The following is a 144,179-nucleotide window of genomic DNA, read 5'->3' on the forward strand; positions in this document are numbered from 1 at the left end:
AACCAATTAGCATTTAAAATGATGAAGGGTATGCTAAGGGAAGTTGACCATTAGCATGCTGACAAAAAGGCTGTTAAAACTGGGCTTTGTGATCATATTTAAAAATTTAAAAAACACAATATGCAAAATTATTTCAAGCAGTAATAGCCATTAACACCAACAGTAAGGTCCTGACTGTATTTTTGAAATAATTTAATGGTATCTTGATGAAAAAGTTATCAATCTCAATCACAAACCTGAACATTCCTGGGTATGTCTAAACTGTTGACTGGTAGTGTAAATATCATGGCCTGTATAGGGGGGCCCTAACATATTCTCATGGTACATTGAGGGACCATGGCGGGAATAAAGGTTGAGAACCTCTGACTACTAGGGTTTATTCAGAATCTTGTAACTGCCCTACATCACACTGTTGTTTGCATTTTTTTTTTTGCCATGCCAGTTCTTGTATTGCGGTGTGGTTATTCTTTAGTATGACTATCTAATTCGTTAGATAATACATGGATGCCAGCACTATTACAGTCAAGTAAATTCTGCTAGGCAGTAGGACTTTAGGGACTTTCAAAGCTTGACATGATGGTTTTTAGAAGAATTATAAGTGGATAGGACAGGCGAGTTTTGTGGGGCTGGCTGGCCTGTTCTCGTCTAGATTGTTTAATGTTCAAACCTTTAAATATGTATACCTTTCTGTAAGCATCTGACATCTTTTGATGTGCCAAGTGGCAAAACTCATATTTTAAGTTTTTAAGCATAAAATGACAAAACCATGGTGCATATACCTGCAGCCATGAGAGCCAATATAACTGCTGACTTCTTAGTTTATTGTATTCCTAAAAATGACTTCTGAATGCTTTGAAATCACTTCAGTTTTTATTTTTTTTCTGGAGCTTCAACTCATCTACAGAGTATAGAGAGAGAGTATGAAAACTATGAATGCTCAAGTCAAGTATTCTGTGCCGTTACTGGTAGTCACATAAGACGTCAAGCTTTTTGGGGTTCTCCTGTATTTTTGGCTCTCTAGACCTGTAAAACCGTCATTTTTAGGCCATTATTTGGAACATATTTTACATTTGAAATTGCACCCTTGAGTTAAAGGGTGTCTTCAGCAAAAATGATCAGGAGGGCTTGAAGTTGTGCATGCCACATCAATCGAACCTCTACCTCATTTGTTTGCATCTGCGAAACCCCGCAAAACATTTTTTCTCTCCCCACATAGCTTCTCCTCGAAGCAAATGCAGGTGGAAGCTCTGCCATTTTTGAATTGAGGTCCTCTACTGGGGTAGGTAAGGTCAACATTTCGTAAAAGTGATTGGTAATATAATATTGGCATGTGGAGTGTTATGCAGATAACAAATAATAATCCATTTAATTTATATAGCTCTATTCAAGGTACTCAAAGCACTTTACACAGTGAGTGGTGAGCCACTTCAACCATCATTAATGTGCAGCACCCACCTGGATGAAGGGACAGCAGTCATTTTTGCACCAGTACACTCATCAAACATTAGATAATAGGTGGTAAAGGAGTGAGAGAGATGGGGGGTGTTTAGGGGGCTACAATAACAAAGACATAGTGGACAAATTAGCCAGGGCATTAGGATACACCCTACTCTTTATAAAGGATGCCCAGCGATCTTTAATGACCAGAGTGTGTCAGGACCTCAGTTTTACGTGTTATTCGAAGGACGGTGCCATTTTTACAGCACAGTGTCCCTGTTACAGCACTGGGGCATTGGGATCACATTCAGACCACAGGGTAAGCGCCCCCTTCTGGCTTTATCAACACCAATGTGATCATATTTTTGATAACAGGTGGTCCTTGTCCTCTTAAAGAGCCAGAAGGTTAAAAATGACAACTTTCAAACAAAACCATGTGGGACATCAATTTAAATTATTACAAGCAAGATCAGTGAATAAAAATGTTATTTTTGAGGGATCTACCACTAATCATAGGGAGAGAAATGGCAAATTTCTATTAAAATCAAGAATATTTAGACTTTAAAAGGTGTTTTAGATGAAACACCTTTTAATATTACACCTTCTTCTTTCAGCTGCTCCCGTTAGAGGTTGCCACAGCTGTTCATCTTTTTTCATCTTTTCCTGTTCTCATCATCTTGCTCTGTCACACCCATCACCTACATGTCCTCAAACCACATCCATAAAACTTCTCTTAAGGTTTTCCTCTTGCCTGGCAGCTCTATCTTTAACAACCTTTTCCCAATATACCCAGCATCCTCTCCTCTGCACATGTCCAAACCAACACAATCTCGCCTCTCTGACTTTGACTCCCAGCCGTCCACCTCATTTCTAATCCTGTCCATCCTCGTCACACCCAATGCAAATCTTAGGATCTGTAATTCTGCCACCTCCAGCTCTGTCACCTGCTTTCTGGTCAGTGCCACCGTCCCCAGCCCATATAACATAGCTGGTCTCACTATCGTCTTAGAGACCTTCCCTTTCACTCTTGCTGATACCCGTCTGTCACAAATCACCCCCAACACTCTTATCCACCCACTTCATGCTGCCTGCACTCTTTTTCACCTCTACTTCTACAATCCCCATTACTCTGTACTGTTGATCCCAAGTATTTAAACTCATCCACCTTCACCAACTCTACTCCCTTCATCCTCACCATTCCACTGACCTCCCTCTCATTCACACACAAGTATTCTGTCTTGTTCCTACTGCCCTTCATTCCTCTCCTCTCTAGAGCATATCTCCACCTCACCAGGGTCTCCACAACCTGCTCCCTACTCTCACTGCAGATCTCAATGTCATAAGCAAACATCTTAGTCCATAAGGACTCCTGTCTAATCTCGTCTGTCAACCTGTCCACCACCATTACAAATAAAGAGCTCAAGAGCCAATCCCTGATGCAATCCCACCTCCATCACTCCTACAACAGACACGCTCATACAATATCACAACTCCTCTCGAGGCACCATGCCATATACTTTCTCCAGGTCCACAATGACGCAATGCAACTCCTTCTGGCCTTCACTCTACCTCTCCATCAACTCCTTCGGCGTAAGCATTGCATCCGTTTAAAGTTACATCTATTCTTGTCTGTCAACCTGTTCAACACAATTACAAATAAAGAGCTCAGAGCCCGATCCCTGATGCAATCCCATCTCCATCACTCCTACCACAGACACGCTCATACAATATCACAACTCCTCTCGAGGCACCATGTCATATACTTTCTCCAGGTCCACAATGACGCAATGCAACTCCTTCTGGCCTTCACTCTACCTCTCCATCAACTCCCTCGGAGTAAGCATTGCATCCGTTTAAAGTTACATCTATTCTTGTTTAATGTGTAGTTCTATCTCATGAATTAACTAATCACATTTCTTATGAACAGCCCGGTTTTAGAGTGGTTTATGTCAATTCAGACCTTTTTACCTTTATTGCTATGGTTTGTTTAACGATGGTGCTGTTAAATTTGAATACCATTAAAAATAAAAATAACAAATGTGTTTCATCTCATTAATGATGTTTCTTAAGAAAATGGTACACATCTTAGAAATTCTGCCAGGAGTATGCAAACTTGACAGCACAATTTACTATTACCTTGTTAGAAAGCAAATGGATATGGTGCTATAAGCAGGCAAGCCTGCAATTGTTATATCTTTTCACAGGTTTCTCTCATCTTTTTTATTTGTCAAGTAACAAAAGTCGTATCTTGTTTTAAGTATAAAATGTGACAAACCGTTGTACGTATGTTTGCATCCGCGAAACCCCTCAAAAAACCTTTTTTGTTTTCTTTTTTTCCCCCCACGTAGCTTCTCCTAGAAGCAAATGCAGGTGGAAGCTCTGCCATTTTTGGAACGCGGTCCTCTTCGTCGCGCGCCTGTACAGCAGCGGGCACCACGTGGTTTGGAGTCACGTGGGGAGCTTCGTTTCCTCCTTCCGCTCAGAAGCGACGAGAAGCGAGAGCAACTCGGCAAAATGGAGGTAAAGCAATTTCTTTTAATTAATGACAGAAATGATTAAAAAAAATAAAGTTGGGGGAAAACAAAATATTAAATGTGTTCCTCCATCTAAGTAAGTTGTGTGATTTTAAGTGTGGTTATCACCTGGGGCGAAGTGGTTTGAAAGGGTTTAGCACGTTTTGTTTGTCGGCTTCACGGTTGTTGTCAGCGTGGTGTTTTACATACAAGCCAAATGGTTTCTTTTTTATGGCGAAAATTCTCGGGTTGTTTTATCCTGTGTAAGGCGTAGTAAAGGAGGTACTGTAGTGTTGAGGGAACGTGAAAAGTGTACAGGTGCAACTGGTTTTGAGGTGCCATTGTGTTGGAAACATGCTATTGAGCAATCTCGGCGCTCTTCGATTTTTGCATTTTTTATTGTGTAAAATAACGTATTGTACGGCTAAGATAATTATTAGTGCCACGTAAACTTTTTCGATGAACAGAACCGCGAAACGCCGTTTGGTGGCCGTGTAGCCGGGCTCGACAATATGGAGCCTCGGCGTTTTAAAATGGCGATCGCTTTGGAATGCGCGTGCATTCGGCTGTCGCGTCTTCGACTTTTCTTTCGTTCGCTATTGCCTGATAAGATAAAGGGAAATAGTACACGGCCTCGTGCGCAAATTTTAAATGTCTTTATTTATATTGATTTAGTCAAAGTACAGATCTGCCATTTTAATTTCCGCGCGGGTGCTGTGGTGCTCGCGCGCTATTTGTCTGTTGTTACACCACGGCCCTTAGTAACGGGGAAGACTGCCATGGCTTAACTTTGTTCAGATTATAATTACATTGTGAGCGAATAATTGATTGGATTGTTGAATTTTAAAATTGTCAGGTTTATTGTGCTTACAATTATCGTTTTTCGGCCTCTTCGGGATCGTTTTTCAAAGTGCTGTCTCGGAAGGGGTTCGTTTAACACAAAGAGGTGGGATAATCGTCACTAGAGAAGCCGTGCAACTTTTAAACGCAATTAGGGCGGCAGGAGGGGAGTGGTAAAGTAATTTAATTATCGAGGATCTCTTAATTACGAACCGCACGTGTCCACTAACTTTTTACACATTTCGCGTTTACGTCTCGGTAAATATTACAGAGCGCCTCTTATGAAAAGTCTGTAAAAAATCTTACAGGTAGTAATACTACTTTATGAATCGGCATGTCCCCAAAATTAATATCTACAGAGGTCTACCGGTAATGGTTAGTTTGGCCCGTCTCCCGTTGTAAAACTAATCCCGTCGGAAAATGGCTAAAGGACGAATTTTTGGCGTTAGCAATTTGATTAAAAAAAAAGGTACTCGGATTATGTTTTAAGAAATATACCCTGGTGTCAAAATCGGAAAGAGGCTGCCAGATTTCGTTCCGGTCACTTTCTTAATGGTTACTGATACACACGTAGAATTGTTGTGTTGCCTGGACTTTAAGCTACTTGTATTTAATTGTTTTAAACCTTTTGTTGGCTAATTGCACAAATTACGATATGCAAGCTTTCGATGCAGCTCAGTCCATAATGGCTACCATGGTACATCACCCTATTGTTTTAACCCAAGCAGCCGAGATTACCAGACTTATTGATCCCATTTAAGTTAATGTATCCATTTTACGATGTCTTTCAAAATATTTGAATATAAAAAGTGAGAAAGGTAATATTCAGAGTAAAATAGAGCGATGGTGATACTAGAAAAAGTCAGTTCCGGAAATGACGGTCGTGGCGGAATGAGAGCAGTAATAAGGCATTGAATTAAGTAACAGTTAAAAGGGGATTGGACTGGTTTGGTGTGTGAAATGGTCGCCCTGTCTGGTTGTTTAAAACCCCCAAGTTAAATGAGTATATGTTGGCTGCCAGTTAAAAAAAAGGGCAATAAAGGTATACAAGAAAATGGTTATAAATAAGGCAATAAATATGCTCCATTAGTCCAGTAAAGGAGAAACGAGGGATGCTGGTACGCATGCGTAGATGTTTGTAGCAAACCTTGCATTCAAAGACTGGCCTATGGCCCCGCCTATGCCTGGGGTTTTCGCCCATCCCCCAACCCGTAGCGTCTACGCGGTTCGCTGACGCAGCCACTACCACACGTGACCTGCGTGCATAAGCTCGGCCACGACCAACCGTTCATACCTATTGTTACATTTTCTTTCGGCCATCATACGATGATGGAAGACGAGGCGCTTTATGATGAAATGGAGGTAACTATTACGTTTTAAAATGGTTTAATAGTAATATCTGTTTTATGTAAGTATCTACTACTGAACACTGTGACCTCATTATGTGTAATAGTGTAGTGACGACTTAATCGTTCGATATGGCAAACGAGTCCGGAGGCCTATTTTACATTTTCGCTTTCTTCAACAAAGGGCGACGCTTTTGTAAATGGTGGTTTTCATTGATAAGGAAAAAAAACCGAAAGTCACGATGAAGGAAGGAACATTACACCAAACCTTCGTAGGCCCGTTTTTTTTTTTTTAATAATGCTAACAATAAATCAAGTTGTAACATTTTTAAAAAGACGTAATTCTATATCGACGTGTTAAATGTATTCTTTACTGTGCTCATCCGAGGCATTCTGTTCTCATATTATAAATCAGAAATATTAATCAGTATCTCTGAACTATTTATTACAACATCGTATGCCCTGTAGAAAATAAACTTATTCCGAAATATTTAATGAAAAGGTGACGGTTTTTAAAATATGCCTAGACATGAGCAAATTGGTTGCAGTTCAGATAGAGACAAAGGGAGATCATTCCACAGCTTTTTGGAGTTAGAACAGAAGCATTGAGTGTTTAAGGCCTGAGGTTAAACCATTTTTCACATCAGCAAAAAGTGCTAAATGCAGTGACTAGCAAATTGAATATGTTTTTGAAAGAAAAACAAAGTATACAGCAGCACAATGATCGTTTACACGTGTTGTCTGGAGCAACCTAGTATGGGGTACTGGGATGAGCATTATTAGGTGTTTAGTTGTTACAGAGGAGTGCCTATTTAATTTTACAAAAATAGCGGAGTATTTTTTTTTCTCACTAGTTTAAATGCCAGTTCTTTAATAGTTTAACTTTGTAAGCATGCTTCCCATGCTGTGATTTAAATTTTTTCCCCCCAGTAATTGAGCATTTTATTTGGTCAATGCAAAAATGGCATTAAAATACTTTGCTTAATTTCCAGTAAGAGGCATTGTATTTTAATTAAGTTTTAGACAAGTTTTAAATCGCATAAAGAGAGAGAATTTTGAAATTACATTGGGACTTTTGACACAAATTTTTTGTATCAAATGCAACTTTTGTGTTCCCTGTACTTCTATCCAGGTAAAATGCTTAGCCCCACATCTAAACATTTAATTGGTATATGAAAGCAAATTTCATCTTGGGTGTGAGAGAGACTAATGTGGTAGCGTTTTCTTCTTTAAATCCAACCTGAAAAATTAAAAATTTATTGGTCTCAGGAAATTCCTAATTTCAGACTTATTGCCCAGATGCTAGGCTATAAAATGACTTTCTTTATTCTTCCAGGGTCATGATATCAAAGAGCCAGAACAGCTAAGAAAGCTCTTCATTGGTGGCCTGAGTTTTGAAACAACAGATGAGAGTTTGAGGGCACACTTTGAACAATGGGGGAAGTTGACAGACTGTGTGGTAAGTTTTTTATTTTGAATAATTAGGATGAGTTTGCTTTGCAATGAGGCAGCATTTTTTTTTTTTTTACCTTCATTGTATAGTTTGGAATTATGAAAAATGATTGCTATATGTGCAGAATTCTAATGCCAGTCTGAAACAACTGTTTAAAACATCTTTCACTGAAGCTTTCAAGACAATGCTATATTTAAAATGATTCAGTCAAGCTGGACAAGATTAGGAATAGGCAGCACATTAATTTTGTATTGCCTTCAGATTTAATTTAATGAAACAGGTTTTCCAATATTTAATGTAAACCGACTTGTGTAGAAAACTGAAGCCTTAAAATCCAAAATGTTTGGTACTTTCAATTCCATAGGTGATGAGAGACCCACAGACCAAACGCTCCAGGGGCTTTGGCTTTGTGACCTATTCCTGTGTGCAAGAAGTGGATGCTGCGATGACTGCTCGTCCCCATAAAGTTGATGGTCGGGTTGTTGAACCCAAAAGAGCTGTATCTCGAGAGGTAGTTTATCATAATACTTTTTAGGATAAAAAAATTTAGGATGAAAAATGTTCATTTTGGCACTGGCTGATGGTTTTGCTTTGTGTAACTGCAGGATTCATCAAAGCCTGGTGCTCATTTAACAGTAAAAAAGATATTTGTGGGTGGAATCAAAGAAGACACTGAAGAATATCACTTGCGCGAATACTTTGAAAAATATGGAAAGATAGAAAGCATTGAGGTGATGGAAGAGCGCCAGTCTGGGAAGAAGAGAGGTTTTGGATTTGTCACATTTGATGATCATGACACTGTTGACAAAATAGTTGGTTAGTATTTTGATTTAAATATATTTATAAAAAAAATACATGCTGTCCTTTGAATATTATCGATGGACAGTCCTCTGCGGTGGTTGGCCCTGATACTCTGTGGATATTGGTATTTCATAAAGTATAACACTGCTTTTAGTGTTTGACTTTTGATACAGTTTTGAAATATCTAATTTTTTTTCTAAAACCTGCTCCCATTTTTTTGGTTATTTTTAGCCCAAAAGTATCATACTATAAACTCTCATAACTGTGAAGTCCGGAAAGCCCTTTCAAAGCAAGAAATGCAGGCGGCCTCAAGTCAGAGAAGTAAGTAATAAGTCTTATCATTTAAATCATTTAAGAAAATGTATTTCAGGGGCCAGAACTACTGGATTTCTTGTCTACAGTAAACATGTGAAAACAACTGTTGCTCTTCACAGGTCGTGGTGGTGGTTCTGGTAACTTCATGGGTCGAGGAGGAAACTTTGGAAGTGGTGGGAGCAGTAATTTTGGCCGGGGTGGAAACTTTTCAGGCAGGGGTAAGCAAGTGAACACTTGTACTACAATTGTTGTGAGACAGAAATATTTTACTATTCTGAATTGGGCTTAAAAGGTTTTACAAAGTTGTTCTTGGTTTTTAGGTGGTTATGGTGGAGGAAGAGGTGGCTATGGAGGAGATGGTGGTGGATACAATGGATTTGGCGGGGATGGTATGGATTAAGTGCAGTTGTTAAAGCCCTTTTCATGTTGATTTGTATTAGACTAGCTTAATTTGCTCTTTACTGCTTACTTTATGACTAAAGAGCTAAGTAAGCAGGCTTGAACCCCATCACACATGCAGGCTTTCCCAGAAACTTGGAGTTTTTTGGATGAAAGACACATTCTAAAAGAGAGAAAATGCAACCGTTAAGAATACAATGAAAGTCTTCCACTCTTAATTACTGCATGTTCCTAGGTGTGTGTTTGGGTAGAAAGCTGGGAACATTTGCCAAGTACAGAAAATCGGTGTGATTGTGTATGATGTGCAATATTATACACTGTCATATTAGACAACCTGACTCATTTGTTGTTTCAGGTCTGAGGCTTGCTATTTGTAAAGAGATCAGAATTTGTATGAGATCAGAAACTTCACCATTTGAACTATTTACAGTACACTGATGTTTGCAAATCAGCAGTACATGTGGTTTCTTTTTTTAAGCTGTGCTTCATGCAGCATTCTTATCTGTACAAATGTTAAATTTACAGATCCCCCAACTCTGGCATGTTCGGTATGGAGTTTAGATTGCTTATTTGGCAAAATCAATAAATTTAATTTCTTGGTTTAACATAACTTTCTGAGGAAGTCTCATTCACATAGTGATGGGTAATAGAATACTTTTGAGAGGTATCCAGATGAGATTTGTCTCATACACACACTGATCTTCAGATTTGCATCTTACTGGTACTTCAAATTCCAATGCTTTAAATATGTTTAAATTTAATTAGTTTTATGTTGATGTATGTTTAAGCAAATTTAGTCTCATTTTTAAATTGAGATTCTTTAATTCTTTGACGTGAGTTTGCTCTCATGTTTTGATTTCCTTGAATAGCCAAGAACAAGTAGATGTAAATTTTTTTGGCTTTCATTATTTATGCAAGCATGATATGGAAGTGGTTGTGTTCCAGGTATAAATTTGGAGTCTCTTACCTATAAAGAATACATTCACACTTCATTGTTGTAAAAGCCTGATAATTGTTTACCTCTCTTAAAGGTGGAAATTATGGTGGCGGCCCAGGTTATGGTGGTGGCCGTGGAGGCTATAGTGGTGGTGGTGGTGGAGGCGGAGGCGGCGGCCCCGGTTATGGCAACCAAGGTGGCGGATTTGGAGGATATGACAACTATGAGGGGGGCAACTTTGGAGGCAAGTTCAGGTTCATTAATAAGATTAATAAACATACTGTAGGAAAATAGTTTTATCTGAAAATTGTGGTTTTTATCTAGTGCTAATTGCACAGAACCTTGCTTGTACTACTTTGCATTGTTGTGCTAATCTGCTGTTTACCAACTCATCAAGGAAGGAGATTGATTTAAAAAAAAAATAGACACACCAAATGTGGAGTTATACTGTATTGTTCAATCCAATACAAATGATTTAGTGGTGCTTTGTTCCTGTAGGCTGCTTAAAATTTCTGGATAATGTTTTCTTAAGTGGTTTAGTCTTCAGTGTTCATTTTTTTTGTTTTTAACGTAATGAAATGGAAGTTTCTAAAAATTATTGGAATCTTGTTAAGCCTATGAAGATGTATATTAGGAATTCAAGCAAGTTACCTTCATTGATTTCGTTTTTTAGGCAATTTTGGTGGTGGAGGAGGGAACTACAATGACTTTGGCAATTATGGGGGCCAGCAGTCCAATTACGGACCTATGAAAGGAAGCAACTTTGGTGGTAGAAGTTCAGGTGGGCCCTATGGTGGTAAGTTGGAATTTGATGCCTCTTGTGCACAGGGGCTTAAATGATGGTGTGTACACCGTCATTTTTGGTGTGTCTAATTTTTTTTTTAAATCAATTTCCATTTAATTCACAAAGGTGGCTATGGATCTAGCAGTGGAAGCGGTGGTGGAGGTGGATATGGCACACGAAGATACTAATTTAATGTAGATATTGGTAAGTCAAAATTAATCACAGTGCTGTTCTTATTAAACATACCTTGTTATCTTAGTATAATAATTTTCTTGTCCTATATCCATTCAACAGGCTACAGTTCTTAGCAGGAGAGGAGATGAGCAAGGAGTTGTCAGGAAAGCTGCAGGTTACTTTGAGGCAGTCGTCCAAGTGCATTAGAGGAACTGTAAAGGTCTGCCACAGAAGGAGCGAGGATCCATAGTCAGAAAAGTTAAACTGCAGCTTAAACAGGAGAACTTTCTTGTTGAGGACTGTATCCACTAGCTACAGAGTGCAAAAAGTGTAGCTACTGATAAATGATATAGTGTCTCTTAGATGTACATTCCTGAGGTTTTATTTGTTGCTAGATTTTTTTTCCCATTTTGCAAGTATAATGCCCATGTAAACTGTGGTAGTGTTATCAGGAATAAACACATTTTTTTTTAACTGCTGTAGTTAGTTTTTTGCATTGAGTCTACATTTTTTTTTTTCCTGAGCTAAAGAATACTAGTGGTTAGTGGTGGTGGTGGTTCTTGCTGTTTTGTTTCTGTGACATTCTAAAATCTAGTGGAAAGTGTTTTTTTTTTTTTTGTTTTTTTATTTGATGAGCAGCAAGTTTTCACAGAAAAAGAATGATAAAACTTGAAATTGTAAAGTAAGTCAGTTGAAGTGTGCTGTTTAAAAGAAAAATGTTCTAATAATGACATCTCCACATCAATAGAAAAATACCCTAAGGAAAAGTGCAGATGGACTTGGATTGTAAATTGTAAGGAAAATAAGAAATATTGTTTCCAGCTCTTAATGTACTTCCTTAGCCATTCCTTAGATTGTCAAACACTATTATGAAGTGCACAGTAATAGTCTATTGTTTATCTTTGGTCTAGAAAGAAACAAGCTTTAAGTTAATGTGATCTCTGTATATTCAATGTTTTCTATGCATTTTAAGGCTAGCTCTGGCGAATAAACGTCTCTGGAATGCTTCATATTATGAAAATGAATTGTTTTCTACTCTTTTGAGGACATGAAGGCTTTGTTAGTTCTAGGTTATGAAATTATGTTGACAAACATACCAGGTGGCAGAAAAAAAAATGCAGGATGTAATTACATATCAATAAAAGCTTCTGAAAGACAACAGTTGGGAAACATTAGAAAAAGTGGATGCAAACAGATGTCTTGAGACAGAACAACATCAGCCTGAGCATTGTGGACCAGTCAGCCTAATGTTACTCAAAGACAAGGCAGCTACACCAGCCACATCTCAAGAGGAAAGTATGCACTGGTAGTGAGCATCTCAGAGGCTTAGCTATATCATCAAAGAACAGCCCATGAATTCGAAGGAAGTCTAGCAAGAGTTCTTCAACATTTTGGAAATCAGGTGACAGTGAAAATGCATACTAGGTCTAGATTTCAGACCTGAAGGGACAGGAAGTGAGTATAAGGTTTGGTTTTCAAAAAGTACATGAATTTTAAGAAGATGGAGCAGTAACTTAGGAAAAGGTAAGAGTAACTACTTTGCTTGATTTACAGATTGGAAGTGAAGCTCCTCATTCTTCATAATGGGTGAAAATCTTTTATGACACGTTAACATCGACGGTTCTCAATGGGTAAGGCTGAGAAATGCATAATTGCAAAATGTCTACTTGAATGTTTTAACTGATGAGCCTGGATCCAGACATCCCTTGATATTTTTGTTTGTTTTTTCTCCTTGTCTTAAGTTGCTGGGTTAAGTTTAAGGTTTTAAGATCTGTTATGGATATGGAATAATGGGTAATGAATGTTCTTGAATCTGTTTTCCTCTCTAGTCTTAGTTTCAGAAGTCAAATAGGTCTGTTTTATGGTCTGATTCCTTACCTAACTTTTTTTTGGTTTATGTCCAGTGGGATAATTTTCTCCTCTAGGTTTTACAAGATGCTAATCTGTTGCTATTTTTAACTACATATTACTGGTTTAGTGTTTTAATTATAGAGTAATAAGCAAATATCCATATTGCATTACAAATGGCTAATACTTGTTTGAAGGTGTAGGATTAACAAGCTGGTAAACAGGTAAGGTAATGATGAAGAAATTGCAGCTTTAGAATTTTCATGTTAAGTGTTTTAATTGTTGCATAGCGTAATAGCAAACAGTGTTACCTGTAGCTTGCCTTGGTGTTTTTATCTCACCAATTCTTCCCAGCTAAAGTTTAAGATGGTGAACGCCTGAATAAATACGAGAAGCATTAACTCTTTCAGGGCTGATTTTTTCGAGAAATTCAGGGGTAGAGGATGGTAATCGGCTGTAAACTGCGTTCGAGACCCTTTGCTTGAAGGAAAGTTACGTAGCTTTGTTGATTTGACCTCGATTCCCTGCACGTGCATGAGTAATGAAGAGCAAACCGCCTCTAAAATGGCGTCCACATCTGGCGAGCGACTAGAGCAAATGTGGCAAGTAAAATACTCCATGGGCATTTTACGTATTATTACTGGATGCAACTCTGACTCTTCAGACTCTGAGGTTGATACAGGTGATCTGGAGATGGATATTAAAAACGAAAGTAAGGTGCCAGCATCAGCCTATCGGTCAACTGCTGATCATGATGCTGAACATGTTCGTGTAGCTGATATGCCTACAGCAGCATTCGCCTAGGAGGACCACCACTTGTATTTTATTTATATATAGTGCCTTTCCCATGCTCCAGGCACTTGACAAAAGGCACAAACCATATGATCTACTTTTTGAAGACGGAGAGGTAGCCATCCCATCGTGCATTACAGCTGGCCATCAAGGCACCCCTGCGCTGCCAGAGATGCTGAAACAGGCAGCCACAGCATGCTGCGACAAGCGTTTTATGTTGATTTATGTCTGAAACCAGTGCTTTTCAGAAAACTGAAAAAATATTCAGCCCTCAAAGAGTTAAGTAGATTGTCAACAATGAAATAAGTGATTTTTTATGAAATAAGTGATTTTTTATGAAATAAGTGATTTTTTTTGTAGGAACAGAGGGGGAAATAAACTGTGTTCCTTCAAAAAGATGCTTTTTTTTCTTGAGCTGAGAGATTCGATTTACCCTGAATACTGTGGCAAATTTCCATTGGTTTGCATAGTATAATCTAGAAAGTTTATATCATGAATGTTTTTTTTTTTTATTTAAAAAAAAAAAGATGCTCTTCAGAGTTTCTTTAGCTCTGCTGAGGTGTGTAGAGCTGGTCCAGGAGACAGTTAACCGTCTAGGACCAAGTATGCTCACACCTCATTAGAGCTAAGGTACCTTTTTTAGGGCTGCACTTTTAACTGTAAGCATTTTATTTAGCATCAGTGGTCATAACCCAGCTTTTGAATTTAATTCTGCTTGTATGTGTATTCAAGGTAATCTTCTTGGCTTTGATATGGTCTTTTAGGGTGCATTTCCTGAAAACTGAACAGTGTGCATATAACATTACTTTAAAGGTAAATGTTGCCATCCGTTCACAAAAGCTCCATCCACATAGTCACTTGTCAGTGTTAGTACACTTGACGTCATGATGCTGATGGGCATCGCTCATCTGATTACAGCCGGATATTGATGAGCAGCTCTGTGAATGGGCCATTTTGTAAACTGGCTTCTGTATAGAGATGCTAGTCAAGATGGCTGAACTGAATACCCTTGGTCGCTTGGGTACCTTTGATGGATGATGTCAGTATCCAGTCCCTTTTCTGCAATAATGCAGTTGGTTCAACTTGTTCTTTTGTTTTTTTTTTATAACTGAAATCCAGATTAAGTTCAGTAAAAGTGCTGTGATTACGTATTCCTGCAAGTCCAGTTTGATAAGGGCTTGTACAAGATGGCAAGTTTTGTGATGACTGAATAGTAAAAATATATTTTGCCTTGCTGCAAAAAGTCTTTTGTGCCAAGTGTGAGTTTCCATTTAATTCTTTAAATTCCATGCATTTGGTGAGAGAAACGCACGTAAGAGTATAAAATGTCTTGCCGCAATGAAGTACTTTTATTTTAACCTATAATTGACTATAGGAAATGGACTTGGGAAAAGTGTAAGTGGAACATGTTGTCATTAACTTCCCTCCATTTTGAGTTTCATTGACCTCACAGATGAGTCTGCATAGCTGAATAAGTGACAAAGTAGGCCTGGAATGAGGCACTCGCTATGCAGTAGTGTTATCTTTTGCCCAGTGTTAGAGTAGATCAGGGAGTGTTGCTGGCAATTGAGAATTAACACGACTGCTAGCAATTTAATTGCAAAAAAGAACAATTGGAACTTTTTTTTTTTACCAGCATCTGTTCTTAAAAGCAGTATAGCCAAGATAGTGTTAACTTGCACTCCCAACGGCCCTCCAGCAACGTAGGTTAGGAATTTTGAGTTAAAAGTTTAGTTGTGTGACTGGGATATGTGCTGAATGTGGAATGTCAAGGTCTGTTCTATCTTTAAAGTGGTGCTTTCCTTTATTACTTTAAGTGACTTTGTGTAAAGTAAATTAGTTTGTTTCCCTTTTGCACTTGGATCTTAATTATTTTTGTAAATGTGTAAAAAAAAAAAAAAAAAACTAAAAATAAATGATTTTTAAATATACATTGTTTGTATAATTTATTCTCCCGCAGGGTTAGCCAGTACTTGGCCGTTTATATTCATTTAAAGTGACTGCATTGCTGCTGTCCTGTTTGCAGCAATAATCTTTTTGGGAAATTTTGCAATTGGGGGGGTTGCAATGGCAGAGAGTTCGTTTACATGTCGTATGACAATCGAGACTTCCTAAGCTACCTAACATTTTTGACAAATGGAAGTAACTCCTTTAGGGAGTACAAGAGCCCAGTGCTGGATTTGAAAACTTGGCTTTATGCACAGTACCAGCACTGTAAGTGACATTGGTATCTTATGGTAGTGGGTTATGGTGGCTTGGTTTGAACTTGACAGGTCTGTCCATTTCTGAAGGTGTTTATACAGGTGTGGACAAATTTGTCAGTATCCTCCATGAAAGAACCAACCCACCCCCTCCTCTGAAATAGAAATTCACACAAGTAATTGGCATCTTGATCATTTATGTGTTCAATCAAACCTTCACAACAAAGTTGTTACAAGACAGAATATTTAAATGGCATGGACATCGGCAAGATTCTTAACCCAACCTTTAGTGCTTGCAGTCTTTGCCAATAAGTGACTCCTGGAGCTCTCCATGAATGAGACTCCACTATCTCTCCTGAGAGAACTGTTGCAGTCTGGAGAAGACCCACTTCATACCTGACAGGGCTTCATGTCTCTACATAGATGTTTGATGGGGTTCAAATCTGACCTTGTAGGAAGACCACTTCAGAGCAGTCCAGTTTCCCCTCCTGGGTGCTTCCAGTGGTGTATTTTTGCTCATTTTCCTGTTGGAGGATCCATGACTTGAGACTGGGCAGCTTGTCTCACCCATGGCACCCTGTAAGGTAAGGAGGAGCCTGTAATGGCACAGCAAGGAAAACCTTACTGGGTGAAGGCACATGCGTAAGGGCCGCGTCCCCTGACTTGCATAGCTTTGCAGCTGGAATGCGAGCACATGGAGGAAAATCCTCTGAACATTGGGAGAACACACTGACTATAAACTGGAAACCCCAGTCTCACTATCATAAGGCAGCAGTATTACCAATGCTGTCCTCGGCTACAACTGTTGGCAGTCTTTTTGTCGCCTGGCCACTTTGCTCTCATAGGTGTCCCATTACTTTAGTAAGCCAGTAAAATGGCAAGTGCCACAGCAGTTATTTTGTTCCCCTAAGAAGGTTTCAGTCTGCTGTGTTACACCACATTTCTGTATAAAAGCACAACGGGGGCTAAAAAGTGTTGATGTGTATCTCAATAAATTACAATAGTGAGTTAAAAAGTGAAACTCGTATTGCGTCATTACACACAGTGATATATTTCAAGTGTTCATTTCTTTTCAAGGTGCCAAGTATGGGTAGGGCCACAGTGGCAGCAGGTTTTCATTCTTGCCCTTTTCCTAATCAGTGCTCAGTTTTCACTGTTAACTCATTTTCCAATCATTTTAATAGCCTTGTTCGAAGGATTCAGTCCTCTGAATTGATTCTTTTCTTCATTATATGGCAACCAAACACAAATGAGATGTGAAACGAGCCAACAGATGACCAGCTAAACGGGTTTCAAACTCCCAACCCCTTTCTTAAGGAGAAGTCAATTCTTGCTTTTAATTAAACTTGTTACTTTATTCCACTGCTCGCCGTTATTCTCGTTCGGTTTTTTCCTAAGAACACCCAACAAAATGTTTTGATGACCTGAGAGATCAGCCTTACCGAGACCATCACCTTTACATCATTGGTCTCGAATGGCGGGTAGATCCTGTAAGCCAGGGTTGTCCAACTCCAGTCCTGGAGGGCCACAGTGGCAGCAGGTTTTCATTCTCACCCTTTTCCTGATCAGTTTTCGCTGCTAATTGGCTCCTTGTCCATTCATTTTAATAGCCCTGTTTTTAAGGATTCAGCCCTCTGAATTGAAAAGCAAACAGAAATGAGACATGAAGAGAGCCAACAGTTGACCAGCTAAGCTGGGTCTTCAAACTCCCAACTGCTTTAATTCTTGCTGTTAATTAAACTTGTTACTTAATCCCACTGCTTGTTTCTGTTCTCATTCGGATTTTTCCATTTTTTTCCTAAGAAGAAGAACAAAATGTTTTGATGACCTGGGAGATCAGCCTTACTGAGACCGTCACCTTTCTTTATTCTCGGATGTTGTGGGACGGGCACAGGTGAGCTGGTTAAGTGGCGTCTTGTTTTGCGTTATCTTAAAAAAGAAAGAAAGGGGCCTGAGTGAAATTAAAACCAAGGCAAAAGATTAGAAGTAAAAACCGGTCACTAATGAAGAAAATTTCATTCCTGGACGGGAGTTTGAGATCCCTGGCCTACAGGCACTGAAAACTCATTCAGTATCTCAGAAAATTAAAATATTTCATAACACGATACATACAAAAACGTTGATCTACTTGGAAAGTCTCTGAATATGCGCTCAATACTTGGTTTGGGTCTCCTTTTGAATGAATTGCTGCATCCAATTCATATGGATTTCCCCTTGGGATTAGTAAAGATCTACCTATTAATGTGGCCTGGCATGGAGGCGATCAGCATGTGGCACTGCTCAGGTGTTCTGGAAGCCCAGGAGGCTTTGATAGTGGCCTTAAGCTCGTCTGCATTGTTGGCTCTGGTGTCTGTCATATTACTCTTGACAATACTACATAGAGAAGATTAGGTGCATTTGCTGGCCAATCAAGCACAGTGATGACGATGGTTATTAAACCAGGTACTGGTACTTTTGGCAGTGTGGGCAGGTGCCAAGTCCTGCTGGAAAATGAAATCAACATCTCCATTAAGCTTGTCAGCAGAGGGAAGCATGAAGTGCTCTAAAACGTGCGCTGACTTTGGACTTGCCAATGCCAGCAGATAACACGGCTCCCCAAATCATTTTCACACCGGACCTCAAGCAACTTGGATGAACCTGTGCCTCTCCACTCTTCCTCCAGACTCTGGGACCTCGACTTCCAAATGAAATGCAAAATTGACTTTCATCTGAAAAGGGGACTTTGGACCACTGAGCATCAGTCACGTCCATTTTCTCCTTAACTCGGGCAAGACGCTTCTGGCACGGGAGTGGCTCGACTCAAGTAGTGCTGTGACAGTTGTAGCCTACGTCCTGGATACACACGTCCGAGTGTGGTGGCTCTTGAAGCACTGAATTCAGCTGCAGTCAACTCTTTGGACTGTGCTTCACAATCCTCTCAAGGCTGTGCTGGTTGTCCCTTTTTCTGCCCCATTTTTTCCTTCCACTCTACTTTCCTTTAATATGCTTGGATGTTACAGCACTCTGTGAACAGCCAGCTTCTTCAGCAGTGACCTTTTGTGGCTTCCTTGTGGAGTGAGGGTCTCAATGACTGTGACTGTCTTCTGGACAAACATCAAGTCAGCAGTCTTCTCCATGATTGTGTGGCCTACTGAACCAGACTGAGAGACCATTTCAAGGCTCGGGACCCCTTTGCAGGTGTTTTGGGTTAATTAGCCGAGTGGAGTGGGACACCAGGAGTCTACAATATTGAACTTTTCACAATATTCTAATTTTCTGAGATACTGGATTTTGGGTTTTCATTACTTATAAGCCCTGCATTGGGCTGGCGCCCTGCCTGGGGTTTGTTTCCTGCCTTACACCTTGTGTTGGCTGGGATTGGCTCCAGTAGACTCACGTGACCCTGTAGTTAGGATATAGCGGATTGGGTGATGGATGGATGGATGTTTGTTTGTGTTACATGAAAGATATTTTCCACTTTCAAAGGGTTAGGCATTAAACACACCACACACCAATAAGTCAATTTTAATTCCATTTTGTAAATTGGCAAAAGGGGGCAAATACTTTTGCACAGTACTGTAAGTTGGTGTCCGTACCCTGCATGGAGCTCAATCCCAGCCTCTCCAGCCCATGAGATCTGTCATCAAGCCCCCGCCCCCCCTGAATGTACCCCCACACACAACCCTCTTCTTTGTCTTGTTTCGGCTACTCCCGTTAGGGGTCACCACAGCGGATCATCTTCTTCCATATCTTTCTGTCCTCGTCATCTTGTTCTGTCACACCAGTCACCTGCATGTCCTCTCTCACCACATCCATAAACCTTCTCTTAGGCCTTCCTCTTTCCTGACAGCTCTATCCTTACCATCCTCCTCCCAATATACCCAGCATGCATCTCTCCTCTACACATGTCCAAACCAACGCAATCTCGCCTCTCTGACTTTGTCTCCCAACCTGAACTGACCCTCTAATGTCCTCATTTCTAATCCTGTCCATCCTGATCACACCCAATGCCAATCTTAGCATCTTTAACTCTGCCACCTCCAGCTCTGTCACCTGTGTCACCGTCTCTAACCCATATAACACAGCTGGTCTCACTACCGTCTGGTAGACCTTCCCTTTCACTCTTGCTAATACCCGTCTGTCACAAATCACTCCTGACACTCTTCTCCACCCACTCCACCCTGCCTGCACTCTCTTCTTCTCCTCTCTTCCACAAACCCCGTTACTCTGTACTGCTGATCCCAAGTATTTAAACTCATCCACCTTCGCCAGCTCTATTCCCTCATCTTCACCATTCCACTGACCTCCCTCTCATTCACACACATGTATTCTGTCTTGGTGGTCCTACTGACCTTCATTCCTCTCCTCTCTAGAGAAGATCTCCAACTCTCCAGGGTCTCCTCAACCTGCTCCCTACTCTCGCTACAGATCACAATGTCATCAGCAAACATCATAGTCCACCTGGACTCCTGTCTAATCTCGTCTGTCAGCCTGTCCATCACCATTGCAAATAAGAAAGGGCTCAGAACCGATCCCTGATGTAATCCCACCTCCATCACTCCTACTACTGTCACACTTCCCTCGTACATATCCTGTACAACTCTTACATACTTCACTGTCACTCTCGAATTCTTCATACAATACCACAGCTCCTTATGCTTTCTCCAGGTCCACAAAGACACGATGCAACTCCTTCTGGTCTTCTCTAAACTTCTCCATCAACATCCTCAGAGCAAACATCTCATCTGTGGTGCTCTTTCTTGGCATGAAACCATCCTGCTGCTCACTAATCATCACCTCACTTCTTAACTGACCTTCCACTACTCTTCACCATAACTTCATGCTGTGGCTCATCAGTTTTATCCCCCTGTAGTTACTACAGTCCTGCACATCCCTCTTATTCTTAAATATCGGCACCAGTACACTTCTTCTCCACTCCTCAGGCATCCTCTCACCATTAAACAATCTGGTTATCATGGCATTAACAATCTAACCCTAGTCCCCCCAAACATAACCCTAACCCCCAATAAATAAAGCCCATGCAACTCGGCCTTTTATTAAATGAAGAGTTTATTCTTCGGTAGTAAAACGTGAGAAAATCATAGCAGCTATAAAGAGCTTACAGTCATTGTTCAGAGATATTGATCCACAAATCATTTTTTTTTTAGATAAATCGGAGAAACTGTACAACAATGTGCAACCAAAGATCAGGAGCCTAAAATATCGAGTATATAAATCTATGATTTCCCCCACCCCCCCATTGTAAATAAGATAGAAATTATTTACAAACTAGACTAAAAGCTGTAGGCGTACAAAAGAAAGTTCTAGAAGAAGTAAAAACAATGCTTATGCCGCCAGGTCTATATACAGTAGGTGTAAACTATACAGAAATGCGAGGCCACCACAGTCCAATTCCCTTCCAAAGATCCATCCAGCAGAATTTTTTTTTTTTCGTTTTTTCCTTTTTCGACTTTCTGACTTCCGCAAAAAAAAAAAACGAGATGGACAACGAGATGACTACGACAGAATAGGAAACGTAACGAGTCAGTTGACAGACCATCGCTGTCCTACTTCTTCTCTTTCTTAAGTTCCACTTTCTTGCTCCGGGGAACCAGAAACACGCTGCCGTCGGACGTCTGCTGGAGCGAGTAGTCGCTCGGCGAGTATGGCTTTCCGTCCTCATCGCGCAGCATGCTGAAGACCTCCAGGTAGAGGCTGTTGAGCTTCTGCTTGAGCTGCCGCAGGTTTTGGTGCTGCTCCCCTTTCTCCTTCAACAGCTTCTCCTTCTCGTTCTTCAATGAGTCGAGTTCGCACTCCAACCCCACGATGTTCTCCATCTTCCTCTTCCGGCAGTTCTGGGCGGCAACTTTGTTCTTGCCCCGCCGACGGATGTCCCTGATCAGACTCAGCTGTGACTCGTTCAGCTGGTGTTTGGACATCAGCTCATTGAAATCTTCCACAGGGAGGTTGATGATCTTGTCGACGGTGAACGGGATCTGAAGTGTCTTGGCACGCTGCTCGTCTCGTGAGAGACGAGCCTCCAGGCGGCTCCTCGACTTGTCTTTGGTGAAAGGAGTCTTGAGGTAACCCGGGCTTCCAGGTGGCTCACTGTCTGTCTCGTCTGAACTTAGGGTTGATAAGGGTGTGGACTGCGATGTGGTCACAGGAACCTGGTACTCATCCATATGGTAGGACACTGGGAACATCTCTGCATATTCTGCTTGGACACTTCCAGGATTGCTGTCTAACTCTTCCATGTCCGAGTCATTGGTTGTTAATGACGCACTTTTGTAAAGGGAAGATTCTAAGGAGTTGCCTGGAGAGGGCGCCTTTGGGCTCGAATCCATGGATACTCCAGAATCCGAATCAGGGATATCGGGACCTTCTTGCACTGTTTTGCCCGTAAACGGCTCATCCATTGAGAAGGTGGCAAAATCCATTGGCGAGTTGCTGAGGATTTCAGTAAGGGATGCGTCCACTTCAGGCACAAGGGGCTCACTGTTGTTAGGCTTGGGGTTCATCAGGTCGGGATAGAAGAGGAAGGACCCGTTCAGATCTAAGGCATTTACGGTCATCTGGCTGACTGGCTCAGGTGGTAACCCTGCAGGGTAAGGACCATCATAAGCTCCGAGAAAGCCAGCTGGGCAGCCCGTATTTGGTCTTTTCAACATGTCTGGAGGTTCGGCCACATAGAAGTTGTAGTTGGCATCTTGAACTTCCTGAGGCTTGCTGGAGTTTGCATAGCTGGGCAGATCCATCAAACTTGTATTCTGCATGTTCAGGCACTCCTAATTAAAAAAAAAAAAAGACATTTGAACTCATTAGAAAAAAAAAGTCTCTCTATTATAAAAGAAAATCTTGAGACAAGACTTTTTCCAAGAGATTTTTTTAAGTCCCACCCTCCTCTCCACCATTTTCAACCACGCCCACGGTCCTCTCACCTCTCATTCATGTGAATATTTTGTCAGACACAGTATCTGTGCTCTCAGCTCTTACACACTTTTACGTTTCTCTCTTTAAGTTTCCAATAAAAGAAGACGTATTATGTTCAAATCTTATTGATGAATTTCATCCCGCAAGGTTATCAACAGAAGAAATGAGTACACGGGCAATCCTAGCACCGAGAAACGATGACGTCAAATGAATTAAAGTGAAAATAGTCGATTGCTTACACGGCAATGACACGTAAAATTTTAACAGGTGACAAGAAAGGTAATGTAGTAAATCTTCCGCGGATATCATTAGACACCAAATATGATATGCCATTTGTGTTAAAACGTTTACCGTATCCCATTTGAATAGATTTTGCTATGACAATTAACAAATGTCAGGGACAAACATTCGAAAAAGTCGGTTTATTTATTAAAGAGAAAGAAACGAAATTCACCCAAGGGCAATCTTAGCACCGAGAAACGAGGAAGTCAAACGAATTAATGGGAAAAATTTTGATCGGTTACACATTAAATTGGTTAAGTGCGTCCAAAATTGTCGATCGGTTACATGGCAAATTGGTTAAATGCGTATCAATAGACTCTGCTGAAACAGTTAGTGGTGATTGTGCAGAAGATTAAAACAACAACTGACAATATCACAAAGAATATCTACAACCGTTAAAACTATCCAGTCTTACAACGCACGAATTACTGAAGAAAGATGAATGTATGCAAGAAAGGTAATGTAGTACATCTTCCACGGATAACATTAGACAACAAAAGAGATCTTGATATGCCATTCGTATTAAAACGTTTACCGTTTCCCGTTAGAATAGCTTTTGCTATGACAATTAACAAATGTCAGGGACAAACATTCGAAAAAGTCAGTTTATTTATTAAAGAGAAAGAAACGAAATTCACTCACGGGCAATCTTAGCACCGAGAAACGAGGAAGTCAAACGAATTAACGGGAAAAATTTTGATCGGTTACACATCAAATTGGTTAAGTGCGTCCAAAATTGTCGATCGGTTACATGGCAAATTGGTTAAATGCGCATCAAAAGACTCTGCTGAAACAGTTAGTGGTGATCGTGCGGAAGATGAAAACATCAACTTACAATATCACGAAGAATATCTACAACCGCTAACACCATCCAGGATTACAACGCACGAATTACTGAAGAAAGATGAATGTATGCAAGAAAGGTAACTTAGTACATCTTCCGCGGATAACATTAGACAACAAAAGAGATCTTGTTATGCCATTCGTATTAAAACGTTTACCGTTTCCCGTTAGAATAGCTTTTGCAAAGACAGTTAACAAATCACAGAGACAAACATTCGAAAACGTCGTCTTATTTAATAGAGAGAAAGAAATGAAATTCAATCATGGGCAGTTATATGTTGCGTTGATGCATATGTAACAATTCCCATTAAAATAACAATCTGTTTAAATTGTACATCCACTTCCCCATACACGAGCGGCAGACCTGCAAAGAGGCTAGTGCGTATTGCCCGCCCGGGGGTTGGCGAGCGAAGCAAGCAGGGGGCAGAGTCCCCTAGTAATTACGCGTTATTAGAAGAGAAGCTGAAAGGAATGACGTCAGCTATACCATAACAAGTCAAGGTCAGGGCGGTAAGCTGACATGAGGTATTCGTAGTCCATGTAGGGAATGCAGAAGATCTGGGCAGCCTGAATGACTGGAAAGGGCCATTAACCGGGTCCAGTCAGCCATGGTGTCTACCTACTGTCTGAGGAGGGAAAGACCATAAAGCAAGACTTCTCAATGTGAGGGGACAACGAAAGCTATGCCATCTGGTCTACTGTGGCACAGATTAATTTAAATGACAGTTACAGTAGGAATGTGTCGTGACACATGGTGCATTGGATGCTTCTGCATATGGGACAGAGTGCCCGTGCTAACCCCTACCCACTGTTGAAAGTGCCTACAATGGGCACACGAAGGTCCAAACTGGACCTTACATCAATGGAAGAAGGTCCCTAATCTAATGAATCCCATTTTTTGTTGCAACATATGGGCAGCCAGGTACACGTATGTTGTTTACTTAAAGAAGAGATGTCACCAGGACAGACAAGCCAGTGGAGGGAATGTGTTGTTTTCAGCAATGTTCTGGAAACCCTAGGTCAGGGCATTTGTGTTGACGTCGATTTGACGTGTACCATCTACCTGAAACATCACTCCAGACCAGGCACATTCATTCATGGGAATGATATTTCCCAGTGGAAGTGGCATCTTTTAGCAGGATAATATACCCTGATGCACCCTGCTTGGGCTGCTCAGGAGCACAATGAGAAGTTCAAGGTCTTCATTCAAAATGGCCTCTGAATTTCCGATATCTCAATCCAATTGAGTATCTGTGGGATGTGCTGGATGTACAAGTCCGATCCATGGTGGCGGGAGTCAGAGGATCTGCCGCTAACATCCTGCTTCCAGATACAACAGTTTGCCTTCAGAGGTCATAAAGAGTCCATGCCTCATACAGCCAAGCACTGATGCCTGCATAGGGGTCAGATTTATTTGTTCCTAAGAAAGTGTCTGTCCTCTGTCTCAAACCCTTCTCTTTTAAAGGATTTGGACAGGTTGCCACTCAAACATCTAGCCCCATCCAGCATGCTCCCGGACAATAAATGGCACCAGGATGCACTGTGAATAGAAGACAAGCCGGTGGTGGGTCAGCATATGGAGGAGCAACAACATATTAGGCAGGTTGTCATAATGTTCTGGCATACCAGCTGGGAAACCCTGGGCACCTCTACCTAAGCATCGCTGTAGACCAGATACATCCCTTCATGGCAACTGTATTCCTGAGTGGAAGTTGCATGATTCAGTATGATAATGTGCCCTGTCACATTGCACAAATTATTTGGGAATGGTTTATGGAACATGATGAGGAGTTCCAAAGAGTTACCCTCGTCTCCAAATTCCCCAGATCTCAATCGGTGGGATGTGTGAGAAGAACAAGTCCGATCCACGGCAGTTCCTCCTCGCAACTTCCAAGAGTTAGGGGATCTGCTGATAACGTTCTGCTGTCAGATACCAAGGACAACTTCGGAGATCTTGTCCACTCCTTGCCACTGCAGGTCATCGCACAAAGGACCATAGTAGGCAGGTGGTCATAAAGGTTTGGATCATCAGTATATATAGTGATAACATTCTCGTCCTCACAATTTTTCTATCTTCAACTGCCTGCTGATAGGGACTGATGATAACATTCTCGTCCTCACAATTTTTCTATCTTCAACTGCCTGCTGATAGGGACTGAATTGTGTGGTTTTACTGTATATAGCGCCTTTTCAGGTTCTCCTGACTTTCAAGGATACACACTGCTGCCACTCAGACATCTAGCCCCAGCCAGCATGCTCCTAGACACTCATCTCACCCCACCCAGTCTGGAAAGCACTGGCCGACCGCTGTCATTCAGTCCTATTTTCACACAGACTTAGTAGTGGGCACAGAGTAATTTATAACGTCACACGACATGACACACTCGTTTCTCAATGTTTTCTTTAGCCTAAAAATTATCAAAAATTCAATCTCTATTTTTGTGGCTGGATTTTTGGAGGTCTAATGAATGGGCCCTTTAGGTCCAGAGGGCCCAGGGACTACAAGGGCATCCCCTACACCAATTCTCATCGTCAAAGAGTGGCAATGTGTTGCATGTTGATTAGCACTGGCAAACAAGAATGTGACAATGACACTCTAAACCTACTAGTATGGCGGGGACACTGGGATAAGGGGCTGCAGAAGAACAGTGCCCCCTGCATGTAGGAAACACCCGACGGAGTGGAGCCTCCCAGCTCCAGCAGGTGACATGCAGCCCCATCAGAGCTCATCAAATTTTTTTATTACCTCGAGATTCTGAGAGCCCGCACGCCAGGGCAGCTGTTCAGGTCAGTTGAGTTTCTCGCTTTGAAACTCTCCATCTCCTTAAGGTTGGCAGCTTTGTCCGATAGACTTCAAAGCTGGCGTCTTTCCACATGCGCAAGTCATTAAGTTATATTGCTTGTTTCTGTGCCGCATTCCACAAGGAACACCATATTGGGATTGGGGGTGTTGGAGGGGGTAAAAGACAGCTGTGCCAAGGGCTCACTCTCCGCCTGCCTCTCAGTCGGGGAGAAACAAGAGGAGCCATTAAAAAAAAAAAAGACTTTGAAGCACACGGCCTGGTCACGTTCACCAGATGAGGAATCTACATCCTGGGGGCCCAGATACCCGATGGTTCTTTAAAACTGTGCCCGTCCATATTGGTGGCATGAGAAGCCTAAAACCTATTAGGGTCTTGAGTGGCCAATAAGTGTCACAGGCTATACGTGCAGCTCCTCTCTTTGCAAAGTGGCGTGCCACGACCCTGCAGTCATGTGTGTGCAGAATATGTGTGTTGGTGTGTCTGGCTGCTGGCAAAGGCTCCACCCCCTGGCAAGAGCCTGAATTGTGTTATCCAGATTTGAGAATGTTATCCCATTTATATCATATTATATTTAATAGTTCAGGCAGAACTACAGAAATAAAGACTGAGCCAATAATCCATCCATCCATCCATTATCCAACCCGCCATATCCTAACACAGGGTCACGGGGGTCTGCTGGAGCCAATTTCAGCCAAACACAGGGCGCAAGGCAGGAAACAAACCACGGGTAGGGCGCCAGCCCTCCGCAGGGCACACACACACACCAAGCACACACTTTAGAATCGCCAATGCACCTAACCTGCATGTCTTTGGACTGTGGGAGGACACGGGGAGAACATGCAAACTCCAAACAGGGAGGACCCAGGAAGCAAACTCAGGTCTCCTTACTGTAAGGCAGCAGCGCTACCCACTGTGCCACCATACCACCCCACGTGTCAAGCATACACAAGGAACATGCAAACTCCACGCAGGGAGGACCCGGGAAGCGAACCCGGATCTCCTAACTGCGAGGCATGAGCCAATAATATAACAGATATTTGAATAGTGAACAATTTTAAAAGCTGACTGCTTAGCGCCTCTGAGAGGTCCGTGTGTGAATCCCATGCCCGGTCCCTTCTCTATGTGCAATGTGCATGTTCTCCCCGGGTCGCAGTGGATTGTCTTTAAAACTCCTCTGATACCCCACCGATGTGCACGATGGGTACCTGACCTGCCTTGTGCATGAGTTTGCCCTGCAACAGACTGGCACCCCATTCATGCTCATTTCCAGCCATGACCCTGCCAGGCTAGACTCTTTAACTGCTAATTACAGAAAATTGATTTTAATAATGATGATATAGAGACTCATTATACTCTCTATGAAAATCACTATACAATTTTTGAAGGATTGACTAATTAGATTAGTATTAGCTTTAACATACACCGTCCACTTCTCCAATACTGCCAGTCCTCCCTGCTCGTTCTCCCCCCTTTTGACGTGGGTTTCCTCCGGGTGCTCCGGTTTTCTCCCACAATCCAAAGAAATGCAGGCTGGGGGAAGCTGAATTGGCCTTGTTGGGTGTGTATGTGTGTGTGTGTGTGTGTGTGTGTGTGTGTGTGTGTGTGTGTGTGTGTGTGTGTGTGTATGTGTGTGTGTGTGTATGTGTGCGTGTGTGTGTGTGTTCACCCAGATATGGTCTGATTGTTCCTGCCTTGTACCCAAAGCTTTCCTGGGATTGGCTCCAGCTTCCCCTGCTCTGGAGCTTAAAGAATGCATGGATGGTTGGCACAGAGGTGGGTGGCGCTCACGGACTTGTGACAGTACGTGTGTCACCTCACTTGGATTCCGGTCAGTTCTCTCGGTATGCTTACTGAAAGCCAAGGAGTAAACAAGGATGAAGTTAATGAGGAAAAAAAAAAAAAAAGGCAATGGCGGGCTATAAATAACCTGAGGGTACAGTGCCAAGATATAATGAATTCCCATGCGACCCTGACAATAAAGGCCAAACTGCTTTTAATTAAGCCGATTGCTGCTAGGGAAGAAAAGACCTGGCGCTAAAACATGAGACGGAAGGGAAATATGATCACCAGAGGCACACCTGTTTAATACCTGGGACACAAAGAGAGGCTTGTACACCCCCCAAATACTTTAGTAGGGGTTTTTTTTAAGTTCCCTATTTAATCCTCACCTGTAATTCGGGAATGGAGAGAAGCTCCTGCCAAGCTTGTTCCATATCCTGTTCAGATTTGCTATCCAGAAAAGGTGACATGAGCACAGGGTCCTGAGTCTGTGGAGGCGGGAGGGGAGCCAGCAGGACCTGGCTGTCCTCGGTGGGCTCTGGAGCTGGGGGCTGTGAAGCAACCTGAAGATACAATGGAAGGGAAAGAAAAAATGAGCACAAGAGCAAATGTCAGCTCATTACTGGCATCTCAACTCTGCTGCATATCCAAGAGAAGACGGGTACTGTCATGGTACAACACCCCAGAAACCACAGTGAATCAGGCAAAAACAAGACCAATATTATATAGTGCCCTTCCTATGTGTTTTATATTGCCTTTCATTTCTAACAATCCCGTGAATAGTGCCTTACACTATTGACCTGTTCATCATTCTTTTAATATTGTCTTTCATTACTATCTGCTATTATATAGTGTCTTTTGCTTTTATTTCTCACATAGTGCTTAACACTATCAATCTATAATATAGTGCAAATAGCACTCTATAATATAGTGCCTTGTACTGTATGTCTATCTATCTATCTATCTATCTATCTATCTATCTATCTATCTATCTATCATATAGTGCCTTTCATATCCATCTATCTATCTATGTATCTATCTATCTATCATATAGTGCCTTTCATATCTATCTATCTATCTATCTATATCATATAGTGCCTTTCATATCTATCTATCTATCTATCTATCTATCTATCTATCATATAGTGCCTTTCATATCTATCTATCTATCTATCTATCTATCTATCATATAGTGCCTTTCATATCTATCTATCTATTTATCTATCTATCTATCTATGTATCATATAGTGCCTTTCATATCTATCTATCTATCTATCATATAGTGCCTTTCATATCTATCTATCCATCTATCTATCTATCTATCTATTTATCTATCTATCTATCATATAGTGCCTTTCATATCTATCTGTAGTGTCTTTCTATTACATAACACAATATTATATACAGTATATTCAGTCTATAATATCATGCTGTTGATATCAGTCTCTTTCTGTCATATAGTGCTATTCCTTTTCATTTATAAAATCTTTAAAGTGTGAATTAAATGTATTTCTTTTAATTTGATTTTTTTAATAACTTTTGTAAAAAAAGTGTAGTCTCAGAGTGCTGGAGCAAGTTCACAGATAAAATACAATTAGAAACTTTATAAATTGCTAATTGCGTAATGACTATATATATATATAGAGAGAGAGAGTTGTGCTTATGTATTCCTGTTTGTATGCACGCCTGTTCTTGTACAGTACATGTTGTGATGGAAAGCAGAGATAGTTTAGCATCCTGGCCGGAACGAAGGTCCACCTTTACCTGCCCAGGATGTCCTCAAAATGGTTGCACCACATGGATGGATTGGCACCCTGGCCAGGATGGTGGTTCCCTTGCCCGGCTGGGAGGGCGCTATAATCGAAGGAGCAGAGAGAGACACGGCCTTTGGGTGGCCAGGTGTTCCCCCAGTATGCTAAGTAGCAGCAGACACGGTGGGACTCCTATTTGTAGGCCTGGAGGGCATTATGGGAGATGTAGTCCTGATGGGTGGCCCTTGATGGGATCCTTGGGTGCCACCAGGGGGAACTATTGGGAGGAGGCTGTTCCACCTGACCCTAGCACCTATAATTGTTGGCGTTGAGGCGAAAAAAAAAATAAAGTGAAAAATGTATAACATAATTAAAATGACATGAAAGCAGGATTCAGTTCTGCATTATCAAAAGCTATAAATGACTCAGAAAAACATATAAATGTAATCAATTGAGATTGTGATTTTTGCTTAGTGTTTAGAGTTTTGACCTTTCCCGATTTTACGGTTTTTGGCTTCATTTCCAGGTCCTTTGTTCATTTCTAAATTCACTTAACACCCCCATAATGTCGTATACTGTACGCTTGACACAGTTCTCATTCATGGACCCGGAATTCTTCCTAATGCATCATCGCTGTGTCGCTGCCTGCCATACTATCAGCGCCCGTTGCACTAACCAACCTCTCCCTCTGATAGCTGTGGCCGGGGTCTGGATGGCCGTTTGGCTGAAACATCGAGCGGTGAGAGCCGTTTGAGTGCTCAGGTGTCCACGCCCGTCCCTATTCAGTGGGTGGTTTTGTACGTGAGCTGGTAGTGTATATGCCGGCGACTGTCTGGCGTGTTGTGTGTACAGCCATGTGTATTCTGTGCTACGTCGTGTACATTTTGTAGTTGTGAGCGAATGAGTGAAGTGTGCGTGACTCTCTATCTGGGTATGCATGCATGTGTACTTATAAGGAGGATCTCCCCTCCTGTGTGTACTCCAAATGAATTTACAAGGCCTGTGCATGGCCGGGGGTCTGTATTTGGCCTTGTATATCTTTGTAGAGACCTCACTGTTGTTGCGTAATTGTTATAAAGTGCATGCAGTATCTCTGGGTAGCCATTTTTGTGGGTCACTCCTGCTCATGGATTTGCAATGCTTGCATCTTTATTAATCTACACACGTGTATATGGAATAAACATCCTCTGACCATATATATATATATATATATATACATATTCCAGGGTGGGGGACCACCCCTGCTCACTCACCTGGACTTCATCTACCAGCGGGAAGGTCTCAGCCAGGAGCTGCATGCACATGTCAAAGGAGAGGACTTCCTCGGAATCTGGGACATTCTGAAAACATTCAGTGGGGTATCAGTAAATTCAAAATGGCACAACAGTCATGCAAAAATGAACCTTATGCCCTCGGACCACCCACCCCATCCCACATACCTGCTCGCTGGACAACGGGGGACTCTCAGGCTTGTTCGGTGGAGCTGGCCGAGGAACAAACTCTCCTGTCTCTTCGTCCAGGTGCAGCTGGGACAGCCAGGCTTTCTCCTTCTCCTGCTGCACTTGCTCCCGGCGCTCCTCTTCCAGTTTCTTCTGCTTCTCGAGCTCGTTCTCCTTCTGCCTATGGATGTAATCAAAGACCTCTCGCCCAGCACCAAGGTCTATGTCCTGCCTCCACAAGATGTCGATCAGGTCCATGTCCTGCAGTGACACACACACACACACACACAAAAGCAAAAACACGTGGGTGAGTACGCGCTCCAAGCGTGCTGAGCGGCAAACACTAGGCTGGCACGGTGACGGACCTCCTGGCACCTCCAGGTCTTATGCGACCAGTGCCAGTGCAGTGCCGCTCCTGCTGCTGCTGTAACCTAAAACATGCATGCATAATTGATGCCCTGCTTCCTTTTTCACCAAGTCAGAAGCTCTATTCACACCCCACACGCTTGTGTAATTAAAGTGCTGCTTATCGCGTGTGAATTAGACGCCGTAGTCCGGGGCTGAAGAAGTCAAACGCGTGTCGAGAATTCGGCCACTTCTCCCCACTCAGATACCTCGCCGGCCTAAGAGAGAAACGCAAATTTAATCAGCTGCCTCTGGCCTTCACTCACCCATCCTACTGGGAGAGGAGACCACCACCAGTATGTCACATCTACTATACGCGTGCAGGTAGGTAAGTAGGTAGGTAGAGTCTAGAAACACACACACACACACATCAACATACAGCGGCATGCAACACGCAAATCCAGGAGCCCACCTGAAACACAAATACACACCGATATCCACACTCACGCACACACATAGTGATTTACACACACTAGTACACAAAAACACACAGACACATAATAGTACACACATGCTTTCACCATTTCTGGAAAGGATTTGATTCCACAATGGAGCTTTAAAGAGACCTGAAGCATCTAAGCAGACGGTAAAATCAAGATGGACTACACAGTCTACGTGCAGTAAATAAAGTAAAAAAAATAAAAGAAATAAAAACAGTCACAGCTGAGGCAAAAAGAGAAGATCAAATAACCAACTGGAGGGGCTCCACACACTGGGAATGGTCAGAGGAAATGTTGGAAACTGAAAGGACATGGTAACAGTGTTGGGGGGGAATGTGGCCAAAATGACAATGAAGGTAATTAGACTACCACTGACAGGAAACGGAATATTAGATAGATAGATAGATAGATAGATAGATAGATAGATAGATAGATAAAAGGCACTATATGATAGATAGATAGATAGATAGATAGATAGATAGATAGATAGATAGATAGATAGATAGATAGATAGATAGATAGATAGATAAGGAACTATATAATACATAAATAGATAGATAGATAGATAGATAGATAGATAGATAGATAGATAGATAAGGAACTATATAATACATAAATAGATAGATAGATAGATAGATAGATAGATAGATAGATAGATAGTGTGGTTAGCGGCTGGGGCGGTAACCAGCCGGGGCGCCCGGAAGGACCAGAAGAGGGATTACGCCTCCTCCGGACCTCGAGGGGGCAGCTGCCCTGGTTGGTATGGGGACCACGGGAACAGAGCATGGAAGCTCAACCCTATAGGGACCCGTGGTCACCACCAGGGGGCGCCCAGATGCCTGTGAAGCCCTGGACGTCAGCATTTCCACCACACCCGGAAGTGCTGGGGAAAGGAATACCAGGGACACCCGGAGTGCTTCCGGGTGCTCAGCTGGCACTTCCGCCACACCAGGAAGTGCCAGCGGAAGTTCATAGGGAGGCACCTGGGTGCCTCTGGGTGAAGATAAAAGGGGCCGCCTCCCTCCATTCGATAGCTGGAGTCGGGTGGAAGAGGATGAAGCCTGAAGGAGAGGAGTGAGGTGGTGAAGAGTAAACGCATTTTGAGGGGCCAAGACTTGACAGGTGATTGGTGCACTGGGCATTGGGCACTGGGTTGTGGGTTTTGGATACTTGTAAATATGAATAAACATGTGTTGGTGGTTGAACCAGCAGTGATCGCCTGTCTGTGTCCGGGCCAGTCTCCACAATAGATAGATAGATAGATAGATAGATAGATAGATAGATAGATAGATAGATAGATAGATGTGAAAGGCACTATATAATAGATAGATAGATAGATAGATAGATAGATGTGAAAGGCACTATATAATAGATAGATAGATAGATAGATAGATAGATAGATAGATAGATAGATGTGAAAGGCACTATATAATAGATAGATAGATATTATTCTGTTATTTACTGTCTTGCATGTCTATCTAATGTAATGGACAAGGGTGGTCTAGCATCATGTCAGGAGTGGATGAAGCTCCTTCAGGCAGATGGATGGGGTGTCCCAGCTAGAATTGCGCAGTACACTGATAAAGTCAAAGTTCCGATAACAGAAACATTTAAAAAAAGTACGGCACTCGCCTTCCAGGATTTTCGCAAATGGAAGTAAACATCAATCAGCTTTCCACTTTAACCAGCAACCCCCACCTTTCCCCCATGACACTCACTTGAGCTGACAAGATAAAAAATGTGCTTAGAGGGACTTGAGGAGACCACAAGCTTCGGCACAATCGAGACGTCACGAGGGGGTTTATTGCTTCAATGCCCACTTTATGCTATCAAGAAAGGGAAGTGGTGTGCAGTACAGTGAGATGGCGAGGCGCACCAGGCAGACACCCAATTGTGGGCCACATGAAGGAGACTGGAGTAAGATGTGTTCCCTTTTTCCAGTTGGGAGGACATAATGCAAGGGATGCTGGGAGACTGCCTTGTAGAGCTGGGTGATCCCAGAATGCCCCAGGTGGCAACACTCCTCTAGTGGTACTCCCACCAGCTCTCACAGATGTCCAGGCCTGCTGAAGTCACGTTGGGTGGCCCTGCTGGGTTTCTTGGCTGCGGCCAGAAGACGTTTATCATGTCCCGCTGGAGTTTAGACTGCGACAGTACAGAAGTACGCAGACAGAAACAACGATGAGGAAGGAAGTTCAGAACGGTCAAAACTCTTCAGTGCTTTGGTTCAAATGCCATTTTGTTTAATGACAAAGCACATAAAAACAGGAGACCTTAAAAGAAGTCATCAGGGCAGAAGCAGGGAGGACGTGGTGCCCTGAACTCCCACCTCGACTTCTCTTTATCGTGGCAGGGGGTGCACTGGGGCGCCTCCATTCACCTCTTTAATTCTTATCATTAGGAATGCAGTGATGCGGCTTCCACCAAAGAAGCCATTCCTAAACCTCCGTAACACAAAGCGGAAGAATTTCATCACCACCCAGACTCATTGAATAACAAGCCACAATGTGAATCACATGGGGGTCTGGGAGAATAACATCAAAAATAATACAACCTGTGACCAAAAAAAAATTCCCCTATTGAATAAAGCCTTGTGTAACTCAATTGGATTTATTCCAATGAGAAATACAAGAGGAAGTGGGCGCCTGTCCAGCTGGCAGCGGTTTCCCTGATACTCCACATTTACAGTACAGACAATCACGGAAGTCTTACAGGGGAGTGACGAGAGAAGCACATGGCTCTTCTTCTGTTTGCTTTTCTTTTGCCCACCAAGTATGAAGAAATCCCATAAAACAATTCAATAAAACTAGCAAGCAATAAATGAAACACATAAACTCATCTGCTGCGTGGCATCCTTTTCATGAAAACGCTTAATATAGATTATGGGTAGCAGAAAGATGGGTGGGGGGCAAAGCAAGGGGGTGCAGTGATTGGATAGAATATCCCAACAGCAAATAGGAACCAATCCTGGGTGGGATGCCAGCCCATCATTGGGCACCCCATGCAATCCCCAGTGCTCATCCAGACGGGGACAGCCTTTTAAGGCGTGTCTCGCACTCCAAGGCCGTCTGCTTTGGGGGGCTGTTTCCTTACATTGTTTCAATTTCAAGTTAGTTTGGTTTGCATGTCAAACTGTAAACATTCAAGCGAACCAGAAGTATCAATAGACACCCCATGAGTGTGACACGGAAAAGAAATTTCACAGAGGGTCGACAACACTTGTGTTTGTGTAGCTAACTGAAAAACTACTTGGAAATGATGACACGAGAGTGAACAACAGAAGACACGCTCGGCTAATGGCGCACACTGAGGCTCATCACATCAGTCTCTGTTAACTGTATGCTGTTGTTGTGCATTCACTCTGCAGTGGTCACCATATGAACAGAAACGCAGTTTAGGTTATCTGACATCACGTGTCTGCTGTTTCAGAAAATTCATCAAAATTAGAACACGCATTGAGAGGACGGCCAACTGTGTGTGTCACTTTAGTAGTGGACAACTAGGACGTTTGACCATCGGTCTCACTGGCCACTGTCATTCGTTTCTCGACACCTCTGTTTGTGTTTTGATCAACCCGATCACAAGTGAATTTATCGCTCTTTTATTTTAAAAACACAGTCAACTGCCATCTGATCGCACACACAAGAAGGAATCGGGGCAACACTGATTGGCTAAGTTTGTGTGAGTCGTTTTGTGTGAATTGTGTTACATTTGTACCTGTCAGTGTATTTGTTTGTTTGTAATGCTGCATGTTAATTCTCAACTTAACATCTTCACATCTATCTATCTATCTATCTATCTGAGTATTATATAGTGCCTTTCACATCTATCTTATCTATCCATTATATAGTTCCTTTATCATCTATCTACCTATCTATTTATTATATAGTGCCTTTCAAATCTATCTATCAATTATATAGTGCCTTTCACCTATCTATCTATTTATCCATCTATCTATCTATTATATAGTGCCTTTCACCTATCTGTCTATCTATCTATCTATTATATAGTGCCTTTCAAATCTATCTATCAATTATATAGTGCCTTTCACCTATCTATCTATCCATCTATCTATCTATCTATCTATCAATTATATAGTGCCTTTCACCTATCTGTCTATCTATCTATTATATAGTGTGTGGTCCCCCAAGAGGTGCCTCCTCCAGACCGCAAGGGGGCGTCCGTCCTGGTTATGTTGGGGGCCTCGGGTAGAGGGCTTGGAAGCCCAGCCCTGTAGGGACCCATGGCTACCGCCAGGCGGCGCCCCGATGCCAGTTTATCCCGGGAGCCCGGCATTTCCTGGTGTGGAAAGATGACAGGGGACACCTGGACGGCTTCCGGGTGCGCAGCCGGCACTTCTGCCACACAGGGGTGTGGCCAAGTCTAATTGCCAGGAAGCAGCTGGAGCCCATCCGGGTTCCCATAAAAGGGGCCGCCTCCCACCAGTCATTGGTGGATGTTGGGAGGCAGTTGGCAGAGCTGGAGAGAGGACTGGAGGCGGCCAGAGGAAAGGCACAAGGACTGTGAGCCCTGGACTTTGGGGAAATCGGTGCAAGAGGCACTGGGGGTGCACATGAGCACAAAACATTGTAAATAGTGTAAATAAACAGTGTGTGGTGATAAACAATATGTTGTCCGTCTGTGTGTGTCCGGGCCAGCTTTCACAAGTGCCTTTCAAATCTATCTAGCAATTATATAGTGCCATATCTATCTATCTATCTATCTATCTATCTATCTATCTATCTATCTATCTATCTATCTATCTATCTATCTATCTATCTATCTATCTATCTATCTGTCTGTCTATCTATCTATCATCTAGTGGATTTGCTATGATTGTTAATCTCTGCCTTCTTTTGCAGTTTTCTGTGGTTGTGTTTTGTGACACCAGCACCTGATCAAAGTCCTGTGCAGCCACCTGTGACGTGTGCAGTGTATTTTTCCTTTATTAAGTAACTTAATAATATTAATGCAGCTCTTTTCTGCAGTTTCTGCTAGTAAAGTTTGTAAATAACATAGGACCTTGAACTCTGAGTGTAAATAGGCAAGTGCAGTTTTGAAATTACACCTTAGTGTTTTAGTATACTACTAGCTGTGCGATCTGTCTAAGACATATACATGAAATATAAGGAATCAACGCAGACCTTACTTAGCATTAACATTTGCAGTGCGCCTTCTTTTGGAATTTATTTTGTAATTCATGTAGTCATAAGATGTGTTGAATTTTTCATTCCAACAGATGGCACAACACAAATATCAGCACTGCTGTTATGAATGCCTTACCAAATGGAATATAACAGAAACTTTGCGATTTGACCGACAGACGGCTATACAGACCACACACACACACACACACACACACCCACAGGCGGAGTGGTGGCTCTGAGGCTCTGAGGAGTGGTTGCCAGTTCGAATCCCGTAAATTCCAAAAGGGACTCTTCTCTGTTGGGCTCTTGAGTAAGGCCCTTACCCTGATGTTCTTGGGCCAGAAAAGACAAAAATGGATTGGACTCCAAGTGCAGAAAAGCAAACACGGCCCATAGCATACCCACTGTGAAGCCATGGCGGTGGCCGCATTGTGCATTGGTGGGGGTCTTTCCCTTCAGCAGGGACTGGGCCATTGGTCAGGATTGAAAGGAAAATGGGTGCACACCCTAATTCTGGAGGAACACCAGCCAAAGACGGGTAGGTCATTCACCTTCCGACATGACAACGATACAATACATCCTTTATCCAACCTGTTATATCCTAACTACAGAGTCTCCGGGGGTCACCTGGAGCCAATCCCAGCCAACACAGGGCACAAGGCTGGAAACAAAACCTGGGCAGGGTGCCAGCCCACCGCAGTACAATACAATACAATTTATTTTTGTATAGTAGCCCAAAATCTCACAAGGAGTGCCACAATGGGCTTTAACAGGCCCTGACTTTTTGACAGCCCCCCAACCTTGACCCCCCCAAAAAAAAACCCTTGCAGGGGAAAAACAAAAAATGGAAGAAACCTTGGGAAAGGAAATTCAAAGAGAGAGACCCCTTTCCAGGTAGGGTGGGCATGCAGTGGGTGTCAAAAAAAGGGGGTGAATACAATACAAAAGAAAGAACAGAACACAAGTCATCCTTAAAACAATAGAAATATTACAAGTACACAGCAGAATGCAACAGGAGATAACCTTTCTATATAAACTGCTCAAAAAATGAAAGGACCCCTTTTTAATGAGAGTAGAGCATCAAGTCAATGACACTTGTGGGCTATTGATCTGGTCAGTTAACTGGCAGAGGGGTTTGTTCATCAGTTTCAGCTGCTTTGGTGCACTAGAGGGGTAACAATGAGAGGACCCCCCAAAACAGGAATGAATGGGTTAACAAATGGAGGGAGGCCACTGACATTTTTCCCTCCTCATCTGGTTTGTCACTCGTTTTCCATTTGGCTACGGTCAGTGTCACCACTGGTAGCATGAGGCCATACCTGGACCCTACAGAGAACTTCTCCAGGCATATCAATACCACGTGGCATTGCCAGAAGGTTTGCTGTGTCTCCCAGCACAGTCTCAAGGGCATGGAGGAGATTCCAGGAGACAGACAGGCAGTTCCTCCAGGAGAGCTGGACAGGGCCCCTCGTAGAAGGTCCTTAACCCATCAGCAGGACTGACTGGTATCTGCTCCATTGGGCAAAGAGGAACAGGATGAGCACTGGCAGAGCCTACAAAATGACCTCCAGCAGGCAGGTAGGCCACTGGTGTGAATGTCTCTGACCAAACAATCAGAAACAGACTTCATGAGGGTGGCCTGAGGGCCCGACGTCCTCTAGTGGGCACCGTGGCGCTCGATTGGGATTTGCCATAGAACACCAGAATTGGCAGCTCCACCACTGGCGCCCTGTGCTTTTCACAGATGAGAGCACCCCGATATATATAATCCAACGTCTGTCTGTCTGTTTTTCAAGAGAGAACTAGTTAACGGATTTAGATTAGGTTTTTTGCTTGAACATTCCGATTGATTTTGCGACTTCTCTCATCACATTAACCCTTTCAGGGCGGATGTCGACTTTTGTCGTTACTCAGGGGTAGAGGACGGTAATCAGCTGCAATCTGTGACAAATCTCACTGTTTTGTTTTAGTCCGAGTTAGCCTTGTTGATTTGACCTCAGCTCCTGACCTGCACGTGCCTGATGAGCGAAGAGCAAACAACCTCTAAAATGGCATCGACCTCTGACGAGTGACTGAAGTGAACGTGCAAAGCAAAATACTCTGAGGACGACGTTTTGCGTGTTATCGCTGAATCAGACTGGGATCTTCAGACTCCGATTTGGATGAAAGTGATCTGGAGACGGAAACCGAAAATGAGGTACCAGCATCAGCGGATCGTCCCCCGGCACGTTTATGTTTATCTACACCAGTGGACTCAAACTCCGGTCCTGGAGGGCCACAGTGGCTGCAGGTTTTCATTCTCACCCTTTTCTTAATGAGTGACCTGATTTTGTTGCTAATTACCTTCTTTTGAACCAATTTTAATTGACTTGCTCTTGAAGACTCACATCCATTAATTGTTTCTTTTTCCTTAATTAGCAGCTAAACAATCATAAGATAGGGTGGCACGGTGGCGCAGTGGGTAGCGCTGCTGCCTCGCAGTAAGGAGTCCCGTGTCTGCGTGGGTTTCCTCCCACAGTCCAAAGATGCAGGTTACGTGCATTGGCGATTCTAAATTTACCCTGGTGTGTGCCCTGCAGTGGGCTGGCGCCCTGCCCGGGGATTTGTTCCTGCCTGGCTGGGATTGACTCCAGCAGAGCCCGTGACCCAGTAGTTAGGATATAGCGGGTTGGATAATGAATGACTGACTGACTGACAATAATGAGATATAAAATGAGCCAAAGCAGGACCAGCACACTGTGTCTATCATAAAAAGGTGAAGGTCTCAGGGAAGTTGATCTGCTCAGGTCCCCAAACATTTGACCAGAGCTCTTAGAAAAGAGAAAATCAACAGTTTCAGAAATGTCTGCAATTGCACAATGAGAGCAGCAACAAGCCATGGAATTAAAGAGCGAATTTAATTAACAATAAGACGCTGTAAGCAATTGGTTGGAGTTGGAGGCCCTGACTTAGTTGGTCTTCTGGTGGCTCCCTCACTTGACATTTCATTTCTGTTTGGGTGCCACTGAAGGAAAGAAAAAAAACAACTCAAGAGGAATGATGAAGAAATTCAGGGGAAGAAATACAGTGGTGTGAAAAACTATTTGCCCCCTTCCTGATTTCTTATTCTTTTGCATGTTTGTCACACAAAATGTTTCTGATCATCAAACACATTTAGCCATTAGTCAAATATAACACAAGTAAACACAAAATGCAGTTTTTAAATGATGGTTTTTATTATTTAGGGAGAAAAAAAAATCCAAACCTACATGGCCCTGTGTGAAAAAGTAATTGCCCAAAAGAAAATTGTTCAAAATTGTTCAAAAATCACCTAACTGTGGTGTTTCACACCTGAGTTCAATTTCCGTAGCCACCCCCAGGCCTGATTACTGCCACACCTGTTTCAATCAAGAAATCACTTCAATAGGAGCTGCCTGACACAGAGAAGTAGACCAAAAGCACCTCAAAAGCTAGACATCATGCCAAGATCCAAAGAAATTCAGGAACAAATGAGAACAGAAGTCATTGAGATCTATCAGTCTGGTAAAGGTTATAAAGCCATTTCTAAATCTTTGGGACTCCAGCGAACCACAGTGAGAGCCATTATCCACAAATGGGAAAAACATGGAACAGTGGTGAACCTTCCCAGGAGTGGCCGGCCGACCAAAATTACCCCAAGAACGCAGAGACGACTCATCCGAGAGGTCACAAAAGACCCCAGGACAACGTCTAAAGAACTGCAGGCCTCACTTGCCTCAATTAAGGTCAGTGTTCACGACTCCACCATAAGAAAGAGACTGGGCAAAAACGGCCTGCATGGCAGATTTCCAAGACGCAAACCACTGTTAAGCAAAAAGAACATTAGGGCTCGTCTCAATTTTGCTAAGAAACATCTCAATGATTGCCAAGACTTTTGGGAAAATACCTTGTGGACTGATGAGACAAAAGTTGAACTTTTGGAAGGCAAATGTCCGCTACATCTGGCGTAAAAGGAACACAGCATTTCAGAAAAAGAACATCATACCAACAGTAAAATATGGTGGTGGTAGTGTGATGGTCTGGGGTTGTTTTGCTGCTTCAGGGCCTGGAAGGCTTGCTGTGATAGATGGAACCATGAATTCTACTGTCTACCAAAAAATCCTGAAGGAGAATGTCCGGCCATCTGTTCGTCAACTCAATCTGAAGCGATCTTGGGTGCTGCAACAGGACAATGACCCAAAACACACAAGCAAATCCACCTCTGAATGGCTGAAGAAAAACAAAATGAAGACTTTGGAGTGGCCTAGTCAAAGTCCTGACCTGAATCCAATTGAGATGCTATGGCATGACCTTAAAAAGGCGCTTCATGCTAGAAAACCCTCAAATAAAGCTGAATTACAACAATTCTGCAAAGATGAGTGGGCCAAAATTCCTCCAGAGTGCTGTAAAAGACTCATTGCAAGTTATCGCAAACGCTTGATTGCAGTTATTGCTGCTAAGGGTGGCCCAACCAGTTATTAGGTTCAGGGGCAATTACTTTTTCACACAGGGCCATGTAGGTTTGGATTTTTTCTCCCTAAATAATAAAAACCATCATTTAAAAACTGCATTTTGTGTTTACATGTCTTATATTTGACTAATGGTTAAATGTGTTTGATGATCAGAAACATTTTGTGTGACAAACATGCAAAAGAATAAGAAATCAGGAAGGGGGCAAATAGTTTTTCACACCACTGCATTAAAAAATGAGTCAATTAAAATGAAAGGGAAAGGAGTTAATGAGCAGCAAAAACTGGTCACCAATTAAGAAAAGGGTTAGAATGAAAACCTGCAGCCAATACGGCCCACCAGAGCCAGAGTTTGAGACCACTGCTCTGCAACATGGCCTTGTTCATTGTGAATTCCTGCCTTATGCCTGCTGCAGTCACAATCACCGTCAGCACCCCCCCACACACACACATACACAATGATGGCATGAGTGGCATCGGAGATAACATTCATTTCTGTCGTAGCCATGACCTTCACTCGTCGTGTATATTGGCTGAAGTGCCCAATGTCAAATGTCACCCCTGTCCTTTAGTATTCAGTCAAAGAGATGCTGGCTGCTCTTTCTTTTGCATATTGACTGCATTATAAACCTGTGCCCCCCCCAGGACATGCCGGTGGCGGGTATTACTGGGGTGTAATTATCTGCCAAGCAGAACATGCCAAGTGTTGTCATTTTGGCTCAATAATTACACAGTCCCGGCCTTTCCCGTCACCACCCCTGACTGTCAGGCTGTAATTTCCTTGCTGGGAAGTGATCCGACTCCCGATCGGCACGCAAGACACCCACATCGCGCTCCCTTGTTAACCCTTTGCGGTGTTGGACTGAGTCCAGTGCCATGTAACACACAATGCAAACAATAAATAAATCAATAAATCAATAAATGAAAAGTATAAAACCCCAGCACACCACGCCTTACTTTGGATTCCTCATCTAAATGTTACGGAATAAAAGCAGGCAAGTCAAATTGCAGAATGCAGTGCCACCTGCTGGGTAGTCTGCCTGCCTGTATATACAACTTGACAACTGTTCAAAAGAGAAAACCACGTGGGCAGTGCGTATCTTAGCTGCAGGAATGCTGCCATTATAAAAGACATATTTACAGATGGCACCCATGACAGACCTCAAGAATCGTCTCAGGGAAGCTTCAGGATTACGATCACATGATTGATAGTTTAGCCACAGTATTTATAGGTGCTGCCACCTGGTGGTGGCATCGGCAAACATTGCATTGGTTGGTCACCGGGTGATGCTATCGCAAAACAAAGAACTGCTAGGAACTCCTCATTTCATTGGTTGACTGACAACGAGGTCTAAGTGCTAAGAGCTGAACTGTCCAATCAAAACACACCATGAGATCATGGGTCCAAATGAGGCATACATAAAATACAGAAAGGCGCATCAAGCAAAATGCAGTGGCCATATTCTTAATGCAGAATTATCTCTTCAGTATTTCAGGTGACCAGAGGTGGGTAGTAACGAGTTACATTTACTTGAGTAACTTTTTAAAAATTGTACTTCTAAGAGTTGTTTTACTGCACCATACTTTTTACTTTTACTTGAATACATTTGTGAAGAAGAAACGCTACTCTTACTCCGCTGCATTGGGCAACACTGGACTTGTTACTTTTTTTCCATTTGATACGCTATATATTTTCCAGAGAGAAGCCTCCAGTGGATCTACTGCATGACTATTTCACCAATCAGACGTAGCAACAATAATCACATGACTCCGTTTCACTAATCAGACGTAGCCATGCAGTCACACGGCCACACACAAACTTCCTGCGTCTGCAGCCTGCGAGAGACTTTTTAGTCATGCGGGGCTCCTGTTCAGTGCTAAACGGTCACAGCTTCGCTGCAGGAACCTTGAGAGCCAACTCCTGCTAAAGCGTAACCATCACTTCACTGAGTGAAGAACAAGCTCGTGTTAACCAAACATGTACAGACACAGACAGTCCAGGTAGAGTGAGACTTGTTGTACGTGCACAAGCTGCCTTGTTCTAATGTTATTTTCTATCAGCCATGCTATTTGGAGGGAAAGTGTGTGACGATGCTGGTCCCCTACAGACTCTGAACTCTGCTGAACCCACACCGTCGATAGTTATGACCGAGATGAGCTGACATTTCAGGATAATTCACTGATGAGGCCAGAGGATGGTGGAAAAAGTGCTCAAGTGCTTTTATTAAAAACCATTCAAAACAAAAGCGTCAATGGTGCAGTGTTCTAAAAAACAGTACATATATAAATCCATAAAAATCAATAAATAAATCCGTTAAAAATCTGAGGTTAAAATGCAGACTAACTCCTCCTGATCCCAGCCCACCTCCTACTCATTCTGCTGGCTCACCCATTGCTTGCATAGCCGGCGGAGACACAGCAGCCACAAACTCCTTTCGGCCGACCTCCATCTTGGCTGCCTCCAGGCATCACGGCCAGAACCGTCCGAGGTTGGCTCTCCTCCCTTCTTCCTTCGCACTCATGTTGTCGCACCTTGGAAGACTGGGGAGGGCACCTGCCTTGCTCGCCACACTCCACCCGAATGTTCAGTGGGGCAAACTAGCTCCTAGAGCGCCACAGCCAATGCTTTTTCACGAGACCCCAGCTCGCACCGCTTCCTCTCTCCAAGTGGCCAGATCGTCGTTCCCAAGCCTGCCTTTCATATCTTTTCTCATTTTCTTTGATTCTCCTTTCTTTTTTTGTGCTGACCTGTATATATATATTTATATATATATGTTTATATGTGTATTTATATATATATATATATATATATATATATATATATATATATATATATATATATATATATATATATATATACTGCTCAAAAGAATTAAAGGAACACTTTTAATCAGAGTATAGCATAAAGTCAATGAAACTTATGGGATATTAATCTGGTCAGTTAAGTAGCAGAGGGGTTGTTAATCAGTTTCAGCTGCTGTGGTGTTAATGAAATTAACAACAGATGCACTAGAGGGGCAACAATGAGATGACCCCAAAACAGGAATGGTTTAACAGGTGGAGGCCACTGACATTTTTCCCTCCTCATCTTTTCTGACTGTTTCTTCACTAGTTTTGCATTTGGCTACAGTCAGTGTCACTACTGGTAGCATGAAGGAATACCTGGACCCTACAGAGGTTGCACAGGTAGTCCAACTTCTCCAGGATGGCACATCAATACGTGTCATTGCCAGAAGGTTTGCTGTGTCTCCCTGCACAGTCTCAAGGGCATGGAGGAGATTCTAGGAGACAAGCAGTTACTCTAGGAGAGCTGGAGAGGGCCATAGAAGGTCCATAACCCATCAGCAGGACCAGTATCTGCTCCTTTGGGCAAGGAGGAACAGGATGAGCACTGCCAGAGCCCTACAAAATGACCTCCAGCAGGCCACTGGTGTGAATGTCTCTGACCAAACAACCAGAAAGACTTCATGAGGGTGACCCAAGGGCCCCATGTCCTCTAATGGGCCCTGAGCTCACTGCCCAGCAGCATGCAGCTCGATTGGCATTCGCCATAGAATACCAGAATTGGCAGATGCACCACTGGTGCCCTGTGCTTTTACAGATGAGAGCAGGTTCACCCTGAGCACGTGACAGAAGTGAAAGGGTCTGGAGAAGCCATGGAGAACATTATGCTGCCTGTAACATCATTCAGCATGAGCAGTTTGGTGGTGGGTTAATGATTGTCTGGGGAGGCATATCCATGGAGGGTCACACAGACCGCTACAGGCTTGACAAAGGCACCTTGGCTGCCATTAGGTATCAGGATGAAATCCTTGGACCCATTGTCAGACCCTATGCTGGTACAGTGGCTCCTGGTGCACGACAATTCCTGGCCTCATGTGGTGAGAGTATGCAGGCAGTTCCTGGAGGATGAAGGAATTGATACCATTGACTGGCCACCACACTTTCCTGACCTAAATCCAATAGAACACCTCTGGGACATTATGTTTTGGTCCATCCAATGCCACCAGGTTGCACCTCAGACTGTCCAGGAGCTCAGTGATGCCCTGGTCCAGATCTGGGAGGAGATCCCCACAACACCATCTGTCATCTCATTAGAAGCATGCACCGATGTTGTCAGGCATGTATACAAGAACACAGGGGCCATACAAAGTGCTGCGTATAATTTGAGTTGCTGCAATTAAATTTTGGCAAAATGGACTAGCCTGCCACATCATTTCTTCACTCTGATTTTTGGGGCCTTTGAATTCAGGGCTCTGTAGGTTGATCATTTTCATTTCCATCAAACGATGTGGCATCCTTTCATTCCTAACACATTACCCAGTCTATATCAGTATAGATATCCAGGAGGATTTCTTTTTCCCATTGAGATCTGATGTGTTTTCAAAGTGTTCCTTTAATTTTTTGAGCAGTTTATATATATATATATATATATATATATATATATATATATATATATATATATATATATACACTCCCGTCTCCATGGGCCTTAATTACACGCCGCAGGAAGCCAATGAAGCAATTCAGAATGAATTCGCTCCAACTACCTCATTAACTCCCCGCGTTCGTGCAATTGCGCCCAAGGAGAGCGACACGGCTTTATGGATTTGAAGCTGGCATTTTGTTGTTTTTGAAGCCATGGACCCGCTACACCACAAAGTGAATACGCCGTATTATACCGTCAGTGTACAGGAGATCTCGTCACTGTGAGTAGTCTGCACTGTTCAAACAGACATGTCACCTGCTGGAGGTATCGGCTTCAAAAGCTTTGTTGTGAAAAACTGGGATTTGGAACTTTGTGTTATTTGTGCATCGTTATTTTGTAAAGATGTTATTTATTTTTACTCATTTTTTATTTTATTATTTGGAAATAGAATTTGCACATTATTTTATATTTTTGTCTGTATTATTCCAACATTTCTAAAAAATAAATCATTTATTATGATCACACAGTTACTCAGTACTTGAGTAGTCTTTTCACCAAATACTTTTTTACTCTTACTTCAGTCATTTTTTGGATGACTACTTTTTACTTCTACTTGAGTAATATTAGGGTGGCACGGTGGCGCTGCTGCCTTGCAGTTAGGAGACTTGGGTTCACTTCCCGGGTCCTCCTTGTGTGGAGTTTGCATGTTCTCCCCGTGTCTGCGTGGGTTTCCTCCCACAGTCCAAAGACATGCAGGTTAGGTGCATTGGCGATCCTAAATTGTCCTTGGTGTGTGCCCTGTGGTGGGCTGGCGCCCTCCCCGGGGTTTGTTTCCTGCCTTGTGCCCTTTGTTGGCTGGGATTGGCTCCCGTGACCCTATAGTTCGGATATAGGGGGTTGGATGATGGATGAGTAATATTATTTTGAAGTAACGCTACTCTTACTTGAGTACATTTTTTGGCGGCTTTATTCAATAAGGGCGTGCACAAAAAGGCGAGCTTCAAAAGGGCGACTTCAATTGAGCACGGCGAATAAAGGCGTTCATAGATAATTTTATACGTTCAATCATTGCCTTTATCTAATACATTTTCTGTAATAATTTTGTTGCGTTTGCCTTTATTCACTGCGCCCAATTGAGGTCGCCCTTTTGAAGCTCGCCTTTACTTATGCGCCCTTATTGAAGGATACCATTTTTGGCTACTCTACCCACCTCTGCAGGGTCACTGTAGGGTAGTGATGGGAAGTTCGGATCATTTTACCGACTTGAGTCTCGTTCAGCAAAATGAACAAATCTTTTTTCGAGTCATTTCATTCAATTCTCTTTCCGGCTCAGACTGCATACTAGGTTAAGCTTATGGGGCTGTCACGTGATGAACGAACGACTCGAACCCGAAGACTCGAGAGATGAACTAATCAATTCTGTTTCCAGCTCAGACTGAGTTGGTTAAGCTTATGGGGCTGTCACGTGATGAACGAACGACTCAAAAAACCCAAAGACTCGAAACAGGTGAATCAATAATTCTAATACAGAAACTATAGGAAGTTGCGCAAATGCACATGCGCGACTGAACGAATCACTCCCACGAGACGACTCGTTCTTCCCGAGTCACATTAAAGATTTGTTCAAAATGAACGAATTGTTCAAGAACGACCCATCACTAGGTGACCCCCACCACCCCAATCACAGAGACAGCCTTCTAACCAACAGGATCAGATGGAAGTTTTGGATGACCGTGTGAAAGAAAAATGAACTGCTTGCAAGCTACTAAGGGTTAAAAGCTGAGAAAGCTGTTTTGCTATATTCATACAGGCGTCCGTTATAGGACAGGGTGCAGTAAGCTGGCCGAGGACAACTTCCTCTTTAGGAACGCGTCTGTTAGACACAGGAAAGATGACCTTTCCTTCTTTAGGGCCCATCCGACACGTATACAAAGCAGAAACGGATGGCCGATTTGCACAACATAAGATGAAATGCTCAGGTAAACGATATTATTAGGGGAAGGGGGAGGAAGGAAAAAAATAAATAAAGCTGAACGAAAAGGGGAATCTGCGCTCTTCTAAAAATGTGAGGTCTGAATACACAATGGGAATTCTACTCGAGAATCTACCTTATGAGAAGGATTTCAGAGTCGTAGTGGACTCTAAGCTATCAAATTCCTGACAGTGTTCAGAAGCCATTAAGATGGCTAACAGAATGTCAGGTTATATAGCGCCTTGATGTGTGGAGTACAAGTCACAGGAGGTTCTGCTCAAGCTTTATAACACACTGGTGAGGCCTCATCTGGAGTCCTGTGTGCAGTTTTGGTCTCCAGACTACAAAAAGGACATAACAGCACTAGAGAAAGTCCAGCTGTTATGCATTGAGATGAATGTAATAATGTCTGTCAGTATTCCTAAGCAGCAGATGGAGCTGCAGTGGCTTTGAAGAACATCTTTGTACAGGTTTTTGAGTTCAGTAAAAGGCTGCAGTTCAGATCAACTCAGTTTCTGGCCTCGGTGTCTACGATTGAATGTTTTGTTCATCATCAGCTTCATATTACTGGATAGAACACCAGAGAAGAGCAATGAGGCTGATTGAGGGGCTACAGGGGATCAGTTATGAGGAAAGATTCAAAGAGCTGAAGATTAAGAGGAGACCTGACTGAAGTGTTTAAAATTATGAAGGGAATTAGTCCAGTGGATCGACACAGAGACTTCAAAATGAGTTCATCAAGAACACGGGCACACAGTTGGAAACTTGTTAAGGGGAAATTTCGCACAAACGTTAAGAAGTTTTTCTTTACACAAAGAACGATAGACACTTGGAATAAGTAGTGTAGTAGACAGTAAGACTTTAGGGACTTTCAAAACTCAACTTGATGTTGAAGAAATAAGTGGATATGACTAGCGAGCTTTGTGGGGCCGAATGGCCTGTTCTCGTCCAGAGGGTTCTAATGTTCTAATGTTCTAACCCCTGAGGGACTCCGCTGATGCCCCCCATTCTCCTCTTGTCTGCACTCTTCGTCTCCTGCCAATTAACCAACTTGATCTCTGCTTTTGCAGGTGTTTACAGAAGGGGCAGAGCCAGTTGCCCTCACAAGACTGTTAGCGTCAGCACCCACTCTTGGTCCCAAGTAGAACCTGGCATACCTGGCAAGAACTGGCAGAACGAGCCTCTGACAACAGGTTTTCTAACTACTGTATATTGGAATCTGTGTCATAAATATAAATCAGGAAAAAAAAAGGGGTCTGCGGACAGACCCCCGAGGGACTCCACTGGTATCCCCTCTCTCCTCTTCTCTGTATTCTTTGTCTGCTGCCTGTTAACCAACTTGAGCTCCACTTTTGCAGGTCCCCTCAGATCCTTACAGAAGGGGTGGAGCCAGTTAGCAGCAGCACCCGCTCTCAGTCCCGAGAGGAACCTGGCAAACCTGACAAGAACTGGGAGGGCGAGTCTCTGACAACAGGTTTTCTGACTACGAGGGTGAGTCAGACATTATGCGCACTCCCATTATATTAAACCTTCTGTCAGCAGCACTGCCTTATCTGCGCTTTCTTTCCTTACCGAGGTCCCTGTCTCCCCAGTCACTGGTGTATAGATGTGAACGTCTTACGTCAGATCTTTTGTAACTGTAGTGAGAGTAACAATGGCTGCCCCACTAGGGATTTGCAAGAAAGAAGAGCAACGTGCAGTGATTCGTTTTTTGGGGTCTGAGGGTGTGTTACTTGGTGCCGATATTTATCGAAGACTTTGTGCACAGTATGGAGAAAGTGTTTTGTCATGAGGAAGTGTCTATGAATGGATAGAGAAGTTCAAGGATGGTCACACAAGAGTCAGCCATGAAGAAGAAGCCGGACGCCCTTCCACGTTCACGACTGATGACAACATTGAACATGCAGGTGAAATGATTCTGTCGCATAGACGAGTGACAGGAAATGACGGGGCAGATCATTTGAAAATCAGCAGTGGCTCTGCCTATGTAATAATCCACGACAGAAGCAGAAGAAGCAGAACAGCAGGGAAAGTAGGGGTTAGTATGGATTGTGGAGCCATGATGGAAATGATAATTCAATGCATATACAGAATATCAGGGTTACACTAAAATGAAGGTATGAAAAAGCCATGTTACTTTAATGAGTTTTTATCAGTTTTTTTAAGGGCTCTACCGTATTAATCTGGTGAATTTCTATCAGTCTGCGATTCCAGATTTGAGGTGCATAACAGCAGAAGGCCGCCTCACCACTTCTGTTAAGTTTAACTCTTGGAATTCTAAGCAGACCCTCATTTGAAGATCTAAGGTTACGATTTGGAGTGTAAGGTGAGAGGCATTCAGAGATATAAGATGGAGCAGATGATTGAAGGCTTTTTAAACCATCAGCAGTATTTTAAAGTCTATTTTAAATGGCACAGGTAACCAGTGTAGTGACGCTAAGGCTGGTGTGGTGTGCTCGGATTTTCTTTTCCTAGTTAGGATTCTAGCAGCTCCATTCTTCACTTGTAATTGATTGATGTCTTTTTTGGGTGGTCCTGAGAGGAGTGCGTTACAGTAATCTAGCCGACTGAAAACAAAAGCGTGAACTCATTTCTCAGCATCTTGCAAGGTCTAATATTTGCTGTATTTCTTAAGTGAAAAAATGCTGTCCTGGTAATCTGATTAATATGTGATTTAAAATTCAAGGTCCGAGTCAATCGTTACCCCTAAATTCATTACCTCCGCCTTGACTTTTAAGCCTAATGGATCAAGTTTATTTCTAGTCAGTCAGTCATTCTCCAACCAGCTATATCCTAACACAGGGTCACGGGGGTCTGCTGGAGCCAATCCCAGCCAGCACAGGGTGCACAGCAGGAACAAATCCCTGGGCAGGGTGCCAGTTTATTTCGAATACCCTCCTTATATCCATTTTTGCCAATCACCACTCAGAAACACAAGTAAGACATTGGGGTCAGTGAATCAAGAGAGTCGGGGTCATCAGGCGCTATCGATAAATACACAAACCAAACGCCCCACCACGGCCACTAAAACGGAAGATACGTTCATCTTAAATACCTGAGATTGCAATGAGGAGAACTTACTATTTGTTAGGTCCAAACATCTGCTTTGTTCCTTTATAAACATCCATCCATCCATCCATCCATCCATCCATCCATTATCCAACCCGCTGTATACTAACTACAGGGTCACGGGGGTCTGCTGGAGCCAATCCCAGCCAACACAGGGCACAAGGTAGGAAACAAACCCCCGGGCAGGGCGCCAGCCCACTGCAGGGTCCTTTATAAACACTTAATTGAAATTTTTTGTTCCGTTCATTTGCCGTTTCCTTCTCATTTTCACCGATTTCTTAAATTCTCTTTTATCGTCTTTTCACTACATGCTTTTTGTCTTGGCTTCATTAGCAATTCATTTTCAGTTTCTCTTTTCACCTTTCAAATGTGTTTTGTGGTCTCTTGCTGTAGTTTCCAAATTATTTGGCTGTTTTTTTTTTTAATTGTCTTATACCGTGATCTCTCCGGTTTCCCTTTTTAAAAAATTTTGCTCTTATTAATTCATTTTGTCCAAGGTTCAGGGTCAGCGCCGCGCTCTCCACCCCAACTCTGACTTGGATGAAGTGTTTTTAAGAATTGATGACACTGGGTTAGCTGGATCCTGCTTGTTTCCTAATGCTGCGCAGACAGGCTCTGCCACCCTGCAGTCCTAATGCATGGATGACTGGATGACAGTAATGCTGAAACAGATGGCACAACAAGGAGTAGTGCCGGTAGGGTTAGGGTTAAGTCCTACCACTCTTCTGAACGCTTTCAGGGCTTCATTTCTCTCCTGTAGGAGCTACGGTGCCCCCCGCCACACACACACACACCCCCACTTTCAATAAACAACATGACATCAGCGGATAATCACCATTTGGCCAAACGCGGTTTGAGCCGCACACCAATTATCGCTCTCAGAGGAATGGTCATGTCTGGCGTATCCCACAAATTGGGAAAGGATGAGATAAACATTGTTGTTTGTGCCACCAACCCCAGCCCACCATGGAAGTAGCAGACGTGTGGTGGGGGTTGGGGCAGCGGTCACCAAGCTGTGGTGGACCAGCAAGTATTTGGACAACTGCTGCCAGGACATCTTGTCTTAGTTTTGATTAATGAGAAAGGTGGGACATCACAGCGGGCACCCATTCTCTCGCTGGGCATCTGGTTTGCCCACCACCTACATACTTACTTGACCATTTTAACTTTCATTCATTTAGAGCTTGACTTTACAGGACCATCACCAATGTCTTTGAGCTCTTGGGCATTCAGATGGTAGCTGGTGATGAAGCTGAGAATGGCGCAGGAGCAACTCAGTACACACATGGAGATATCCTGCTTAATCATGGGAGAAATGTCAAGTCTTCAAGAGTTCATTAAAAAGGGAACAGCAGGTGAGGACAGCGTGGGCCGATAACGGTCTCACCTTCACAAACCAAACATCTCGACACAGCCACTAAACAGAAGATAAGTTCATTTTAAATACCTGAGCCTGCCATGAGGAGAACTTACTATTAGGTACAAACATCTGCTGATTGTAAGCGGTACTGCACACCATAATAACCCACCTCTGTGAAAGGATAAGTGTCTGTGTGCCTATGTATCTATCTGTGTGTCTATCCAGTTGCTATGTCTTCGTCATTCCAACAGATGGAGCATCGCAAACATTTGTAGTAATAAAATGCATTGCATTTGTCATTCCAACAGATGGTGCATCAGAAACATTTGTAGTAATAATTTGTATTGCATTTGCACTACAAACATTTATATTAATAAAATATGTTTCATTTGTCATTCTAACAGATGGCACATCCCACACATTAACGCAGTTTTTAGAAATCCCATATCAAATGGCATATAATAGAGACTTGTGCATTGCATTTATCATTCCAACAGATGGCGCATCAGAAGCATTTGTAGTAATAATGTGTATTGCATTTGCATTACAAATATTTATATTAATTAAATGCAGCCAAACAACTGAAAACACCAGCATGGAGCCAGAAAACACTGCATGGCAGGCATCCTCATGAACTTGATCCATCTATCTATTATATAGTGCCTTTCATATCTATATATCTATCTATTATATAGTGCCTTTCATATCTATCTTTCTACCTATCTACTATATAGTGCCTTTCACATCTATCTATCTATCTATCTATCTATCTATCATTATATAGTGCCTTTCACGTCTATCTATCTATCTATCATTATATAGTGCCTTTCACGTCTATCTATCTATCTATCTATCTATCTATCTATCTAATTTTACATTAAGTATAAATTATAATAGTGTATTATATAATATAGCATTCTTAATTAAAGGTCACAGGGAAGCAGTGTCAGGCTCAATTCAAGACCCAAACCTGGATAAGATGCCAGTCCATCACTGGGCACACTCACACTCACACACACACACACAGGAATCGCCAATTGCCATAATGTATGAGTCTTTAGTATGTGGGAGGAAGACTGGCATACCTAGATCAAGACTCACAGAAACACAGGGGGAAAGTTGAGACTTCATAGACAAAGACCGGGCACTGGATTTGAACGTTGGACTCATTGTCTATGGAGAAGTAGGCACTGTTTTACTTAGTACTGTATTACAATATATAAAATAAGATCAATACTATAACAAATGACAGAGATAAGAGAATTCTCCTGATATGACTGAGCGTAGCAGGTCTTGAGTGAAGCCCAGAGTCCAGTACACGACTCCCTCTTTACAAAGCTAACCCAATGGCTTAAGCTCTCAACGGACAGTAGCGGCACCCACACCTCCGGTAGTGTAAGTTAAAAAGGTCCTTTGTGTATTTATGAATGTAATTAATCAGACAGTCAGGAGATCTGCAGCTCCTGATTACCTAGGTTGGCACAGCTGCCTCGACCTGTTCTGCCAGTTGTGACAAGCCTACTAATAATTAGCTAAGAAGAGCACACACTTTGTGCCGAGCTGTTTTGAAGCAACAACAGGTCACATAACAGCAGCACAGGCCAAGGCCGGCTTCACTCTTTCACCATAAACTTCCTTTCAGTTCATTCTGCATACCAGGTAGAAAAGGAAAAAAAAAATAATAAACGTCAAAATAGATGAGAGAAGGTGATGCAAGAACTCCACGTGTTACGTTCTGCCACAAGGGAGCGCTCACTCATCCTGGACACAACTGCATATTAACAGGCAGAGACGAGCACACGGGAAAGGAAAATCTGATTGGCTGGCATCTGTGGCCAAAGAAATCTGCTGTGTGCCTCGTTTGATGGTGCCTTGTGCTTCATGCTACTGTGTTATGAAAGGCGCTATATACTATGAATGAGATAATAAAGGTGTATTACTATATTATGTTCAAATTGATTTCAGGTCTGAGATTGTAAATGAAAAGCCAAACCCACAAATAAAAGACATAAATGGACAGGTAGGAAAAGTACTATAAAAATACAAAGATGTGTAAAGCGCTATATAAAATAGATAGATAGATAGATAGATAGATAGATAGATAGATAGATAGATAGATAGATAGATAGATATGAAAGGCACTATATAATGATAGATAGATAGATAGATAGATAGATAGATAGATAGATAGATAGATAGATGTGAAAGGCACTATATAATAGCTGGATAAGGCACTGTATCATATATAGACAGACTTGGTCATTTTTACTTCTGTATATGGCATGAAGCGGGTCCTCATGACCCTGAATTGAAGATGGACGAGTGTTCGATGCAGGTGTGTATTTTATAGCGCACATTATAGTGACACCTTTACCCAATTCTTGATTGATTCCTGATTGATAACCGACACCCGGTTTCCCAGATGTATTCTTTTTGGTGAAGTCATGCTGTCGTGTTTTGTTCGTGTAACCCTTCACTGCCACCCTGATGACCTCAATTTGTTGATGAGGAGCCTCCATGGTGGCAGTTAACACGGAGGTAACCTGAAAACGTTACGTTTCATCTTCGCTGGGTCCCCTCAGTTGCACTTAGGCATCGGGTTCATCACATCTCATGACATTCTGTTGTCTTGTTTAAAAATTAATGGAAACTGTACTCCTCTGTTGATGATTGAAAAGACCACAGGGCAACGGAGGCTGACTGAGCAAAATGGAGTTAGCACAATGAGACGTTATACAGGATTGAGCGTGTGTGTGTAGGGGTGTGTGTGTGTGTGTGAGCGGTCTCTTAGCCGTTGTGCTCACATGTAGGCATGTGTATCTGTGAGTGTGTATCTGTACATATACTGTATGCCCAATGCTGGCTCTGACTACCAAAACCCTATGGGTCATTAAATTGGGTCTGTGTGTGCCCATGCACTTGATTAAATGTGTGTGTGTGTGTGTGTGTGCTTGTTTTTTGATGTCAATGGTGTTAATGACCCACTAGGACTGAGCACACCGGATCATGAGATGAGACATTTCTGTCTGTTTCCTCCACAGCGCTAAGATGGTCAACCCCAAGGAATCTCCCAGACCCCCAGTGGACGCTGTGCTCAGCAATAATCGACCCAGCTGCCTTTTAAAGCCAACTCAGTGCTGACCTGTCTGTGAGTGCATGAGGACTTGTTGTCATTAAAGGGTTTAAACTGAACACGCATGTCTGTGTGTGTGTCTGCCCCATATGTACAGTGGAACCTCGGGTCATGAACGTCTCGGAACACGTACAAATCGGGTTATGCCCGATTATCTGTTCACAACCACACACTCGGGTGACGAACAAGCCAGTTTCCCTTCCGGTTCGTACGTGCCGATGATTTCCGCACGTGTTCAGTCTCTCCCTGTACAGTAGATTGTTCTCGGTCAGACGTGCATCTCGCAGAGAGACTTTACCTCAGAACTGTAACCTTCATCCATCCATCCATTATACAACCATTATTGGTCTGCTGGAGCCAATCCCAGCCAACACAGGGCGAAAAACAAACCCCGGGCACGGCGCCAGCCCACCGCAGGGCACACACACACACACACACACCAAGCACACACACACACCAAGCACACACTAGGGACAATTTAGAATCGCCAATGCACCTGCAACTTCCTCTCCTCCCAGTTCCTCCTCACGTCCTTCATGCCAGAACTCGACTCATGCCAGGTTAGTTTTCTTGGTTGTTTATGGTTAGTTTTTGTATAAATTACAGATTTTTCAAATGTTAGTTTTTTTTTCCTGTGCTTAAAACTCATTAAAAAAAGTGTTTACAGCGAGCAGTTCATAAGGCTGTAGCGTGAACTCTTGCAAGGTTAGTTTTCTCTGTTCAAGGTTTTCTCAGTGTTATTCAATGTTTTTACATTTACTTTACTATCACACTGTGCATTCTATGGTATAATTAACTATTTCTGTGCTTAAAAATCTTTAAAAAAATACATTTACATACAGCTCGTACGGTCCGGAACAGATTAATTGTTTCTACATACAATCCTATGGGGAAAATTACTCCCACAGTCCAAAGACATGCAGGTTAGGTGCATTGGCAATTCTAACTTGTCCCTAGTGTGTGCTGGGTGTGTGTGTGTGTATGTGCCCTGCGGTAAGCTGGCGCCCTGCCCAGGGTTTGTTTCCTACCTTGCACCCTGTGTTGGCTGGGTTTGGCTCCAGCAGACCCCCCGTGACCCTGTGTTAGGCTGGATGATGAGTGACTGACATATGTGTGTCTTGGGGACAGTTGAAACAGCTCTGGTGGTGGTAATTCAACGCCAATCCACAAGATGGCAGTGTATCCTAATGCCAAACCACGTGATTGACAACCCAACCACTTCTGACATCACTTCCAGTGTCTCCACCCCTAACCGGACCCTCCTCTTCCTGCCTGGCCTGGAAATGTCTTAGCCAGTCTAAACTGAGACGCATGTCCTTAGGGACATCATTTTTGCTGAAAAGCCTTAAAATATTTTGCCTTAATAATATACTCAGCAAAAAAAGAAACGTCCCTTTTTCAGGACTGTGTATTTCAACAATAATGTTTTAAAAATCCAAATCACTTTACAGATCTTCATTGTAAAGGGTTTAAACAATGTTTTCCATGCATGTTCAATTAACCATAATCAATTAATTAACATGCACCTGTGGAATGGTCGTTAAGACCTTAACAGCTTACAGAAAGTTGGCATTTAAGGTCACAGTTCTAAAAACGCAGGACACTAAAGAGACTCGTCTACCGACTGTGAAAGATGCCCAGGGTCCCTGCTCATCTGCGTGAACGTGCATTAGGCCTGCTGCAGGGAGGCATGAGGACTGCTGATGTGGCTAGGACAATAAATTGCCATGTCCGCACTGTGAGACGCCTAAGACAGCGCTACAGGGAGACAGGAAGGACAGCTGATCATCCTCGCAGTGGAAGACCACGTGTAACAACACCTGCACAGGATCGGTACATCCGAATATCACACCTGCGTGACAGGTACAGGGTGGCCACAACAACTGCCCGAGTCACACCAGGAACACACAATCCCTCCATCAGTGCTCAGACTGTCCACAATAGGCTGAGAGAGGCTGGACTGAGGGCTTGTAGGCCTGTTGTAAGGCAGGTCCTTACCAGACATCACCAGCAACAACGCCGCCTATGGGCACAAACCCACCTTCGCTGGACCAGACAGGAGTGGCAAAAAGTGCTCTTCACTGATGAGTCACGGTTTTGTCTCACCAGGGGTGATGGACGGATTCGTGTTTATCGTCGAAGGAATTGAGCACGTCTGGGACCTGTTGGATCGCAGGGTGAGGGCTAGGGCCATTCCCCCCAGAAATGTCCAGGAACTTGCAGGTGCCTTGGTGGAAGAGTGGGGTAACATCTCAGAGCAAGAACTGACAAATCTGGTCCAGTCCATGAGGAGGAGATGCACTGCAGTACTTCAAGCAGCTGGTGGCCACACCAGATACATACTGACTGGTACTTTTGATTTTGAGCCTCCCTTCATTCAGGGACACATTGTGAAACATTTTTAGTTTATGTCTTATGGTGTTGACTCTTTTAGTGTTCATACAAATATTTATAAGTTTACTGAAAGTAAAAACAGTTGAAAGTCAGAGGACGTTTCTTTTTTTGCTGAGTATAGATGGGGTCACGGTGTCGCCCTAACACTTATGTTCATTAGCGTGTCAAGTGCATTTCTGTGTCTGCGTGTGCTTCGACCTTCACGTGTGCATTTATCATTCTGGGCGTGTCTGATCACATGTAAGAATTTGTGACAGAATGGACACATCCGTCCATAGTAGCATTGGATTGATATTAAAATTTCAGTACCGATACCAGCTTTCCACACCTCAGTGCCAGTACTAAAGCCATAACAGATAACTCGAGGACTCCATGCTGCTGGCTCGTCCTTCCTGCTCCACCGTACTCCGCATATCATAACAAGGACCGGGTGTCCATCTCAGAGTTTCCAGTGTGCTAATATACAAATTTTGACTCAGAGGGCATTCCTCATTGGTGTTTCGAGCCCAATGAAATACATCTATATCTATATATACTGTATTATCGACCAAGTCGCCTGACCATGGGGTACGCACGACGGAGCCCCGCCCGCCAACTCTAACCCTCCTCCCGCACCCACCCTCACTCTTGAGGCCTGCTAATGTGCCCGCCCCCAACACCTCACCAAACACATCCTCAGGTCACATCCTTTGGTCTCTGCCACAGTCCACATGCACCTCTGAGCCACGTTGACTTTTCATTGTTCATTTCAGTTCCGGCTGCTTTGCTTTGCTAACAGGTCTCTCTCATTGCTGCCATCTTTGTTTGTCCCCGCACGCTTCTGTTCTCCCTGTTGTTTCTGTGCCCCTTCTTTTATTCCTTTGTTACACCGACACCCAACCCGGAGTGATGGCCGCCGCCCTATCGCAATGCTAAATAGGGGATTGCTGAACTGTGTCTTTCAGGAAGTGTTCACCCATCAATGAATAATTATGCGCCACAGGTCGGCTAGTATATTTTATTGAAGATGGGCAGACCCCGTTAGAGTTTCGTTCGCACTGATATACGACGGAACGCCAGGTGCCTGGACACAGCCATTTACTTCCAGTTGTGAAATTAGCATAACGTCGATTTTAAAAATCTGTTTTTCTTAGTACGCGTTGTAAATGCTTCTTCAACAGGATGGACTGACATCCCGACTTTGACGGCAAGTGAAATCTTACCCAGCTGGGGGGCCACAGAGGATGGAGTACGTAAGTGGAGGTGCAATCCAGCAGGGATAACTCTAGGTTCCTATCCCAGTCAGGACAATCCCATAATGGATGGGTTGGACTGGCTATCAAGGGACAGTTAATCCCCCCAGGGCGAAAGGTGCTAGTGTTATTCTGGCATAGCTCCAGGTTCAGACTGCTGCAGGGTTTCCTGTAGTTCAGAAGGGCAACCCTGTCAGGATCCCTGGGTGCCGCTAGAGGGCGCTGTTGTTGGAGAGAAGTTCGCCCAACTATGGGGAGCCTCCGAATGGCCCAGAAGTGCTTCTATCATGTTTTATCCTGACATCGGAAGTATGTAACATAAAAGGAGCCATCTCACCTGACTTGAAGAGTCAGAGTCAGGAGGCAGTGGGCGACACTGAAAAGGAGGAGCGGAAGGAGAGAAACGATTGATTAGACTTGTGGTTGGTTACGTCTTTATAATAAAACACTTTATCTGAACCCAGGACTGTGTTGAATCCTATTGTGTGTTAGATTTGGGGCTCGGTAGCACTTCCTTGTGGTCACATGGTATACTGCGGGGTGTATCCGTGTGTGTGTGCATGCACATGGGTTTCTTTTTTTCTGCTTTCTGTCAGCACATTTTTATTAAAATTGACTAGGGAGCTCCGCCCACCCCCGGGTTTGGTTTAACGGATATACAATTTAAACAGTGTCACACACGTGCGCATGGGAGGCAGCTAAAGGGCTTGAGTGAAGGCAGTTCGGAGGCATGCCGGGGTGTGGCAGAGTGCACTGACTCTTTTTCTCCCTTGCCTGTAGACCATCCCCGGGGGATTTCACCTGGCTCTCCTGACATCACTTCCGGGACTGAGCCAATGGAAGTCGGCCACACCAGCTCCAGTCCCTCTGATGTCACCTCCGGCTACGAACCAATGGTGGAAGACCACGTGCCAGATCCATATGACCTCACTTCCTGTCTACCCCTTTAAAACCTGCCCCTTTTCCTTTGTTTCCTCAGTCTTGTACTGGACTCGATTGAATGCACTTCAGTGCTGTTTGTTACAACGACCTTTTGCAGCCAGGATACCACAATATACGGGTGGCTGCCCCAACTCTTTATCTGTCCATGTCTCGTTCTTGTGACAACAGATTGTTATTTTCATGGGAATTGTTACATATGCATTAATTTCCCTTTTACTTTAAAACTTTAGTAAAAACAATATTTGGAATTAACTTTTCTCCAAGATCGCATTGAATTTTGATTCCATGTTTGGACTTACATCATGACACTGCAACGCATAACTGCCCGTGAGTTTCTTTCTCTGTAATAAATTAACCGACTTTTTCAAATGTTTGTCCATACTCTATCTTCTTCGCTTTGTCATTGACGTGTCATCTAGAACATATAAAATTATTGTCCTGATAAAATTTATAAGAGCTGAGAGTACAGGAAGTGTGTCTGACAAAAGCATTCACACGACCGTGATCTTGTTTGACAATAGTTGTAAGTAGGGCGTGACTTGTAATAATCTCATGTTAAAAGTCTCCGTCTCACGGGACTTCATACTGCGCCAACGTTTTTGGAATCTTAATTCTCGTGGGCAAAACGAATTATATCTCCGACTTAAAGTTTAAATCCGAACAATATATTCAATCTCTTTTCGCTGTTCCGTTATTTCCATTTGTTTGCGCTAATGCGATCTTTACTATCCGTTTTTTGAGACTTTCGAATTTTCGTACTTTCATTATCTCTAACCTGCTCTGCATGTGTACTGCACCAACATTTTTAAAATTCTTTACAACGTTCTCTGTTGTCATCTACTCTTTGTCCTTTATTTAGGGCCCCAGGCGTGGTTAAATCTCTTTCTCACGGGACGTATAAGTGTCTCTCCGAGAAAATCACGTCTTGTCTCCTGCCAAGATTTTTTTTTTATAATAGGGAGAAATAAAATAAAACAACCGAAAAATAAAAATCTTGAACTAACGTCGGAATTTCCAAGAAGATATGATGAATGATGAAGGAATGGTGAAATAATGGGGGATAAAAACACACACAATGGGAATGGACTGAGGAGAGGAGACCCGAGAGGGCAAAGACCCCAGAGGAGACAGAGGAAGGCAGAAATTAGAGTTTGAACATTCCGGTCATCCAGTACTCCCTGCCCCATCCCCCATAAAAGCTTTAGCTGACCGCGCATCGAGGGTGGACCTGGACAGCCTGTTAATCTGGGATGCAGTTGAGTCAGCAGCCGTCCATCGGGAGACTGACGCCATCTTACCAGCAGTGAGGAACAATGAGAAAAGTGCAGACCGAAAAAAGGAAAGAGATCGATCTGAGAGATCCACGGGCAGGAAAATAAGAGAAGGGAGGGGAATATTCAAAAGGCAGAATTGTGGCTCTAATCCACACAAACACGGATTCCTTGATAACGCATCATTTTAGCCTTCCATCCGCACTGAACTGATGTTTTCAACCACCGAAAGCAAAATCATTTAGAAAACTCTCGCCAAAGAGTGTAAATCTGAAAACGGCAGGTCTCGTGTAGTGGTATGGATGAAGATTTGAAAACACTGGTGCATAATTGTCACGTGATCAGGCACTTTTACCCTCTGTGATCTAATCTTTACCGTAGGGATGGTCATTCCCGAACTTCTTTGCACTGGCCCCGCCCCTTCCACAGCGGATCACGTAGGAGAGGAGACATGACCGGATGTCCGTGGTCATTACTGACGCTGCTATAGAGGAGGACTCGATTCGGAGATGAAGTCTATAATGTTTCGTTGTTCTACCAAATTTCGTTACTACCGTATATATACTTACGTATAAGTCGGGTCTTGAAACCCGAAAAGTCAATCATAAAATCAGACCCCGACTTATACGCCCGTTCAAAAATGCGACACTTACATTATATATATATTTTTTTTTACATCTTCTTGTCTACTCCAATCTCGCATCAGTTTCTCAGACACATCGAATTTTGTTGCAGCAGCGCAGTTATCAATTTCTTTCGCTACGTTAAATTTAAAACGAGCTTCATATTTTCTTCTGATCGAACGCTCCATCGTAGATAAGAGATGCTCTTACGATAAAGGTGTATGAGGGTGTGAGATACAAAAAACACAAAACAGTGCAAACGTCGCTTTGGAATAGTTTGGGTATTACCGTGTGGTCATGTAGGCCCAATTGAGAGAGAGAGAAGTTAGGAGCATACACAGATACGGCGCATTACCGCACCCACATAGAAAAAAAAGCCAGTGTACTCCGTGGTTACTCTGTCAGGTGGGTGTTAGCATATCATAATCTCTTGGACCAATAGTGTTAGTTTTCCGCATTCGACTTATATGACCAACATTATATAAAATCAGAAATTATACGGTAAAATCAAGTCCCGACTTATCCGCGGGAGAACTTATCCACGAGTATATACGGTAATTAAATTGAGAGGTGGGGCTTCATTTGTAGCAGTGGGACTCATTTTGCTCTTTAATCTTCGCTACACTTGCCCCTCTAGTATGTGCTGGAGTTGACTGGAACCCTTGGTTTTAAACCCTCTGCACCCGGGAACTTCCAAATGTGCTCCAGGACATCAAAAATCTACATAAAATATATTTTGTTTTTTTGCTTTTTAAGTTTGTTTAAATAAACCAAATTTATTACGCCAACTATATTTAAACTATAACAGTAGCTAACGTTACGTCTATTGACTGCTTAAAAAGAAGAAAGGGCACCAACAACACTGGAAGCTGCACAAATTAAGATAAGTCGTCAGGTCAGTGCAGTTCTGGTTCTTGTTCTGGTGTGAATGCTGACATGGAGGTTGAACGATAAAAGGAACTGAAGTGATGCGGATGAAGATGCATCAGACAAGGTTCAGGAGAGCAATAAGTCGAATACAAGCGTACAGACAGTGGAACAATTTAAGACTGTAAGACATCGAGTGAAATATTAATTGATCCAAGTGAGTTCAAGTGTAAACAGGACTAATTTGATGGATTTTCTAGCTGCATTATGGTTTGGGAACACGCAGAGGAGAGACGATGGGTACATCGGGAAAAGAACGTTGAGGAAAGAGGAAAAGAGAAAAGGCAAAGAGGAGGTTTATGGATGTGGTGAGGGAGGACATGAAGGCAGTAAGTGTTGTAGAAAATGATATAAAAAACAGGGATAGATGGATGATCTGCAGCCTGTAAATGGGTGTAGACGAAAGATCAAGAAGAAGGAGACTAGTGACGTTACATGTCAAGGACAGGTAATGGAATACATTTTTAAAAATTAAAACTAAAAATTGAATGTACCCTCAGTGTTCCTCCTGCATCTTTTTTCACTATTCTTGTGTTTCTCAACCTCTCTTGCCTGGCACTTCCTCCATCAATTGCATTCATCTGTTTCTCAGATTGAGGCGGCTTGCTCACCTCCTGTTAACTTTTTGACACCACCAATACCCACTGTCGGCCTCCATTACCTTCTGTGAAAACATCATCCATATTATTTTGAATACTTCACCATCTTTAAAGTCAACTCCCAGTGTTCCTCCTACACATTTCCTCAGTGTGTGCGTGTGTGTCAACCTCTCTTGCCTGGAGCTTCCTGTCTCCATGCCATTAGACTGAGCACCCAAAACACTACTGACCAATCAGACAAAAGCCCAACTGACCAATCAGACAAAAGCCCTACTGACCAATCAGACACAAACTCTACTGACCAATCAGAGAAAAGCCCTAGAGACCAATCAGACAAAAACTCAACTGACCAATCAGAGAAAAACTCTACTGACCAATCACACAAAAACTCTACTGACCAATCAGAGAAAAGCCCTACTGAGCAATCAGAAAAAAACCCAACTGACCAATCAGACAAAAGCCCAAATGACCAATCAGAGAAAAGCCCTACTGAACAATCAGAAAAAAACCCAACTGACCAATCAGACAAAAGTCCAAATGACCAATCAGATTGCTCAGAGGGACAGGACACACACAGATACGCAGACAATAGGGTTTTATAATAAAAATAACAATTCTTCACATTTTCATTTTCTTGCTACTCAAAGCATTTTACACAGTGAGTAAGAAGCCACTTCAACCACCACTAAAATGGACCATCCACCTGGATAGCACGACAGCAGCCATTTTTGTGCCAGTACATTCACCACACGTGAGCTATTAGGTGGTGAACTGGTAACAGAGAGATAGCCATTTCAAGATTAGGGGGCAATGGTGGAGGTCAATTTAGCCTGGAGATCAGGATACACCCAACTCTTTACAAAGGATGCCCAGGGATCTTTAATGACCAGAGAGAGCCAGGACCTTAGTTTTACGTCTTAACTGAAGGATGGCACCATTTTTAAAGTACAGTGTCTCCGTCACTGCACTGGGCCATTGGGATCCACATTCACACCACAGGGTAAGCACCCCCTGCTGACCTCACCAACACCTGTTCAGACAGCAACCTAAGCCTTTTCCTAGATGGTCTCCCATCTAAATACGGGCCGGGCCTGAACATGCTTAGCTTCAGGTGGGTGACCTGTTCTGAAGTGCAGGTGGCATGGCTGCTGGATACACAGAAGATTAGGCCAGAGGACGTAATTCCAAAGTATTAGCTATGCACTCCGGTGCCCAAATTGCCATTGTTGGCGCACAAACATTTTGCCCTCGGGCAGTCACTAAGGTCTTCGGCCCCTCATGATTTCCAAATGAAGCTCTCACCAAGGTGCTTGTGTGTCTGAGTGTGTACACTTGCTACATGTGCCCATGAATATGCTGGAGTGTCTCCGGGTGTGTTTGCACTTGCATGGACAGTATGTGTGATTTCCAATGCCTGTTGACATGAATGCATGTGTGCTTATCACAGTAGGACTGCATGTACTGTATGTCAGCAATAGGGCATCAATAGGCATGTCCTTCCATGAATCTCATTCTTGGGCCTGAGTGTTTCTGTACACCTATGCAGATATGCACGGGCAAGCATGAAACTCACTCACATTTGCAGTGCTGGCACGTTTTTGGAGTGAAAAGGTAATTGAAGCTCAAACATCTCAGTCACGTGATGACCTGCGGAGGCGAGTGCTACTTGAGAAGGTGCCACACCTCATCTAGCAAGCTGAAACTTGCAGGGACCGGATGACAGCGGGGTCATCCGGTGCAGGTGCACTCGTGACACCATCACGACGCAGGGTGGCCAGCTAGGCCTGTTGCCTCTTGGACTCCTATGTCCTCCCCATGTCTAATCCCAAGCTGCACTGGGACTCCCACCTACTTGTTGAATTACTTGTGAATGCTCGGAAATCATTACATCTTTTTTTGTCTGGCACCTTCTGACTCACCTGTACGAAAAAACCCCAACATATGATCTACCATTTGGCTCATTTCGATGTCTAATTATACAAAACATGGAGGTTTTTGGGGGTTCCCCCATATTTTTGGCCCTCTAGACCTGAAAAGCCCTCATTTTTAGGCCACCTTTGGATCATAGTTTGTGCAAGAAAAGACACCCTTATGTAAACAAATAGGTGTCTTCAACAAAAATGACAAGAAGAACTTGAAGTTCTGCAGGCCACATCAACCAACCCTCAGGGGGATACGAAGGGGTCAAAGTTACCCCTTTTCACAAAACTTTGATAAAAACAGTGATTTGTAATATTGGCGTGTGGGGTATCATTTTGTGTTATTTTGAGGTTACTGATCACGAATATGACCATATTTTTGATATATGATTCTTTACCAGTGGTCCTACCCCCTTAAGAGCTACTCCCAGAAGGTCAAATATGACAAATTTCAAACATAAGCATGTGGGATATCGTTTTGGACTATTTCAATGTCAGTAATATAAATATGATGTTATTTTGGATTTTTGATCATTTACTAGTGGTCTAGCCCTCCATGGACCTCTATAAGGGGGGGGTGACAAATGACAAATTCCTATTACAAACATGAATATATCGAATTTAAACATTTAAACTGAAGCTTGAATTTAAATAGTTCAAATATTTGATGCAACTGTTCTTGTTTATTATGGACTTCTACCTAAATTATTACTTTTCTCACGAACACCCAGAATTAGGAGGGCTTGCACCAATTCACTTTTTCCTCTTGCCTTTCTGACTTCGACTTTACATTGGACAGTCCCACCAGAGCCCCCAGTATTTCTCATTTTTGGACCCTTCTCTTCTTAGGCTCACCATTCTACATCTTTGCCCCCCCATTTGCTTGTCAACTCACCTCCCTACCCAAGTCTGATACCCTACATTCAGAGCCCCTTCCCAGCTATCATCTATTTCCCTTTTTATTTCCAACCTTTTGACACTATGATGGACTTTTTACTTAATAAATGATGTGTGCATCTCCAGCACAAGCGGCGATTTCATCAGAAGGCTGCCAACAACACCGGGTGCCCTGGGAGCGATCACGCTGCATGAAGAAACAACGGCGTAAACATGTGGAAAATAATCCCACTGCTTGAAAGCAAATATGCCTGAGCTGATAAAGACAAAAAAAGCTACAGAAGTCTTATCAGGCTGGTGGAGGCACAAGAGATAGGGCGGGCCTGTCACCGTTGGCTGGGTGGGGGTGTGGGGGGCTAGGCATGGCACAGGGGACAGAGGACATGTGATCACAGAGCCCCCAGGCACTGTATGTTCTTATATGGGTGGGGTTTAAATGGATTCCTTCATATCCAGGGACTTAATGTGCAGTGTGTAATGGGGGTCTCTTTGTTACCACGTGGACCCCTGTAATTATACACAGGCATTTCTATTTGTGTACGCATGTATGCAGGTGGGCATCGGGGTTGGCATTTGAAATCTCCTGTGAAATTCAAATGCACCCATGCTTGTGTGAGGGCCCCCTCTTTGGGGTCACATGAACACCTTTGTTTATGGATTGGTTTGTGTGTGTGTGCGTGTGTATGTGTGTGTGTGTGTGAGTGGGTTTGGGACTCCGTGAACTCCCATTAAAATTTAATTTCAGTGTGACTGCATTGACCCCAGTTGACTGTTGTCTTCAGGTGTGTGTATGTGTGTGTGTGTGTGTATGTGTGTGAGGACTCCGTGAACTCCCATTAAGTTTACTCTCAGTGTGACTACATTGACCCAAGTTGACGGTTAACTTCAGGTGTGTGTGTATGTGTGTGTGTGGGTATGTGTGTGTGTGTGTGTGTGAGGACACAATAAACTCCCATTAAGTTTACTCTCAGTGTGACTACATTGACAGCAGTTGACTGTTATCTTCAGGTGTGTGTGTGGGTGTGTGGGTGAGTGTGTGTGTGTGAGGACTCCGTGAACTCCCATGAAGTTTACTCTCAGTGTGACTACATTGACCCAAGTTGACAGTTATCTTCAGGTGTGTATGTGTGTGGACTCCGTGAACTCCCATGAAGTGTAATCTCAGTGTGACTGCATTGACCCAAGTTGACGGTTAACTTCAGGTGTGTGTGAGTGTGTGTGTGTGAGGACACAGTAAACTCCCATGAAGTTTACTCTCAGTGTGATTGCACTGACCCAAGTTGACAGTTATCTTCAGGTGTGTGTGTATGTGTATGTGTGTGTGTGTGTGTGAGGACTCCATGAACTCCCATGAGGTTTAATCTCAGTGTGACTGCATTAACCCAAGCTGACGGTTATCTTTGTGTGTGTGTGTGTGTGTGTGTGTTTATGGCCCCTAGACCTCAGTGTGGATTCCTGTGAAATTCAGCGTCACCTGTGTTTGTGTAAAGGCCCGTCTGTGTGATCACGTGAGCACCTTGTTTTTACATCGTTTATTATCTTTATCTATGGCTTTGTGTGCCCGTCTCTGTTTACGTGTGGGCCCCGCTTTGGCCTGCGGACTCTGGTGACATTCAATGGCAGCAGTTTCTGTGTGATCATATGGACCCCCAACTGATCCTGTAAGCTTTGTTATCTTCATTTTGTATGCATGTGGGCCCAGTGAACGTCCTACGGGGCTCAAAAATGATATGAAATAGGGGGAGGAAGAATGGTGCGACACCAGGACTAACAGCCTGGCTTTTTCCGCCCTCAGACGTCACTGACAGTCCCACTCGGCGCCATTTACACCCAACGGAGGCCGCATGTCGCTGTTAATCTGTGAGGCAGCCTTCAAGCGTGTCCCTTCGGAGTGTGTTCTCCTGGCTATGGAAGCCATTGCCAAGAGCTGAGGGTCTTGTTCCTCTTGTTGTGTTTCACCCTGCTTGATTTCTTGTTGAGATTAAACAAGACTCGGCTATGGACCCCAACCCTTTATAAGTTTCTCTGATTCCTATTTTCATGTGTGTGTGAGTTCCTGTGAAGTTCAGAGGTGAGGACCTCTCTGTGTGACCAAGTGAACACCTGGGTTTGTTTTACTTTAATTTAATTAGTCTTTTAATTGTGTAGTGCAGTGCAAAACATTTCGGTCACATCATGTAGACATGGAAACACTTTCTCTACACGGTCGCCCCACTTCAGGGCACCAATTGGCGCCACAGGTGTTTGTGACTCCTCAGGTGGGTTTCATGGCTTCATAATATACCTTGGCCTCATTTCACCGTTTCAAGTCTGTAGCTGCCATTGTTCAACATGAGGTCAAGATGTGTGCCAATGAAAGTCAAAGAAGCCATCATGAGGTTGAAAAACCATTGGAGACATCAGTGACACCTTAGGATGACCACAATCAATTGTCTGGAGTATCATGAAGAAGAAAGAACACACTGGTGGGCTCAGGAATCACAAAGGGACTGGTAGGCCAAGGAAGACCACCACTGCTGAGGACAGAAGAATCCTCACTTATGGTCAAGAAAAAGCCCCCACCTCCTGTCTGACAGATCATACACAGTCTTCAGGGGGCCGATGTGGACGTGTCAGAGAAGACTATCAACAGAAGACTTCATGAACAGAAGCGCAGAGGACATACAGCAAGATGAGGACCACAAAAACAGGATGGCCAGATGACAGTTTGTGACAAAGGACTTCAAAGAGCCTGAAGAATTCTGGAAATATCAAGAAGAAGAAAGAACACACTGGTGGGCTCAGGAATCACAAAGGGACAGGTAGGCCAAGGAAGACCTCCACTGCTGAGGACAGAAGAATCCTCACTTATGGTCAAGAAAAAGCCCCCACCTCCTGTCTGACAGATCATACACATTCTTCAGGGGGCTGATGTGGACGTTTCAGAGAAGACTATCAACAGAAGACTTCATGAACAGAAACACAGAGGACACAAAAACAGGACAGCCAGATGACAGTTTGTGACAAAGAATTCTGGGAAAATGTCTTGTGGGCAGACCAGACAAAGATGGACCTCATCAGAGTGATGGCAAGAGCTAAAAGGAACTGCCCGAGATCCAAAGCAGACCACCTCATCTGTTAAACATGGCGGTGCTGGAGGTATTATGGTCCTGGCACACTTCTCTTCATCGATGATGTGACTGCTGATAGCACAATGAATACTGAGGTGCGTAGAAACATCTGATCTGCTCAAGTTCAGTAAAGGCCTCCAACCTCACTGGACGGCACTTCATCCTACAACAAGATGATGAGCCAAACGTACTGCTGAGGCCACACAGGAGTTTATCAGAGCTAAAAAAATTCTTGAATGGCCAAACCAGTCACCTGATTTCAATACAACTGAGCAGGCCTCCCATATGCCGAAGAGAAAACTTAAGGACACAAGCCCCCCCGAAACAAGCAGCAGCTGAAGATGGCTGCACTAGAGGCCTGGCAGAGCAATACCAGAGAAGACCCTCAGCACCTGGTGAGGTCTGTGAATCACACACTTCAGACAGTCAGTGCATGCTGGGATATGTGACAAAGAAACTAAATATGACAGTGGCTTTAACAGACCTGCCATTGCTGTCTCCAAACATTATGGTCCCCTGAAATGGGGGGACGTGTACACAAAAGTGTTGTGGGACCGAAGTGCCTGCAAATCCCCTTAAGTAAAAGTCTGCAGTGTGCACTTGAATTGTTTGATTTGTAGTTTTAAACTTTGGAGCAGAGGCGGAAAATCAAGGAAAAATGTGTCTGTCGTAACCATTATGGTGTGTGGGTGTATGTGTGCGTACCCTGCGGTGGGCTGGCGCCCTGCCCGTGGTTTGTTTCCTGCCTTGCGCCCTGTGTTGGTTGGGATTGGCTCCAGCAGATCCCCGTGACCCATGGGTTGGATAATGGATGGATTGGTAACCATTATGGAGGGCACCGTATGAGGGTCCAGTGCTTTGTGCCTCTGAGTGACTCTATGACGCGACGGTTGCCCCATTTGTGTACAGCAGTCACCATGTTGTCTTTGTGTGTAGCCACCTGTGTTTATGTAAGGACACCTGTGTTTGTGTGGGGGGCCGACGGGAAGGGGGGCGGGCTGTTAAAATTCAGCACTCTGACCTTCATTGTCTTTTCAAAGGAGTTGACATTATCCACATGATCACAATCCAGCCTAACAAGTTTCCCGGATGTCATGGGAACATCCAAAACGAGGATCGAGTCCATCAGAAGGATGTGGGATTCACCACATTTTGCGAACGCAAATGGAAAATCACTGGCAGCAGCAGAAACAGCGGACGCCGGTGAACTCGCTCGCCCTTCACTCTCTGCACATTGAGTGCCAGTGCCAGCGTGAGGCCATCCAACCTGCTGAGCAAGGGAACAGACGTTCCTGCAGAAACCTGCCAAACACCATTGCTGATGCCCCGAGCAACAGCCTTTCACGTCTTTGGTGTTTTCAGTCCCGGCCCTGTTTCTTTAGCACAGCGGCGGGCCCCGTGGGCTGCCATTTTTTTTTTTTGCTTGACGATGAGATTCAACCCTGCAGAACTACCAGGATGTGGCGGCGGCGGCATGGAACAAGTACGGTGTGAAGTGAATTTCCAGGACAAGAGGCCAATTCCAGGATATTTACAGTGTGCCTCCCATCATCTCGGAGATAAGACGTCGATAAGACGGCAATAAAAGCTGTCCAGTCAGTCTAAAGGGATTTAAATGGATGTTAAAATGACAATCTCGAAAGATTCATGTCCGTTGTTACTTGGAATGCTCGGTACTGCTGCGGCCCTCAGTTTTTATTGAGATTACGGGCAGAGAGCCTCATAAACAAATTAACAGCCATGTGGTCGGACATAATGGGCCACAAAAACAGGAACTGAGAGCGGGCCAGTGGGACTCCGACATGCAGAAAGTACGTCCAGAGAGCGGGCAGAGGGGCTCCTCCGTGACAGACCAGCGGGCCGGCCAACATGGAGCCCAGACGGGCCTCAGCAAAGGGCAGCCATGTCAGACAACCTTTAACTCTTTATACAGTATACACTATAGGCTCTTACAAATACCACATTTTCCTTACATCATTAACTTAATTTTATATAGCGCCACTTACCATACGAACACAGCAATATAGGCTCCAGAAGTGGCCTTAGGGGTGTGCGGGTGGCCTAGGGCTGACCAACCCTACACAGGGCCGGTTACGTCAAACGCTGTTACCGGTATGTGTGAAGTGTAGAAACTTGTGCACAAATTTAATAAAAATAATGTTAACATACTACCGGATTTTCTCATTATGGTATTCAGCTACATTTTTGCAAGATAACATGCAGACTTTATCAAAATATAACTGGAGAATATAACTTGACAAATCTGCTGGAACGGGACACATGGGCCTCAAAAGCGGGGCTTGGGGCAGTCACCCCACTTGCCACCCCCAAACGCCGCTCTTGATTGGCTCTGACAAACTCCAGGTTTTTGATACATCAATTACCTTAATTCTATACGACACCATTCAGAGCACCAACACGACAACATAAGCTCTGACAAATACCAGGTACCCAATAGATCATATGCCTTAATTCTATACAGCGCCATTCATAGCAATAACACGTCATTATAGGCCCTGACAAACACCAGGTTTTCCATACATAATTAACTGAATTCTATAGAGTTCCATTCACACTACCAACACAGCAGTATAGGTTCTGGCTACTGCCAGGTTTTTGACACATCATTTACCCTAATTCTACATGGCACCACTCAGAGCACCAACACGACAATATAAACTCTGACAAATACAAGATACTCAATCCATCATTTACCTTAATTCTACATAGTGCCATTCATAGTAACAACACAGCACTATTCGCTTTGACAATCGGCAGGTACTCAAAAAATCTTTTACCTTAATTCTGTATGGTGCCATTCATAGTAACAACAGGTTTTCCACACATTATTAACTGAATTCTATAGAGTGCCATTCACAGTACCAACACAGCAGTATAGGTTCTGACAACTGCCAGGTACTAAATACATCATTTGCCTTAATTCCATATAGTGCCATTCACAGTACCAACATAGAACTGCGGGCTCCAACAAATACTAGGTTTTCCTTCGGATTACCGCGTTCCCCGCTCCCCTCTCATGACCCCATTGGTGTCACGTCATCGCCCGATGTCTACATAGACATAGAATTACAAGACGTCGCATGACCAGCAGCATCGCACGTCAACGTCGGCGCCATATTGCGAGTGGCACTGTTGCGGAGTGAAGTAATGAATAATGTGCTGCTTGGGATTGTACAAACCGCTGGACGCTCCAAACCAGATCCCGGGGGATTGCATTTCATAGGTAAGGCTGAACAATTGTTGTGGTTATATTTGGCCATTAGAAAATCCCGTTTTATAATCTTAGCACTCAGGGTCACCTTACAATAAAATGAAACAACATTAGTAAAATTAAAACAAGAGAACGATAAAGCAAAAAGCAATAATTAGCAAACAGACAAAGATGACTGGCAAAGAGTTTTGAGGGCAGTTTTAAAATGTGTTATTGAATTGAGCTGACGTGTATGAGAGGGAAGAGAATTCACAAGATGAGGAGCACAATGAGAGACGCTCGAACTCCCATAGCTCTGAGTCTGACGTGTGGTACAGAAAGTCGAGCTGCAGAGGAGGATCTGAGTGAGTGAGAGGAGTGCCAGTCTGGAGGAGATCAGCGAGGTGTGGAGAGCTTTAAATGTTCAGAGCGGGATTGTGTATTGTATTCAGTAGTGAACAGGGCGCCAGTGAAGTTGAGAGAGAATCGGTGAGATATGTTCAGTGGATTTAGAGCAGCAAGTTATTATCCTGGCAGCAGAATTTTGAAGAAGTTGTAAGCGATGGATACGTTTTTGTGGGATGCCAGATAGAATAGCATTACAGTAATCTACACGTGAGGTGACTCGGGCATTAACCGATACTTCAGTACTGTGCTGTGTAAGAACAGGACGAAGTCTAGAAATGTTTCAGAGATGGAAGAAGGCAGTCCGAGAAATGTTACTTATACGGGAGGAATTATTTAATAATAATATATATATATTAATATTTGTCTATGGATATCTATCCTGACCATGTGACTTTTCACTTCGGCCATGTCTGCGCCTGGGAGTCTTTTCCATAGCCTGCTACAGGAAGGTACTCTCTCGACCATTGGCATTGGTTTCGCTCCTTGCTATTTTCGTTATACTGCGACGGTTGTTTCCTAAGCCTTTCTTATAAAATGAACGACAGTATCTTCTCTGTCGACGGGTTTTTGTACAACGTCATCTCTATTCCGGGATCTGACAACTGCCTGTTCCTATCAGTGAGTTATTTCTTGACACAAATGGTTGACGAAGGCAATGCACTCTCACTACGACATAGGACAGTATCATCACATTGGGACAGATTTGGAGACGTTCTTCCTGTTGTTCTTTCCAACGCAAGTCGAGTTATCACAACAAGTCAGGAGTTCTAGCAATACATGGCAACATCTGGAGTTTATGGTGGTGAAGCTGAAATTCAAGCTCTTTATGAGATCAGATCTTTCGACTTATTATCTGTCGTCTCCAGCAAAACACCTATTCACAACTGCGTCTTTCAAGAAGTATTTCTTTCTTCTTGATTTCTGAATTCCTTTCTCACCGCTTTCCGTTCCTATTCTTACACCGGCGTATGCTACGGCAGGTGTCAACTAATATATATATAAAATCCAACATCTGCCTGTATGTCTGTCCACTTTTCACAAAAGGGGCATGGTGGCGCAGTGGGTAGCGCTGTTGCCTCGCAGTTAGGAGACCCAGGTTCGCTTCCCGGGTCCTCCCTGCATGGAGTCAGGCCAAGAGGGGGCACTGCCACTAATGGTCTTGTCATTTTCTTCCTCCACATTCTCCCTTTTAAGGCAACTGACCCCACCGTTCTTGGTCCCGGAGCATCAAAGGGACGACCACCTGGAAGGAGACATCATTGACTGCAGAGACAACCTGACAATTGGAGCTCCAACTCTGACGTCCAATCAGCAGAGCCGAAATGCTTAGATGCCATTCGACTACATGGCATTTACTTTTGTTGTCTTTTCTCATGCCATCGAGTGCTGTTTTTGTTTGGACCTTATCAGTAAATAGGGAGAGCCATGTTGGCACCCCAAAATATTCCTGTTTTGTTGACCCTCTTTCACTCGGGTGACCACATTATATATATATGTATATACACAAACACACATATGTGTGTGTATATATACTATATAATACTGACCATTGCCCTGGTATAGGTATATTTGTATAATGGGTTAAGGTATAAAACCAAATATTGCCATTGGTCTAAATTAATAGGCTCTATGCCCTATCAGGAAGAGGGGTTATAATGGGAAGGGGGCATCTCAAAAACACCGCCGACATAGGGACTACAATTCCCATCAGGCAGCACAAGTACACTGGGACAACACATAGACTTTGTTAAATGGTGCGACTCAAACCACTTACACCTTAACACCAGCAAGATCAAGGAGCTGGTGGTGGATTTTAGGAGGCCCAGGCCCCTCATGGACCCCGTGATCATCAGAGGTGACTGTGCAGAGGGTGCAGACCTTTAAATATCTGGGAGTGCAGCTGGATGATAAATTGGACTGGACTGCCAATACTGATGCTCTGTGTAAGAGAGGACAGAGCCGACTATACTTCCTTAGAAGGCTGGCGTCCTTCAAAATCTGCAATAAGATGCTGCAGATGTTCTACCAGACGGTTGTGGCGAGCGCCCTCTTCTACGCGGTGGTGTGCTGGGGTGGCAGCATAAAGAAGAGGGACGCCTCACACCTGGACAAACTGGTGAGGAAGGCAGGCTGTATTGTAGGATTAAAGTTGGACAGTTTAACATCTGTGGCGGAGCGACGGGCATTAAGCAAACTCCTGTCAATCATGGAGAATCCACTGCATCCACTGAACAGGATCATCTCCAGACAGAGGAGCAGCTTCAGTGACAGACTGCTGTCACCGTCCTGCTCCACTGACAGACTGAGGAGACCCCACACTATGTGACTCTTCAATTCCACCCGGGGGAGTAAATGCGAACATTAATTTTATTTTAATTCTTTTCATTTTTATTACTATTTCATTTAATATTGTTTCTTTGTATCAGTATACTGCTGCTGGATTATGTGAATTTCCCCTTGGGATTAATAAAGTATCTATCTATTGTGTTTCCTTCTCAATTCATTTGGTATTGTCTGGCAAAATTTCAGCTTCTGTCTAAGAGTGCCTCCTTTTGTCTAAGAGTGCCTCCTTTTGTCTTTTTTGCTTCACCGTGTTTTGCATTTAGACATTTTGAATTTCCAAAAGACACTACTCCCCTATTCATTTTCATCTGGACCCATTTCTAAGAAATACACGGTTCCAAAAACGGTGTATAATGTTGCCAGTGTTGCAATATTTCTTTCTTTCCACCATCCCTACAAAAATGTTTTTAAAACTCCCAAACATCCTTTTTTAGTCCGTTCTGCGATTGTGAAATCACATGCAGAATGAAGTTTAGTGTCAGTTTCACTATAAGTGTATGGCGCGTGTCGGACCGGAATTTCATTGCACTGTGTGCGTGAGTGTTGGATTGGCACTAAAATTTTGCATTTTGGTATCGATTACAGCTTTTTTGGACCTCAGGACCGGCACCAAATAACAGAAACCCCCTGCCCTCCCCCCCATCTCACAGCTGTTTCACTCCCCCAGCCCCCACATACTCACACGACCCCTTGCTACGCCACACTCCATAAGTCGTTAACACAACTGGAACATGGCAGTTGACAGAGTGTGCCCCTAGGAGTCGCCAGAATTTATATAAATACAGTATGTACGTTGAAGACCAGGGGGTCCCACTTGGTGATACAAGCTAGACAGATGACTTACGCATATTCGAGTTAACAATCGAAGAGTGGCTCCCCCTTTGGCGTTTCAATCACTCAAATAATCGACTGAGCATGAGGTGCTTGACAACTACCATGTACTTCAGGGATCGAAAAGAATGAAATGGTACCATACCAATTTAAAAACTGGGTGTATACCGTGCTACTCTAGCATACTGAAGGCAATAACTCTGAAATGAACTCTGATGACGCAACTTTCTTTTACGAAAGCAAAACCTTACATTTTGGAAAACGTCAACGCTGCCTATAGTTACAAAGTGCAAAAGAGATAAGCCAAAATATTAATTAATGGCAGTAACTTCAATTACTAACAAATATGCAAGCAAAATTTACTCCGACTACGCCAAATCAGAATGATGCCATATTTGAATCCCCACCCTCAAATGCTATTCCTAAACTACGGCTCTGCATTTAACACAACAAACCCTCTTAAAGCTCATCACCGACCTCATCTAAACACTTCATTATGCAGATGGCCTTTTAACTTCCTGACAGGCAGACCCCAGGTGGTTCGAGTCGACATCCACACCTCATCATCCTTCACTATCAACACAGGGGCTCCACGGGGCTGTGTGCTGAGCCCTCTGCTACAAAATAATAATAATAATACATTTTATTTATTTGTAGGCGCCTTTCTAAACACTCAAGGACACTGAACAATAGATAAAACACACATTATAAACAAAAGTAAAATACAGAAGTTAAAATCCAACAGAGCAATTGTAATCAAAGAGGAAAAGCAGTCTTAAGCAAATGAGTTTTAAGTTTAGATTTGAAAAGTGAAAATGATTCAATATTTCTAAGCTCAGATGGTAGTGAGTTCCAAAGCATTCAGTTGCTCTGCTCCCCATAGTGGTAAGACGAATGAAGGGGACGGTCAAGTGGAAGGAGGAAGAGGATCTGAGAGTGCGGGATGGAAAGGCAACATGGAGGAGGTCGGACAGATATGGAGGGCCGAGGTTGTGGAGAGCCTTAAAAGTTAGTAGGAGAATTTTGAATTGAATTTGGAACTGAACTGGAAGCCAATGAAGCTGCTGCAAAACGGGAGTGATGTGGTGAATAGAGGGGGCTCTAGTAATGACGCAGGCAGGCAGCTGAATTCTGGACCAATTGAAGCTTATAAACAGATTTGCGAGAACGACCAAAGAGAAGGGAATTGCAATAATCGAGACGAGAAGTGACAAGGCTATGAACAAGGACTGTATGGCTGCTCACGACTCACACATCACGGTCTGGTTTGCTGCTCTGGTAGGCCTGACATCTAACAACAATGAGCAGGCTTACCTGGGTGAAGTGGAGTGTCGGTCACACAGGTGTCACGACGACAGCCTTCTACTGAAAGCCCTCAAGACAGAGGAACAGATTATGGACTTTCGGGGGTAACAGCAGAGTCATGGCCACCTCCTTAATATTAACATCACTCAGGTAGAGAGAGTGGACAGTTTCAGATACCTCAATGTCCACATCATGGAGGGGCTGACCTGATCCGGGCACGTCAATGCCTTGGTGAAGAAGAAACGGCAATGGCCGTACCACCTCAGAACCCTCAACAATTTCAGGCTGCCCCTCCCAGATAGTGAAGAACTTCTGCACATCCACCATCGAAAATATTCTGTCAGGACGTATCCCTGCCTGGTTCGGGAACTGCAAAGAGCGGTGTGATCAGTTAAACGCATCATTAGGTGGGCGCCGCCTAAATTTGAGGATGTCTACACCAAGCAATGTCGGATCAGGGCGAGGAAAATCAGCCAACCCAGCAATGGCTTTTTTTCTGTGCTGTGGTCAGATAAACACTATGGCTGTCTGAAGTCCAGTCAGAGAGACAGAAGAGAAGCTTCTGACCAAAGTCCATCCTCGTGTAGAATAAGGAAAGTGTCGAGGAATACAAAACGTCCTACTGTTAACTCTCTCACAAGAAGTCAGCCAGTCATTCATTTTCCAACCCGCTATATCCTAACTACAGGGTCACGGGGGTCTGCTGGAGGCTGGAGCCAATCCCAGCCAGCACAGGGCGCAAGGCAGGAACAAACCCCGGGCAGGGCGCCAGCCCACCAGAGTAAAAAATCAGTTACTTTAGTGACTGGCAGAACTCCTTTGGCTACACAATATACAACTTTTTTGCTGTAATGAAAGGCACTATAAAAATACAGCAGGACTGCCCAATTGACATTGGCAGGTTACAATGAAGAGGACCGTATTGAAATATCAATCCCTTTCACTAGTCATCATTCATCTTGTGTTGTAATATCACTGGCATTGTAATAGCAGGCTGCCAATGAAAGGCGCTATAAAAATAAAACAGCATTGCCTGTTATATCAACTGCTTACAATAAAATTCCTGAAACCCTCAAGATGGATTGTTCAACTACTGCCAGCTGGTTAGAAAATGGATGTGTGGGCTGGTATATCATCTCTGTTCACTAGTCGACATTTCCTTTTTGCTGTATTATGATGAGCCTTATGTGGTTGGTCCTAATAAAAGGCGCTATAAAAACAAAGCTGGGCTGCCCAACATCTGAAAGCTTGTTACAGAATGGATAAATGCAATGAGGAATACACTCACCTAAAGGATTATTAGGACCACCTGTTCAATTTCTCATTAATGCAATTATCTAATCAACCAATCACATGGCAGTTGCTTCAATGCATTAGGGGTGTGGTCCTGGTCAAGACAATCTCCTGAACTCCAAACTGAATGTCAGAATGGGAAAGAAAGGTGATTTAAGCAATTTTGAGCGTGGCATGGTTGTTGGTGCCAGACGGGCCGGTCTGAGTATTTCACAATCTGCTCAGTTACTGGGATTTTCACGCACAACCATTTCTAGGGTTTACAAAGAATGGTGTGAAAAGGGAAAAACATCCAGTATGCGGCAGTCCTGTGGGCGAAAATGCCTTGTTGATGCTAGAGGTCAGAGGAGAATGGGCCGACTGATTCAAGCTGATAGAAGAGCAACTTTGACTGAAATAACCACTCGTTACAACCGAGGTATGCAGCAAAGCATTTGTGAAGCCACAACACGCACAACCTTGAGGCGGATGGGCTACAACAGCAGAAGACCCCACCGGGTACCACTCATCTCCACTACAAATAGGAAAAGAGGCTACAATTTGCACGAGCTCACCAAAATTGGACAGTTGAAGACTGGAAAAATGTTGCCTGGTCTGATGAGTCTCGATTTCTGTTGAGACATTCAAATGGTAGAGTCAGAATTTGGCGTAAACAGAATGAGAACATGGATCCATCATGCCTTGTTACCACTGTGCAGGCTGGTGGTGGTGGTGTAATGGTGTGGGGATGTTTTCTTGGCACACTTTAGGCCCCTTAGTGCCAATTGGGCATCGCTTAAATGCCACGGGCTACCTGAGCATTGTTTCTGACCATGTCCATCCCTTCATGACCACCATGTACCCATCCTCTGATGGCTACTTCCAGCAGGATAATGCACCATGTCACAAAGCTCGAATCATTTCAAATTGGTTTCTTGAACATGACAATGAGTTCACTGTACTAAAATGGCCCCCACAGTCACCAGATCTCAACCCAGTAGAGCATCTTTGGGATGTGGTGGAACGGGAGCTTCGTGCCCTGGATGTGCATCCCACAAATCTCCATCAACTGCAAGATGCTATCCTATCAATATGGGCCACCATTTCTAAAGAATGCTTTCAGCACCTTGTTGAATCAATGCCACGTAGAATTAAGGCAGTTCTGAAGGCGAAAGGGGGTCAAACTCCGTATTGGTATGGTGGTCCTAATAATCCTTTAGGTGAGTGTATATCACCGTATTACAATAGGCAATATTCACCTCTATCTAGGTACTGTCATTGGAACTGTATGTCTTGCAAGACTGGTCCAAATGAAAGGCGCTATTAAAACAAAGCTGGACTGCCCAACATCTGAAAGCTTGTTATGGAATGGATAAATGGAATGAGGAATACCTCAACTTATTACAATAGGCAATATTCACCCCTCTCTCTGTACTGTCATTGGAACTGTAACATGTCCTGCGAGACTGGTCCAAATGAAAGGCGCTATAAAAATAAAGCAGGTCTGCCCCAACAGATATAAGCAGGATAGAAAACAGAGGAATGTGTGGATATAACAAACTCTTTTTTTAGTCGACTTTCATTTTTGGCTATAATGCCTTAGGCATGGTAACAGGTCTTGTAAGACTGGCCCTAATGAAAGGCGCTATAAAGATAACACTGGATTGCCTGTTATATTAACTGCTTACAATGATGAGACTTGGCCCTATAAAAGGCGCCAGACCCAATGACTGCTAATGTCAATTGCGTTTTAATGTCCCTTTCCAGGCATTACAAGTGTGCGCCTTATGAAAGGCACTATAAAATGATTGATTGATTGGCTGGCACTTGCACTGCCCAATTCCTATTGGCTGGTTGGAATATATGGATGGATGGACTGATACATCACCACTAAACAACCACCTTTTGCTCCAATGTCATTGACACCGTCCTAATAAAAGGCACTATAAAAATGAAATCCACGCAGACACTGGGATAGCATGCAAAGTCTAGGCAGGGAGGCAAAACTTGGTCCCCTTTTTACAGGGTGGCAGCTCTACAAGTGTGCCCATGTGCTGCCCAAACACAGACTGACTGCTTGCAATTATCTCCTCTTTCTGGAGGTCATCTTAAATAATAAAGTGGACTGGCTCACTGATATATGAACTGCTTACAACAAGGAGACGTGGCCTGATGAAAGGCACTATAAAAACGAAGCTGGAGCCAATGACTGCTAATGTCTTACTTCTTTCCATGGTAAATATCTGTCAATAAATATCTGCCTAAATATTTGTGCTTTAGCGTCCCCTTCCATTGTAATAGGCATTGTGGGTGCACGTCTTGCGAAAGGCGCTATAAAAATAATCAGGGTTGCCCAGCTGATATAGGCAGGTTAGAAAACAGAGGAGTATGCCGTTATATCAAACCCTTTTGCTAGTCAACGTTCATCTTTGGTTGTAATGTCTTTGCCATTATAGCAGGTCTTATGAGAACGATCCTAATGAAAGGCGCTATAAAAATAACATTGGATTACATGACTGTTATATCAACTTCTTACAATGATGAAAATCTGTCTTATAAAGCTGGCCCTGATGACTGCTACTGTCTCCTTCTTTTGTGTGGCACTTTTTACGGTAACAGGCACTGTGAGTGCACGTCTTGCGAAAGGCGCTATAAAAATAATCAGGGTTGCCCAGTTGATATAAGGAAGTTAGAAAACAGAGGACTGTAAGGATATTTCAAACCCTTTTAGCAGTCAACATTCATCTTTGGCTGTAATGTCTTTGCCATTATAGCAGGTCTTATGAGACTGATCCTAATGAAAGGCGCTATAAAAATAACATAGGATTACACGACTGTTATATCAACTGCTTACAATGATGAAAATCTGTCTTATAAAAGGTGCTATAAAAATCAAGCTGGCCCCGATGACTGCTACTGTCCACTTCTTTTGTGTGGTAAACACCCATTTGTGCTCTAATGTCACTTTATATGGTAACAGGCACGGTGAATGCACGCCTTATGAAAGGCGCTATAAAAATAATCAGGGTGTCCCAGCTGATATAAGGAAGTTAGAAAACAGAGGACTGTATGGATATATTAAACCCTTTTAGTAGTCAACATTCATCTTTTGCTGTAATGTCTGGCATTGTAACAAGTCTTGTGAGACTGGCCCTAATGAAAGGCGCTATAAAAATAAAACTGGGCCGTCTGACTGTTATATCAGCTGCTTACAAGGATGAGAATTGGCCTTGTAAAAGGTGCTATAAAATAAAGCTGGACTGAATGACTGCTAACGTCGACTCCTTTCTGTAGTAAATACCTATTTGCGCTTTAATGTCTCTTTTCACGATAACAGGCATCGCCAGTTCACACCTTATGAAAGGCGCTATAAAAATAAATCAGCATTGCCCAACTGATATAGACAGGCTAGAAAACAGGAATATGTTGATATATCAAACACTTTTTGTAGTCAACATTCATCTTTTGCTGGCATTGTAACAGATGATGAAAGGCACTATAAAATTAAAACTGGAAAGCCTGAATGTTATATCAACTGCTTACAATGATGAAAATCTGTCTTATAAAAGTCGCTATAAAAATAACATTGGATTACATGACTGTTATATCAACTGCTTACAATGATGAAAATCTGTCTTATAAAAGGCGCTATAAAAATCAAGCTGGCCCCGATGACTGCTACTGTCCACTTCTTTTGTGTGGTAAACACCCATTTGTGCTCTAATGTCACTTTATATGGTAACAGGCACTGTGAATGCACGCCTTATGAAAGGCGCTATAAAAATAACCAGGGTGTCCCAGCTGATATAATGAAGTTAGAAAACAGAGGACTGTAGATAGATAGATAGATAGATAGATAGATAGATAGATAGATAGATAGATAGATAGATATGGATGTATTAAACCCTTTTAGGAGTCAACATTCATCTTTGGCTGTAATGTTTTTGGCATTGTAGCAGGTCTTATGATCCTAATGAAAGGCGCTATAAAAATAACATTGGATTACATGACTGTTATATCAGCTGCTTACAAGGATGAGAATTTGCCTTGTAAAGGGTGCTATAAAATAAAGCTGGACTGAATGACTGCTAACGTCGACTCCTTTCTGTAGTAAATACCTATTTGCGCTTTAATGTCTCTTCACGGTAACAGGCATCGCCAGTTCACACCTTATGAAAGGCGCTATACAGATAAGTCAGGATTGTCCGACTAATACAGACAGGGTAGGAAACAGGAATATGTTGATATATCAAGCACTTTTTGTAGTCAACATTCATCTTTTGCTGGCATTGTAACAGATGATGAAAGGCACTATAAAAAGCCTGAGTGTTATATCAACTGCTTACAATGTCTTATAAAAGGCGCTATAAAAATAAAGCTGGACGGAATGACTGCTAACATCTACTTCTTTCTGTGGTCAATACCCACTTGCACTTTAACGTCCCTTTTCCAGGCATTATAATCGTGCGCCTTATGAAAGGCACTATAAAATGACTGGCACTTGGACTGCACAATTCCTATTGGCTGGTTGGTAAATAAATGGATGGATGGACTGATATATCACTGCTAAAAAAATCACCTTTTTGTTGCAATGTCATTAACACTGTCAATGGCTGGTCTTAATAAAAGGCACTATAAAAATGAAATCCACGCAGACATTGGGATAGCACGCAAAGTCTACAGGTAGGCAAATCCCAGTCCCCCATGTTGCAAGGCAGCAGTGGTACCAGCAAAAATTGATTAACTAGTGCAATTATCTCCCCGTTTTGGGGGTCATCTTGAATAATAGCTGGATTGGCTCACTGATGCGTCACCTGCTTACAACGATATGAAAGACGCTATAAAAAAATAAAGCTGGACCCAATAAGTGTGGTAAAGATTAATTTGTACTTGAATGTCCCTTTCCTTGGTGACAGGCATTGTGAGCGCACGCCTTATGCAAGGCACTATAAAAGGATCGATTTGCTGGCACTTCATTTGCACTTTTATTCGCGATCAGCTTCCATGTCGTTAGCGATGTCGGTTATATGATATGCTATGATTAAGTCCAAATCCATGGAGTGATGACCGTCTCTAAAGATTCTTGCCTTCTCGTTCGCTCAAGGGCATTTCGCACAGCAGGAAGACGCGGGGGCCAGGAAAGAAAAAGACATTTTGGTTCAAAGTTCTCGTGAAGCGCATGTAAATGATTGCCTTTTTCTAACCTGAACGGCTACTGCCTATACTTAATAAATAACACGAACTTTTTATTTGTCTTGTAGATGTTCGCGAAAGCGGCAGCCTGGTGCCAGCCGATGCGTACGGTCGGTCAGATCAAAAGAGATTTGCTGATAGAGTTATGGGACCGTTTGCACGCAACGGGGAAGGACGAATGTATGTTGAAAAAAAGAAGGGGTGGAACTTGGCAGCAGAGAAGAAGGAAAGAGGAATCTAGAAAAAAAGTTTTAAAATGATAAGTGCGCTGATTTATTTGAGCTGTTCTCCTTTACGCAACTCCATCCGAGCGGGCCTCCAGTCCAACGCTGCCGAGCTCAGAAGCCTGTCAGGACGGACTGACGGACAGGCGGCCGGCAATGACTTGGCAGAATTAGCTCTTCTTATTAATTAGTGCCTTGATTTGGAAATCGATTGTGGACTCGATGTGATCGGAGTGGATGGAGAAGTTGGAAAGTCCTGGCTGTGGAGTGTGTGTGTGTGTAGGAGGGCGGATGGTAGTTGGGGGTATCCAGTCGAGAATCGTGAACCGGACCCACGGGGCGACATCGTATGGCTTGAACTGTAAAAAAAAGAGCGTCATCGGAGAGAACTGCACTGTGTCTTCCTGAGGTGCCTTCCGTAAGTTTGGTCACCTTCAATCCCCTTTAAATCCGATCGTGACAATTGTTAAGGGTGCCGCGGGCGCCTTGTATAGAAAAAGCTTAAATGTCAAAGCTCGGGCTGGGAGAACAAGCCATTATATGTTCCATGCGACTGTTGTCGCCCTTGGGACTGCCTTCCCTGCTCAGCTAACTTGCGTCACGGGAGATGATGATGATGATGATGATGGTGATAACGATGATGATGAAATCAAACGCACTTACCTGTTGCGTTTTTGGCAACTCGAGCTCCATCATTTTCTAAGTTCCGGTACAATCGATTCTTATCAGTCGTAAAATCCTCCAGAATGTGATCCCCTCCGCCTCCAAATAGAGAAAAAGTATCCAAAAAAAACAAGCGTCAAATATACGAAACGAATTTGCCAAAAATAACGAATAAAATAAGGCCAGCCGGCCTTGTTCGTTCTTTCCGGTCGCTGTTATGTGTAGCTTCTCGCTTCTCTAGGAGAAATACACAGAAAATCCCAGGAGCGCAGATGAGCCGGCCCACCGGTGCCGCGACAGCCAATCAGAGGCGGTGTTCGTGCGCAGCCGCTCCTCCGTCTCTCTTGGCTGCACAGAGACTGGCCCCTCCCTCAGTACAGAGCGACTTGCACGCCTTTATCATGAGTTCTGCACAAGGGCTCGGCGCGGGGTGGGGGACTTGAACTCAGCTGCTGATAATGGCCTCATGGCCGCGAGGTGGGCACGTTTACTTAATAGAAAGAGCATCTTGACAGCTGTGGGCATCGGGACTTTTAAATGAAGCGAATTTGGCCTAACTGTTTACTTGCAGAAGCCTTTCCCCATGGCGACTTTCAAGATTTACTTGCCTGAATCTATCAGCCGCTGCCCCGTTCTCATTAAATGTGTTTAAAATGTAGTTTTCTCTCAGGTTCTTTGTTCCTTCCTAAAATATGCCGTTAGGATCCTTTAAAGGAGGACGTCTTTTTTTTTTTTTTACAGGATCTGGATACATTGTATATTTACATTTATTTGCTTTTAACCACAGAGACTTACAAAAGCAGACAATATAATCAAGTAAAATCTTGGGGGACTGTTTGGGAACACGGGTTACAAGACAAGGGTAGAAGTGAAGAGTTCGGAACAAGATGCTGGCTTTTTACAATTCCTAGGATACTAGAACCTCACAGCTAATATCATTTTAGTCAGAAATTCATGGGGTGAGAGAGTCTTCAAACACTTCTTAAACACATTGAGGGAGTCAGAAGTTGGAATGGAGGTGGGCAGCTTGATCCACCAGGTAGGAGCCACCCGCGGAAAGATACTCGAAAGTTGGCATCACCAGACGTTGTTCCTCAGCAGACCTGAATGGTTGAGAAGGAGCAGAGCACCCCACATGTGTCTCCATATATAAATAGGTGCTGACCTATTGACTACTCTATAGGAAAACATCAAGGATATGAACATTTTATGTGTCACTACAGGGTGACAATGCAGTGATCTGAAGACAGGAGTGACGTGCCCACCTCAGCTGGTTGAATACCGGCTCATAATACCAATCATCTGTGGCGGCCTGGTGACCACTGCCAGCACAGAGTCTAAACCAGACATGACAAGGCCAAATATTGGACCAGGAGTTGTGCTGCACACTCCCATTAGGTACAGTCTGATCTTGTGGATGTTGTATGGAGAGAATCTGCAAGGCCGAGTGACAGTAGCAACATGATCAGTAAAAGACCCCAAGGTTGAATATGGACTTGGAAAGTGTTAACGAGAATGAGATGAGCTGAAGAGAGATGGTAGTTGGCAGAAAAAGGGTAATGATTACCCAGGGCCCACTTGGAGGAGGACCTCAAAGCCTGGAATGAAAAGAACATGTGATAGACATGGATATTGAGAGGAAGTGTGATAGACATGGACGTTGAGAGGAAGTGTGATAGACATGGGCATTGAGAGGAAGTGTGATAGACATGGGCATTGAGAGGAAGTGTGATAGACATGGGCATTGAGAGGATGCATACGTTTAAGGCCCAGAGCTCTGTGCTACACCCCTGGATGGGGTGCTGAAGAGACAGACGAGCTGGGGGCAACAAGAAGGTCCCTCTTTACCTGGTTGAGCCAGAAGATGGTGTTCCTTCATGGAGGTTGCAATATCAGTGAGACATGCAGAGACTTCTCATAAGAAAACAACAGGCACTGGTACAGTACATAAAACCATAGGATAGATGGTGGGGCCTAGTAAGGAGGCGCAGCACCCATTCTCGGGGCACCCCTTTGCTTGCCCAGTTTACCCTTACCCTCTCTCCATGGCAGGACACGAGGTAGGATCTGCCCAAAAGGTTGGACCCAAACCACCTTAAAATGCATCTGTTTACTAAACCCTTTGAAAAATTGTGATTCGTTAGCCTTTTCTGGTAAAAAAAAAACTTGGGATGAGACTGCGACGAGCCGTAAACTTTTCAAGAGAGACACTTTCACGTCCCGCGAGACGGTCGAGTCGCGCCATACTTACAAATCTTTGTAAGCGAGTCTCGTGATACACATGCAGAGCAGGTTAGAGATAATGGATGTAGGAAAATTCGGAAGTCTCAAGAAAATGAGAGTAAAGCTCACATTACCACAGAAACAAACGGAAAATATTCCTCGGTGAAATAAGGGAACAGCAAAAAGAGATCAAATAGCGTTTGAGGATGTCTGGGGGAGAAGAGAGACAAGGCAGTGACTTTAAAACGCTCAAAGCGCCACACGAAATGCAAATCCCATTGTATCACCATTAAAGAGGGGGTTTCGGAGGACCTTGGGGTGTGTTCAGCCCCCCTCTTCCCAATGGTGCATAGTGCTTGGCTGGGCAAGGGGATGGCAAGTAAAGCGAGCCCCCTAGTATTGTTAAATCTTTTTGTTATGCTTTGTACTGTGTGCTGGGCTCTAAAATGTATTATTATTATTTTTCAATTATGGTGGGCTGGCGCCCTGCCCGGGGTTTGCTTCCTTCCTTGCGCCCTGTGTTAGCTGGGATTGGCTCCAGCAGACCCCCGCGACCCTGTAGTTAGGATATAGTGGGTTGCATAATGGATGGATGGATGGATTATTATTCAAAACTCTTCTGCAGAGTGTAAATGTACCATGTGAGGAACTGGAATCCCACCCAGGTTCTGGTTCCTTCGAGGATCTGCATAAGCTGTTTGATGGATATGCATGGTGACCTCACAGAAGGGTTGAGAAAGTCCAGAGAAGAGTGACCGGCCTAAATAGGGGACCACAGAGGGATGAGAAATAAGAACCGACTGACAAGAGCTAAATCCTCTCAGCCAAAGTAAGCAAGGATTTGGGCCAGAAATGCTAATCCCCAGCATGGGTCACATCCAAACTGTGTTGATCACCTCCTGCGTGCAAGAATTTGATTGTGACAAACTATATAAACACTTCAATGTGTACACAAACTCCACTGGATCCATAAGCACCGTGCAGGCTAATTCCAGCAATGACCAGCATTCATCTTGTGCTGTAAAGTCATTTACTTTATAACAGACCTCATGGGACTGGTCTTGGTGAAAGGCGCTTTAAAACTACTTCTAGAACTTTCTTTGCTTTTTTTCTCAGTTCTTCAGCAGATGCTTTAAGGACAGCTGTAGCACTGGACATCCTCTCTTCTGGAAGTGGTCTCTTTTTAGTTTGACCCTTTTGGAGCTCTTGGCATTGAGGATCAATGTGGTATCTTAAATTGAATGGTCTGCTGAGATACAACTAGAATGTAACAACAACAGCAACATAACAATAAGAATAATAGAAAGAAGAACAATCTATAGGAAGTGGTGTCACTAGGTTGTTGTCAGTCTATGCAGTAAGCAAGGCCAGTTTAAGACCCCTGCAAACACCTGGGTGACTTCATGACTTGAGCTCCTTCAGTAGGAAACACTGTACAAACATTTTATAGGCAGTTATTTGGGTGTCACCTGATACTGTCACCCAGTAAGGTCTGAAACAACACCACCATGACATCACAGTTTGTAGGAGGTTCCATGGGCAACTCTCAGCCAAATAAGTGCAGAAGACCACGCCGATGGGACCCCTTACATTGTCCACAAGGTACTGGTCGCACTGAAGAATGCCATTAAAAACACATTATATAATAATAATAATAATAATAAGAAGAAGAATCCATAGGAAGTGGTGTCACTAGAGTTGTTGTCAGTCTATGCAGTAAGCAAGGCCAGTTTAAGACGCCTGCAGGCTCCTGGGTGACTTCATGACTTGAGCTCCTTCAGTAGGAAACACTGTACAAGCATTTTATAGGCAGTTATTTGGGTGTCACCTGATATTGTCACCCAGTAAGGTCTGAAACCCGCCACTATGACGTCACCGTTTGTAGGTGTTGCCACGGGCAAGTCACAACCCAATAAGTGCAGAATACCACGCCGATGGGACCTCCTCATATTGTCCACAAGGTTCTGGTCGCCCTGCAGAATGCCATTAAAAACACATTGCATAATAATAATAATAATAAGAAGAAGAAGAATCTATAGGAAGTGGTGCCACTAGGGTCGTTGTCACCCTATACAGTAACCAAGGCCAGTTTAAGACCCCTGCAGGCTCCTGGGTGACTTCATGACTTGAGCTCCTTCAGTAGGAAACACTGTACAAACATTTTATAGGCCGTTATTTGGGTGTCACCTGATATTGTCACCCAGTAAGGTCTGAAACCCGCCACTATGATGTCACAGTTTGTAGCAACCCAATAAGTGCAGTACACCACGCAGATGGGACCCCCTCATGTTGTCCACAAGGTGCTGTTCGCTCTGCAGATTGCCATTATAAACACATTGTATAATAAAATAATAATGATAATAATAATAATAATAATAATAATAATAATACTGATGATGAAATATCCGAGCGTGCTCTTCTTAGACGTATTCAGTTTGCTGCTGTCCAGCGCTGTTCACTGAGTGCAGACACAGAGCGCTGTGACAAGTTGTCGGGTAACATGCAGGTATAAATTTTACAAATGACGAAATCTAGAATGCAATATTCCATCGCTTTACATAAAGCGTATTAAACTTTTTCATTTTTATTTACGTATTTATTTTTTTTAGAATTACGACTCAATAGTGTTATTATTTCATGTAAAGCCCCCGCTACGACTGTGGCCCGCCTACGAATCAGACCGCCCGTGAGAAAAGCGGAACGCGGTGGTCGCGGCGGCTTCCTTTTACTTGATCATATTGCACAAGTTCACTCGGGCGGACTTTCTCAGAAAGGCATTTCCGCCCTGTGAATCACGAGGAGCGTCGTCAGCGGCACCGAGTGGGAGACGGCGTGGATCTGATGTTACTGTCATGTCTTCATCACACTTTCAATCTCGATCCGATTTGTATTTAGTTTAAATCAAACTTCAAAAATGTGTTAATATCAATACGGGAGACCAAGGTCTGCATTATTATAAATTCGCCGCACTTTCAGTGCCGGGTGTGAATAAGAAAGTGGACGTTATGTCACAATGTCCGTCTGCAGTTTCTATTCCTACTGGATCTGGTACGGGGTTCCCAGGGAGGCGGAGCCAATCCTGACTGGGAGGACCAATCCTGGATGGCATGACAGTTTGTTACAGCTGAGCATTCCGCGCATCCCTACACCGAGCCGTTAGCAACTGTGCGAGTCCACAGCATCAGTGCCGTCCACGTCTCCTGTCCTGGTGGTCTCGAGAAGTCCTTTTACTCGTGCATTAGAAGGGCTGTAAGCAGGATGGACTGCCTGATGTCGGGTACTCCCCTACGAGGCCTGGATGGACAGTGTGGCCAAGGACGGCTTTCTCTCGGGTCCCTCACTGTGAAGAGCGCATAGGGCGTGTGGCTTTAGCAGTCTGCAAATCTACCACAGGAACTTAAAAAGGTCAACCATGGCTTCTTGAAGTGGAACTAAGAGCAACCCAGGCGTCTGTCACATCTTTAAACAGGAAATGGTAGAAATCTAAAAAAAAAAAGAAAATTCTATGTATTCTACTAGAATCCCATGGCAAGCTCCTTTCTCTGTCACACATCCATCCATTATCTTAATCACGTTACTCCATTACTAGACTTGTCCAAGCAGTGCTGGGCACAAGACAAAAAAAAAGAACTATGGTGGACAGGACACCACTAAAACACACACACACACCATACATCCAAACGTATGTGAACACCCCTCCAAATTTCGGAGGTCTGGTGTTTCATTAACAAACATTGGGTTGTTTAAAAGAGTTTGGTGACTTTAAACATGGCACTGTCATAGAATGTCACCTTTGCCACACGTCAGTTCATGAAATCTCTGCTCTGTTAGATCTGTCCTAGTCAAATGTTAATGCTATTGTTATGAATGGAAGCATCGAAAAGCAACAACAGCTCAGCCAGACATGTTAGCCCACACAAACTCACAGATGAGTCTTGAAGCACTCAGCACAATGGCCTCTTCACTGTGGCATCCCTCACAACAGAATTCCAAACTGCCTCTGGAGAAAACATCAGCACAAGAACTGTGCATTGGGAGCAACAGCACACAAGTCTAAGATCACTAATGCGTAATGCCAAGTGTCGTGTGGAGTGGCGTAAAGCACGTCACCCACCATTGGACTGTGGAGCAGTGGAAATGTGGAATGATGCTTCATTATCTGGCAGTCTGATGGACCAGTCTGGGTTTGTTGGATGCCAGGAGAACACTACCTTCTGGACTGCACAGTTCCTACTGTATAGTTTGGTGGAGAAATGGATAATGGCAGTTGTGTGATGTGTGTTTGTGGTGGGGAGTCTGTGACTAATTGTTGTTACATTTTCTTAAACATAACATTTTTGAAAGAACATCCAATAGAGTCGCATCCAGTAATTAGCAAATGAAAAATAACTGTTACAGTAATACAAAATGACCAATCCACATTCATAAAAGATAAGTGTCTGTGTGTCTGGCCGGTTGCTATGTCTTTGTCATTCCAACAGATGGCGCATCACAAGCATTACCACTAATTTTACAAATCCCAAACCAAAATTCATGTAACAGACATTTGCATTGCATTTGTTATTCCAAGAGATACAACAACAACAACAACATTTATTTCTATAGCACATTTTCATACAAACAGTAGCTCAAAGTGCTTTACATAACAAAGAATAGAAAAATAGATGGCACATCACAAACATTAACACTGCTTTTACAAATCCCATACCAAAAGGTATATAAGACAGAAATATGTATTGCATTTGTCATTCCAACAGATGGAGCATAAAACACTGACACTGATTTTACAAACACCATACCAAAAGGCATATAACAGAGAAAGCTGCATTGCATTTGTCATTCCAACAGATGGAGCATAAAACATTACCACTGCTTTTACAAACACCATACCAAAAGGTATATAACAGACATTTGCTTTGCATTTGTTATTCCAAAAGATGGCACATCACAAACATTAACACTGCTTTTACAAATCCTATAACAAAACGCATATAACAGAGAAATTTGCATTGCATTTGTCATTCCAACAGATGGTGCATCACAAACATTACCACTGCTTTTACAAACACCATACCAAAAGGCATGTAACAGACATATTTTCATTGCATTTTTCATTCCAACAGATGGAGCATCGCACACATTATCACTGGTGCATTTTTTGATCCCACCACCATCTGTTATATTAAAGCCTGAATGAAAGCATATTTTATGTTTAATTGTTCAAGAATTATTATTTCTTATGTTTATGTCATGCGTGTAATTATGTATTGTCTGTTTAAATATTCTGCTGTTTCTTGTGCTTGGTGGGTGGAGCCAGAGGAGGCAGGGGCCACTGTGACATCACCACTCTTGAGTCCTCCCTCTGGCTGTTTAAATCAAAGCAGACAAGGCTCAGGAGCAGAAGAATGTTGCTGTTTTGGAGCATTTTGTTATTTTTGATAGTTTTTCTGGATTTCCAGATGTATTTTGCTTACAGGTTATAGATTTGCACTCAATTTCCCTGTTAGGCAGCTTCTTTTGCCTGTTTTTGTTTTTTGGAGCCTTTCCTTTTATTTTTCTATCTTGTTCTAATAAATCCTTTATTTTTAAAGATTCTTTGTTTGTCCTTTGGTGCACAAGTTGGGGGTTTCTGGTCATCCTCCTCCTTGTAGAGCTTTTTGCTAAATTTTGCTTGTTATTTTTCCAGCTCCCCTTGGTTGGGGCCTGCTAAGCCGGAATCCTGCACATAGAGGTTGTGAGAGTAGCTGAATTCGGGGTGAGTCTCTGGTTAGTTTTGTTAGCCCTGCCTTTATGGTCCTTTTAAGAGGCCTCACACCCATTTTGCTATGTCTAACACTCCAGCTCACAACACCACCGCCAACACCCTGCTTGCTAATACTGTGGAAATTTTGCCTCCAGTGTTTTTTTCCTGCTGTTTTGACTGAGGGTGTATCTGTTATCATGTCCGGAACTTCCATTCCTGACTTCTTTGTGTTTCCCAAGTGTTCTGGATTCCCTTAAGGGGGTCTTTCTGAGAGCCACAAGCCAACCTCACTTACTGAGATGCAGGAGCCGACATTATCACCATAGGGTTCCATAGTACAAGAAGTGAGTATATCCAAAAAACGCTTAGTCCTTAGCGTATCTGTTATAGCCCAGCTGTCCCTGCTGGTGGTCTGTCTTTCTGCTGTCCAGCTGTCTCCACCAGGAGGAGGTTGTCTTGTTTTGTGATCCCTGCTGGACCAAAAGTCTTATTGTCTTGTCTTGACAGCCTAATTATAATCTTTTTTGCTGTACTTTGTCCCGGTCTTGCAATATACCTGTTATGCTTCTGGCCCTAATAACTCTTCTTCTCAACGATCCCATTCTTGACCCATCTCAAGTAAGCAATTACAGAACAGTCTCTCTCCTCTCATTTGAACATGCTGTCTCTAAGCAAGCCTCTTCCTTTCTTCTACAGAACAGACTACTCTCCACCGAGATGGCCATCCTCACTATTACCGTTATGTTCCTGCAGGCTAGAGCTACCAACATGTCATCTGTCCTCATCCTACCAGATCTCTCCTCTGTCTTTGAGATATTCAGCCATCAGATGCTCCTTGCCACCCTTTCTGACTTTGGCATTACTGGGACCTCCCTCAGGTGGTATGACTCCTACTTTTTGGGCAGATCCTAGCACATGCACTGCCATAGAGAGATGTCATCAAGCATCAGTGCCTCAAGGATCAGTGTGGGGCCTTCTCCTCTTCTCCTGATACACATCCTCCATAGGCCCTATCATCCAAGCCCATGGTTTCCACTATCAGTGCTATGCTGAAGATGTGCAGCTGTACCTGTCCATCCCTCCAGATGACCACATGCTGTTTGCAAGAATCACTGATATTGTAACCTGGATGAAGGAGCACTATCTCCAGCTTACCCGGGCAAATATTGACCTTCTTGTTATGCCAGTCTCTTCAGCATGGTTCATTATCACTGACATCTGCCATGTCTGTACACATCCTTGACCAGCTGTCCATCAATGACCTTGTTAGTATGGTCTCTCATTCTTGTGGATTCATTCCATACAATATCCACAAGATCAGAGCATATCTAACAGAGTATGCAGCATAATTTCTGGTCCAGACTTTGGTCTTGTCACGTCTGGACTACTGCAACTCTGTGCTGCCAGGAATACCGGCATGTGTCACCAAGCTGCTGCAGATGATTCAAAATGCAGTGATCAGCTGAGGTGGACACAAGTCACTCTTCTCTTCAGATCACTACATTGGCTTCCTTTAGCAGCACATGTTAAGTTCAAATCCTTGATGTTTGCCTACAGAGTAGTCAACGGATCAGCACTTACATTATATATTGTGATGTAAGGCCGGCCGTTCATCCCGGCCAATACCCCCACGCCGCCAGGTGGAGCTCTTCCTGCAGTATGGAGGTTCCCCGAAGACCAGCAGGGCATCATGGACACTGGAGTTTTTAAACACAGCCCTGCTGGATACCATGGGGGCCTCTAGGAGACACTGCAGGGAGGAACAATGGTTTATTTGCCTTACGCCCCGGAAGTACGTCCAAGTCACATGGACAAGGGGAATGACGTGCTTCCAGGGTGAAGAAAAGGACTTTTGATCTGACCCGGAAGTGATAGGAGATCACATGGACTGGGGATTGGAACACTTTTGGGTCAGGGGTTATAAAAGGATTATGGGAGTTCCCAGATGGCAAGCTGAGCTGGGTGGAAGGGTGGCAACGCGTCTGGGAGTGGAGGATTGTATTATTGTATTGTTATCGATTGGTTTAATGAGTATTGTGGAGGAGAGGGTGCTTTGTGCACTGTGCAGAAATAAGACAATTGTGAGGTCCTATGCGCCTTATTGACCACTGGGGTCTAATGGTGAGCAGCATCAGGTGATGCTATCTCTCTGTGGTATCAAATTGCAGTCCAGACTCTTTTCATATGTTGTTCCTATCGCTCAATCTGTATTCAAAATTCTGAATTCCTCAATGTATTTAAGACACATTTGAAGACTCTTGTTCTATGAATTTCTATCTAACTGATAGAACACAAGCAGAGTAAATGGACTGAATCAGTTCTTCAACAGGTTGGACACGTTCTTGTCAATCTAGCCCTCCCTCAACACTGCTAGCTTTTGTGAGCACACTGAGAAGGGTCCGGAATCCCATCTCTGTCCTCTGTCCCCTACAATGACACTGCACCTGTAGTCCCCTTCCACTTCCTGGACTGTCTGTCTCTGGTAATCAAGTGAGGAGAGAGCTGGGGAAACTTTGCACAAACAAGGCCATGAGGTAATATGGAATCAGCCCCAGGGTGCTGAAAATATGTGCCGGTCAGCTCCGTGAGATCCTTTGGCAGCTGCTCTCCCTTTTCTTGAGTTTACAAAAGGAGGAAAAGCCATGGAAACCATCCTGTGAGGTCCCAGTGCCAGAGAAATGGCATTCCAGTGATTCCAGAGATGCTGGATCTGTTGCTCTTACTTCATACATCATGAAGTCCTTTGAGAAGCTGGTCCAGAAACAACCCTGACTCCTGGTTTTAGAACATCATGGTTCTCTGCAGTTTACCTACCAGGCACATAGAGGTGTGGATGATGCTCTGATCTCCATGCTCCACACTTGGACAAAACCAGCACCACAGTCATGGTCATGTTTTTTGACTTCTCCTGTGTCTGCTTCATAGTCGGATGAGAAAGCTCAAGGCTATGCATCCTGATGGACTATCTGGCCAATAGACATCATCTTGTGTGGTTCAAGAGCTGTGTGTCAGAAATGGTGTTGTGTAATACTGGAGAACATCAGTGTACTGTCCTATCCTATCCCCCTTCCTTGTTTATCCTTCTACACAACAGACCTCCAGCACAACACCAGAACTTGCCATCCAGATTCTCAGATGACTCCTCCATTATAGGTTGTGTTAATAAAGGAGATGAGTCAGAGTACAGGAAAGTTGTAGATGACTTTGTCTTGTGGTGCAGGGACAACAACCTGCAACTCAACATCAGCAAGACAAAAGAGCTGGTGGTGGACTTTTGACATGCCAAGAAGCCTCTGAGGCCTGTCACCATTGGGATGAATGTGGAAGTGGTGCAGAACTACAAGTACCTGGGGATTCACATGAACAACAAACTGGACTGGTCTGACGACACTGTGGCACTAGACAAGGAGGGCCAGAGAAGAGTGGACTTGCTAAGCAGACTCGGGTATTTTGACATATGCAGCAAGACACTGGAGACGTTGAACCGGTCCACAGTACGAATTTGTTCTTCTGCACCGTGGTCTCCTGGGGAAGCAACTACAGTTCAAAAGATGCACAAGGCCTGAACAAACTTATCAGGAAAGCCAGCACCATCACAGGGCCAGCACTGGGCACTGTAAAGGCTATTGTAGAAAGGAGAATGTTATAATGAAATGTTATAATTAGCACCCCCTGTTGGCACCCAAGGACCCCTACAGGGTTTGTCCTTCTGGACTTCAACTTCCAGACAATTGTGCAGGATTAATAAAGTATCTATCTATCTATCTATCTATCTATCTATCTATCTATCTATCTATCTATCTATCTATCTATCTATCTATCTATCTATCTATCTATATATCTATTATATAGTGCCATTCCTATCTATCTATTGCCTTTTATATCTATCTATCCATCTATCTATCTATCTATCTATCTATCTATCTATCTATCTATTGCCTTTCATATCTATCTATCTATCTATCTATCTATCTATCTATCTATCTATCTATCTATTATATAGTGCCTTTTCTATCTATCTATCTATCTATCTATCTATCTATCTATCTATCTATCTATCTATCTATTATATAGTGCCTTTTCTATCTATCTATCTATCTATCTATCTATTGTATAGTGCCTTTCCTATCTATCTATCTATCTATCTATCTATCTATCTATCTATCTATCTATCCAGGTGTCCGATTTCTGGAGCCAGTCAGAGGAACACTGCCACCTCTTCTGCCAGGGGATGAATTGTCCGTAAAGAGCCATTTTCCCCTTGTGCTTTCTTTTCTCGTCCCAGATACCAATTTTGGCTCCACTCTACCCCAATGGTTCTTTTCATTATATCAAAACGATAAAGCAAGGAATTGTCATCGTCGGGATGACAGTCCCTCCTCTCTGGTACTTACAATAAATACAAAGGTATATAGAACCAATAATTAAAAAAAAAAACCTCACAAACATTAAAAACATCACATGCCCAGAACATTTACAATAAATAAACTTATCACTAACCTCCATCCATCCATCAATCATCCAACCCTCTATATCCTAACTACAGGGTCATGTGGGTTGGCGATTCTAAATTGGCCCTAGTGTGTGCTTGGTGTGTGGGTGTGTTTGTGTGTGTCCTGTAGTAGGTTGGCACCCTGCCTGGGATTGTTTCCTGCCTTGTGCCCTGTGTTGGCTGGGATTGGCTCCAGCAGACCCCCGTGACCCTGTGTTTGGATTCAGCAGGTTGGAAAATGGATGGATGGATTAGTCATGGGGGTCTGTGGGAGCCAATCCCAGCCAACACATGGCGCAAGGCAGGAAACAAACCCCAGGTAGGGCGCCAGCCCACCACAGGGCACGCACACACACCAAGCACACACTAGGGACAATTTAGGATCGCCAATGCACCTAACCTGCATGTCTTTGGACTGTGAGAGGAAACAGGAGTACCTAAATTCTAAAAAGTCTTAAGCTCTTGTAATCACCTGAAGGACACGAGGTGCCCACAGTAGCAGTTAGGGAGGCAGCTGCGCAACCTCAAAGAGAGCAAAATCATTACCCTGTAGGCATGACAAACAAAAATGAGGCCTTCACCGCAGTTAGCATACAAGGATAAGCTTCAGGTAACTCAGAAGCTTCACCCGCTAGGATTTTTCAGTTCAAAGTGGGATCTCTCTCCCTCTCTCTCTCTCTGGGATGCCTCCTTTTATATTGTCCCAAATGGAAAGGGTGGGGCCTGTTCTGGGCGCTGTGGGCGGAGTCACACATCTTCTCTGGAGTTCTTCTTTAAACTGCAGGTAGAAGAGAAAGACCAGTTAGCAACAGCGCCTCCTCTCAGTTTGGGGTGGAATTCTGAAGGTGATCTCCAGGCGCACATGCGTGACATTTTTGTTTTACAGTGGAGTGCAGGTCCAGAGGAAGAAAATTTAATGGTTTTGGAGCTAGAAAGCCCAATCATCACAACTCCTGGGGACAATTAGAAGACCCTGACCAGAGGACCTATGAGATCGACCTGGAAAGTAAAGATAGTTTGAATAAAGCACAACAGAAGGATAAAGAGTTGGGGTTCCATCAAAGCAACCCTGTTTACCTGGAATTGTGCAGCAAAAAACAAAAACTCTGTACAGACGAGAGCCCAGAACCGAAATGATAACAATGAGAAAGATGGCAGATTGTATGGTCAGATGACAGGAAGGAGTAGGTCCAGAGGAACAGGAACCAGAAGTGAGATCAGTCGGCTGGTCTGCAGAGAGACAAGGAGAGAAAGCATTAGAGGAGAGCGCCAGCCCCTGGTTCTGAGGGTAATTTCAGTTATTCGATCCCCTTAAGCTGTCTCCCAAGTGCACATGTGAGACAATGGAGAAGTTCCACCACAAATCTGGGAGCTTTACCACACAAAGCATGATATGTAAGAGCAAGAATTTGAAAATGAATTCAAAATGACTTGGAAGCCATTGCAATGCTGTTTAAACAGGAGTAATGTGGAGCCTTTATAAATGGCTTGGTGGTGACTGGGTGACAGTCAACGCGGCGAAAAGACAACTCGGTGAAAGACAACTCGGTGAAAGACAACTCGGCGAAAAGACAACTCGGTGAAAGACAACTCGGTGAAAGACAACTCGGTGAAAGGCAATTCGGCGAAAAGACAACTCGGTGAAAAACAACTCAGTGAAAGACAACTCGGTGACAGTCAACGCGGCGAAAAGACAACTCGGTGAAAAGACAACTCGGTGAAAGGCAATTCGGCGAAGAAATAGCTTGGTGAAATACAACTTGGCGACATCCTTTACCAGTTAGGTAATAGTTAGGTTCAAAGAGATTTTTTAATTATATTTAAATGACAACGTGATTTAAAATGTTGAAAATAAATGTATATAATTGCCGAACGAACTTTATTCTGCAGAGGCAACAACCGCTATCTTACATTATCTTCTGCAACCAAAATTGATAATCCTTTATATAAATTGTATTGATTGTAATCGTATGATAACATTATTTAGAATACAAAAGGTGACCTGCGAGTACGACTTAAGGAATATCTTTACTCTCAACGTATTGGGACTCTCATAAAGTAGGTGATTCTGTGGATTTTCCACCGTCCTACGTTGTCATTTAAATATCATTAACAAATCTCTTTTTGTACCTAACTATTACCTAACTGGTAAAGGATGTCGCCGAATTGTCTTTTCGCCGAATTGTCTTTCGCCCAGTTGCCCCTGAACGTTTTTAAATATCTTACAGTAGCGCTTTGGAGTGACTGAAGACCACTCAACTCCTCAGATAGGGAAAAAGTCCATTTCACAAGTCAAAACGAGAAGAAATAAAAGTGTGTGGCGACTCAACTTATTTTGTTTGTGTCTCTATTTGTTGCGTTTCTCTTTCATTTTAAATAGTTACCATGGGGAGATGAAAGGGCCAAAGACAGCTCTGGTGAAGGACACAGCAGGACAGCTGCTCAGGGGTGTGTGCGTCCAAAGCACTACAGTGGGGGGGGCCCATCTGAACCTGAATGTGACGAGACTTTCTGGCGCAAGGTACCAAACTGCGAGGGAGTGAATAACAGTTAGAAAAGTCATTTCAGTGCGAGTTAAAGAGCCGGGCAGAAAACAGAAAATTGATTACTTAGCAGAAGGTAGTTGAAGGTGGAATGTCTGTGGCTGTACCCATGCACGCAAGTGAAGGTCATAGATTTGAAGGTTTCTTTCTGGGTTACAGCGTGTACGGCAACATGTATGAAGGCACGCGAGGTAATTGGAGGGGGTTTGGTGATGTGTCTGTTGGAAGGGATCCCAAGAGTAGATAAAAATGGGAAGATAATAATAATAATTCTTTGCATTTACAGTATATAGCGCCTTTCTCACTACTCAAAGCGCTAAGCAATTTCAGGTTAAGGGCCTAGCTCAAGGGCCCAACAGAGCCAAGTCCTTTTTGGCATTTACGGGATTCGAACTGGCAACCTTCCGATTACCAGTGCAGATCCCTAGCCTCAGAGCCACCACTCCACTGTTTCAAGATGAACCTGGATGTGATGAGGGAGTGAATAAAAGTTAGAAAAGCCGTTTCAGTGTGAGTTAAAGAGCCAGGCAGAAAACAGAAAAGAGATTACAGGCAGACCCCGGGTTACGTACGAGACAGGGACTGTAGGTTTGTTCAGAACAGGTCCATTATTTTAATAAATGCTATTGTTGACCGACTGTAACCAAGTGCTCTGCCAATGAATGATGGAGTGTCACCCCTCTCTGACCTTTTTATTATTTCTACTTTATTTTCCGCGGTGATGGTTTTTCTCTTCTTTACTGTATCACCAGCACTTGCATCAGATTTGAGTTTCAGAGACATGTTTGAAGGGTGAAGACAAAAGGTTAAGATGAGCTCTTCTACACAGCACTGTCCACGCTATCACAGCAGGAAGGCACCCGTCGTCAACACGTCTGATGTACTGACAAGAGACGACTTCCTGCTATGTGTGTCCCAGTACAAGCAGCCTTACTATTGAGAATAACTGGGGGCAGCCAGCACAGGGCGCAAGGCAGGAACAAACCCTGGGCAGGGCGCCAGCCTACCGCAAGGCACACACACACACACACACCAAGCACACACTAGGGACAATTTAGGATCGGCAATGCACTGTAAAAGGCGCTAAACACAGACTTACGCAGAGGCACGGGTAAAACAAACAGGCTTTTATTAGTTTTCTTCAGCCGTGGGGCACGTCTTCAGGCCCAACACAGTTCCAAAAGCACAACTGCACAGCTCAAACAACCCTTCCTGGCACCACCACTCCTCCCAGGCAACCTCGTCCTCTTCCTCCCGATTCTGGCCTCGAATGAAGGGAGGCTGGCCCGTTTTAAAGCCCACCCGGAAGTGTTCCAGGTGCTTGACCAGCTGGCCCTGATTGCACCTCCGGGTGGGGCTGAAAACTCGTCCAACCAGGTTGTTGGCTCTCGGCAGCACCCCCAACCAGGCTGTGGAGGACTCCATGTCCCATGGAGCCACGTGGGAGACTGGGTAACGAATAACGGCCAGGGAGGCTGCCGCCAAGCGTCCTGGGGAAGGTATTGAGCTGTCCATGGCAGATGCAGCAGGGGCGTCCCGGCCGGGCATGGGACCCGGCTGTCCGTCACAGCACCTAACCTGCATGTCTTTAGATTGAGGGAGGAAATCTACGCAGACATGGGGAAAACATGCAAACTCCACACAGAGAGGACTCGGGAAGTGTGCCACCGTGCCGCCGATTACACCATGAATAAGTCAGTCAGTTTTGATGATCTGCGATGCAGCCTCCTCTTTGTCGTACCCAGAGCCAGCGCCACAATTAAGGTGAATTAGGCATTCGCATAGGGCAGAGATCATAAGGGGCAATCGGAGGGGGACCCAGCCGCACAGGTTACAGCTACCGAACAGTTGGTTGGCGCCCTAATAAGCTTGGCCTTGAATGCAAATAATCTCACACTGTCAACTTGTACCCCCTGGGGTTACGGGCACACCAGGATGGGAAGCTCTGTCCTAGAGTATATGAGAAGTGGGTATGATGTGGTGAGTTGGGACAGCACTTTCATTTGTCTTCTTTTGAAGAAGTCCTTAGGCCCATTGAATAACCTCTAGGACTAGGATCGTTGTTGTGCTTTTGGTTTTGACTTAGTAAACCTGGACAAGGGAAAAGGGAAATGTTTCTTTTTTTAATCATATTCATTCATACTCTTAAGAACTGTGAACTGAAGGACTTGCTAGTGTTCTTCAACCTTTTGAAAATGTGATATCTTTTTTTTTAAATCACCTTGTTTTTAATAAAGAATTGTCTATTTTGTATTATCTTGTCTGTGTGTGTGTGTCTCTCTCTCTCACACACTCCCCCTGGTTTACCCTTCTCGGTATGACTACTAGATGCCCCCTGGTTAGACCACTGTGAGGTAAGTGGTGGGTGCGAGGCATCACAATAATTGGAACAAAAGCATGACTTTAGTCAACGATCGCACTGCCTGTAAACTGGTCCTGTGAGTGCTGTGCAGAGTGGAGGCAGACCCTCTGCGTTTTTCCCAGTTGATTCTGGGGTCCATCAGGGGTGTGTTCTTCTCCTACTCTGTTCAATGCTTGTATGGACTGGGTGTTGGTCAGGGTCGTAGGGGTCCAGCAACTGGGGGACATCTGTTGGTGAAGAGAGATTCACGGATCTTGACTTTGCTGACGATGCTGTGATCTTCGCGGAGTCAATGGAGGCTCTGATCGGGGGTCTCGAGAGAAACTGAACGAGGGGTCTGAGTGTCTGGGCTTGTGAGTGTCCTGATAAAAACCAAAGATCAGGCCTTTAATGATGTCTTGGGCACGGCCATCAGCAGTGTGTCTGTCTGCGGAGAGAGTGTCGACCACATCATCGAGAAGTTTACTGACCTCTTCCTATGAAGTCAGTAGACGATTTGGGAGAGCATTGTGGGGGTCATGAGGTCACTGGAAAGGGGTGTGTGTCGCTCCCGATATCTCTGAAAAAGGACGAAGGTCCAAGTCTTTAGAGTCCTGGGGGTTCATGTTTGTGAGTTATGGACGCTATCCAGTGACCTGAGATGAAGACTGGACTCCTTCACTCCTGTGTCTCTCCGGAAAATCCTTGGGTCCCGCTGGTTTGACTTTGTGTCGCTCATGGAGTCCTGAATGAGGTACATGACCTGCATTGTGAGGGAGTGTCAGTTATGGCACTGCGCCCATGTGGCACAATTATCTGAGGGTGATCGGGCTCACAGGATCCTCATTGTTGAGGACCCGAGTGGCTGAACCAGCACATAGATTGTCATTTTTGGGAGGTGGCTCTGGACCGCGTGTCTACCTGAGGGGTTGCCAATGGGACTCCCGCTCTGTTTTGTCGTGTGGTGCGTGTGGCAACGTGCTGTACCAGTGCCTGCTCCCCAACCTAACCTGACCTGACCTGACTCAACAATTTAACATATGGATCCAAATTCAGGGACTGGTCCAAAATAACACCTAAATTATAAATTTTACAGTGAATATAAGAAGAAAACGTTCCAAGCCTTTGTCCATCCATCCACTATCCAACCTGCTATATCCTAACTACAGGGTCACGGGGGTCTGCTGGAGCCAATCCCAGCCAACACAGGGCGCAAGGCAGGAAACAAACCCCGGGCGGGGCGCCAGCTCCAAGCCTTTGTTTTATTTTAAATTAAGGATTTTCTGCTTGTTACACTGGTGGGATAAAAACATGACTAACAACCCTGACAGAGAAGACTGGATTAGCACAGATGCTGACGGACCCCTCAGTCATGACAGCTCACTACAGGCAGGGCAGACCAGACCACCAAAGCTCCCCTTGAAGTTTCTTGACAAATGGAGTTTGTGTTACCCTCAAGATGAGGGCTTTAAAGAAGGAGGCAGCCTTTGGGTCTGAACCGGAGAGGGATACGCTCCTCAGGTGGCCACAGACTGCCCAAAAAGGTAGGGAGAAGCTGTGAGTAGCAGGTGGGACAGGGGGCACTTAAAGGGCACATCAGATGCGCCTCTCTGCTTCTAGAGCACATCGGCTTTAATTTGTAGCCAGGGCTTGGGTGGGCTGACAGAGAGCCGGGGGAAACAGTGTGGCCTACAGGGTCAAGGAAGGGGCAAATCATGCACTTTACCACTTAGAACTTGAGCGGGATGGCGTAATCTGCATCCAAGAGGTCAGACTGTCCTGTTTAGTGCCAATCACAAGCGTCAGTCAGTCATGTCAGTCAGTCATTATCCAACCCGCTCTATCCTAACACAGGGTCACGGGGGTCTGCTGGAGCCAGTCCCAGCCAGCACAGGGTGCAAGGCAGGAACAAATCCCCGGGCAGGGTGCCAGCCCATCACAGGACACACACACACCCACCAAGCACACACTAGGAACAATTTAGGATCGCCAATGCACCTAACCTGCATCTCTTTGGACTGTGGGAGGAAACCCACGCAGACATGGGGAGAACATGCAAAGTGAACCCAGGTCTCCTTACTGTGAGGCAGCAGCACTACCACTGCGCCACCACGCTGCCCACCAATCACAAGCGTTGAGAAGCTAATTCCTTCCCTGCCTCTCCCTTACAATACATAATAAGTAGTTGAAAAGCAATAAAAAGAAACATAATTTAACCAAAAGAAGGAAAACGCAATCCCAGACCAAGACCCTGGGTAAGACCCAGAAGAGACCATGACACAAACCTGAGACCACTTTAGGGCTATTCCAGGGAGTCCTCCACTGCTTGTGTATTCTGTGGAAAGGTAATGGAGTCATATGCCTAAAGCTCCCTCTGCTGGCCACTGGAGATCCAAATTCAAATTAGATTTGTTATGTGCAGGCAGTCTGTGCTCTCCACTGAACAGCTAAGGTCCACACATAACCGCTGGGAAACTTCAAATGGGATTCTCTGCCCACCTCCATCTTATATTTTTACATCACCTGAGTCATTCATTCCTATTCTCCGGCAGAATTCTAATTTTGACTCTGACGCAAGGATAACCATTCCTGCTACTACAGCTTCTTGTTCTTTTATTATCAGCACCTTGTGAGGTCCATTAACCTCCCAGTTATGACCACTTCTGGACCTGAACGGGGTCACGGGGGTTCTGCTGGAGCCTGTCCCAGCTAGAACAGAGTACAAGGCAGGAACAAACGCCAGAACATCGCACGGTGAAGACACAACAACAATAACACCATTTATTTCTAGAGCTCGTTTTCATACAAATGGTTTCGCTCAAAGTGCTTTACAAGATGAAGTAACAGAAAAGAAAAATATAAAAATGAGATTAAGCAATGCTAAGTGACAAAGAATAAAGTAAGGTCTGATGGCCAGGAGGACAGAAAAAACAAAATCTGCAGGGGTTCCAAGGCCACGAGACCACCCAGCCCAACTGGGCATTCTACATAACATAAATGATCTCAATCAGTCCTCATGGCTTTCAGGCTCCACATGGCAGAATTAGATGAACATGGTCATGTGGACTTCTGGCCTTTAATGCAATAATGGAGGGACCGCATGGTGCTTTGATCAGGTGGCGGTGGCGCAGATCGACAGCACAGAAAACCGGAAAAAGAAAAGCAGAGAAAGTCAGGGTTAGCACGGATGATAGAAATGATAATTCAATACATTTACAGAATATCAGGGTTACACTAAGATGAAGGTCTGAGAAAGCCATGTTACAATAAGGAGTTTTTAGCAGTGTTTTAAAGAGCTCCACCGTATCAGCCTGGCAAATTTCTATCGGTCAGCTATTCCAGATTTGAGGTGCATAACAGCAGAAGGCCGTCCGCCCGCCTCACCACTTCTTTTAAGTTTAGCTCTTGGAATTCTAGCAGACCCTCATTTGAAGATCGAACGCTACGATTTGGAGTGTGAGGTGACAGGCATTCAGAGATGTAGGATGGAGCAGATGATTGAAGGCTTTGTAAACCATCAGCAGGATTTTAAAGTCAATTCTAAATGGCACAGGTAACCAGTGTTGTGACGCTAAGACTGGCATGATGTGCTCGGATTTTTCTTTTCCTACTTAAGATTCTAGCAGCTCCATTCTGCACTCGTTGTAATCGATTGATTGTCTTTCTTGGGTGGTCCTGAGAGGAGCGTGTTACAATAATCTAGTCGACTGAAAACCAAAGTGTGATCTCATTTCTAAGCATCTTGCAAAGTTATAAGAGGTCTGACTTTTGTTATATTTCTTACATGAAAAAATGCAGCCCTGGAAATCTGATTAATATGTGATTTTAAATTTAGGTCGGAGTCAATAGTTACCCCTAAATTCTTTACCTCTGTCTTGAATTTTAAGCCTAATGTATCAAGTTTATTTCTAATATCCTCACTATGTCCGTTTTTGCCAAACACTAAGATTTCTGCTTTCTCCTTATTTAGTTTTAGAAAATTACTACTCATCCACTCAGAAACACAAGTAAGACATTGGGGTCAGTGAATCAAGAGACACACACACAGACACACAGACACACCAGCCACATACTGTACTATGGCCAATTTAGGATTGTTAATTCATATAACATGCATGTCACTGGACTGTAAGAGGAAACTGGAGCACCCAAAGGAAAACAATGCAGACATGGGGAGAACATGTGCACACCTCTTTACTTCGAAGCAGCGCAGCCATGTGCTACCCATGTATTAATGTCAGTCAGACACTATCCAACCCATTATATCCTAACACAGGGTCACGGGGATCTGCTGGAGCCAATCCCAGACAACACAAGGTGCAAGGCAGGAAAAAATCCTGGGCAGGGCGCCAACCCACTGAAAAGCACACAGACACACACACACCAAGCACACACTAGGGACAATTTAGGATCGCCAATGCACTTAACACGAATGTCTTTGGACTGTGGGAGGAAACTCACGTAGACACGGGGAGATCATGCAAACTCCATTTAGGGAGGACCCGGGAAGCGAACCCAGGTCTCCTTAGATAGATAGATAGATAGATAGATAGATAGATAGATAGATAGATAGATAGATAGATATGAAAGGCACTATATAATAGATAGATAGATAGATAGATAGATAGATAGATAGATAGATAGATATGAAAGGCACTATATAATAGATCGATACATAGATGTGAAAGGCACTATATAATAGATAGATAGATAGATAGATAGATAGATAGATAGATAGATAGATAGATAGATAGATGTGAAAGGCACTATATAATAGATAGATAGATAGATAGATAGATGTGAAAGGCACTATATAATAGATAGATAGATAGATAGATAGATGTGAAAGGCACTATATAATAGATAGATAGATAGATAGACGAGAGTGGGTGACCTGGGCGTTGAACGTCTTCCACATACACCTTCAATACACGTGGCTGCGCCGTAAGATGGCTGCACCGACGAGACCTCCGAGTCATCTCGGCAAAAAGTTATTTATTTTCTTACTACTTTATCACACTTTCAGTATGACCGGCAAACACTCTTGGAATTGCGTTCATCAGCCAGTTCGTATTTAATAACAGTTTTTGATATCGTGGACACTGTACTGCCTGGAGTGTTTTGCTTACTTGCGCGATGCCGAAGGAAAACAAAGAGGGGGAAACGCGCCGGAGTTCTGTGCCGAACCCGACAGAGAAACAACAAGCCTCCTCTGCCCAGCATCCTGCTCGCTAATGTTCAGTTTCTGGACAACAAATTAGACGAGCTACGTGCACGGATAAAGCACCAAAAAGACATCACGAACTGCAGCATTTTGGTGTTCACAGAGAGGTGGTTGGAGCCCAGCGTACCCGACTGCGCAGTCACACCAGACGGGTTCACAGTTTATCAGAACGAAGGACTCAAGCAAGTCGAGGGGAGGGGGGTGTGTGCTTTATCGTGGGCTATGGTAAGGTGACCAGAATTTTTTGGGCCAATCTGGGGACATGGGGGGTATATAGAGGAGCGTAGACTACTCCCCTCGTGTTCCGTGATTGAAGATCTCCCAAGTTCACCCACCAGTTCTCCTCACAGGTGGTGCAGTGGTAGTGCTGCTGCTGCTTTGCAGTAAGGAGACTGTGGATGTTTGTGGGTTTGCTTCCTGGTTCCTCTCTGTGTGGATAGCGCGTTGAGTACTGAGAAAAGCGCTATATAAATGTAATGAATTATTATTAATGAATTATTACCACTACCGATGGAAGACTTTGAGTCGCACACCCTGCAAATCACAACAGAAGCATCCGGGGTCGGACGCAAATACGGAAATTCACCCTGAAGCCCATCATTGAACTGACACTTCCTTTTAGCACTCATGTTGAATCATGGGGATCAACGCTCCAAAATGCAGAAACAACAGGTGGAAGAAAAGAGCCGCCATGCTTCTCTCGCATCTAGATACAAGCCACGTGTAGACACAGCCACAGGCTGAGGCAGAGCACGGCGTGCCTCTCTTAGAATCTACAGATCACGAGTAGGGATTCTAAACACTAAAGAGTACAAAGCGAAAGCTTTATCACGTGATTTCTCGCCAAAGTTGCACGATGCGGTAAAGCATAACCTCCGTCAAAACACCGCAAACGCGCGCCAAGTTCAAATTATCGTGGTGATGAGTATGGCGTTATTTCAGTGCCACTATTCTGAGCACACGTAAAAAAATATTGCAAGTGCAAGTGTTGCATTTTGAGGAGAAATTTATTTTGAGCGTACAAAAGCTGAATTTGAGTGAACAAAATTCATTGCTGCGTGCAAAAAATGTATTTCAGTGTTTGCACTTATCCATATACACACACACACAATAGCACCCCCTCTCGCTCAGTTTTTTCATTTGCGCTTGCTCGCAATGTGTTGCTTGCGCTCACAATATTCTCTGCTGCAAGCGCTCAACTCTCTGTACACCGTTATAAGTGTGCCACAAAACCAACCAATCACAGACTTGGTTTCAAAAATTCTGATTGGCTCTTACGGTCTCCAATCAGCTCGCTAGCTGCTGCATTCATTGTGGCACATCTGCGAGATGCTTCTGGTGATTTTATACATTCTTGCCTATCAATTACCACTAATGTAAATCACAGTAAGAAGAACATGAAAACAAAGGCATTCTTTTTAAATTGTTGTATTTATTGGAAAAAACGCTTACACAAAATAACATTACTCCCAAAAGTACCTATTCTGGAATAATGACTATTATATATGTTTGTGGATTTGAAGGAGCTTCAGGATCCAGGCATTGACTGGGAGAGTACTACACCAACGATAGTCTTAACAAATAATATATTTTAAAATAAAATAATTAAAGATATTATCCGCAAATTGGGGTTTAATTGAGTTTAGCTGGATTTAGCTACATTTCGGACTGTTTCCGGAATGCAGCAGCTAGCGAGCTGATTGGAGACAGTAAGAGCCAATCAGAATTTTTGAAACCAAGTCTGTGATTGGTTGGTTTTGTGGCACACTTATAACGGTGTACAGAGAGTTGAGCGCTTGCAGCAGAGAATATTGTGAGCGCAAGCAACACATTGCGAGCAAGCGCAAATGAAAAAACTGAGCGAGAGGGGGTGCTATTGTGTGTGTGTGTATATGGATAAGTGCAAACACTGAAATACATTTTTTGCACGCAGCAATGAATTTTGTTCACTCAAATTCAGCTTTTGTACGCTCAAAATAAATTTCTCCTCAAATGCAACACTTGCACTTGCAATATTTTTTTACGTGCGCTCAGAATAGTGGCACTGAAATAACGCCATAGATGAGATACATTCAAAAAAGTGAACCAGCTGAAACCGGGGACAAAACGGGGACATGTTTCTGAGTGGGGACAGTTCTCCGAAAAAGGGGACTGTCCCCGGAAAACTGGGACGGATGGTCACCTTAGCTATGGATGTGTGTGTCTTAAAAACGCACTGCTCACCGGTTCTCGAGCTGCTGACCATTAAAGTTAGACCCTTTTACCTCTCCGAGGGAGTTCAGTTCAGTTCTCCTTTCAGTCGTTTACATCTTCCCACAAGCTGATAAAGCTTCGGCTATGGATGAACTGTATGATGTCATCAGTGGACTAGAGAACGCTAACCCAGAGGCAGCATTTATTGTGTTGGGAGACTTTAACAGAGCAAACATGAAGAAAGTTCTCCCTAAACACTATCAGCACATCTCTCTCCCCACAAGAGGTGATCAGACACTGGATCGTTGTTACACCTTATTCAAGGACTCCTACAAACCCCTTCCCCGACCAGCTTTTGAAAAAGCAGACCATTGCTCTATATTGCTGCTGCCCGCATATAAACAAAGACTTAAACAGGAAAAAACGGTTTACGGGGACATCTACAAATGGGACAGTGAGGCTGAGGGGGTCTTACAGGTACTGCTTTGAAACAACTGATGGGCAGATGTTTGAGGATGCAGCTGATGGCAACATCAATGGATTCACAGACTCTGTCACAGGATATACCAGCAAGTGCACTGATGATGTTGTCACTAAAACCTCCGTTTGCATATATCCTAACCGGAAACCCTGAGTAAATGGGGAGATTCGGGCTAAGCTCAAGGTGTGGACCTCTGCCTTTGGCTCAGGGGACTGTGATGCGTACAAAGCAGTCAGATATGACCTCTGGAAGTCCATCGAGAAGGCCAAATGGGACTACAGGGACAAAGTGGAGTCAAGCTACCACAGCTCTGACACCAAGCGTCTGTGGAATGGACTGTGCTACATCACTGACTATAAAAAGAAAAACACAGTCAGTGTTCAGCCCACTGCATCTCTTGCAGACGAGCTCAACACCTTCCATGCTTGTTTTGATGCAGCCAACAAAGAACAGATGCTACTATATCCTCAAGGGGGCAGTGAGTCTGTCACTCTGATCCTTGAAACATCTGACGTGAGAAGGTCCTTCAAAAAGGTCAATCCTCGCAAAGCTCCGGGACCAGATGGCATCCCAGGCCATGCCCTCAGGGCGTGTGCTGACCAGATAGCAGGTGTGTTCACCAACATCTTCAATCTCTCCCTGAGGCAGTCGGTGGTCCCCACTTCCTTCAAGGTATCCACCATCATTCCTGCCCCAAAGAAACCGGTGGTCTCCTGTCTGAATGGCTATCGCCCGGTTGCACTGCCATCAGTCATTATGAAGTGCTTCGAGCGACTGGTCAAAGGTCACATCTTCTCCTCCCTCCCCGACAGGCTGGATCCTCTCCAATTTGCTTACAGAGCAAACAGATCTCCAGAGGATGCCATTGCGCTAACAATAAACACTGCCCTCACTCACCTGGAAAGAAGAAATACATAAGTAAGAATGCTGTTCATAGATTACAGCTCGGCATTCAACACCATCATCCCCTCAAAACTCATCTTGAAGCTTGATGACCTTGGGTTGGGGATGACCATGGATTTTCTCTTTCCTCACAAACAGGCCTCAAGTGGTGAGAGTCGGCAAACACACATGTCCTCATCACTCATTTTAAACCCTGGAGCGCCGCAGGGCTGTGTGCTTAGCCCCCTCTTGTATTCCTTCTTCACCCACGACTGTGTTGCAAAACATGGCACAAACACCATCATCAAGTTTGCAGACGACACAACCATCATAGGCCTTATCGCTGACAACGATTAGACGGCCTACGGAGAGGAAGTGCTGGCACTGAGTAACTGGTGACTGGATAACAACTTGTCTCTTAACGTCAGCAAAACCAAGGAGATGATCGTGGACTATCGGAAACAGCAAGGCGGAGAACACCAGGCCATCTACATCAGCGGCATAGAAGTTGAAAGGGTTAACAGCTTCACGTTCCTCGGAGTAAACATCACCGAGGATCTCTCATGGACCCTTCACATAGACAGGAAAGCTCACCAGCAGCTCCACTTCCTGAGGAGGCTGAGGAAATTTGGCATGAATGCCAACATCACCTCAATCTTTTACAGGAGTCTGCTTTACGGGCTGCATTACCATCTGGTATGGGAGCTGCTCTGCCAGCAGTCGAAAATCACTACAGAGAGCGGTGAAGGCAGCAGAGCACATCACGGGCAAGAGTCTCCCTGCCATTGAAGACATTTACCTCCATCGGTGCTTGCGTAAGACAAACAGCATCATAAAGGACCACAGCCATCCAGCACGCCAGCTGTTCTCTTTGTTACCGTCTGGCAGACGATACAGGAGTCTGGCTGCTCGGACTACAAGACTTAAGAACAGTTTTTACCACCAGGCCATTCGACTCCTCAACAGCAACACCTGAACACCCACATACACTTACATCACACCTACGTCACACTACTCACACACAAACTGTACCTGCACACACTCGGAAAACATGCATCTGCACTTTATGGAATATGCATCTGTACTTATAAAACATTATCTGTGCAATAACTGTCATTTGAGCTTGCTGCCCATTCAACTCGTATTGCTCTATAACTGCTTTTAAAACGTACACATTTTATTTTATATTGCTAGTCTGTTTTAAGTTGTAATTTTTTAAATTATTTTTAGCTTTATTGGAACTAGGCTGAGTGACTTGTTTTTCTCGTCATACACATTTCATTGTATGTTGACCCTGTGTTAACCTATACGTATATGACAAATAAACCTAAACCAAACCAAACCAAACATTTTCTTGTCCTTCATTGAAACGTTTGTGCCACACAAAAACTTGTGTGCGAGACAAACTGTTATCACCATACACTGTTTTTCCATCCATTTTCTAACCCGCTGAATCCGAATACAGGGTCACGGGGGTCTGCTGGAGCCAATCCCAGCCAACACAGGGCACAAGGCAGGAACCAATCCTGGGCAGGGTGCCAACCCACCACAGGACACACACACTAGGGCCAATTTAAAATCGCCAATCCACCTAACCTGCATGTCTTCGGATTGTGGGAGGAAACCCACGCAGACACGGGGAGAACATGCAAACTCCACATAGGGAGAACCCGGGAAGCGAACCCGGGTCTCCTAACTATGAGGGAGCAGTGCTACCACTGTGCCACCGTGCCACCCTACACTGCTTTCATCATTCCATAAGTTTCTGTGGCCGTTTTGTTCAATTTCGAGAGAAATTTGATGTTGACTCGCTGTTCGATTTTTATCACTCGACATTGTTGCAGCAACTCGTGTAGCGATTGTTGTCCGAATACTGACTGGGCTCTTCACAGGATATACCGAGCCGGTCGACGGTTTGAGAGAGGAGTGGATGTACAGTAGTTCTAGGATTCACATTCCTGATGACCTCCAGACAGTTTTCCAGGAAAGCCCCACGCACAGTCCATTTATTTTTGTGTCTCACCTCGTACACTTTACTGATTCAGTTCTTCCCAACTATCCATTTATGTGGAGTGATTCTTTTGAATTATTTGGAGTCTGGCTCTTTTAACCTTTCTTCAGAATTCATCCCTTGTTGTCCAGGAATCAGCCTTGTCGCTCTACTTTGGCTTCACATTTGTAACTTTCCAGTCTTCAGGTACTTCTCCTTTATCAAGTGGCTGCTCAAATCTTCTTAACAAGGGTTTCGAGATGACGACTTTTATTTCTTTCAATACGACTGGTAAAATTCCATCAGGTCAGAGGGTTTAGTTAGTCTTCATCGTATCGGGGGCTTGACTCCCAGCTGACTCCATCCATCCATCCATTAGCCAACCCGCTATATCCTAACTACAGAGTTACGGGGGTCTGTTGGAGCCAATCCCAGCCAGCACAGGGTGCAATGCAGAGAACAAACCCTGGGCAGGGCGCCAGCCCACCGCAGCCCAACTGACTCTTCTGTCTTAAAATCTTTTGTCACACACGTGCGATTGGGAGACAGCTAAAGGGCCTGAATGATACCGTGATTCCCGAAAATAAGCCCTAGCATGATTTTTCAGGATGCTCGTAATATAACCCCTATTCCAAAACTAAGCCCTAGTTACGATCCCGCGCAGGCGCCTTTGGATGAGCAATATACGCCTTACGTATACAGTTGAACAGGAAATAACACCGGCATTTTGACCCCCCGACAAAAAGAAAGAGCTATTCTGTTGAGTACAAGAAAAGAATTGTGGAGGAGTGCCAGGGCAAAAAAATCTTGCTGTTTTCTGCAAAGAGAAGAAGTTGGATATCCGAATACACGACGAGCAGGCTACATGGACAAGAGGTGCTCATTTAAGGAAATCTCGATTGCTAGACATGAGAGATTGGGGCCAATTGCTCTAAAGGATGGTACGGTGGTGCAGTGGGTAGCGCTGCTGCCTCGCAGTTAGGAGACCCGGGTTCACTTCCCGGGTGCTCCCTTCATGGAGTTTGCATGTTCTCCCCGTGTCTGCGTAGGTTTCCTCCCACAGTCCAAAGACATGTAGGTTAGGTGTGTTGGCGTTCCTAAATTGTCCCTATTGTGTGCTTGGTGTGTGTGTGTGTGTGCCCTGTGCCCAGGGTTTGTTTCCTGCCCTGGGATTGGCTCCAGCAGACCCCTGTGACCCTGTAGTTAGGATATAGCGGGTTGGATAATGGATGGATGGATGTTCTAAAGGAAATGGAGTCGCAAGAAATTCATAATGGAATTCAGGGTTTGGAGAGATATGATGATGTTTCAGAAGATGATGATGTGACTGTATTTGAATAAATGTAGATTTTTGTTCAAGAATACTAGGGGGTTGTGTCCCTGGCTCACTTCACTCACCCACCCCCTGGGGTGTGCTGCACGCCAACCACTTCACATCGTGTTGTGAACTGGGGGGGCTGAACATGCGCTATGTATGGTCAGATCAGCCGCTGTCTTACTGCTGCCAAGCTGTGTGTCGAGCATTTAAAAGCCTTTGTGTCTCATTGTCTTGCAGGTCGTTAAAGTGTCTCCGAGAAAATCTCGCATCGTCTTCTTCCAAGCCCATCCATTTCCCAACCCGTTGAATCAGAACACAGGGGTCTGCCGGAGCCAATCCCAGCCAACACAGGGCACAAGGCAGGAACCAATCCCAGGCAGGGCACCAACCCACCGTAGGACACACACTAGGAACAATTTAGAATCGCCAATCCACCTAACCTGCATGTCTTTGGACTGTGGGAGGAAACCGGAGTGCCCAGAGGAAACCCACGCAGACAACATGCAAACTCCACGCTGGGAGGACCCGAGAAGCGAACCCAGGTCTCCTTACAGCAAGGCAGCAACGCTACCCACTGTGCCACCGTGCCGCCTAAGCCTTCCAAGGATTTTTTTTTTTTTATAATAGAGAAATGTAGATTTTTGTTCAAGAATAATAGATTGTTGTTCGTGGAAAAACAAGACATCCCCTGAAAATAAGCCCTAGAGCGTCTTTTGGAGGAAAAATGAATATAAGACCCTGTCTTATTTTCGGGGAAACACGGTAGTAATTCCACGCCAGAACAGCGGGCGGCGCGGTGCACTGACTGTCTCTCTTAATCCTAACCACATGAAATCCTGCAGGGTTCATGCGGCCACTGATGACGTCACTTCCAGTTCCGGCCACCAGTGATGATGTCACTTCCTTTTCTTGGCATATAACGCCACCATCTTAACTACATAGTTCTGTTTTGGACTCGTATCTGTGAACACTGTGTAGCCAAGGAACAATATACTGTACTGTATATATACTTATATATACATATACTTATATATGCATACTAGCGACTGGGAGGCAGATCGAATCGGGCTACAAATTCTACGTTTAGGAAATCCATACTGTCTCTGCAAAGAATTATTTGTTTTTTTTAAGTCCTTGAAATGATTTAGTTATCATGGCACTGATTTGTGCTTAAAATAGACCTTTTCAGCCGATGTAATGAAGAGCTTCCTGTTTAAACGGGGCTGCGAGATGTAAACTCAGCTCTTCGGCGCACCTCATTTGATTTTTTTCCGGCAAACAAATTATCAAAACAAACCGTATTTTACAACTCTAATCAGAGTCGTAGTAATAATTATGTTGGCGTGGTCATTTTAGATCTGAGATCGGCTAAAATTTAAACAATGACCGTTGTTAATACCCAGGTGTCATTACTCAGTTTGCCAATAGATGTCAGAAGGACAGATGCCAAAACCGAACTGCCCAAAGATAGATTTTAACATAGGAAGCAAATGGTGATACATTCTGAATTACTTACGGTTCCTTACGGAGCTGTCGAAGGGTTTAAGTCAGTCGACGATGTTAGTCCTGGGAAGTACGCCCCACCAAACCAACGTTCCACAAACTAACCGAACTCACCGTTATCTGCTCGAACCAACACCGACTTCCAGCGGCGTCACTGAAGCATTCAAACATTTTTAGCCAAACATGCAATACTGCGTCCACGTTATGTTCTAACTACAGAGGCAGAGTCCCATTGCATGGTTCTAACTTACAGTACAGTAATCCCTCCTCGATCGATAGATGAAAATCCGCAAAGCAGAAACCATATGTCTGCATGGTTATTTTCATATATTTTAAGCCCTTATAAACTCTCCCACACTGTTAACATTATTAGAGCCCTCTAGACATGAAATAACACCCATTAGTCAAAAGTTTAAGCTGTGCTCCATGACAAGACAGAGATGACAGTTCTTTCTCACAATTAAAGGAATGCAAACATATCTAATCTTCAAAGGAGCACCTTCAGGAGCACAGAATGTCAGAGAGAGAGAGAGAAAAGCAAACCATCAAAAAATCAATACGTGCTTTTAAGTATGCCGAAGCACCGCAATAAAGCGGCATTTTGTAGAGGAGCGTCCGTATCTTCTAGGCAAACAGCCACCTCCGTCAGGCAGAGAGAGTGAGAGAGACAGAGAGAAGCAAACAATCAAGCACCGCGCGGGAAGCACATCGTATATCATTGAGGAGTTTTCTTTAATATGTAATACAGTACATGCTGTGATTGGGTAGCTTCTAAACCATCCGCAAATAGCGTCCCTTGTATGAAATCAACTGGGAAAAACAAACTGAGGAAGCATGTACAGTACTTTAAATTAAAAGACCCATTGTCCGCAGAAATCCGCGAACCAGCGAAAAATCAGTGATATATACACTCACCTAAAGGATTATTAGGACCACCATACTAATACGGTGTTTGACCCCCTTTCGCCTTCAGAACTGCCTTAATTCTACGTGGCATTGATTCAACAAGGTGCTGAAAGCATTCTTTAGAAATGTTGGCCCATATTGATAGGATAGCATCTTGCAGTTGATGGAGATTTGTGGGATGCACATCCAGGGCACGAAGCTCCCGTTCCACCACATCCCAAAGATGCTCTACTGGGTTGAGATCTGGTGACTGTGGGGGCCATTTTAGTACAGTGAACTCATTGTCATGTTCAAGAAACAAATTTGAAATGATTCGAGCTTTGTGACATGGTGCATTATCCTGCTGGAAGTAGCCATCAGAGGATGGGTACATGGCGGTCATGAAGGGATGGACATGGTCAGAAACAATGCTCAGGTAGCCCGTGGCATTTAAACGATGCCCAATTGGCACTAAGGGGCCTAAAGTGTGCCATGAAAACATCCCCCACACCATTACACCACCACCACCAGCCTGCACAGTGGTAACAAGGCATGATGGATCCATGTTCTCATTCTGTTTACGCCAAATTCTGACTCTACCATTTGAATGTCTCAACAGAAATCGAGACTCATCAGACCAGGCAACATTTTTCCAGTCTTCAACTGTCCAATTTTGGTGAGCTCGTGCAAATTGTAGCCTCTTTTTCCTATTTGTACTGGAGATGAGTGGTACCCGGTGGGGTCTTCTGCTGTTGTAGCCCATCCGCCTCAAGGTTGTGCGTCTTGTGGCTTCACAAATGCTTAGCTGCATACCTCGGTTGTAACGAGTGGTTATTTCAGTCTAAGTTGCTCTTCTATCAGCTTGAATCAGTCGGCCCATTCTCCTCTGACCTCTAGCATCAACAAGGCATTTTCGCCCACAGGACTGCCGCATACTGGATGTTTTTCCCTTTTCACACCATTCTTTGTAAACCCTAGAAATGGTTGTGCGTGAAAATCCCAGTAACTGAGCAGATTGTGAAATACTCAGACCGGCCCGACTGGCACCAACAACCATGCCACGCTCCAAATTGCTTAAATCACCTTTCTTTGCCATTCTGACATTCAGTTTGGAGTTCAGGAGATTGTCTTGACCAGGACCACACCCCTAAATGCATTGAAGCAACTGCCATGTGATTGGTTGATTAGATAATTGCATTAATGAGAAATTGAACAGGTGCTCCTAATAATCCTTTAGGCGATATAGCGAGGGATCACTGTATACTGAGTCAAACACCATGCATATGGGGTATTGACGCGAACACCATACATACGGATAGTATCAAATTATAATTATGTCATATCATCTACTGTTAAACCGTACTTCTAAAATTTTTATTATTATGCTGTCTTAAGGAATTGTTCTGATCTGTGTATTGTATTGTATTGACCCCCTACTTTTGACACCCACTGTACGCCCAACCTACCTGGAAAGGGGTCTCTCTTTGAACTGCCTTTCCCGAGGTTTCTTCCATTTTTCCCTACAAGGTTTTTATTGGGAGTTTTTCCTTGTCTTCTCAGAGAGTCAAGGCTGGGGGGCTGTCAAAAGGCAGGGCCTGTTAAAGCCCATTGCGGCACTTCCTGTGTGATTTTGGGCTATACAACAAATAAACTGTATTGTAAACTGTAAACTGTATATACTGTAAGGATATAAGTATAATATACTGTATTGAGGATTTGTTCTGTTCTGTGTATTGTATTGACTCCCCTCCACTGCACGCCCAGCCTACCTGGTAAGGGGTCTATCTTTGAACTGCCTTTCCGGAGGTTTCTTCCATTTTTTTCCTACTAGGGTTTTTTGGGAGTTATTCCTTGTCTTCTTAGAGAGTCGAGGCTGGGGGTCTGTCAGGAGGCAGGGCCCGTTAAAGCCCATTGCGGCACTTCTTGTGTGATTTTGAGCTATACAAAAAAATAAAGTGTATTGTATTGTATTGTATACTGGTGGCTGCCCCAATCCTTTTTGATGACTTTGTGTCACTTTTGTGACACTTTAAACTCAGAATTTGTTTAAACTTTGACGTGGCCGTTCCGATTGTTTCTTCCTTTTTCAAATTCATGGGTGCAAAATTTGTTCAGTTCATTTGCTATTTCTTTCTCGTTTTAAATGATTTCTCCATTTGCGTCCCTGAGGTTTATCGCCTTTTTTTTTTTTTTTTTTATTGTTGTAGCACTCAATGCTTGCTGTTTGTCTTGGCTTTATTAGCAATTCATTTTTGGCTCCTCTTTTGACCTTTCAGATCCTTTTTGTTTTTTCTTTGTTCTCTTACCAAAGATGTGCTTGTTACACAATTTGGGAATTTCAAAAATCGGCCCAGTGGACCAGCATTCCGAGCGAAGAGCTGGCATCCCGTTCGGCATCGGTTCTTATCTCCAGCCCCAGACAGAACAGACTCTGGCCACCGTAGACTGCATTAAGGGGATTCACTGATGTGGAAAACACTACAGGCCTAGTCGGTGCGGTTTAACAGTTAATAAGCTATCACTACTCCCTATAATCATCCCCGCCTTTTGAGTTCAGTAATGCCACGGCTTTGAGTTCATTTCTGTTTTCTGTTTCACATCCACTATATGAATAATTTGAAAATGTGTTTCATCTTTGAGGTAACAAATGTGACACGCTGTAACCGATGGCAGCCTGCCATATCTCACAGCAGGGGAGAAAGGGGCCAAGTCCTTGTGTGCATCTGGAAGACGGCTGCCTTTTTTTTTTTCTTCTTTCCATTCCAGATGTCTCTCCTCACTGTAATTCACCGAACACATGTGGAATGGAAATCTGTAACTCGTTTTTATGGCCAAGTACCTTGTGTTACATATGGCCAGTACATTGTGAGAGGGAATGGGAAGTGAACACTGCAGGAGCATCTGGGGTGAACTTTATGCCATGCCTAACAGAAAACAGCCTTATATATACGATACAGCCTGGGTGGGGGGGCTTTATCAGACGTGAACCTCGCTCCCTGGTGGCAATCCACCTCTTGTCTCTCATAGTCTGCCAAGCTGGGGTTGTGTGCTGGTCATTGAGGGGTCCCTGAAGATCTCAGGATTAGGCCAGATGGCAGCTTTGTAGCCGCTGTTTTATTGTTATACTTCTGCCGCTCCACAGGGTCCGAGGGTCATTAGATTACTGGGAAATTCTTACTTGGGACAGAAAACCCCAAAAATGATTTTTTTTTTTTTAATATATTCCTACCTCATGTGTATGAAAGATTATTTGTGCAAAAATGAAATGAAATGCAATGTGTTAACTACACTGAAATGCAAGGCATACACAAATGGTGCATTTCACTTCAGTTTTATCGCGTCATAATTAAAATTATTGATTACTTTTCATGATGGCATACAATTTCCATGTCGGAGTAAAATAAAATGTAAATACGTCTTGCATTTCAATTTGTACCCATTGTGATGCCCAGGCGTGTACAGCTGCCCTAACCCCAACACAGACAGGCCTATACAGGCTTAATTCTGTCACAGCACGTGTTTTATTAACATTTGCACGCCACAGCACAAGGGAAAGCACAGTCCTTTCACCTTCAGTCCTCCACAACAGGCTTTGTCTTCTTCCTCCCAACTCAGGTGATTATTTTTAGGGCACCCAGGTGCCCAGCGCCTTCCGGATGTGGTGGAAGTGCTGCCAAATAGGGCCCCACAAATGCCCATGTGCCCCCTGGCGGTGACCATGGATGGGCCCGAACACAGTTTAAGCTTCTACGCTCATGACCCATGGCCCCACTGGAATCCAAAGGGGGCTGCCTTTCTTTCGGTTCGCCTTCCATAATCTGGGTGTCCTGGCTGGTTAAGGGCCCCGGCCATCTGCCACAATATACAGGTATATATATGTGTGTGTGTGTGTGTATCTATCTACCTACTGTATATACAGTATATATTGAAAGAACACTTGAGGGCGCTGTTGCCCCATGAAACTCAATAAACAGACGTAGACACAGGGGAAAAGCAATAAGAAGATCTTTTAATTATTCTTCTTTCTCCAAAGTGCCTTTTAAGCACCACAGCCACCATACATAAATAAACCAATAACAAATCAATACAATTTTCTCCTCCACACCTCCCAGCAAGCTCTGTCAACTAACTCCCAACTCCGGCTCACTTGCTGGGTCTTCAGTAGTCCTTTATATAGCCCTTGACTTGGAAGTGCTTCCATTCATCCGTCCCTGTGACTTGCCAGCACTTCTGGGTCAGATGGAGGACTTCAGGTTTTTCTTCAGCCCGGACGTATTTTGGGGCTTCCGACCCGTGACTTGGGAATACTTCCGGGCTATCTGGTGTCTTGGGAGTGTCTCAGAGTAGCTGCCTTCCCCCATCCTTCTTTTCTTTGGGCGTCCCAGCCATGTTGAGTAGCCGGCCGTCCACCACAATATATATATGTATATCGTATTTCATCGTATTTCACCCAACACACGTTTATTTACAGTTATATACTATTTACAGTGCACACAAACCCCAGTGCCTCTTGCACCGATTCCCCAAAGTCCAGGCCTCTCAGTCTCTGTGCCTCTCTCTCTTGGCCACCTCCCGTCCTCTCTCCAGCTCTGTCCTCTTCCACCCGACATCCACTGCTGACTGGAGGGAGACGGCCCCTTATATGGGAACCCGGATGGGCTCCAGCTGCTTCCTGGCAATCAGTCATAGCCACATCCCAGTGTGGCGGAAGTGCTCGGCTCCAGGGATATGCAGGCATTGGGGCGCCGCCTGGCGGTGGCCACGGGTCGCTACAGGGCTTTACCCGAGGCCCCCTACATAACCAGGACGGACGCCCCCTCACGGTCTGGAGGAGGCACAAGCCCTCCTCCGGTCCTCCTGGTATTGGATCCGGTATTGGATTGTATTGACCCCTGTGACAATGATGCTAATGCTACACCAGCAGTTAACCCTACACATACAGACGCAGGAGGCACACTCATAAAACACAAATGGTTTGATTTTCTTCACCCTGTGGGAAACGCTTTCCTCGTTTTCCACAGGCACAACACAGTCCCAGTACACAGAACACTGCACAGTACTCTTCCTTCTCTATTTTCTTTCTCCTCCACTCCTCCCGGCAAGCTTTGTCTCCCTCATCCCGACTCTGGCGTCATGAGTGGTGGCTGCTGGCTCCTTTTATAAGGCACCCTGAAGTGCTCTGGGTACTCGTTGACCTAATTCTGGCAGCACTTCCGGGTGTGGAGGAAGAGCTGCTCTCCAAGGCTCAGCAGCAGCAGCTGCAGCACCCCCTGGCGGTGCCCCCAGATTCCAACAGGGCTGTATCCAACTTCATCTTTCACCACTGCAACCCAATTGGAGGTGGCTGCCATTTAGGGTCCCGGGAGAGGAACTGTTCTGGCCACGCTTGTTCCCCCGGTCCTCTCTGTGAGGAGGCGTCCCAGCCGAACAAGGACCCCAGCTGTCTGTGTCACCCCCCTTTTTTTTGATACCCACTGCACGCCCAACCTACCTGGATAGGGGTCTCTCTTTGAACTGCTATTCCCAAGGTTTCTTCTATTTTTTTCCCTACAAGGGTTTTTCTTGTCTTCTTAGAGAGTCAATGCTGGGGGGGCTATCAAGAGGCAAGCCCATTGTGGCATACCTTGTGTGATTTTGGGCTATACAAAAAAAAAATTGTATTGTATTGTATAGGTGACGAGTGATGCATGGCCTCATCCTTGCTTGGTGCTTAGATTTGAGGCCAAACAGTACAATCAATCGGAATCGAAGATTTTGTTTCTCATAGTCTGAGAGTCTTTTAATTGCTTTTCTGCAAATTCCCAGCAGGCATTCATGTGTCATCTGGTCACTCTGCCATAATGCCCAGATAAGCAGAGTGTTGGTGACCTTCTGGACGTTTCTCCCATCTCCACACATGTTCTCTGCATTTCAGTTGGTCACCTCTCTTATTAAGGACCTTCCCACTCAGTTGCTCAGATTGTTCCAAACTTCTTCCATTTTATGGAGGCCATTGCCTTCTTGGTAACCTTCAATGCTGCAGGAAGTTTTTTGTAGCCTACCCCAGATCTGTACAATACAATACAATACAATACAATTTATTGTTGCAGAGCCCAAAATCACACAAGATGTGCCGCAATGGGCTTTAACAGACCCTGCCTCCTGACAGCCCCTCATCCTTGACTCTCTATGAAGATAATGAAAATCAGGAGACCGGCATTCCCATCTCGGTTTGTTACCTGCATGGAGTTAAGGTTTAAGGTTTCTTTATTTAGTCAGGTTTACACAAGAAAACATGAAATTTGCCTTCTCAATTGCATCTAATAAAAGACAGAATGAAATAAAACAGACAAATAGAAATAAGAAAGGTTAAGGCAGTGTTTCTCAAATAGTGGGGCGGGCCCCCCTGGGGGGGCGCGTGGCTCCGTCAAGGGGGGCGTTTGACCTCGGGGAACATGCTTTTTTATTTTTCTATTTTGATTTTTTTTACTGTTCTAGAATAAAGTGCAATACCACTCCACTACTCCATATTTCTGTCTTTTTTTATTCTACACGTTAATAAGGATACAGTGTTATGCAGAGGTGTACTTATAACAATTTTATAGACAAATGATACTATTTATAGTCGCGGGGGGGCGCGAGATGTTTTCTTCTTCCTAGGGGGGGCATGACAGTAAATAATTGAGAAACACTGGGTTAAGGTAAGGCGGTTATTTGCAGTATTTACACCAAAAAAAAAAAAAAGGTTACCGGATATATATCAAAACCTTAATCATTATCTCCGATATTTCTTATTGAAAAGTCGTATGGCACTAAGGAAGAAAGGAGTTCATGGAGCGATTTGTGTGGGTTTTCAAAGCGACTCTCCTTCCTAGTTTACTGAACTTTAGTTCAACATGTAATGGATGTCTGTCGTCAGTTGAGATGATTTCCAGTTTCTTTAACATCGCCCTCTGACACACACACACTAGTCAAATCATCTACTGTACATCAGGCCCAATAACTTTAGCTGCATACGTCGTAATCTGCTGGAGCTTTTTTGAGTTTTGGTTTGTCAGACCACTAAACCAGGCAATGAAACTGAAAATGATCACAGACTGGATCAGACTGCGATAAAAGGACAACACGAGGTCCTTGGCTACTTTGAATAGCTTGAGTTTATGGAGGAGAAATAAGCGCTGGTTGCATTTAGAGAATATTTTTTTTTGTATTTGTATTCCAGTTAAGATTGTTATCTAGGTAAGTTCCTAAGTATTTATATTCAGTCACTATTTCTACCTCCTCTCCCAGAACTACAATACAGATTTCTGTCTCTTAAAATCAAATATCATTTCTCTGGTCTTTTTTACATTCAGAGTGAGAGAGTTTTTATTGCACCAGTTTACCATCCAGTCCACTTGATTTAGATAGTGGCTTTCATCCTCCCCAGATACAGTGCATCCGGAAAGTATTCACAGCGCATCACTTTTTCCACATGTTATGTTACAGCCTTATTCCAAAATGGATTCAATTCATTTTTTTCCTCAGAATTCAACATCCCATAATGACAACATGAAAAAAGTTTACTTGAGATTTTTGCAAATTTATTAAAAATAAAAAAACTGAGAAATCACATGTCCATAAGTATTCACAGCCTTTGCCATGAAGCTCCAAATTGAGCTCAGGTGCATCCTGTTTCCCCTGATCATCCTGGAGATGTTTAATTGGAGTCCACCTGTGGTCAATTCAGTTGACTGGACATGATTTGGAAAGGCACACACCTGTCTATAGAAGGTCCCACAGTTGACAGTTCATGTCAGAGCCCAAACCAAGCATGAAGTCAAAGGAATTGTCTGTAGACCTCAGAGACAGGATTGTCTCGAGGCACAAATCTGGGGAAGGTTACAGAAACATTTCTGCTGCTTTGAAGGTCCCAATGAGCACAGTGGCCCACCTCTCCCCTTGCATGTTTAAATCACGTGGGCCAGCGGGGGCGTATCAGCGTGGGCGGCTGTCTATAAAAGCAGAGCGGTTTGAGTCAAGAGCTCTATGGGTCGAACGTTCACATCAGTGAATCAGCCCTCATCATCATTCGTCGAAGAAGAAAGAAGAAGTCAAGATCTCATAAATCCTTCCACCTCGCAGCTAACTACTCTGGGCGAAAAAGGGACGCAGGGTGATGACCTCGTAACATTACAAGAAAACGTCTCCTTGGTCTAATTTTCACGCATTTTGCAGAGCTTCCAGGGGGGCTCCTGGACCCCCCTTTCGCCTAGGGCCCCATAATACCTAAGATCGGGCCTGCCTCCATCATCCGTAAGTGGAAGAAATTTGAAACCACCAGGGCTCTTCCTACAGCTGGCCAGCCATCTAAACTGAACGATCAGGGGAGAAGGGCCTTGGTCAGGGAGGTGACCAAGAACTCGATGGTCACTCTGTCAGAGCTCCAGAGGTCCTCTGTGGAGAGAGGAGAACCTTCCAGAAGGACAACCATCTCTGCAGCAATCCACCAATCAGGCCTGTATGGTAGAGTGGCCAGACGGAAGCCACTCCTTAGTAAAAGACACATGGCAGCCCGCCTGGAGTTTATAAAAGGCACCTGAAGGACTCTCAGACCATGAGAAACAAAATTCTCTGGTCTAATGAGACAAAGATTGAACTCTTTGGTGTGAATGCCAGGCGTCACATTTGGAGGAAACCAGGCACCGCTCATCACCAGGCCAATACCATCCCTACAGTGAAGCATGGTGGTGGCAGCATCATGCTGTGGGGATGGAACTGGGAGACTAGTCAGGATAAAGGGAAATATGACTGCAGCAATGTACAGAGACATCCTGGATGAAAACCTGCTCCAGAGCTCTTGACCTCAGACTGGGGCGACGGTTCATCTTTCAGCAGGACAACGACCCTAAGCACACAGCCAAGATATCAAAGGAGTGGCTTCAGGACAACTCTGAATGTCCTTGAGAGGCCCAGCCAGAGCCCAGACTTGAATCCGACTGAACATCTCTGGAGAGATCTTAAAATGGCTGTGCACCGACGCTTCCCATCCAACCTGATGGAGCTTGAGAGGTGCTGCCAAGAGGAATGGGCGAAACTGGCCAAGGATAGGTGTGCCAAGCTTGTGGCATCAGATTCAAAAAGACTTGAGGCTGGAATTGCTGCCAAAGGTGCATCGACAAAGTATTGAGCAAAGTCTGTGAATACTTATGTACATGGGATTTCTCAGTTTTTATTTTTAATAAATTTGCAAAACCTCAAGTAAACTTTTCACATTGTCATTATGGGGTGTTGTGTGTAGAATTCTGAGGAAAAAAATGAATTTAATCCATTTTGGAATAAGGTTGTAACATAACAAAATGTGAAAAAAGCGATGCGCTGTGAATACTTTCCAGATGCACTGTACATTCGGTCACCATTTCTACCTCCTCTTCCAGAACTACAATAGGTGAACATACAGATTTCTGTGTCTTAAAATCAGAGATCATTTCTTTGGTCTTTTTTACATTCAGAGTGAGAGTTTTTAATTGCACCAGTTTACCATCCACTCCACTTGATTTAGATAGTGGCTTTCATCCTCCCCAGATATTGCATGTTCTCCTAATGCTCATGTGGCTTTTCTCTCAAAGATGTGCCTCTTGACAGCCCCCCAGCCTCGACTCTCTAAGAAGACAAAGAAAAACTCCCCCAAAAAACCCTTGTAGGGAAAAAATGGAAGAAACCTCAGGAAAGTCAGTTCAAAGAGGGACCCCTTTCCAAGTAGGTTGGGCGTGCAGTGCGTGTCAAAAAGAAGGGGGTCAATACAATACAATACAATACAATACAATACAATACAATACAATACAATACACAGAACAGAACAAATCCTCAATACAGTATAAAAATACAAATATTACAAATACAGAGCAGAATTCAACAGTAGATGATATCCCATAATAGGATTTGGATTTGTTTAGAGTCCTGGAGACCTCAGCCATCAAGCTGCCTCCTCCCATTGGCCATTCCATAGCTGAGTCAGCGCTGGACCAACCAATCCGAAGAAAGGACCCCTCTACCTCGATACAATCCTGTCACTGTGCTTTGCAGGCAGTTCCTTTGACCGCATGGCTGGGTTTATCCTCCATTATGGGGTCTCCGACAAGACAGGTGTGTGCCTTTACTAATCAGTCCAATCAACTGAATTGACCACAGGCGGACTGCAAGCATCTCACCGGTGATCAGTAGAATGGGGTGCACTTTTATTAATGTTTTTTTTTTTTTTAATTTTAATAAATTTGCAAAAATTCCTAAAAAAAAAAATGATTTTGTCATTTGAGGGTATTCAGTGTTGCTTGATTAGGGGAAAAAAAATGAGGCTGCAACTTAATAAAATGTGTAACAATTGAAGTGGCCTCAATGAAGGTACTGAAGCTTCCTGAAAAAATGAAAATACTTCTATATTATGTCTCAGTGCCATTTTCAGACATTTATGTTGATAGTTGCCATAGTGATTCCACCAAGGGATGCGTGACATCATCAGCACCACCGTATAAAGGTCAGCACGTGCCATTCTGCATTGTCTGAGATTAGAATATCTATCCATCCATCCATCCATTTTCCAACACGCTGAATCCGAATACAGGGTCACGGGGGTCTGCTGGAGCCAATCCCAGCCAACACAGGGCACAAGGCAGGAACCAATCCTGGGCAGGGTGCCAACCCACCGCAGGACACACACAAACACACCCACACACCAAGCACACACTAGGGCCAATTTAGAATCGCCAATCCACCTAACCTGCATGTCTTTGGATTGTGGGAGGAAACCGGAGCGCCCGGAGGAAACCCACGCAGACACGGGGAGAACATGCAAACGCCACGCAGGGAGGACCCGGGAAGCGAACCCGGGTCTCCTAACTGCGAGGCAGAGATTAGAATAACTCTGTGTAATGGAGAGCACATCTTGGGTGTGTCTTTCACTATAAAAGACTATTTATTCTTCCATTCAGACGTCGATTCTTGTTTAGCGCATTGGATTGACGAAAAATAGGCGACAATTATATTCTTATTTATTTTGATTAGCCTTCAGTCTATCATGAGGTGTTCACTTTGAGGATTTATTTCTCTTAGATATAATATTTCTAAGTATATATTGGAATATGGGTTTTTTTATGTTGGATACGTTTCTGTGCAATATAATGTTTCCATTAGAACACTCTAGACAAGAACAGGCTATTCATTCCAACAAAGCTCACCAGTCTAATTCATTTAATCTCTCAATTATATAAAAAAATCTTTTGACGCGATGAGACTTTTTAGGAGACGAGATTTTTTGTAAAAGATTTTTTCGAGTCCCACGAGACGAGAATATTGCCATGAGATTCTTTCAAGTCCCGCCCTCCTATCAATCATTTTTAAACAATACCACAGGCCTCTCACCTCTCATTCGTGTGAATGCTTTTGTCAGACACGGTTCCTGCGCTCTCAGCTCTTATAAATTTTAACGTTTTCCTCACTCTAAGCTCCTAATTAAAGAAGACGTATTATGTCTAAATCTTATTGAAGAATTTCATCACAAAGGGTTATCAAAAGAAGAATCCTAGCACCGAGAAATGAGGAAGTCAAATGAATTTACGGCACAAATGTCGATCGGTTATATGGCAAAATGGTTAAATGCGTATCAATAGACTCTGCTGAAACAGTTGGTGGTGATCGTGCGGAAGATGAAAACATCAACTTACAATATCATGAAGAATATCTACAACTGTCGCCCTGCGGTGGGCTGGCGCCCTGCCCGGGGTTTGTTTCCTGCCTTGCGCCCTGTGTTGGCTGGGATTGGCTCTGGCAGACCCCTGTGACCCTATAGTTAGGATATAGCGGGTTGGATATTGGATGGATGGATATCTACAACTGTTCCTCCACACGAAATACTGTTGAAAGAAGGATGTATCCAAGAAAGGTCATGTAGTACATCTTCCGCGGATAGCATTAGACAACAAAGGAGATCGCATTTAAATGTTAACAGTATCCCGTTAGAATAGCTTTTGCAAAGACAATTAACAAATCACAGAGCCAAACATTTGAAGAAGTTGTTTTATTTAATAGAGAGAAAAAAAAAACAAAATTCAAATGTAACACTTCAAATGAAAATCAAAATCTGTTTAAATTGCACCTCCGCCTCCCCATACGCAAGCGGCACAACGGTAAAGTGGCTTGCGCGTAGTGCTGGCCCAGGAGGTTGGTGAAGGTTGGCAAAGCCCCCTAGTTCTTCTTAAATAACATCAAGTTAAGTTTTGAAAGATCCTTAAAGTCCTCCTGTCCACCACGCTACTTGGTCACTTACTCCATGTGTCTGTGGTTCTCTGTGTGAAAAAAAACTTCCTAATGTTTGTGTGAAATTTCCCCTTAACAAGTTTCCAACTGTGTCCCCGTGTTCTTGATGAACTAATTTTAAAGTCACCGTCTTGACCCATTGGACTCATTCACTTCATAATTTTAAACACTTCACTCAGGTCTCCTCTTCATCTCCTTAAGGCTCAGCTCTTTTAATCTTTCCTCATAACTCATCCCCTGTAGACCTGGAATCAGCCTAGTCGCTCTTCTCTGGACCTCCTCTAGTGATGTTATGTCCTTTTTGTAGCCTGGAGACCCAAACTGCACACAGGACTCCAGATGAGGCCTCACCAGTGTGTTATAAAGCCTGAGCAGAACCTCCTGTGACTTGTACTCCACACATCAAGGCGCTATATAACCTGACATTCTGTTAGCCTTCTTCATGGTTTCTGAACACCTCCTGGTAGTTGATACGGCTATGACTCCTAAATCCTTCTCTTAATGTGGACTTTTGATATTCAGACCTTCCATTGTGTATTCAAACTTCCCATTTTTACTTCCTACATCTAATAATTTACATTTACTGACATTAACCTTCATCTGCCACAAATTCACCCAAGCCTTTCTGCCATCCAAGCCCTGGAATCAGCCTTGTCACTCTTCTCTGGACATTTTCTTGTGCTGTTATGTCCTTTTTGTAGCCTGGAGACTCAAACTGCACCCAGGACTCCAGATGAGGCCTCACCAGTGTGTTATAAAGCTTGAGCAGACCCTCCTGTGACTTGTACTCCACACATCAAGGCACTATATAACCTGACACTCTGTTAGTCTTCTTAATGGTTTCTGAATGTTGTCTGCCAGTTGATCGTGTTGAGTCCACTACGACTCCTAACTTCTTCACATAAAGTGGACTTTCAATTCTCAGACCTCAAATTGTGTTTTCAAACCTCACATTTTTACTTCCCACATGTAATTCTTTACATTTATTTCCATTACATTTCATCTGCCACAAATCTGGCCAAGCTTATCTGCTGTCCAAGTCCCTCTGTGATGATTCAGCAGATTCTCAATTATCTGCTAATCCACCTATCTTGGTATCATCTGCAAACTTGTTATTTCTATTCCTCTCCAAATCATTCCAGATCACAGTGATTATTTATTTCAAGGGTGCCAAAATGTTATTTTTATTTTTACATATGGCACCTCCATGTTATCATTTCCATTACTGAGACATTGCTTCCGGTTTCCGAGGAATGTGGTTTCAGATGGCACTGTGTCTCACATTGTCAGTGCAATCCCCTGGAAGAACTATTCATTTGGATCCATGGATTGAATAGAACAAGAAACTCAAATGAACGTAGTAAGGATTTTTTTTTCATAAATTTCTGGTTCCTGAACTTTCTGTTTTCTTTCTGACTTTGATTTCTGAGTACAAATTGGGCTTTGAAGTGGTTTCGGCTTATGTCTGGTTTCACTACATTTCATCTCATTATGCTCTTCAAGCCTTTGGGCAGAATACAACCTAAAACCTTTAAACTGAGTCCCTGACTTCGTAAAGTACATATTTCATGGTTAAAGGCAAACATGTTTATATTTTTAATAACAGATGAAATCACCTGGTTGTTATGATTAGGAATCACAAACATAGCAAAAATTGACCTGTGGGGATAGTTGGGGGGGCTTCAAAATGCTCAGCAGAAGGCTGGCCAGGACCTCCACCAGTCTGCCCAATCCAGCTTAGTCCAACTGCAAGCTGCTGGTTCCAACCAAGCAGGCCTTAAAAACAGAAAATGTCTTAAAACATATTAAAAGAGGAGGAATAACTATACACCTTCAGTCTCAGTATTAATTGCCAACAGAGGTGGGTAGTAACAAGTTACATTTACTTGAGTCCCTTTTTAAAAAAATTGTAATTCTAAGAGTAGTTTTACTGCATCACACTTTTTATTTTTACTTGAGTACATTTGTGAAGATGAAACGCTACTCTTACTCCGCTACATTGGGCAACACTCGACTCGTTACTTTTTTTCCATTAGATACGCTATATTTTTGCCAGAGAGAAGCCACCAGTGGATCTACTGCATGACTGTTTCACAGACGTAGCAACGATAATCACATGACTCTGTTTCACAAATCAGACATTGCCATGCAGTCACATGACCACACACAAACTGTGGCGGCCATAGACATAGAATTACTAGACGCCACATGACCAGCAGGATCGTACATCAACGCCGCCATATTGCGAGTGGCACTGCTGTGGAGTGAAGTAATGGATAACGTGCTGCTTGGGATTGTACAAACCGCTGTACGCTCCAAACCAGATCCCGCCGGATTGCATTTCATAGGTAAGGCTGAACAATTGTTTTGGTTATATTTGGCCATTAGAAAATCCTGTTTTATAATCTTAGCACTCAAGATCACCTTTCAATAAAATTAAACAACATTAGTAAAATTTATAATCTTAACTTTAGCTACGCCAGGCTAAGATAGCAAAGCTATGCATTTAAGTGCTCAAGTGAGCCTCCAAACAACATTTTGGCTAAACGTATTTAGTCGCTAACTATGTAGATTGTTGTTAGCTGTTAACATTTCTCATACTCTGAAGGTTTCCCAAAGAAATCCACCTCAGGGAGCAGTGGGAGGTCAGGTAGCCCTTAGACAGGATGTTGAGAAAGCTGTCCTGCGATGTGTGCCGTGCTAGTTTGCTAACAAATGCTATACCGGCATCATATGATCAAAGCTACCACTCTCTCACATTAACAAATAAAGGAGGTCTGATGATTCCTTCTGAGGGTCCAGTCAAGGCGGTCAAAGTAGCTGAGCGTGTTATCTGACAGTCGACATTAGGGCAAGCTGTCAGTGTATCTTTGATCGATCGGTTTGTTCGGGCTGAGATTGGTTCAGATGAAGGAGCACATCGAGGAAACACAGTTTGAAATTGACAGCCATCACTTTATGCTCATGTCTTTAGTTGTGTCTGTCTTCCACAAACTAAGGCTGCACCGTATTGTCAGACTGAATACTCTGAAATTACAGAGTGGCAACACACGGAAAAAGCTATGGAAGACAGTTCTGTTTGAAGGATTTTAGATCCTATCCTGTATATATTTAAGTAACCACATTGTATGTGAAAGAGAGAGAGAGATTGAGAGAGGAATGAGTGAAATGTTTTCAGAAATTATTAAGCCAATTTGTATACAATAAAATAGTTTCTTTTTGTCATTGAGTGGATCATTTCACTGTTAAAAGAAAGACCAGACTGCCAGTTGCAGTCTTACTATTTTGACTTTCAGACATTGGTCAAGTTTTCGTCTCAATAATTAATAATAATAACAATAATACATTTTATTTAATAGGCACCTTTCTTAGAACTCAAGGTCACCTTACAATAAAATTAAATAACATTAGTAATATTAAAACAAGAGAATGATAAATCAAAAAGCAATAATTAGCGAACAAACAAAGATAACTGGCAGTAACAAAATTCACAATTGGTGTGCCAGTTTGAAAAGATAAGTTTCATAGCTGACGTATGAGGAAGAGAATTCCCGAGTTGAGTAGCACAATGAGAGACGCTCGAACTCCCATAGCACTGAGTCTGACGTGTGGTACAGAAAGTCGAGCTGCAGAGGAGGATCTGAGTGAGCGAGAGGAGTGCCAGTCTGGAGGAGATCAGCGAGGTGTGGAGAGCTCTAAATGTTCAGAGCGGGATTGTGTGTCGTATTCAGTAGTTAACAGGGCGCCAGTGAAGCTGAGAGAGAATCGATGTGATATGTTCAGTGGATGTAGAACAGCAGGTTATTATCCTGGCAGCAGAATTCTGAAGAAGTTGTAAGCGATGGATACGTTTTTGTGGGATGCCAGACAGAATAGCATTACAGTAATCTATACGTGAGGTGACTCGGGCATTAACGATACTTCAGTGCTGTGTTGTGTAAGAACAGGACGAAGTCTAGAAATGTTTCGGAGATGGAAGAAGGCAGTCCGAGAAATGTTACTCATATGGGAGGAATTATTTAATAATAATAATAATTATTATTTAATAATTGACATTATTAGTGTATAAATGGATATAAATAATTGCATTTAAATGATTCGCTAAAATCAAAAATGTGCTGACAGGACTCCATCATTATACACAGAAGTTCAATATGGTGTCCCGCAGGGCTCAGTACTGGGACCTTTACTGTTTTCACTTTACATGCTTCCACTGGGATCTCTCATTAGGAAACATCAGGTTAATTTTCACTCGTATGCAGATGACACCCAGTTATACTTTTCTTTTAGATCAAATGAAGTTTCTCCGATGTTGTCTTTAATTAATTGTGTTAGTGAATTAAAGGAGTGGATGGATGAGAACTACTTGTGTTTAAACACAGAGATGTTAATTATTGGAGGCAGGCCCGGCCTTAGGCATAGGCGAAGTAGGTGACCACCTAGGTCCCCGGCCTGCCCCTCCCCTCGCATGTTTAAATCACGTGGGCCAGCGGGGGCGTGTCCGTGTGGGCGGCTGTCTATATTAAAAGCGGAGCGGTTTGAGTCAAGATCTCTATGGGTCGAACGGGCGAAAAAGGGACACAGGGTGATGACCTCGTAACGTTACAAGAAAACGTCTCCTTGGTCTAATTTTCACGCATTTCGCAGAGCTTCCAGGGGGGCCCCTGGACCCCCCTTTCACCTAGGGTCCCATAATACCTAAGACCGGGCCTGTTGGAGGGAATGGCGCTGATCACAACAATACTTTGTCATCATTTAAATCAGTTGGAATCCCCATTAATTTTACTGAATCAGCTCGTAATCTCAGAGTTCTCTTTAACTCTAGCATGTCATTTAAATCACATATTACAAAGTTGTCCAAATCGTGTTTCTTCCATCTTAAAGATGTTGGGAAATTAAGGCGCTTTCAAAATAAACAGGATTCTGAGAAATTAATTCATGAATTTATTTCTAGTAGGATTGACTACTGTAATGCGGTGTTCACTGGATGTTCAAACTGTTCTTTATACAGCCTCAGGTTAATCCAAAATGCTGCTGCAAGAATTATTACAAGAACTAGAAAATACGAACACATAACTCCAGTTCTTAAATCCTTACACTGGCTCCCGGTTAAGTTTAGGGCGGATTTCAAACTCCTCCTTTTAACATATAAAGCTTTAAATGGCCGAGGTCCGGCTTACTTATCTGAACTTATCATGACTTACAAACCTGAGCGCACATTAAGATCTCAAGACGCTGGTCTGCTTAGGATTCCAAGGATTAATAAAATAACAGTGGGAGGTCGAGCTTTTAGTTACAGGACCCCCTAAACTGTGGAGTGGTCTGCCTGCTTCTATAAGAGATGCCCCTTCGGTCTCAGCTTTCAAATCCCTGCTGAAGACTCACAAGTTCACTTTAGCACACCCTGACTAGAGCTGCTGATTAACTGTACAGACTGCATCTCTGCTGTTGGTCATTAGCACTAAAACATAAGTAACATGACAGTTATAATTTGTTACTAACCATAACCTTTTCTCTTTCACTTCTCGGTACTCAAATGTTTCACTTGGTACCACGGCCCACCTGCCAAGTTGTTTTGCCTGCCTGAGGTAAAGTCACCCCTGATGGAGGATCGCAGGAATCGTGGGAAAGAGGGGTCCTTTCATCGGATTAGCGCTATTTCAGCTGTGGAATGGCCAAATGGGGGAGGCAGCTTCATGGATGAGGTCTCCAGGACTCTAAACAAATCCAAATCGTATTCTGTGATATCATCTACTGTTGAATTCTGCTCTGTACTTGTAATATTTGTATTTTTATACTGTATTGAGGGTTTGTTCTGTTCTGTGTATTGCATTGTATTGTATTGACCCCCTTCTTTTTGACATTCACCACATGCCCAACCTACCTGATAAGGGGTCTCTCTTTGAACTGCCTTTCCTGAGGTTTCTTCCATTTTTTCCCTACAAGGGATATTTGGGAGTTTTTTCTTGACTTCTTAGAGAGTCAAGGCTGGGGGGCTGTCAAGAGGCAGGATCTGTTAAAGCCCATTATGGCACTTCTTGCGTGATTTTGGGCTATGCAAAAATAAATTGTATTGTATTGTATTGTAAACGACACTGTTTAAAACGTTATCCCTTTTTCATCAGAAAACCCAGTTTTCTATGTCTACCTGTATTAATTTAAATGGCACTTTTGCCACTCGCAATATGGCGGATGCACTGACGTATCGTGTCGACTGGGCAACACATTGAATGCGGTGTCTACCTATATATGTCTATGGTGGCAGCATAACGGCACAAACTCCTCTCAGACAGTGGACAGGGAAAGAAAGAATAAATGAAAAATGAGATCCAACTCCTGCTGAAGCGTAACCATCATCTCACTGAGTGAACAGCAAGCTCGTTTTAACCAAACAGGCACAGACACAGACAGTCCAGGTAAAGTGAGACTTCTTGTACGCATACAAGCTGCCCTGTTCTTTTTTTTTTTATTTTTTTTTTTATTAATTTTATTACAATCCATACAAAGCAATCAAGTTTTTACAAAAAGAAGAATTGAGTTAAGAACAGATCGATCCCCACCCTGAGAGAGAGAGCAAGCCAAACGGCGTAAAATTTAAGGCTTGTAAAAATACCTAAATTAATACATTTTCTGTTCTTCATGAACTTATTTTAAAATATTACTGATTAGATCCTGCCATGTTTTGAAAAAAGTCTGTACGGATCCTCTAACTGAGTATTTGATTTTTCCAATATCAAATAATATAACACATCAGTTTCCCACTGACTTAAAAGAGGAGAGTTTGGATTCTTCCAGTTTATCAGAATAAGTCTGCGTGCCAACAGTGTAGTGAATGCAATCACAATTTGTTTGTCTTCTCCACTTTAAACCCTCTGGAAGAACCCCAAACACAGCTGTTAATGGGTTAGGAGGGATTGTGAGTCCAAGGCTGTCTGAGAGGTAATTAAAAATTTTTGTCCAGAATAATGTTAATTTGGTGCAGGCCCAGAACATGTGACCCAGTGAGGCTGGGACTTGGTTGCAACGTTCGCAGGTTGGATCATGCCCTGGAAACATTTTGGAGAGTTTTAGTTGAGACAGATGTGCTCGATATATAATTTTGAGTTGTATAATTGTATGCTTTGCATATGGAGCTCGAGTGAATTCTCTGCATTGCTACTTTCCACTCCTTTTCTGATATATTAATTGAGAGATCTTTTCCCAGTGTCCTCTTGGATCTTTGAAAGGGAGGGATTGTAAAATGATTTTATATATTGTAGAGATGGAGTCTAAGTCCTTGAGATTGAGCAATATTTTTCCAGCATGGATGAGGGTGCAAGATGAGGAAAATCTGGAAGGTTCTGTTTAACAAAGTTCCTGATTTGAAGATAGTGAAAGAAATGTGTAGCTGGAATGTTAAATTTGGAATGTAATTGTTCATAGGATGCAAAGACGTTGTCTATATAAAGATCTCTAAGCAAGTTAATTCCAAATTTTTCCAGATATTAAAACTGCATATGTTTGTGAAGGTTGAAAGAGGTGGTTCTCTTGCAGAGGTGCCACAGATAGAAGCTTCTCCGTCTTAAAATGCTTTCTACATTGGTTCCAGATTCTAAGTGAGTGGAGCACAATTGGGTTATTAGTGTATTGCCGATAACGTGTGTTTATTGGAGCAGAGCAAGGAATACAAAGAAGTACTGCAGGATTTTACTTCTATTGCGGTCCAAGCCTGTGTATGTTCTTCTATTTGTGTCCAGGTTCTTATGCCTGTATATTTGCGCCCAGTAATAAAACTGGAAGTTAGGTAGAGCCATGCCGCCTTCTGCCTTTTGTCTTTGTAGGGTCGCTCTTTTGATGCGTGGATGTTTTGAATTCCAAATAAATGAGGTTATTGTTGAATCTAATTGCTTAAAGAATGATTTATTAATGTATATTGGATGTTTTGAAATAAAAAGGAGCTTAGGAAGAATATTCATCTTAACAGTGTTAATTCTTCCAGCTAGTGTGAGATGAAGGGTTGACCATCTATGCAAGTCTTGTTTAATTTTTTCCATGCAGAGACGAAATTTTGTTGATAAAGAGCTTTATGTTTACTTGTGATGTTTACCCCTCGGTATTTAAACTGTTCTGCAATGATAAAAGGTAGGGTGTCTAATCTAATATTATATGCTTGAGAATTCACTGGAAAGAGTACACTTTTATTCAGATTAATTCTGAGACCAGAGATCTTTTGAAATTCTGTGAGTGCTGCTAAGACTGCAGGCACAGAATTTTCTGGGTCCGATATATACAGTACCATGTCATCTGCATATAATGAGATTTTCTGTTCCAGTCCTTCTCTGCTAATCCCCTTTATCTGATCAGTATTTCGACAATGTATTGCCAGTGGTTCAATGGCAATTGCAAACAGCAGCGGTGACAAAGGGCATCCTTGTCTTGTGCCACGTTCTAGTTTAAAGTAGTCTGAGCAAATGTTGTTGATGCAAACTGAAGCTTCTGGGTTAGTATACAGTAATTTAATCCATGCACAAATGTTTGGGCCAAACCCAAACTTCTCCAATGTAGTTAAAAGGTATTTCCATTCAATCATGTCGAATGCTTTTTCTGCATCCAATGATAATAATATTTCTGGGGTGTTTGATTTAGTTGGTGAGTATATTACATTAAACAGGCGTCGGAGATTTGAAGATAAGTGTCGGCCCCTAATAAATCCAGTTTGGTCTTGTGACAAGCTGCCTTGTTCTAATGTTATTTTCTATCAGCTGTGCTATCTGGAGGGCGAGTGAATATGCCGTATTATACCGTCAGTGTACAGGAGATCTCGTCACTGTAAGTAGTCTGCACTGGTCAAACAGACATGTCACCTGCTGGAGGTATCGGCTTCAAAAGCTTTGTTGTGAAAAACTGAGATTTGGAATTTTGTGTTATTTGTGCATCTTTATTTTGTAAAGATATTTATTTTTTCATTTTATTATTTTGAAATAGCAGAATTTACACATTATTTTATATTTTTGTCTGTATTATTCCAACATTTCTATAAAATAAATAATTTATTATGTTCAAACAGTTACTCTTTTCACTGAATACTTTTTTACTCTTACTTGAATCATTTTTTGGATGACTACTTTTTACTTCTACTTGATTAATATTATTTTGAAGTAACGTTACTCTTACTTGAGTACAATTTTTGGCTACTCTACCTACCTCTGATTGGCAACAAATCTTTATAAAGAGTATAAGTTGGAGAAAAAGAAAAATACAAGCAAAATGCTCAAAAGAGATAGTACGCAAAAAGGAGATGCCAAAAAGGCAAACAAAATCCCAAAACACAACACAGAAGACAAAATCCTTGAACAGAAACAAAAAAGACACAGAAACCTGCAAATCTGCCAATAAAAATGGCAACACTCGCGATATTCCAAGCACAAGTACAATGATCTCCTGAAGTGAGCTCACTCAGTTCTGGCCTTAAATAGCCAATCAGCAGCAGACAGAGGGCTCAGAAGTGGTGATGTCAGGGTGACCCTGCCTCCTAGGGCTCCACCCACAAAACACATGAATGGAAGTACAGCTAAAACGACAATACACATAACAGAAAACACATACAAATACGAAAAATACAAAAATGACAATATATCATAAAAATACACATGAATACAGATCATTACATAACACTGGGTAACACTTTGTCATGAACTTGGGCTTCCTGTGCTCCTGGGGTTCTCTGTCTGTATACTTGTATATGGTTGAGATGACAATAAAGTTCACTTTGACTTTGAGTGAGCACAATAAGCACCCATAATAACTTGAAATGGTGAGAAAATCTATTATCTTTATAAATTTAAATATTTGTTATACAAAACATGCTCTGTAGCCCAAGGAAGCTCTGAAGAGTACAAAAGGCAAAACTCACCATCCCTGTAAACCCTTCATGCATCTCCAGCTCCATTATTGGCTGTCACAAAAAGGGGCAAGCATGACTGTTCTGGAAAGTCACTAAATGTGGTGACATGTCCGGGGATTTTCAAGCAAGATGCAAGGACGATATCAGGAACGGCAGTCAGCAAGTCTGACACACCCAACCACTAAAGTGGCATCGGCTTAACCTAGTCAGCGTCACCGAGTTGTGTATTCTGCCTACATCCCCAGAGACGTGTATGTTGTGTAAGAACTGACCTAGCCAGTGTCACATAGTTTTGGATGAGTCACACTATTCAAATTTTCAAATATTCACAAAAGTCTAAAAAAAAATTTGAATAGTAAATTATGCTTTAAGCTGTCTTCATTTAAAAAAAAATCTAATTACTCAACATCCCCACCGTCTCTATTGTTAGGACCATGTAATCCACCAGATGGCAGTGTAGTTATTGTCTCCATTTGAATGGCCGGTCCAATAAACAGAAATATAAAGACTGCTGCTGCCCATAGGAAGGAGAAATGAAACAGACTCACTGTGTAGATTTTGACTGGTAAAACTGGCATTTCATGAGTCACCTACAATGATGGATAGTCACTTGATAGTGAAGTACCCAGCAGATTTTGCACAGACTACTTTTGTCATCGGACGGCATGATTATGAAGACAAATACCAGCGTGCATCACAGCCAGGCGTCTTCATATGTCTGTGAAAGCAGTTGAAGTGTCTGTGATTGGCACAAGCGTCCGTGCCATGCTTAGGAGTGCCTTCAGAAAGAAATTCAGACCCTGTCACGTTTTACACATTTTTCTATATGGCAACCTTATACCGAAATCATTTACATTTGTGGTTTTTCTTCTCATTTAGCAGCATTGAATATCCCAGAATTGTTTTTAAATTTATTAAATACTACTTTAAAAAAAGGACAAACTTTAAAAAATCAATAAAAATTGAATAAATAATGTAATCATTTGTATTTGCCTCGCAGTTAGAAGACCCTTAAGGGTTCGCTTCCCGGGTCCTCCCTGCGTGGAGTTTGCATGTTGTCCCCGTGTCTGCGTGGGTTTCCTCCCACAGTCCAAAGACATGCAGGTTAGGTGTGTTGGCGATCCTAAATTGTCCCTGGTGTGTGGGTGTGTGTGTGTGGGTGTGCCCTGCGGTGGGCTGGCGCCGTGCCCGGGGTTTGTTTCCTGCCTTGCGCCCTGTGTTGGCTGTGATTGGCTCCAGCAGACCCCCGTGATCCTGTGTTAGGATAAAGCAGGTTGGATAATGGATGGATTGATAATTTGTATTGAGAAGAATTTATATTGATAGCTTTTGTATCCGAGAGCCTCTTAATATACAATATTTTTTGGTTTTGCTGAGAATGTAGCTGTGATCTCTTTGCCAAAAGCTCACCATCCAGGCTGTTCCTGATGTTGTGATACCACCCCTTGCCAAGAGGGGGCGCTGCCACTAACTCTCTTGTCATTTTCTTCCTCCTAGTAAGTGAAACTGACCCCACCTCCCTTCTAGTCCTGGGGCTTCAAAAGGACAACCGCCCAGAAGGGGGGGGTCACTCGTCATGGAGATGACCTGACCAAAGGAGCTCTGAGTCCTACAGAGCCAAATTAATCCAAGGCCACCCTATTATGTAGTGTTTGCCTTTTTCATTGTTTTATTATTGAGGATTGTTTTTATTTGTTGAACAATGCAATACAATACAAATTTATTTTTGTGTAGCCCAAAATCACACAAGAAGTGCCGCAATGGGTTTTAACAGGCCCTGCCTTTTGACAGCCCTCCAGCTTTGACTCTCTAAGACACGGATTTCAAACTCCGGTCCTGGAGGGCCCCAGTGGCTGTAGGTTTTCATTTTAACCCTTTTCTTCATTACTGAGCCATTCTTGCTGCTAATTCACTTCTTTTGCCTTTGTTTTAATTAACGTGACTCAGGCACCTTAGTTGTCTCTTTATCCTTAATTAGCAGCAAAACAATAACGAGACACAAAATGAGTCGCCACATGACCGGCTCACCTGTGGTCATCAAACAATACCTGAAAATAAAGAAAGGTGAAGATCTCAGTCATGTTTCTCTGCTCAGGTCACCAAAACATCTTGATGGTGTTCTTAGAAAAAACAGAAAAATCAACAGTTTTAGAAATGTCTGCTGTGGCAGAATGAGAGCAGCAACAGGCCATGGAATAAAATAACGAGTTTAATTAACAGTAAGAATCGACTTCTGATTAAGAGATTGGTTGGAGTTTGAAATTCCAGTTTAGCTGGTCATCTGTTGGCTCGTTTCACGTCTCATTTCTGTTTGGCTGTCGTTGAATGAAGAAAGAAGTAAATTCAGAAGACTGAATCCTTAAAAACAGGGCTATTAAAATGAAGGGAAAAGGAGTTAATTAGCAGTGAAAACTGATTAGGAAAAGGGTTAGAATGAAAACCTGCAGCCACTGCGGCCCACCAGGCCAGGGGCCTCATGTATAAATGGTGTGTACGCACAGAAATGTTGCGTAAGAACTTTTCCACGTTCAAATCGTGATGTACAAAACCTACACTTGGCGTAAAGCCACGCACTTTTCCACGATACCTCATGCCTTGTCGTACGCAAGTTCTCCGCTCTGTTTTGCAGACTGGCGGCACCCAGCGTCAAAGCAGTGCTACTGTTCCTGTGTGGTTACTCCTTATTTTCCTGACGCAGCTTTATAAATACACAGAAACTAACCGCATATTATTTATTAGTGTAACGCATCTGATTGTAATTAACTTGTAACAATATAATGGTCCAGGGAACAGCCATAGTATTCCAAATAACATAACTGCTTTAGCATTGTTACTCTCACTGCACCTTCTTCTTCTTTCAGCTCCTCCCGTTAGGAGTTGCCACAGCGGATCATCTTTTTCCATATTTCTCTCACTGCACCACTCAGAGTATTTATATCACTGTATCTGAGTGTGAATCACAGCAGCAGCTGATCGGAAAGAGAATTATCGGTATACAGCTTCAAGGACACGCTGTCTCAGCCACGGCAGAACGTTTTAAAGCCTTTCCTGTACGGACCTCGCGGTTCACAAACAGTTTCATCCCAAGAACTTTAAATGCAGTCAATCAAGTGCTCCTTGTAGAACGGTTTGTACTTATAAGTACAATCACCTCACTGTAAACTTGCACTACAGTTATAATATCTCACAACCTGAGCCACTTTATAAAGCGCGTATTTACATATAATGACAATATCATTTTAAGGTGAAATGCAGCAAAATATGTTTATTAAATTATACAGATAAAACTTTAACTTCATTTAAATAATCTATATTCTTCACTGGGAGTGTCTTTAAGGATAGAATAATTAAACATGTACTACGAAGATATTTCAATGTTCCTTAAACGTTTTGAAGAATCGGCGCTAAGCTTACAGATGGCTTAACGTCTATTACAGAGCTGATTGTATGGTGATCGGTTACTTGGGGAAAGAAAAGCACTGACTGGGGCGGCCACGCCAATATATATTGAATATAAAACAGAAAGAGAAAATAACAACACAGTAAAAACGCAGCGACAAATTTCGGCAAAAGTTATCATGAGCACAAGGCGGCTAGTGTCTGCAACGGACGTAGCCATCCACTGTGCATAAGCTACTTTACTGACATTGGCGGGCGAAGGAGCCACCGATTCTTCCTCTGCCCAGTGCCACCACAAGCCTAGAGCCGCCCCTGATTGTACTGCTGCAATAAATTATTTCATCGAAGTGAAACACATGTTTAATAACGTGCTTAAACAAAATGACATCACGTATACATCTCAGTATTTTAGTTATTCAGAGAGCTGTAATATCACAAATGTAATGGACTCTGTGTCCAGTTGGAGGAAGAGAGCCAGTTTAAGAAGCAAGTAGTGATTCACACACATAGAGCACATAGAAGATCAAATACAAAACAAAGCATTTAACGTGCTACTTTAATTACGATGTGATTTGAGAAACTGGTTAATTAAACGATTTTAAGATGAAGTTTATGATGTTCTACTTTAATGACAAAATAAACTACGTGATTAAAGTGGAAATGTCGAGATTGAAGTTGACATTTCGTGCTTTTTCCTCACCGTGTGCCTTTTTCTCTGTACCCTAATAAGCTTTCATATGACACTCAGACGGTGGGCTTACAACTCTTCTTTTCACGGCGACTTTGATATGTGACTTCTTTTTTATTTCCAGCACTGTGCAATTTTGTGAATGTGAGCTTTCAAGTTTCTCCAACACGCTATGTCACTCGATCAACTTCCTTTTGCTGATTATTCCACGGTTTATTTGAACAAATTGTATGTTTTTCCTTTGCCTTCACTTGTTATTCGTTGAAATTCTTATATTTTCCCCGTGCTTTTCCCATTGTCTTTTCACATAAGGCTGTGCTTAAGGGCGATTTATATTGATTTGCATATTCAAAGAGGCGTAATTCTGGGAGGAGTTGGGGCGTTACATAAAGCGCGTGCACGAGCGTTAGTTTTCACGCTGATCGGGATTTATGTAGCGGAAGAAAGTGGAAGTTGGAGTACGCACAGATTCCTGCATCTGGATTTTTCATTTCGGCTTTTGTGCTTACGCCATGTTATAGTGCGAGTTCTACGCACGGCGTTATACATGAGGCCCCTGGAGTTTGACACCCCTGTTCCCAGAAGACAAGAAAGAAGAAAAGAAAAACTCTAGTAGGGAAAAAAATGGAAGAAACCTCAGGAAAGGCAGTTCAAAGAGAGACCCCTTTCCAGGTAGATTGGGTGTG

The 144,179-nt window shown here is 43.4% G+C and overlaps 2 protein-coding genes and 1 long non-coding RNA gene across 5 annotated transcripts; 2 read left to right on the forward strand and 1 right to left on the reverse strand.

Annotated features, from left to right (window-relative positions):
• Positions 1-3,852: 3,852 nt before the first annotated feature.
• Positions 3,853-12,009, forward strand: hnrnpa3 (heterogeneous nuclear ribonucleoprotein A3). Of its 3 annotated transcripts, none has more exons than XM_039757709.1 (11): positions 3,853-3,957; positions 7,473-7,595; positions 7,954-8,100; positions 8,195-8,405; positions 8,622-8,711; positions 8,825-8,923; positions 9,026-9,094; positions 10,136-10,285; positions 10,715-10,822; positions 10,952-11,029; positions 11,120-12,009. In XM_039757709.1, the coding sequence occupies exons 1-10, from the start codon at positions 3,952-3,954 to the stop codon at positions 11,011-11,013; spliced, it is 1,065 nt and encodes a 354-aa protein (XP_039613643.1). In that variant the 5' UTR covers positions 3,853-3,951; the 3' UTR covers positions 11,014-11,029; positions 11,120-12,009. The 3 variants fall into 3 exon arrangements, with proteins under 3 accessions (XP_039613643.1, XP_039613642.1, XP_039613644.1); XM_039757708.1 differs by having other exon boundaries at positions 3,854-3,957; positions 10,715-10,837; XM_039757710.1 differs by lacking the exon at positions 3,853-3,957 and adding an exon at positions 6,037-6,152 and having other exon boundaries at positions 10,715-10,837.
• An 8,862-nt stretch (positions 12,010-20,871) lies between these two features.
• LOC120531884 (nuclear factor erythroid 2-related factor 2-like) lies at positions 20,872-85,688 on the reverse strand. The gene is made up of 5 exons (XM_039757711.1): positions 85,436-85,688; positions 31,651-31,911; positions 31,465-31,551; positions 28,850-29,023; positions 20,872-22,607 (listed from the first exon to the last, which is right to left on the reverse strand). The coding sequence occupies exons 1-5, from the start codon at positions 85,466-85,468 to the stop codon at positions 21,387-21,389; spliced, it is 1,776 nt and encodes a 591-aa protein (XP_039613645.1). The 5' UTR covers positions 85,469-85,688; the 3' UTR covers positions 20,872-21,386.
• On the forward strand, positions 49,615-56,183 carry LOC120531885. Its single transcript, XR_005634177.1, has 3 exons — positions 49,615-49,702; positions 49,868-50,000; positions 55,980-56,183. It is a non-coding gene; the product is annotated as an uncharacterized LOC120531885 (long non-coding RNA).
• Positions 85,689-144,179: the final 58,491 nt, after the last annotated feature.

This window comes from Polypterus senegalus, chromosome 6 (genome assembly GCF_016835505.1).
Source record: "Polypterus senegalus isolate Bchr_013 chromosome 6, ASM1683550v1, whole genome shotgun sequence".
Taxonomy (NCBI): domain Eukaryota; kingdom Metazoa; phylum Chordata; class Cladistia; order Polypteriformes; family Polypteridae; genus Polypterus; species Polypterus senegalus.

Coding starts and splice junctions, on each gene's coding strand:
- hnrnpa3 (XM_039757710.1), top strand. CDS start 6,117: ATGATGGAAGACGAGGCGCTTTATGATGAAATGGAG. Junction 6,153..7,472: donor CGCTTTATGATGAAATGGAG/GTAACTATTACG, acceptor TTATTCTTCCAG/GGTCATGATATCAAAGAGCC. Junction 8,712..8,824: donor GGCGGCCTCAAGTCAGAGAA/GTAAGTAATAAG, acceptor TGCTCTTCACAG/GTCGTGGTGGTGGTTCTGGT.
- LOC120531884 (XM_039757711.1), bottom strand. CDS start 85,468: ATGATGGAGCTCGAGTTGCCAAAAACGCAACAG. Junction 31,912..85,435: donor AGTTGCCAAAAACGCAACAG/GTAAGTGCGTTT, acceptor GTGTCACTGCAG/GACATGGACCTGATCGACAT. Junction 29,024..31,464: donor CGCTGGTAGATGAAGTCCAG/GTGAGTGAGCAG, acceptor TTGTATCTTCAG/GTTGCTTCACAGCCCCCAGC.